Source organism: Myxocyprinus asiaticus, chromosome 27 (genome assembly GCF_019703515.2).
Source record: "Myxocyprinus asiaticus isolate MX2 ecotype Aquarium Trade chromosome 27, UBuf_Myxa_2, whole genome shotgun sequence".
In the NCBI taxonomy this organism is placed as follows: Eukaryota; Metazoa; Chordata; class Actinopteri; order Cypriniformes; family Catostomidae; genus Myxocyprinus; species Myxocyprinus asiaticus.
The window spans coordinates 33,087,163-33,231,341 of record NC_059370.1 but is presented as its reverse complement, the minus strand read 5'-3'; the positions used below and the strand labels follow the sequence as shown (position 1 = coordinate 33,231,341).

General features: G+C 37.5%; 4 protein-coding genes across 11 annotated transcripts in view; 2 read left to right on the top strand and 2 right to left on the bottom strand.

Moving 5' to 3' along the window:
• LOC127417990 (transforming growth factor-beta-induced protein ig-h3-like) overlaps positions 1-16,471 on the bottom strand; it is a 16,832-nt gene extending 361 nt beyond the window's left edge. Inside the window, exons 1-17 of the mRNA XM_051658292.1 lie at positions 16,304-16,471; positions 15,947-16,045; positions 7,142-7,206; positions 6,867-7,024; positions 6,544-6,708; positions 6,190-6,336; positions 5,946-6,087; positions 4,811-5,023; positions 4,596-4,733; positions 4,359-4,504; positions 3,756-3,892; positions 2,674-2,804; positions 2,381-2,505; positions 1,101-1,203; positions 953-1,017; positions 733-757; positions 1-569 (exon numbers count right to left, since the gene is read on the bottom strand). The exon at positions 1-569 is cut by the window's left edge and continues 361 nt beyond it. Of these exons, the coding sequence (XP_051514252.1) occupies positions 508-569; positions 733-757; positions 953-1,017; positions 1,101-1,203; positions 2,381-2,505; positions 2,674-2,804; positions 3,756-3,892; positions 4,359-4,504; positions 4,596-4,733; positions 4,811-5,023; positions 5,946-6,087; positions 6,190-6,336; positions 6,544-6,708; positions 6,867-7,024; positions 7,142-7,206; positions 15,947-16,045; positions 16,304-16,419 (2,037 nt within the window). The 5' untranslated portion in view covers positions 16,420-16,471 and the 3' untranslated portion in view covers positions 1-507. The remainder of the gene's footprint in view (positions 570-732; positions 758-952; positions 1,018-1,100; positions 1,204-2,380; positions 2,506-2,673; positions 2,805-3,755; positions 3,893-4,358; positions 4,505-4,595; positions 4,734-4,810; positions 5,024-5,945; positions 6,088-6,189; positions 6,337-6,543; positions 6,709-6,866; positions 7,025-7,141; positions 7,207-15,946; positions 16,046-16,303) is intronic.
• A 13,332-nt stretch (positions 16,472-29,803) lies between these two features.
• Positions 29,804-43,514, top strand: LOC127418008 (START domain-containing protein 10-like). 2 transcript variants are annotated; one of them, XM_051658319.1, is made up of 6 exons: positions 29,804-29,967; positions 37,153-37,300; positions 38,088-38,191; positions 38,599-38,716; positions 41,991-42,043; positions 42,423-43,514. In XM_051658319.1, exons 1-6 carry the CDS (start codon positions 29,938-29,940, stop codon positions 42,639-42,641), a joined length of 672 nt encoding a protein of 223 aa, XP_051514279.1. In that variant the 5' UTR covers positions 29,804-29,937; the 3' UTR covers positions 42,642-43,514. The 2 variants fall into 2 exon arrangements, with proteins under 2 accessions (XP_051514279.1, XP_051514278.1); XM_051658318.1 differs by lacking the exon at positions 29,804-29,967 and adding an exon at positions 29,977-30,403.
• A 348-nt stretch (positions 43,515-43,862) lies between these two features.
• LOC127417986 (arf-GAP with Rho-GAP domain, ANK repeat and PH domain-containing protein 3-like) lies at positions 43,863-96,428 on the top strand. Of its 7 annotated transcripts, none has more exons than XM_051658283.1 (34): positions 43,863-43,981; positions 65,675-66,714; positions 66,860-66,906; positions 67,030-67,112; positions 67,546-67,613; positions 68,144-68,362; positions 68,666-68,735; positions 69,734-69,854; positions 70,211-70,395; positions 70,675-70,781; positions 72,053-72,252; positions 74,840-74,925; positions 75,076-75,258; positions 79,886-80,027; positions 81,375-81,479; positions 81,970-82,126; positions 82,235-82,337; positions 82,434-82,632; positions 82,763-82,826; positions 84,903-85,066; positions 85,183-85,395; positions 86,244-86,349; positions 86,467-86,614; positions 87,027-87,095; positions 87,183-87,257; positions 87,468-87,585; positions 87,732-87,857; positions 89,914-90,050; positions 90,181-90,263; positions 90,372-90,407; positions 92,564-92,627; positions 92,714-92,857; positions 93,231-93,269; positions 95,249-96,428. In XM_051658283.1, the coding sequence occupies exons 2-34, from the start codon at positions 65,747-65,749 to the stop codon at positions 95,678-95,680; spliced, it is 5,061 nt and encodes a 1,686-aa protein (XP_051514243.1). In that variant the 5' UTR covers positions 43,863-43,981; positions 65,675-65,746; the 3' UTR covers positions 95,681-96,428. The 7 variants fall into 7 exon arrangements, with proteins under 7 accessions (XP_051514243.1, XP_051514246.1, XP_051514241.1 ...); XM_051658286.1 differs by lacking the exon at positions 43,863-43,981 and adding an exon at positions 45,375-45,520 and having other exon boundaries at positions 81,973-82,126; XM_051658281.1 differs by lacking the exon at positions 43,863-43,981 and adding an exon at positions 45,375-45,520.
• A 44,631-nt stretch (positions 96,429-141,059) lies between these two features.
• LOC127418055 (neurogenin-1-like) overlaps positions 141,060-144,179 on the bottom strand; it is an 8,010-nt gene continuing 4,890 nt past the window's right edge. Inside the window, exon 2 of the mRNA XM_051658397.1 lies at positions 141,060-141,726. Within this exon, the coding sequence (XP_051514357.1) occupies positions 141,060-141,716 (657 nt within the window). The 5' untranslated portion in view covers positions 141,717-141,726. The remainder of the gene's footprint in view (positions 141,727-144,179) is intronic.

Here is a 144,179-nt window from a genome sequence, read left to right as displayed (position 1 = left end):
CTGAAGACATAAACTTGATCTGCATTTTTTATGTGCCCAAATAGCATTTGTTCCAGCTTAAACCATGCAAAACATGCTACAGGTATATCAAATACAACAATCAAAAAAAAAAAAAAAAAAAAAAAAACACTATAAAAATGAAAACAAATTGTAAAAACAAAAGAAGCCTTAATGGACTATTCATTGCAAAACAGAAGTCGAATGAGTATTAAAAAAAAAAAAATGAAGTGCCATACAAAACTACTGTCATCAGACTGATAAAATATTTGTAAAACATTGCAGTTTATCCAAATTTAGGCCTTTGGGATTTAAAAAAGCCGCAAAGTTGTAATGCTGAACTGTTTATCGCTTCCATCTTCTGCATTCTGTATTTTGTTGGCTGGATTTTTTTAGTCTTATAATTTTTTCTCCACTGTTCAAAATACGATAAGGAACAACTGTATTTTTCCGTCCTCTTAAAGTGGCGAAGGTCAAATTGAACTATTCTTTTACTCCACAGAACTGTGTTTACTGGATACGAGACATTGTTCTGCTGCTCTGACTTTTCAGAACCTTCCAGAAGAGATCATCTGTAATGTGGCAAAAAAATATTGAAATTTAGAGCTAATTTTTTCACAGTAAAATGTATATTTTTTTTTATTGAAAGCAAATGATAAAACTAAATATCAGACTCTGCACATTTATGTGGAAAATATTTTTTTTTTCTTTTTCGTTTAAATGAAAAATACGTACCATTTTTCATTACCACAGAGCCAGCCTAGGATGGAAAATTGAGAAGTTATATTTTGTTGACTTACAGATTATTACACTGTGTTTAACAATTTAAACGCATTAAAAACAAAACAAATAAATAATATGAATGATGAAACAAATAAAATAGCATTATAGAAGCGAACAAAATTAAATCTTAGCACTGATCTATAAGGAAATAGTTGTCTTTCACATTACTAACCCTGACAGCAGAGGTGCGTCTGATTGTCATAGACCCTTCAGCCTGGTCACTCACAGTTTTAGGAGCTAAAAAGAGAAAATTGAGCTGTTAAGAAGCTCTGAAATAATCCATTCTTATAAGCAAAATGTTGAAGAAAAATTGGGCTTACGCAGTGGCTTTATGATAACATCCACAGCGTGTACAACACCATTCGTGGCCATCATATCACCCTCGACAACAGGCACCCTGTTCACGTATATGGTGGAATTATGCTGAAAGTGAAAAAATAAATAAACAATAGAACGAAAATTCAAAATTCAGTTGAAGCCAGTTCCAGGGCATATAACATATCAGAATATCAACCTGATCTCAAAATTACGTTAGTGTGGCAACATTTTTGTTAAATGTTTTCTCGTGGTTCATTACATGTATCACGGCAGTTCTGAGGTGAAATACTCACTATGTGGCACTAAAAGCGAGTGAAATACTCTCCCAAAGAGATGAGGTTTTAAAGGTTAATGCTTTATTTAGTTTTAAATCAACAAAACCTACCTCCCAAACCTAAAACGTAGACCTAACCGACAGTATCATAAAAAGCAAGTGTGAAATACAAAACACGATTGCAAAAGCAACCATGTCATTTTGTGGTGATTCTATGACACTTTCAACTCATGTGCTCTTCAGGATTCTGTCCTATGCATAGCAAGTGCAACGCTCTACGAGTTGGGCTACCACGTAATTTGATTTCATTTAAATAAGCTTGTAAATGTAGTTGGTATGTAATGCAAACGTTAAAATGTATCGCTTTGCAAGTCATGCGATATAGTAAAAGTCTTTCGATGTCCTATAGCATTAGGAACAGGGTGAAGTATTTATAAACTGATTAATCTGCCATTTTACTTGTGATTAGTGTGAAAGTGAATTTAAGTCATTGTTGTAGTGCCTAGTGTTTATTTCAGCAGGAAACAAAACCATGTAAAAATCATTTTGCAAAAATGTAGGTATAGAATCATGATTCTTTGAGGCCAGATTGCAAAATATATATTTAACTCATATTGGGGTATACCATCTTAGATCCTGAAGCTATACAATCACATGCTGCACATCTTCTTTTTCGCTTATTTTTATTATCAATTACATTTTCCCTAATAAGCAAGCTCAGGTGAAATCGGCAGACTTTTTCACAATTTCTGCATTAATTTTAAGGGAAATATGCATAGTTTTGTAGAATTGATTTAAACATGCTAAAATATGTTAAACACCACTAATAGAATTAGCCTACATTCTTATTGATACTGAAAGTATTATCAAATTAGCCAAAATATTTAATTAATGAAAACACAATTGGGTGATGTAGAAATTTGCAAATGGGAGGCGTTCAAAATTTTACACGTGAACATTCCGTGTAGGCCTGTAAAGACAAGATTGATGGCAATTTTGAGTTCTTACCGTGCCTAATTCCACTCTATCTCCTGCAAGGGTCTTCATTCTGGTATGTGAGGTCACTGCACCGCTGACCAGAAACTCGTCACCAATGTGGTATTTCAGAACATTGGCCAGCTCCTTAGGATCTCCTATGTACAACATTGCAGGGATACAACAGAAGTAAGCATATGTTGCACATTCTGAAACACTTGTTTACAGCATCCTGTTTACAAGATTCCTATAGAAACAAATCCAACCAGTTTGTGCCTAATCATGCGCTCATGGTGATAGAGTAGAAAAGTCTTGAAAAACAGTACTCATGAGTGTGGTGCGTTCGGCGGTGGGCATAGCATTGAAAGCATCATTGGTGGGAGCAAAGAAGGTGTAGGTTCCCTTTTTGTTCAAGAGCTCTGTCAGACCTGCTCTCTGAATGGCGCCAACCAAGGTGCTGTATAGATGAAAGTTCATTAGATTAATGTATGATATTAGAGGCATATCCTCAGGCTGTTAAAGACAGTTGGACTGACAGCTTAAATTCCTTCCAATTCATTATGCATCTGATGAACTCGCCGTAGCCTTAAGAATACGTAAGTGCATGATTATTACGAAACAAAATGTTTTGAGAGACTGACACTGAGATCTTTGCATGTGGGTGAGAAACAGAGCAGCTGCATCCCTTTCAATACATCTGTGAAAACACCCTTTTTGGTGGGAATTTTTTCTTCTGGATATTTATGGAGCATTTTGGGTAAAGCACAATCAATGGGAATTACAGAATAATCTTTTATACTCTGTACTGTCCCATTCCCTCTAGATTGTCTAAAAGATTGTATTGTTTCAAACCCATATGACTTTCTCTCTTCCATTGAACAAATTTTGGAAGAATGTCCTGCCCGCACTTTTCCATGTAATGAAAGTGAATAGGGACTAGGTCTGTCAAGCTCCAAAATGACTAAAATGCTCCATAAAGCATAAAAGGTAGTCCATACTTTATTCAATTATATTCTATATTTAATATTTGCCTGTCTATATATTCTGTCACTATATTCAAAGTCTTCTGAATCCATATGAAAGCGGTGTGTGAGTAAAAGACCGAAATTTAAGTTATTATTTACTGATAATCTTTGCGCACTGGTCGAATTTACTTTTATGATGCTTTTACGGTGCTTTTTTTGTCATTTTGGAGCTTAGCAGGCCCACTTCCCTTTTACTTTCATTATATGGAAAAAAGCAGCCATGACGTACTTAAAGCAATTCACCTTTTGTTTTCCATGGAATAAAGAAAGTAGGGTATGGAGCGACATAAGGGTGAAAACATGATGACACAATTGACATTTGAACTGTTCCTTTAAGACTTCACAGTGAGAACTTTTTTTGAGTAAGCTTATTGCTTTCTTACCTGAACCGATTATCTGACTTCAGGACGTCCATAACAGTTCCCATGGGGGGTGTCAGTAGCTTATCAACGATGAACATTGTTGCAAAGCGTCCATTTTTGTCATGAGCAGCAATACAGGCATTTTCAATGCACAGGTTCTGCAAAGTCCAGAGAAGTGAAACAGTTAGGGTAATTGGTTGTACAGATCAACATGATTGTTTTAAGGCTCTTTTCTCAGAAGACTGGTGGTGCATAAAGTGGGCTGTGGAAAATGTTAAGATGATCCAAAGAAGACTTTTCCGGCGGTCTGTGAATTCCATTACAAAGCAAAAATGTGAGAGCAGAGACAGAACTATACCACCCTCACTGACAGCTATAACATGGTTGGAAATAAAAATGTGACTTATGTGTGTTTGATGGATTGGGATGTGGAATGGGGAGTTTCATAATGCAAGATCTAGACAACAGTGATTTATACCCCTTACCACTGTCATGAAAATGAAACATATATTCTATTATTATAGGATTGTGTTCAGTATAGATAGCAATGTTTCATTTAGAAATGGTTTGCTGGGTTTTGCAGCTTCTGTTACAAATTTCCCATATGTACACTTGAAGACTTACATTTCTGTACACAAACACTCTAAGTTTCAATCCACCAAGGGTCTCCAACTCCTGTCCATGGTAAAGGCTTTTGGAGGATAGCTTCTCTTTTAGAATGTGGTTCCTGAGTAGTTTCTTCATATCAGGTGTCATGGTCAAGCTCTTGCCTGCACTCAAACAATCCAAATGCAGTAAAATAAGGATCTTAATTTAACTCAAACCTCAATTGCTAGATTAATGGAAATTAAGAGATCCAACCTTTAAAAGCTTCATTCACGGGGCCTAACAAAGTCACAGCCTCAGAGCCAGTGAGATGATCCCTAAGACCAGCATCGCTAAAAAGTTTTGTGGCTGTAGTAACATCTGATCCCTCTGCAAGCTCCAGGAGGGTCTTGGCTAAAAGACACAAAAGCATTGAGCACGATACGATAAAATTATGTTCAATTGGACAATATGTCTTCTAAAATTTGCACCTGAGTCAGGGATGAGGAGTTCATTGATGTAGTGAACAACTCCATTGGTTCCAAGCTTATCTTTTTGCTTGATGATGGCTTTGCCATTTATGGTCATCTCTTCACCATCACAGCCAACTTCCAGCACGGTGCCCTGTAAGGTTTCCAGAGGTGTTCCAGCCACAATGGACTCAGAGCAGTGCAGGTTCTTAAGAATGTGGTAATTTAGAAGATCTAAGGTGGATTTGAGAAGTATAAATATAATCAGAACTCATTTCACAACATCAGCACAACTTTACTTTTGGGGAAAACTAAGCATAACAACTATTTTAGAAGTTTTCTGGAAGAATGCGAGTATACAAATAAGCATATACTGTACATATTTTAATGCTTAAAATATACATATTTTTAATGCTTAATTTAAACGCTGCATCTAGCTTTTATTAGCTAATATTCGGTCTGAACAGCCTCTGGAAAAGTTCACCCAATAATGTGAATTCTCTCATCGTTTAGCCACCAACATGCCATCTTAAACTCGTATGACTTTCTTTCTTCAGTAAAACACAAACAAAGATATTTTGAAGGATGTATGAGGTGTTTTTGTCCATACAATGTAAGTCAATGGGGTCCAAAACTTTCAGGCAGCAAAAAGGACATAAAGGTAGCATAAAAATGAATCCATGTCTTCTGCCTTTATGTCCTAGACAGACCTTGAAAGTATTGGACCCCATTGACATTGTATGGATAAAAACACCTCATACAACCTTCAAAAATCTTTGTGTTAAACAGAAGAAAGTTATATGAGTTTAAAAGGCATGAGGGTGAGTAAATGAATTCATGAATAAGTGAATTCATTTTTAGGTGAACTGTTCCTTTAATGCTCATTCCTGGTCTTTTTATGCATGACTGATCAGTGTATGTTATTCCAAATAAAAAAAGGTTTGTGTTTTTTCAGCCCCTCCTTACATAGCTCCATTTTAGTATGTAACCACATTTTTAATGGTGCAATCAATTTCTGATGGATAAAATCCAAGTGCCCAACCAGCATTTTTTTCTGTTTCTATTCTGTTTTACTCAGAAATACATCAGTTACAGAAAAAAATAATATAAAATGGGTTTCAAAAAGCATTTCATTATTATTTAAAAGCAAAGGAACCTTTAAGAGCAACAGGGTCTCCCAAAATTCTGTTCAGTGTTTCTGGAGGAATCTTCTCAAAGGCTTCATTGGTTGGAGCAAAGATTGTGTAAGAGCCCTCATTCTCCAACAAAGTGGTAAGACCAGCAGCAGCAACTGCAGTCTGAATCAAAAGAGAAGGAGTATTTTGTACCATACATTGAGAATATATATATGAAAAGCCTATTAAACCAATGATTCCCCCCAGTGTAGTAAAGAGATCTACCCGCAGAGTCTCTAGGTCATCATCAGTGTCAATAAAAGAGTTGATGTTGTTTGTTATGGCAGTGATTACTCTGTCAACGACATGCACAATTCCATTGGTGGCATGCTGGTCTGTCTTCACCAGCCTTGCACAATTCACTGTCACAATCTGAAACAAAACATTCGGTTTGAGGATGTACATCCGATTGGGAAACATTGCTTCACAAATCATTTGGAATAAACACTAGTCAACACAATACTCACTAACACTAACTAAACACAAATAAATTAAACAATGTATTTTTAGTGGGAAAATCTAAACAAAGCTAACTGTCCTTGGTTAACACAGCAAACTGATTGACTAAACTTGACTTACTCCATTAGGATAATGGTTGATATGAACATCAAAATCTTGATACATGGAGGGGAAGGCAGCACCATGCTTAAGGTCGTCTGATGTCAAGCGTTTGTTGACCATGTGGTAGTGCAGAGCATTGAGGAGTTCAATGTTGACGTTGCTCACCAGGGCATCCAGAATTTCCTACATTACATTTTAAACATTAGGCTTTATCACATTTAGCTCATTTGGCAGATAATATATCATTATTGTGCTTTTTTGAGAATTTGTCTGAGAATGATGAAAAGCTCTTTTTATTTGTTCCACATGATCTATTATGAGATGCACTGGCGGGAACTCACAGTGGGCAGTGCAGACCAAGCCTCATTGCTGGGGGCAAAGAATGTGAAGCTGCCAGGTCCTTCAATCTCCTCCTGTAGTTTAGCTCTCTCTGAGTACATCTTAGTAGTAGTGGCTCCAACAACACCCATGGTTTTGTAGATGTTCACCAGAGGTAGAGCTTTGAAATAAAATCCAGTTCTGAAATATCTATTACTAGAATTTGACAAACCTCAAATCACACATTTAAATATCAGCTTCATTCTCCCATATATATAAAAGGCTCCATTGTTCCTACCTGCTGGACAACCCTTCTCTCCAATAACTTTCTCATAGCCAGGGCAGCACTCATAGCTGATCACCCTGCAAAGAAACAACTGAATTCAATGGGATAGCTCATTATTTACACACCCTACACATGTTGCTCCAAACCCATACAAATGTTTTATCTTTCGTGGAACACAAAAGGAGATGTTAGGCAGAATGTTAGCCTAAGTCAGCCTCCACTTCTATTAAGGAAACATCATGCGAGGAAAGTGAATAGTGACTGAGGCTAATATTCTGCCTAGCATCTCCTTTTGTGATCCATGGAAGAAAGAAAGTCATATGGGTTTGGAACAACATGCGAATGAGTAAAAGACAATGTTTTCATTTTTGGTCAACTATTCCTTTAAGACTGAACAATATGGCTTTCACTCTGTGCTTCTTTTTCATTTACAGAAGCATCGGTCAAGATCACTTCGGAAATGGGAGTTCTTCAGGAACATTTGCTTTAATACTGTTATGTGGGCTATATGGGGAACAACACATAGCTCACTTTCTTTTAATCTGCATAGCCCAAGCTATACTGTACTTCTTCATTTTATTTCTTGCCAGGTATTTCCATAATAAATAAGTTCTGTGCATGAGTTGCTCTTTGAGGGTCATAAAATCAAATTTTCTTTTGGTAACAGAGGAATCCAAAGGCACAGTATTGGCCACAGGAAACTCCTGAGAGGGAACTTTTAGACCAGTGATCCTGCCAATTTAAAGAATGGGAAATTCCAAGGAACCACCAAGCAAAGGTGAAATAATTGGGATACTAGAGATTGACACATAGCTTTTACTTGAACATTTCCTTTTCAGAAAAAAGTAATGATCGCTGGCTAATGCAGTTCATTTTTATATACAGGTGCTATAAAACGTAATGCAATAGTCTTTATCCAAAATATGAACACTTAAAGGAATATTCCGTGTTCAATACAAGTTAAGCTCAATCGACAGCATTTGTGGCATAATGCTGATTTCCACAAAAAAGAATTTCAACTCGTAACTCCTTTTTCTTTAAAAGAAGCAAAAATCGAGGTGACAGTGAGGCACTAACAATGGAAGTGAATGGTGGCCAATTTTTGGAGGGTTTAAACACAGAAATGTGAAGTTTATAATTTTAAAAAAGCACTTGCATTAATTCTTCTGTTAAAACTTGTGTATTATTTGAGCTGTAAATATTTTTTGCCATTTTTTGTCATACATCGTCATGGTAACGAAATTGTAAAATTGGCTATAACTTTACACAGAATAGGTTAGTAAGCAATTTTTAAAATCATGTTTACACACATTTCCTTTATGTTTTGTGGCTATACTTTTGAAACATTCAAAAATTGACCCCCATTCACTTCCATTGTAAGTGTCTCATTAGAACCAAGGTTTTTGCTTTTTTTTAAACAAAAGGAGGGATGAGTCTAAATAAATTTGTGTGGTTATCAATATTATGCCACAAACACTGTCGATTGAGCTTAACTTGTATTGAGCCTGGAATATTCCTTTAACAAAAGTGCTTACAAAAGAGAAAAGGACTAAATATAGATCACTAAATACTTTTTTAGTGACATTACTTGTCGGCTCAGAGCTATATATATATATATATATATATATATATATATATATATATATATATATATATATATACACACACACACACGCACATATATATATATTTCTAACTATGTTTTTATGCAGCATTATACGCTATTGCATTTTTTCCTTCTCAAATTAGATTCATTATTCATTAGATATTCTGGCAGAGAATACTTTGTTGATACTTCAATATATTCCATGATATATGCTTTTAGAGATTCAGGAATTTAGATAATTCCTTTTTTAGGTTGTTCACACACAAATTCCAATAAATTTGCATTAAACAGCATGAAAGAAAAAACTAGGAGGTAAATCAAAACAAAGGCAACAATCCTGACATTCAGGAATAGGTTGGAGTAGACTTATAAAACACATGGAACTGGAAGCAGACTGAGCTGATTATCAAAACAGATGGTAACTCAACTCCTGTTTATTCCCTGCCAACATAAACAAAGATGGTAGCCATGGATTTCTGACAAAATAAACAGCTAAGCAGCATAATTTATGTTTTGTGTGCACTGGACTTTCAAGTGGTGTGGTAAGATGTCCTCAAGAGGTATTGTGAAAGTTTTATTATGTGGTCATATGTTGAAAGCTTATTCATCATTTTGCGTCTTCTAAAAACTCTCACTTCCTAAAATATACAGGATATAAAAAAAAGGCAGCATAATTCCTGTGAGAAGATTTACTCAAATTGAATCATTTCTTAAACAGGAAATAAATTCACTAATAGAAGACAACGTTCATCTCTACTGACAATTCAATCATTAATTGTAGTATCTTTAGACGTTTATTTTGAGTTTATATTAAACCCAGGCACCTGCAATAACCCATGCTATTTCTGCATCTAATCATAGTTATGTTATATATGTATAAATGTACATATGAATGAATGAACGTTACATCTATATAGCGCTTTTCTGACACTACACTCAAAGCACTTTACACAGTGAACAGGGGACTCTCCTCATCCACCACCAGTGTGCAGCATCTGCATGCAGTAACATATAAAAGACAAAGAAAGGGTATCTTATGGAATAAAGTCCCTGGACCAGGTGGCAAGCAAAAAGAGGGCACTAGGGAGTAATTGGTGTAGAAAGATATTGGTCTCTCCTCAAGTGACCTGGAAACACCCTGTTTCACTGCACTGGCCTTAATGAACCAACCATACAAAGAGTGCAATTGTTTCCACAAAAATCAGACTTCGAAACCCCAAAAGAATCTTTTTGTAAATCAAGTCAACTTCAATCTGATAGAACCCAACATGTGCTTTCATGAGTAAGTTACATCCTTTTACTGATTTTTTTTTTTTTTTCTTCATGTAGACATCGGATGAATGGAAAACTCCTTGGTAACTGGTGAATGATTTGTGTGTGTTTGGGGATATTAGACCTTCAACTGGACTCCCGATTTAAGTCATTTCCCAAAAACATCCAAACACTCAGAGCAACTCTCACTTCCTGCTGGCTTTCTTGAGAATTGCTATGAAAGAAACACTGTTTAAAAATGGGAAGATGAAGAAAACAAGTTCTTCTCTGTTTCAAGAATAGTGCTTTACACTTTCAATATAAATCTCATTCTTGATTAGTTTCCAAAATGACACCTTTGTTAAATTTGAAAACTGAACAAAGAAAAAAATGACAAATGACAAAAAACAACTTACAATCTATGTAACTCCTAAAAGTAGAAATGCTTGCTTTATATCTGCTAAGTCTTTCTTTATCTATGCTAACACCCTTACACATACAAAATCAGAAAAATACTTCTATCAACACTGATTTCTCAACATTGATGCCTGACACCTTGTGTAGTAAATGCAATGTATAATAATAACATAGAACTAATTCAGCACATCATTATCCACAAATTGTCAACACAGGATGTATCAAATTGAGTTATTAAAACATTTCTGCACATTAAATACTCCCTAAAGTTTTGATGTTGTTAGGCTTGGTCTACCTATTTGTACCTACCTGCATGTACACCTTATGTAAGCAACCTAAACCTGTTACATAATTTGTCTTTTCCTCAGAAACATTCACATTTAGACACAAATAAACATTTCAGACTCCATTCCATATTCCAGACTGCAGACACCATTATTGTACTCTATAACCATCTTTGACCTCCGAGATATCAGATTCCTTGAAAAGGGACTAAAAAAAGTATATTCTACTCTATGCTATTCTATTCTATTTCGCCAAAAGTGAGTGAAATGAGTTTCAAAGGTGAACATTAGATGGAGGTTTTAATGAGTAAAACATACCTCCTAATCTTTAACCTTATCCTAACTATTCTATTCTATTAGTAATAAGCCTCAAGCCTCAACTGAACCAGATATTCTGTCGCAGCACAATAGTAATGACTTCATTAATTTATTTACTTATAAAATTGAAATAATCAGAAATAAAATTGGAATTATGCAATCATCTGTCACAGTACCTCAGAAAACAGTGTCTCTCACGTGCAACTTCAATCCTTCGCTGTCATAGGTCATGAAGTGCTAACAAAACTTATTGATACATCAAAAGCCACAACATGTATGTTAGATCCAATACCAAATAAGCTCTTAAAAGAGGTATTCCCTGTAATCTCAGAACCTCTTCTTAATATTATTAACTCCTCGCTATCCTTAGGACATGTCCCAAGAAACTTTAAAATGGCAGTTATCAAACCGCTTATTAAGAAGCCACAGCTTGCTCCTGGAGAATTGGCTAATTATAGACCAATTTCAAATCTCCCGTTTATGTTGAAAATACTAGAAAAGGTTGTGTTCCCAATTATGTTCATTTCTACAGAGAAATAGTATATATTAACAATTTCAGTCAAGATTTAGGCCACAGTACAGAGACTTCACTTATCAGAGTTACTAATGACTTGCTCTTATCATCTGATCGCGGCTACATTTCTCTTCTAATGCTTTTAGATCTTAGTGCTGCCTTCGACATGATAGATCACGATATTCTCTTGAATAGGTTAGAGAAATATGTTGGCATTAGTGGACTTGCATTAGCATGGTTTAGGTCCTATTTATCAGACCACTACCACTTTGTCTGTGTAAACAAGGAATTGTCAAATCAAACAAAAGTTAAGTATGGAGTGCCACAGGGATCAGTTTTAGGGCCTCTGCTTTTCTCCTTGTATATGCTTCCCCTGGGAGCTATTATCAGGAATCATGGAATAAGTTTCCACTGTTATGCCGATGATACCCAACTTTATATTTCTTCGAAACTAATTCTCCAAATTAGTGTATCAATGAAATCAAAGGCCAGAAATGTCCTTTTACTCAATTCCGATAAAACAGAGGTACTAGTTATTGGACCAAAAACCTCTAAAAATAAGCCGCTAAAATATAATTTGACTCTTGATGGATGTACTGTTACATCGTCTTCAACAGCGAAGAACTTTGGTGTTATATTTGATACCAATATGTCATTTGAAAATCAAATTTCCAATGTTTGTAGAACAGCATTCTTCCACCTAAGAAATATTACTAAGTTACAATACATGCTCTCTGTTGCTGATGCTGAAAAACTAATTCATGCGTTCATGACCACAAGACTAGATTATTGTAATGCATTACTAGAAGGAAGTCCAGCAAGTTCAATAAATAAACTTCAATTGGTTCAAAATGCAGCAGCCAGAGTGCTGACTAGAACCAAGAAATCATAATAGCCCCATTTTATCATCATTACATTGGCTACCTGTTGAATTTCGTATTAATTTTAAAATTCTGTTAACTACATACAAAGCTTTGAATGGTCTAGCTCCACAGTACTTAAGTGACCTTCTACCATGCTATATTCCATCATGTTCATTATGATCGCAAAACTCTGGCCTGTTAATAGTTCCTAGAATATCAAAATCCACAAAAGGAGGTAGATCCTTTTCCTATTTGGCTCCTAAACTATGGAATAGTCTCCCTAACACTGTTCGGGATGCAGACACTCTCACGGAGTTTGTCTAGACTAGACTCATCTATTTAGCCAGGCATACACCTAATTTATTCATCACCACACAATTAGGCTGCTTTAGTTATGTCTGCCGGAACCTGAAACATTGATCATGATCTATAACTCTGCAAAAAATTTAATGGCATATACGCTAATTTTATTCTATTTGTTTCCATGTCTCAACCTCGGGACTCCTATCCCAAGGTCACCAGAACTGGCCGGATCCAGTTCCATTCCTGCTTGGTATCTGACTCCACTACTACATGTCTCTGAGTGATGATGACAAAATGCAGCCGGTGCCAGCCAGTCATCACTTCAGTCTATTACGATAGACCTCAGAGGATGAACTGATGCCAACTCCAACCATAAGACATGGGATACTTCATATGCCATTGCCTGAACCTTGAACTTAGGATAGACCTCACCGAAATTACCGGCCAGTTGAACTGCGAAGCACCTCACTGATCTCTGCCTGCATCTCCTTGGTCTAATGATGGACTACACTCTTAAAATGGAATATACAGACTATCAGTAAATTGCCAACAAAAGCCTTCATCAGCCAACTAACAAAGGACAATGCATCTATATGAACTTCTGTAGTTAATCCAGGATGAACTTCAAAGACATTAGATATTAATCTTATTGTTCATACAAAATCTTTGTTTAAACACTGGCCCTTAACACTTAATTAGTTTAATCATTTTAAACCATGACTTGCACTGCACATAAATAAGTAATATTGGCATTATATTTATGCTGCTAGCCAGAGGGGAACTGGCCCCCAAAGTGAGCCTGGTTTCTCCCAAGGTTATTTTTCTCCATTAACCAAAATCTTATGGAGTTTTGTGTTCCTTGCCACAGTCGCCTTCGGCTTGCTCACTGGGTTTCTAAATACAATTATAATTTAATTACTTATTTTTATACACTTCATAATTGTATTTAATCAAACTACACAATGATGACTCTCTACTTTATAGATATTACATTATAGGTATCATTTTCTGTTAATGCATGATTTTCTGTAAATCTGCTTTGAAACGATGTGTGTTGTGAAAGGCACTAATCAAATAAAAATGACTTGACTTGACTTGACTTGTTCTAAAAGCAAATGAGTAGTGAACAAAACAGACAACCTTACCCTAAACCAACACCTAAACCTGTAAAAACAAATGTGTCATGAATTTTCTGAAGCAACAATGCTTATATTGCACTTTTGTCTCACATGTCAGCTTGCATGCTTGGCTGGGTTCAAGCTGCGGTCTTGTGAGCTAATCACATTGAAATATGTGTGTAAATGCAGGTGGGTCTGCAATACAAGTGTTAAAATCTATCATTTTTCAAATGAGTTAGATTAAAAGTGTTTGGATATCATAACATAGCCTGTATGAGTAATAGAGCGAAAAATAAGTGTTTATAAAGTCATAATCAGCCTTTGTACTTGTGGTTTGTGTGAAAGTGAACAAAATGCACAGTTGTTATAGCACCTCTAGTGTTGATTTAATCTGGAAACTGTGGCGAAGTGTAGAATGCGGCACGTAAAAGTCAGTTTGCAAAAATATAGTGACTAGCCAGCTATTCTATTTTATTTTTTTCTATACAATTTATTTTAATATGCAGAGACAAATATACACCATCTGTAGGTTGATTTACTCAGATCATCTCGTGAATATAATGTGGCTCTGTGCAACTATCAAAACATTGTTCTGTTTGTTTCAGCATCCTGACCGGCCCTACAAAACAATATTGGCTCAACTATTGGTACAGGACCATTCAGAAGACATTATTTTTGCAATTACCTTTTGGTGATGCTTGTGGTGCATAAATAACACACTTCACCATTTTATTTGGTTTATTATTATTTTACCCTCTCTTTGGCATTTATTGTCCCAAAAAGCAACTTCACAAATCTACAGTATATCATCATTGTTTTTAAATCTGTGATTTTATGTATATTTATTAATTATAACCTTTAAAGTTTTAATTTGAATCCAATATTCTAAACCCTGAACATGCAGTTCCTCCTTAACATTTTTTTTTTTTTTAATGGAATGTACAAGTAACCAATAACATCTTTTTCCCATGTGGGAGCATTAAGTGCATGTCAGTCAAACAGCGCCTCTATACAAGTTGTCATTGTGTTTTTCAGGTGCACTGGAGAACTTTCATTCAGAAAGGTAATTAGGTTTGTCAGCCTACCATTAATGCATTGCTCAGGATGTTAGGCAATTTAACCCCACGAAGACTGAAGGCAATTACAAAGAGACATATGGTAGCTATTACTACACAACGTACTTCTATATCTACTGTCAAGTTGAACTCAAATTCCCTTAGCTGTTGTATTATATAGCTGTTAAAGAAAAGTAATATTTATAAAAAAAAATATCCAACAGTTTCTAATTTGTAATCCAACCTAAAATATCACTTACCCAGGAGCAGAAATTGCAGATAAACTACTTGCAAGGAAAAAGTTAGTCTTTATATGTTTTAGTATGTATAAAAGTATTTTTGCCACAAAATACTTCATGTTTCAATACTGTTAATTAAGAATACAATTCTGTAAAACTATAATTTTACAAGTACACACTAAAAATGGCAAGGTTTTCTACAGTGGACAACATGTCAAAGTTTTTAGAAACACTCTAGCTTAAGCTCATTAACACTTTAACTAGACAATTCTGCTTCAGAACTCCAAAAGGCTATTATTTGGAAAATACTTAACCAAAGCCGTCTACGGTGACCCTGTGAGGCCTAAGAATACACCTTAAGGAATCATAACAGGGTTATAATCATTATTTTCACAACCTTTCCAGATCTTTAAACCACAATATTAATACGCTTAAAAAGACTCCCGGCTGATTATGACAAATTACTGCAGATTGAGTTAGAGATGAATGCAATCATTTAAAATCTGTAATTTCACATATTCATGAATAGATGAATAGTTAGTGACTGTCGTTATTGTTACTTAAACTTCAATGCTTCATATGACCCTACAAATGGTGGAAAAACTTTGGGATGGCAAGTGGTGAAGTATTTATGTTAACAGGCTATCCTGAAAGTTTGTTGTCCTCAGCAACTTATAATGGTAATTGCATTTTTCCTAAGAAGATCTTGCACAATAACCAACTGTAACTTGGTGCTTTGGAAAATGATGCGACAGACAGACAGATAGTCAGATAGATAGACAGACAGACACATAGTCAGATAGACAGACAGACAGACAGACAGATAGATAGAATGTCTGAATAACTCACGTTGGTTTGCCGCATATTTTGCGGTGATACCATTGCTTGCAGTTGGTGAAGTACTTTTTATCCGTGCCTGGAATCTTCTGCATAGCACAAACATTTGGGCTGCAACACACAAATCAATGTAAACACACATGTATTGTACCTTAAATTCACGTCTTTGGACATAATGCACTCTGCATGACTAAAGAAAAAGTGAAACTTTTCAGTTAGGGTCCATGTTTGGAAAACACAATCAAATAAGATCCAATGATCAGGAAGAACGGCATGCAATATTGCCCATATTTGTGTTTATGCTTTCGAATTCCATAAAATCTCAAATGAAAGACCCAAATATGGGTATCGCTGCAGCATAGTCCTTACCCATGAGGTCTTCCTCTTATTCTGCTGTGCTGAAGAACGGCTTGGTACGGGGATTTCGCGGCAAAAACTGTCGCGATTAAAGTGATAGCCAAAGCAAACAAAGTTAGGCGCTCCATCTCGAGTCCCTCCAAGCGCACGCCACACACCGGGTTTGCATGCAGCTAAGTCTGTGTTAAATACTGAACAGACCCCTTTTGGTCTGGGAGGGGCTTGGGGAGGACCAGCAACTTGACACTTTCGCTTATATGTAGATCATAAATGTAAATAACCTGATAAACCACCACTGATGCATGTTATTGGCTTATAAAACTCAATAGAATGACTCAATGTAAAACATTTTGGTAACACTTTAGGCCTACTTTAGAGTGTCCATGTTTTACATATCACATTGAATGCCTACTAAAGTTAATACACATATATAACAACGTGTAATTAAGGACGCTATGTTAAGTATAGCGATAAAAATGGCGATACAAATTGTAAAAGTGTTGAATGACCTGATCTTAAAGGGATAATTCAAACAAAAATGAATTTTCCCTCATTTATTGCAAGACCTTTTAACATTTAATTACGTGCAGGATATGAATTATAGATATCTACAATAAAGGTAGACCGATATTTCGGTTTTACTGATTAATCGTTGCTGATAGTTGTTTTGCTATCGGCTGCAAATCTCTCTCTCTCTCTCTCTCTCTCTCTCTCTCTCTCTCTCTCTCTCTCTCTCTCTCTCTCTCTCGATATACAGTTGTGCTCAAAAGTTTGCATACCCTTGGAGAATTGGTAATATATGTACCATTTTTAAAGAAAACATGAGTAAGCAGGCAAAACATATTTCTTGTATTTCTTATGGGATTCATGTTCAACTGTAGGATATAACAGAATGGCACAATCATAAAACAAAACATGGCAACAAAGAAAAAAATGAAATTTCCCCTGTTCAAAAGTCTGCATACCCTTAGTTCTTAATACGGTGAATTGCCCCCTTTAGCATCAATAACAGAGTGCAGTCTTTTGTAATAGTTGTCTATGAGGCCCCAGATTCTTGCAGGTGGTATAGCTGCCTATTCGTCTTGGCAAAATGCCTCCAGGTCATGCAAAGTCTTTGGTCGTCTTGCATGAACCGCACATTTGAGATCTCCCCAGAGTGGCTCGATGATATTAAGGTCAGGAGACTGTGATGGTCACTCCAGAACCTTCACCTTTTTCTACTGTAACCACTGGAGGGTCAACTTGGCTTTGTGTTTAGGGTCACTGTCGTGCTGGAAAGTCCAAGAGCGTCCCATGCGCAGCTTTCGTGCAGAAGAATGCAAATTGTCTGCCAGTATTTTCTGATAACATGCTGCATTCATCTTGCCATCAATTTTCACAAGATTCCCCGTGCCTTTAGAGCTCACCCCCCCCCCCCCAAAACATCAGTGAGCCACCACCATGCTTCACTATAGGCCTTGTTGACCCCTCTCCAAACATAGCGCTTATGGTTCTGACCATAAAGCTCTATTTTGGTCTCGTCACTCCAAATTACAGTGTGCCAGAAGCTGTGAGGCGTGTCAAGGTGTTGTCGGGCATATTGTAACCGGAATTTTTTGTGGCATTGGCGCAGTAAAGGCTTCTTTCTGGCAACTCGACCATGCAGCTCATTTTTGTTCAAGTATCGTTGTATTGTGCTCCTTGAAACAACCACACCGTCTTTTTCCAGAGCAGCCTGTATTTCTCCTGAGGTTACCTGTGGGTTTTTCTTTGTATCCCGAACAATTCTTCTGGCAGTTGTGGCTGAAATCTTTCTTGGTCTACCTGACCTTGGCTTGGTATCCAGAGATTCACTTCTTAATAAGTGATTGAACAGTACTGACTGGGATTTTCAAGGCTTTGGATATCTTTTTATATCCTTTTCCATCTTTATAAAGTTCCATTACCTTGTTACGCTGGTCTTTTGACAGTTCTTTTCTGCTCCCCATGGCTCCATATCTAGCCTGCTCAGTGCATCCACGTGAGAGCTAACAAACTCATAGACTATTTATACACAGACACTAATTGCAATTTAAAAAGCCACAGGTGTGGGAAATTAACCTTTAATTGCCATTTAAACCTGTGTGTGTCACCTTGTGTGTCTGTAACAAGGCCAAACATTCAAGGGTATGTAAACTTTTGATCAGGGCCATTTGGGTGATTTCTGTTATCATTATGATTTAAAAAGAAGCCAAACAACTATGTGATAATAAATGGCTTCATATGATCACTATTATTAAATAAAAGACAGGTTTTTTTGCATGATCAGTCATATTTTCAAAATCAATGCCAAAATGTCACAATTTCTGCCCGGGTATGCAAACTTCGAGCACAACTGTATATATACATATATATATATATATATATATATATATATATATATATATATATATATATATATATATATATATATATATGTCACCAGATGAGTTTTTGTATAATTACAAAACCTTTACCACCTTAGTAATCGGTATCAGAAAAATCCACTATCGTTTGACCTTTAATCTACAATTTAATTTTCACCTGTTCACATGCAAATTCTTGATATAAATTCACTCCTGTTTAAAACGCAATTACAGATACCTATACTTTATTTATTACTATCTGAAATTTCAATTCCAATTTCACATATCAGAAATGTACTACTTTGTAAAAATAATAATTTTTGATATAATCGATTACAATGATAGTAATGCAAATGTCCAACAAATGTTTGACATCTGTTATATGGTTTTCACTAGTGGAAAGGTCCGTGTACTTTTGCGTCCATTCTTTTTTACTTTTTAAACCCAAAAATGAAAAACTAAAAATGTGGTTCCTTCTTTACTGGTTTTAACACTGATGCGACAGACAGACAGAATAAAAAGGAATAAAGTGAAAGGGGGAAATGGCTCAATTTTCGTTTTCTTTCATTGTTTAAAAAAATGTATTTACAGCTTGAATATTTGATATGCACATGTGAGCGGCACTGAAACGCACCTTTCATCTGATTGGTCAATTTGCCCCGTCTGTAGCCTACTGCCTTAATCCTATAAACTAGAATTAGAGTTGGGCTCGCTCTGCAAATATGTCTCAGTTTTCATTCAATATTGTCCCGGACCACCACTAACTTTAAACTATGCATGCCATATGTATTATCTTGCTGCTTGGCACATCATGGTGTTGTTGCGAGGTGTTGCCTCTAATGGACGACACGTGAGAGATCGCAAGCCACATCACATGGCCATATGCTGACTGGGAGTTGGTTTATTATATATTATTTATTTATTTTTTATAACATGCTTTTGTAGTACCTGTGTATTCGTATCCCATTGATAAATGTAATAAAATAGTTATGTTGCTCTGGATAAAAGCGAATGCTAAATTAATTTTTAGGCATCATGAAGATGGATTGGAGTGGACATAAAATTCTAATAGCTAAGATTCGGACACAAGGCGTCCCTACAGTAAGTCCGAACGGGACGTGGGACACGGCGTGCAAAATCAGGACTGTCCCTGTTATTGGAACATTTATTCACCCTATCTCCATAAGTGCAATGTTAATTTCTGTAAGCCGTAGATTGCTGATAGAGTGTGCTGCTGACGTAAATATATTATTAGATGTCAAAAATATTTTTTTTAACTCATATTAACTCGTGGGGCTTTTATACAAATTTTTAAATTACATTTATCAGTGGAACGCGGCACTACAGTTACTACAAAATCATTCAAAGTTATTAAAAATAAAAATAATATTTAATAGACCAACTCCCAGTCAGCATATGGCCAAGTGATGTGGCTTGCGATCTCTCACGTGTCGTCCATTAGAGGCAACACCTCGAAACAACACCATGATGTGCCAAGCAGCAAGATAATACATATGGCATGCATAGTTTAAAGTTAGTGGTGGTTCGGGACAATATTGAATGAAAACTGAGACATATTTGCAGAGCGAGCCCAACTCTAATTCTAGTTTATAGGATTAAGGCAGTAGGCTACAGACGGGGCAAATTGACCAATCAGATGAAAGGTGCGTTTCAGAGCGTAAACAATTTTTTTTAAACACTGAAGGAAAACAAAAATTGGACCTTTCCCCCCAGTCTCTTTATTCCTTATTAAATAGAAAATAAAATTGTCAACAGGAAATTAGTTTGTATCTGGTTATTTTGTTAATAAGTGTTAAAACCAATAAAGAAAAAAACATATTTTTATTTTTTCATTTTTGGGTTAAAAAAAGAAAAAGGAACGGACGCAGAAGTACACGGACTTGGAAAAGTTGTTTTCAGAAATCTGAAAAGTGATTGTTTCTTGTAAGAAAGACTTTTACGAAATATTTTATTATTTGTAAATGTATTGATGTCTAATCTGAAATTAATTTCCAGATTGATTACTACTTTCATTGTATGGGAAAAAGATGCAATGAAAGTGAATGGTGACTGAAGCTCTCAGTCCCTAACATTGTGCTTAAAATCTTCTTTTGTGTTCCACAGAAGAAAGAAAGTCATGGGTACCAAATGGGTTTGGAACAGCACAAGGGCACAATTTTTGTTGTTGGGTGAGGTAACCTATTGAAGCCACTATATACATTGACCGTTCACCAAAATGCAGTTATTATTTTCAAACAGGTTTGCCGAACACTCCCTCATCTGCCATTTAATTGCTACTAATTTAATCTTAAAATTAAATTCACATTGTAGTCGAGAGGAAGTCAAAATGTAACTTTGTAAAAGGTTCAAATTATGATTTTAGGACCTTCATCCTAAGACCTTAGTGAAATAGAAACAGAAAAGCACATGTATGCCAAAATATTGTACACATGCAAACCTACTCATAAGCACAGACACATAAAGACACACTGTATACACATACACGTGTTTTCCGTATCTTTTATTTTTTATTTCCTCTGATTGATTTTTAGAGCTCTTTTATTAAATATCCCATACGTAAAATGCAAACAGTCCATGCAAACTGAATTTATGTTGTTAAATGTTTCATTTTCAATGGAGTGAATTACAAGCTCAAGGACCACAGCTATTCTAGTAGAGCTCAGTGATGAATTACAGTCATGAGTGGTGGCATAGTGGGCTAAAGCATAGAGCTGTATGCAGAAGGTTGACGGTTCAGTCCCCACAGCCACTGCTGTTGTGTCCTTGAGCAAGGCACTTAACTCCAGGTTGCTCTGGGGGGATTGTCCCTGTAATAAGTGCACTGTAATTTGCTTTGGATAAAAGCATCTGCCAAATACATAAGTGTTATACTCCAAATTAGTGTCTGCAGCTCAAATTTTATTTGCGAATCAAATTCAGTCTTCTTTTATAATATGAATTGCAATCCAAAAGCAAAACAAGGATTTTTTTTTTGTCCCTGCCCATTATTGCATAATCATACAGTATTTAATTGACAAACATCTTTGCATTGCTGTATGCATTTATTCATTTAGAATGTGTTTCCAATAAGCATTTAATTGCACAATAAAGAGGTCAAGTTTCCAATGCAGTTGGATCACATTAGAGGAAATGGGACAATAAACTCTTGATATTTCTCCTAGACATGACATAATACCACCTGCTGTACTTAAAGGCTTCAGCATCCAGTCTGGACGCTGTGTTGTTTTTTACAACCCCCAATTTGCAATCCAGAATTAACTATTGTAAACTAATAAAGTCTAACAGAGAAACTGGGGCAAGAAAATGATGACAGAATTTTCATTTTTGGGTGACCTTTCCCTTTAAAGGGATAATTCACCCCTAAATGAGAGAAAATTCTCTCAGCATTTACTAGAGGATATGAAGAGGATTCATTAACCACTGCCACTAGATCTATAGGGTAACCCCAAACTAGACTTAAAGGGATAGTTCACCCAGAAATGAAAATTCTCTCATCATTTACTTACCCTCATGCCATCCCAGATGTGTATGACTTTCTTCTGCAGAACATAAACAAAGATTTTTAGAAGAATATTTCAGCTCTGTAGGTCCTCAAAATGCACGTGAATGGTGATCAGAACTCTGAAGGTCCAAAAAGGACATAAAGGCTGCATAAAAGTAATCCATATGTCTCCAGTGGTTTAATCCATGTCTTTAGAAGCGATATGATAAATCTCCACCTTTGACTAGCCCCAACCAGTAGGTGGCTGTAAGTGAAAGTGTAGATTTAAAGGGAAAAAGGACTTAAATATTGACCTGTTTCTCTCCCACACCTGTCATATTGCTTCAGAAGATATAGATTTGACCACTGGATTCATATGGATTACTTTTATGCTGCCTTTATGTGCTTTTTGGATCTTCTGAGTTCTGGTCACCATTCACTTGCATTGTATGTATGGACCTAAAAAGCTGAAATAGTCTTCTTAAAATCTTCATTTGTGTTCTGCTGAAGAAAGAAAATCAAATGCATCTGGGATGGCATGAGGGTGAGTAAATAATGAGAGAATTTTCTTTTTGGGTGAACTATCCCTTGAAATCTAGATTGGGGTTACCCTATATATCTAGTGGCAAGGGTTAATGACTTCTCTTCATATCCTCTAGACAGCCCCAATGGTCCATTAGCTGTGTGGTATTTACTTGAGGTGATTCCTCCTGAGTAGCATGGTGAGGACGTTTTCCTTGTTGTACTGCATGTGCTTTAAAGCCTTACTTTTATATTTCAGCTTTGTTTTTTGAAGTTTGTTGAATAACAGCAACATCAACTGAGTCCACCTAAACCTTAATGGGATTATTTTCCAGTCTTGATTTTCTTTCCTTGTATAAAGCAGCAGGGATCCAGGATACTATAGGTTGCGGTAGACCACTATAATGTAGATGTCTGCCATGTCAAATATCCCATCATACATACAGCCTTGCAAACATAGAACTGTTTGTGCAAGCAAAAACCATCAGTTTCCAAGCTATACATTAAAATATATAGCTTTAGGATGCTGGTCCTAAAAGCTTTGGCTGTCTTCGTATTTTTTTTTCTTCCAGATAGTAATTATACAGAAGCTTTGTTACCTAAACTCGATCTTGATTTTCTATCCTTGTATAAAGCAGCAGGGATCCAGGATGCTGTATGTTGCGGTAGACCACTATAATGTGGACGTCTACCACATCAAATATCATATCATATATACAGCCTTGCAAACATAAAACTGTTTAGGCAAGCAAAAGCCATCGGTTTCCAAGCTATAGGCCTACATTAAAATCTATAGCTTTAGTACGCTGGTCTTTGTATTTTTTACTATAATACCATGCATTTCCAATAAAATATTTAAAATGTGAATAGCTTACCTGCTACTGTATGTCAAATAGTTTGTTGAAGAGTCTCAATTGTTGCTGAATTCCAAGTTCAAAGGTAAAAAATAATTTCCACCACAGACATTGTCTGGAGAACCAGAGAATTTTGTTTTTACCCCTATTTTCATACATAATAACTGTAAATATTTTATATGTTTCCACAAATGTTTTTATGTCTGGAATATAATCCAGTCTCCCTTTGATGTTAATAAAATTTCATTTCAGTGAATGACGTGTATACACGCGCACAAACGATAAGAAAAAGAAAAAACTCCAAATGTCAAATGCTAGCTACTAAAGGATATCTTCTGTAAGTCTTAACACTGATTGACAATCTAATCTACTCATACACACAGTATTTCTTATTTGTTATTTCATGTCAGAGATAAAATAGGGCATATTACTGCGTTGAGGTCTGTTTCTTCTATTACTTTTTATGGCAATGTCCAGGAGATGCCATGGGGCCTAGTGTTTAATGTTTATCTCAGCTACAGTCAGGGAAGCGCACATTCCTTTGCACAAAAACCTCCAAAGGGAGAAGGACTACCCATTTGTCCTTTGAATTTTGATACCTTTTAATACAGCCCATCAGTGGGTCCGATTCCCAGTAAACAACGAGTTAAAGTGGAATTTTTGCATTCCACATTAAGACATTTGATATGAATTCCTTTTTGTTTTTCAACCTGCTCTTCAAATTTGCTAATTTAGTGTGAACCATAAGACCTCCCCTTTGAAGCACCAGAAAGACACACATTTCTCTGTTTTCCAAAGTTTTTCACACTTTGTCTTTCCTTTTTGAATGATTAGTTCTTTCCATTGTTGATCCAATAGTCCCTGTGTCAATAGAATTCCTTTTAATGGGATTGAAAAATGCCCATGTAGCATCCTGTATCATTGCAGCTTTTCCATATCAAGCCATGGGGACTGGGGAATTGGTTACCTTAAGGGGAAACAATTAGGCATGTTTTTCCACTCTCCTTGGGGTACCAGTGGTCTCCTTACCATCTGGCATTACTTCCTGCCTCCGTGTTTAGGTTAACTAAATCCAGAAAACAATTTAGGAAAGGATACAGTATTGACCCTGCACTGATACTTAAGACATGGGACAAAACTGGCAACAGAATTGAAAAATGTCTTCTCACCCTTACTCACAAATGTTTGAGTGCAGGCTCTTACCTCTTCCATTTTCCATGTATTTTTCCTTGCCAGTCACTCAATATGGCTCAACACCATCAAATACAAAATATTTATGTCAAAGTACCACATATTTACAATTTATGATAAATATTAAAAAGGTCTAGCATTCACTTCAATGAATGAATTGAGAATGGTTTCAAACTGATTTCAGCTCCATCTATTCAACTGTCACCACCGTCATACTGGAAATATGATGGGGTTGACAGCTTACATTATTGACAAAATGAAAATATATTGCATATCACACATTTATTTATTTTACTTATGTTGCTAATAGGACCTACTGTGCTTTATTATTATCTGAAAATCCCAAATAATTGCTTTACAATTTGTGTGATAGAGTTAACATAGATGGCTGTGGCTCAGAAGAGCACAATTACTTAAAACTATCCAAAACTATAAACTTCACCAGGGCCTATGTGACCTTGTTGAACTCATAGCATGGTAAATATGGAAGGAAGACCATCAGGATGAAGGCAGACCATGAAATAAAGAGAAATATTTAGAAATTTTTACAAATAATTGTAATATTCAAGTTGAAATGATACTATTTTAAAAACTAATAGCAGGTAAAGCTGTGGTACATATTTATCCCATGTCTCAAGAATCAGTGCCTGGACAAAAAAATTAAATAAAAATAATTTAAGATGAACATGTTTTGTCCCATGTCTCAAGAATTAGTGCCTGTAAAAATAAAAAGACAAAGGCATGAGATGTTAATGTTCAACAAATGAATATGAACTCAGTGGGTGAACAGTTTATCTTTGTGTATAACAATAAATGCACATGGTTACCCCATAAGACTAGTGGCATCCTTCCGGTCCAGTTGATGAATCGTCTAAAGAAGTCAGCTGGTCAGAAAAATCTGCTGAAATTATTCAGACTATAATTTGGTAAGTCCCCCGATATTTGTGCACATTTTTCTTGGATTGCATCATCCTGCATTGTCTGTGTTTATGTTAGTGTTGGACGAATATGGTTTAAATCACATCCGTAATGATTCAAGTGGCATTTTTGGTGAGTAACACTTCCAGAGAAATGCACATTCCACTTTTGTTTAGATAGGGACTGTCCTAGTTCATCTCTACATAAAAAGTGTTGATGGGCACAGTAAAACAGAGTGATCATTCCTGTAACGCAGTATTTTATGCCTTTGTTGTAACTTAAGGAAGTTATTTCTATATATGGATATACCAGACATTCAGAAAAATGCTTCGGTCAAGCTTAGGCACATATAAATTATAACTTGATTATTTTAATTTACTTTAATTTATTTTTTTGGGATTTTTTCTCCTCTTTTCTCCCCAATTTGGAATGTCCAGTTCCCAGTGTGCTCTAAGTCCTCATGGTGGCATAGTGGCACGCCTCAATCCGGGAGGCAGAGGACAAATCTCAGTTGCCTCCGCGTCTGAGACCGTCAATCTGCTCATCTCATCACGTGGCTTGTTGAGCGCGTTACTGTGGAGACCTAGCACGTGTGGAGGCTTCACGCTAATCTCTGCAGCATCCACGCACAACTCACCACACGCCCCACCTTAGAGCGAGGACCACATTATAGTGACCACAAGGAGGTTAACCCAATGTGACCCTACCCACCCTAGAAAATGGGCCAATTGGTTGCTTAGGAAGCCTGACTGGATTCACTCAGCATGCCCTGGATTCAAACTTGCAACTCCAGGTGTGGTAGTCAGTGTCTTTACTTGCTGAGCTACCCAGGCTCCAACTTGATTATTTTTTTTAAAAGTGTTGATCATATCAAACCAATTTCTGTATTGTATATACAGTATAATATAATTGAAGATTTTAGAGTGAGACAATAATAATATAATACCACAAAACATCACAGAACATTAGAGACATCAGCTATAGCAGTGCTCTTTGGGGGGAAAAATCACGGCCACAAGAATATGGCATGTCTTACTGAGATAAATTAGAGTTACTGTGTTGGTTATAGCTGACACAGGATCAGATTACTGGTGCAAATGCCTCAAGGGAACAGGTCAACACAATGTGCTCTTGTGGGCCTTCAATCTTGGGATTCCCATAACATGTGTTGGTACCAGTGGTATGAAAAAGATCAAAAGAGTCATAATGCCCTAACTAAAAGAAAAAAGTTCAGTGGAGCCTCTCGCTGCTTAATGCGCTTTATAATCACTAACTTAAACGCAATGTATTTGCAGTGGCAGCGATGTTCAGACATGGGTGAGATGTGTCATATGAATACATCATGGAACACCCTGACTTAACCCTCTTGGTATGAATCAGTTTACAGAGAATGTTTGTGTTGCTAGGCCACATCACAGGACAGGCAATGATGAGAGACTGTGTGATCTTATGACCCTGCAGTCATTCCAGCAACAAACACAGCAAAACATTTAAGTCCTAGACAGCTAGACACTGTACTATTCCTGTGCTATGTGCAAATATTAAAATAATAATAATAATTAATTAAAAAAATACTTTCAAACTTTCATGCCCTGATGTAATTTTGTTTGGGAGGAGGGCAGATTACTTATTTGGCCTGAACAACCAGATGCATTTACAGTGGGCCGAGTTGCATCTTGTATGCATCTCACACCACCTCCTGAGGAAGTCAGAGTAATTGGATTGCTATACATCTCAAATGTATCTTGGCGGGCATTTATACTTGGTCTTTAATGATCGTACAACTATCCAATCAGCAAAAATGCATGAAGTGACCAAGTGTAAATACCCCCTTAATGTGGCATCACCTCAGTGCAAATACAGTAGTGCAGTGCACAGCTACACTAGAAAATTTGCATTAGTGCAGAAAGTATATTACATAGTTTGTTTTTTGTTTTTTTATCCTAAGGGGTTCATGAGTGCCCTCTCATGGCTATATGAACACTTCTTGTGTTTCTGACTTCTAGCCTTTCTGATATTAACAAACTTTGTATTTCAGCAAAATAACCATGAACCATACAGTATATAGGCCCATATTGAGCAATACTAAGCAATAATTGAGATGCAGACAATTTCCTAAAAAAAAAAAAAAAAAAAAGGGGATTATGGGTTAGGATCAACATCTAACTTGTTTAGGTTTGTTCTGATGAGGTCGCAGACAGCAGGGAAAAAAAACAACTAATGTAAATTATAAAATGCAACTAACCCACCGTTCTAAACCATATAAAACACAAAATATGACAAAGTCACTTTAATGGTGATAGAAATGCATGTAGTTTGATGTGAGTGTTTTTCAAATTAAGAAGTGTGAAGGGTTTTCATTGTAGTTGAAGCCAGCGGAAAGCAGAATTCTGACAGCCCATATTATCTGGCACCTGGAAGGGATTTTTTAAGACTGAGGTTGCTCTTTCCCTTGTGATTGACACTTGAATGTGGTTAAAGGAATATTCCGGGTTCAATACAAGTAAAGCTCAATCGATAGCATCGATGAATGTTGATTAATGTTGTTGATGAAGGCCCCTTTCGCATCCATTGTAAGTGCCTCACTATAACATCAAATTTTGCTTTTTTAAAGAAAAAGTTTGACGTGTCAATATAATTTTTTTTGTGATAATCAAAATTATGCCACAAATGCTGACATCTGAGCTTAACTTGAATTGAATCCGGAATATAATTGAGGTCCAGCAGTGCTTCATAAATATCATTCAATTCTCAAAATAAAGCTAAACCATGTGATATTTAATTTCTGTGTGCAGCTATGGCAGGTGGCCCGAAATAGCAACTTTCTACAAAAAAAAAAAAAAAAACATATCATGCAGAGCTCCAGAGTTTGCGAAGGTAATTCCCAAATATCAAATCCAAATCTATCCCATTTTCATTAACATTCAGAGAACATCCAAACAACACATTATCTATTTTGTTTTATGTCAAAGGGAAGTTTCAGGCTGACTTTTACAGTTTAACTGACATTTAAAAGTCTTCATATCTGGAGAATCATATTTTTTGTTAGACTAGCTGCTTTATGAATAAGTTTCTGGGCTCCCAGATAGTTGGCAAAACATTTTTACAGGATTGGAAAGGAATCAGCTTTCCAAATAACACAAAAATAGCTGCTCCAAACCTTAGTTGAGTCATGTTTATTCAAACCCCAAACTACTAATCTCACACAGCAGACTTTTACCCAACAGCACCAGCACCATTCCTTGTGCCTCCCAGAAACTTCTGACAGCCCCTCCCAGTCCAATGAAGAGACAAGCACTTGCCCACCCTAAAGATCAAAATACCCCCCTAAAGATTGCATCTTATATAGGCCCTGGACGCAGCACAATGAATAGAACAGAACGCATGTGTATCAAGAAGCGTTTTTCAAAGTTAAAGGGATAGTTCACCCATAAGAGAAAATTCTCTCATACTCACCCTCATGTCATTACAGATGTGTATGATTTTCTTTCTTCTGCTGAACACGAACAAAACGATTTTTTACAAAAAATCTGAGCTCTGTTGGTCCATTCAATGCAAGTGAATGGTGGCTTGAACTCTGTAGCTCAAGAAGCACATTCATTTAACACAAATAGTAATCCATATGACAAAAGTGACTAAATCCATGTCTTCAGAAGCGTTATGATAGGTGTGGGTGTGAAACAGATTAATATTTAAGTATTTAAATATTAAGTATTTTTAATCCACTTTCACTTCCACATTCTTCTTGTTTTGTTTTTGGTGATTCGCATTATTCGTGTATATCGCCACCTACTGAGCAGGGAAGAGAATTTATTGTAAAAAAGGACTTAAATATGGATCTGTTTCTCACCAACACCTATCTTAACACTTCTGAAGACATGGATTAAACCACTGGAGTCGTATGGATTACTTTTATGCTACCTTTATGTGCTTTTTGGAGCTTCCATGTTTTGGTCACCATTCACTTGCATTGAATAAACCAACAGAGCTGAGATATTTTTATAAAAAAATCTTTGTTTATGTTCTGCAGAACAAAGAAAGTTATACACATCTGGGATGGCATGAGGGTGAATAGATGATTAAAAAAAACAGCGATAAAAACCAAGTTAAGAGAAAAAAACGCGTTTGGTGTGAACTGCCCCTAAGACTGGAGACTTACCCACGAAACAGTAAATGCTGGATCCGGGCTACACACCTGCACTGGTTAAACAAAACAGTGACGGAAAAGAAACCCTTTGAATGGTCAAACATGAAACCCGATCCGCGTATCATCAGTCAGTCTGACTAAATAAGCCCATGCAGACTGTTCCACCTGAAAAACGACAGGTACGTAACGTGATGCCTTACATAATGCCCTCTCTCTAGAGTGATACAGGACTGAATAGAGGGGGATGCTGCTACAATACACCTGCTCTATGATACAGTAGGTACCTATTTGAACAGAATACACATTTTCGTTCAAGTTACCGTAAGTAAAGCAGTAAGACTAAACTAGAAAAACAAAGGAGAAATCAACAACAACAGCAACAAAAACGAGCGGATCGTGGCTTATGAGAGGGAGCGTCCAGCTTTACTCTCCTGCCGACCAGTTTGATCCACAGCACCGGGAGGCAAGATGCCAGTCCAGATACCGGACGACACCGATTTCTTATCTTTTCGAGATCAGTGTGAAAGTCAGGATGGCTGGGTCACCCGTTATAACAAAGGAGGAGTGACTGTGTGGTGTCGAGACGAGGAGAGCAAAACTGTACAGAAACTCAAGGCAAGTGCGCCTAGCGCGAGCATCGCACGCGCTGCAATGCGGAATCAATAGACGTACAAAATTACGAGAAAAGGAGAACTAGTTTAAACACAACGGTTTTAGCGTCACAAACATAGCTTACGACCAACTGACGTATATTTTCAATAGCTCAGATCATCAGTGACTTTGTATGGTCATTGTCAGTAAAAAAAAAAAAAATAAAATAAAATAAAAAAATGTGTAGGCTATTGATCCTTTTTTTTTTTTTTTACTACTAACTGCTGGAGAGAAAGAGAGAGAGGAAAAAAAAAACAGCTACTGGTTGATTGGTCTTGGCCTGGTCAGTTGGCTGGTTTTAGAGCGGTTTTTGGCACCTTTTTAACTGGTCAGTCTTGGTGACCAGCTAAAACCACTTAAGACCAACTGAAACCAGTTATAAGACCTGCCAACCATTTAAGGCTGATTTTAGTTGTTGTTGTTTTTTTCAGCAGGGAAGTAAACAAATCCGTCATGTAGTCATTTCCACATTTGTAAACTTGTTATAGTGCTCAACAAGCTAGAATGTATTGTTAGACATTATTTGCCTCTTCATTTTGTGAAGCAACTCTGCATGAAAGCCAGTAACATGTCTATTATCATATGTATTTGCCAGCAATCATTCCATACAGTTTAAGTACTTTATCTAGAAGGGCTCATGCACCTATTTTATTTAAACCTATACAATCATGCAAACACAATAATTAAAGTGTGTCAAGCCAGCAATGCACTTTGATGAAACCATCACGTCTGGCATAGAGACTTTAGACTATTTTTTAAAGTCTATTTTAAAGTATTGTTGTAAATGGACATGGTTTTATCAATTATACCAATACCAATATACTAATACAGCCTTTACCTTACATGGTTCAAGCTATAATTCTTTTGGCCTTCTAACTGGAAATGTTAATCATGTCTGTTTTCTGTTAAATGTATGTGAAAGAGAGATTGTGTATCAAAATTTTGCACATCGATCAAAGGTAGGAGATACAAATCACTTGTGGAACAGGTCATGTGTTGTCCATCAGTACCAGTGTAGCGGCGTTCCACCAGGCCAAATTCTTTAGAATAAAAAAACATAACCAGCAGCCTTTAACATGCATAAAAGTCACACACTGGCATGCTTTAACGGCAAGGTCCCTCTCTGGACCTGGTGCAAACTGAGAATGCAAGGTGCATAAAAAGCATAGATTGTTGATATACTTTAGTTGAACTGGGTGTAAACTGTGCAACCAGTCTCATAGAATGAACGTTGCTATAACCAAATTTTTGCAAACTGAGTTTTACATGCCGTGTTCAATGCTTTAGCACAGTTTCCACTACAGCTGTGCGTTTTATTCACTTTCACACAAATCACGAGTACAATAATTATGATTTTATAAACACTTATTTTTTCACTCTGTTGCTCACACACTGCTATGTTATGATATGGAAACACTTTAACTCTAATGCATCATTTGAAAAACGATATATTTTAACGCTTGTACAGATCCTTGTACATTTATGCACTTATTCCACTGTGAATAGCCTCCTTGGTACCTCACCTTATAGAGTGTTGACCTTTGGCCTCAGAAGTACACTTTTCAGTCAAGCACGCAAGCTGTCACGTGAGATGAAAGTGTCATAGAAGTGACGCTAAATGATGTGGTTGCGTCAAAAAATGTGCTTTTTATGTCTCATTTGCTTTTATGACATTATCGGTTAGGTTTAGGTGTTGGTTTAGGGTAAGAAAGTCTGTTTTGGTTACCTCTCATTTGCTTTTAGGACACTATCGGTTAAGTCAAGTCAATCCATTTTTATTTGTATAGCGCGTTTCACAACACACATCATTTCAAAGCAGCTTTACAGAAAATCATGCTTTAACAGAAAATGAAGCTGTAATGTCTATAAAGTCTTAGAGTCATGATTGTGCATTTTGATAAAAATATTATTGAAACTGTGTCTAAAAAATAAATAATTAAATAAACAAGTAAATAATAATTGTATTTAGCTACACACCAAAAGTAGCTTGCTACATTTAAGCTACTTCATTTTGTTTATCAAAGCCATGGTACAGCATAGTTCAGTATAGTGCAATACAGTATACAAGTATGCAGTATGGTGAAATATAATATGCATGTAAAAAACATGTAAATTCATATTTATGCATGCTACCTATACAAACCCATGTTCAAAATGATAAATCACTATTTTTACATTTTATTTTTCACATTTATACTACTACCTCTACAAATACCCATTTGAAAATAATTTCCTTTGCACATTCCTATATAACAACTCTGTGTACATATACATATACTATTCATCTTATCCTGTATTCAGTGTCTTGCTGTTGTATTTCTGTATGTACTGCAAGCTTCTGATCAGAGGCCAAATTTCTTATGTTTGTGTGAGCATATATGGGCAATTACAATGTGATATCTGGTGGTAATCGATGGTAATACCAGTGGTGATTTCTCAGGGCCAGCAAAGGCTTCTCTGCTGGCGTAACATGCCTAATAAATACATATTTTTTCATTCTTTTTGCCTATGTATTGTCAATCGCTTTCCAGTGAGCAAGCCGAAGGCGACTGAGTGAAGGAAAACAATACTCCATAAGATGGTGGTTAATGGAGAAAAATAACCCTAGGAGAAACCAGGCTGACTGTGGGGGCTAGTTCCCCTCTGGCTAAACAGCATGAATATAATGGCAATATTAGTTTTTATATGTAGTGCAATTCGTGTTTTAAGACTAGTAACTAAGTTAGTGTTAAGGGCCAGTGTTTAAACAACAAGATTTTGTACGAACTGTAAGATTAATGACTAATGTCTTTGAAGTCCATCCTGGATAAGTTCACATAGATGCATTGTCCTTTGTTAGTTGACTGATGAAGGCTTTTGTTGGCAAATAATTGATAGTCTATGTATTCCATTTTAAGAGTGTAGTTCATCATTAGACCAAGTTGATGCAGGCAGAGATCAGTGAGGTGCATTGCAGTTCAACTAGCAGGTCATTTCGGTGAGGTCTATCCTAAGTCCAAGGTTTTGGCAATGGCATATAAAATATCCCATGTCTTACAGTTGGAGTTGGCATCAGTTCATCCTCTGTGAAGTCCATTGTAGAAGACTGAAGTAATATCTGACTGTCACAGGCTGCAGTTAGTTGTCATCACTCAGGCACACATAGCAGTGGGAGTCGGACACCAAGCAGGAACAGAGCTGGATCTGGCAGGCTCTGGTAACCTCAGGATATGGTTCCCGTGGTTGAGACAGGGAAACAAATAGAATAATTTTAGCGTAGATGCCATTCACTTTATTGCAGAGTTAAAGAATATGAGAAGTGTTTCTGGTTCTGGCAGACCTAACTAAAACCGCATATCTATGAGTGTATGGATAAATTAGGTGTATGCCTGGCTGAATAGATGAGTCTTTAGTCTAGACTTAAACTGAGAGAGTGTATCTGAGTCCCGAACAGTGTTAGGAAGACTATTCCAAAGTTTAGGAGCCAAATAAGAAAATGATCTACCTCCTTTTGTGGATTTTGATATTCTAGGTACTATGAACAGGCCAGAATTTTGCAATCATAATGAACGTGATGGAATATAGCATGGTAGAAGGTCACTTAAGTGCTGTGGAGCTAGACCATTCAAAGCTTTGTACATGGTTAACAGAATTTTAAAATTAATATGAAATTGAACAGGTAGCCAATGTAACAATGATAAAATGGGGCTAATATGATCATATTTCTTGGTTCTAGTCAGCACTCTAGCTGCTGCATTTTGAACCAATTGAAGTTTATTTATTGAACTTGTAGGACATCCTCCCAGTAATGCATTACAATAATCAATAGCCTTGAGATCATTAACTAGTCATGATCATGACGCATTAATTAGTTTTTCGGCATCAGCAACAGAGAGCATGTGTCGTAACTTCAAACATTGGAAATTTTATTTTCAAAGGACAGATTGGTATCAAATATATTACCTAAGTTCTTCGCTGTAGAAGATGATGTAACAGTACATCCATCGAGAATCAAATTATATTAGGTGAGGTTTAGGTCTTGGTTAAGGGTAAGGATGTCTGTTAGGACACTACTGGTAAGGTTTAGGTTAAGGTTTTAGGTTAGGGAGGTACACTGGTGGCCAAAAGTTTGGAATAATGTACAGATTTTGCTTGTATGGAAAGAAATTGGTATTTTTATTCACCAAAGGGGCATTCAACTGATCACAATGTATAGTCATGACATTAATAATGTGAAAAATTACTATTACAATTTGAAAAAAAATATGTAAACTACTTCAAAGAGTTCTCATCAAAAAATACTCCACATGCAGCAATGACAGCTTTGCAGATCCTTGGCATTCTAGCTGTCAGTTTGTCCAGATACTCAGGTGACATTTCACCCCACACTTCGTGTAGCACTTGCCATAGATGTGGTTGTCTTTTCGGGCACTTCTCACGCACCTTACGTTCTAGCTGATCCCACAAAAGCTCAAGATCCATAACACTCTTTTTCCAATTATCTGCCCACTCTAACCTTTTCTTTTTGTTTTTCTGTTTCAAAAGTGGCTTTTTCTTTGCAATTCTTCCCATAAGGCCTGCACCCCTGAGTCTTCTCTTTACTGTTGTACATGAAACTGGTGTTGAGCAGGTAGAATTCAATGAAGCTGTCAGCTGAGGACATGTGAGGCATCTATTTCTCAAACTAAAGACTCTGATGTACCTATCCTCTTGTTTAGTTGTACATCTAGCCTTCCACATCTCGTTTTGTCCTTGTTAGAGCCAGTTGTCCTTTGTCTTTGAAGACTGTAGTGTACACCTTTGTATGAAATCTTCAGTTTCTTGGCAATCTCAAGGATTGTATAGCCTTCATTCCTCAAAGCAATGATTGACTGACGAGTTTCTAGAGAAAGCTGTTTCTTTTTTGCCATTTTTGACCTAATATTGACCTTAAGACATGACAGTCTATTGCATACTGTGGCAACTAAAAAAAAAAACAAAAAAAAAAAACAACAACTTCATTTAACAAACCAAATAGCTTTCAACTGTGTTTGATATAATGACAAGTGATTTTCTAGTACCAAATTATCAATTTAGCATGATTACTCAACGATAAGGTGTTGGAGTGATGGCTGCTAGAAATGGGGCATGTCTAGATTTGATCAAAAATGACTTTTTTCAAATAGTGATGGGGCTGTTTTTTAAATCAGTAATGTCCTGACTATACTTTGCGATCAGTTGAATGCCACTTTGGTGAATTAAAGTACCAATTTCCTTCCGAAACAGCAAAATCTGTACGTTAATCCAAACTTTTGGCTGCCAGTGTATGTTTTACTCACTAAAACCTCCATCTATCATTCACCTTATAAACCTCGACTGATTACAATTTCACTCAGTTTCGGTGCCCCTCGCTGGACATTTCACAGGGAAACTGCAGCCAAATGTGTAATAAAGCATGTAATTTAATTTTGCAAAAATGTTGCCATGATCACGTACTTTCATGAGATCAGGCTGAAAGTATCTTATAAGCTCCTGATCAGTAGCTTTTCCTCAAAGACTCCAGACCCTTTCAGAGAAAATCCTAGAGAAACAAACAGGGATATGGTTGTAGGCCATTTGCCCTGGGAAAACGTAGCTTACAGTGACGAGTGCCAGGCCTGACTGCCTCATGATCCACAGTCTTTGAGATGAAAGACTGATCTCTCAGGGACAGACTGCACCCATGAGATGTGCTGAAAAATTAAGAGCGGAAAACCGTGGTAACAGCAGGCTCAGATGAGGAAACCTGAGCCCCTCCTGTTGGCTTGCCAGAGTGTGGCCTTTTTTTTTTCTTATTTTCTTCTTATTTTTTTGCAAGAGCACTTCTCTGACAGTGGCTAAACGTTGTCTCAAAGCGAGGTCCCAAGGCTGTTTCAGCAACATTTCTGGCAAGTATGGGGAAATTATTTAGACCCCTGTTACTACTACAAAAATGAAAGAAGATGACAGACCTTGCTTAATAATTCATGCAGCTCTTTGAGGCACTGATGCATTTCTTTTCATGAATAATTGAGTTTTGTAGGCTTTGACAACATTCCATTCATAGAGACTAAATAAAAATTGTTACAAGGAACCCAATGGAAATGAGGAGGGACTGATCAGTCTGGGGTTGAAGGGAGTTGTTCATAAATTATTAAATGATGCTTGGGTAGAGTTGATTGGGTTACATGGTTGCTTGCGTCGTGGAGCCATGCAATATCTGATCACATTGCATTTGATGTATTCATGCTTACCTGACTCTCTAACCTACCCAGGCAGAGTTTAAGGATATGGTAGCTACAGTATAAGTTGAAAAAAACACAGGTTTCACTCAACATTTGAGCTTGGAATGCATATGAAGATGGACATGTTGTTTAAAATTAAATATCCACTGTTTTTCCTCACTCGACCGAGACTCCTTTTACATTCAATGTTTGCTGTGTCAACTTTTAACTCATTGTAGCATTGAGTCATACAGAAAGCAGGGCTTTTAAAGATAAGCAAAAGAATAGATCTGTGTATACAGTAAATGGGAGCTGGTTTTTTGTCAGCACAGTAAATGGTTTCATTTTTTATCTGTCCGGTGAGAGACTGCATTCAAATTCTGTCAGCACTTTGTCAGGGCACCAGGGGGAAAAGTAAAGGAGATCCATCAATATGGAAAAAAAGTATTCTTCTGTGAGGAAAAAGCTCTTAAGACTAGAATAACATTTTGTCTGTTTTGTTTTCTTTCTTAGATGAGAATTGTTTGTAAAGATGTGACAGCAGAGACACTCTACGATGTCTTGCACGACACAAGCTACCGGAAAAAATGGGACACAAACATGATTGACACTTTTGATATTGGAAGACTGACAGTTAATGCAGATGTAGGATATTACTCCTGTGAGTCACTCCTATGTCTCTCTTTCTTTACTGAGCTGTTATTTCCACCATGTCCCTGGAACAGCACAACAATACACTCTTTTTCTAAAGCCCACTTTTGGCTTTACTGTGCAAAGGAAGTTTGCCATTGGCGGTTGCAGTACATTTGATGATAGAGGACAATATCTGCAGTTTAACTGCAAGAATGAAAATCAAATGGGCTGATTTATAGTCTAATAACTCTCATATGTGTTCTCTGACCTACTGTATATGGATATCAGCAATAAAGAGAGCCATTCAAAGAGACAATGTAGACAGAAAAAGAGTGAATCACTTGCAAAAAATCATGAGTGATTAGAGAACATATTAAAGGGATAGTCATCATCATTTACTTGCCTTCATGTTGTTCCAAACCTGCATGACTTTCTTTCTTCCATGGAACACAGAAGGAGTTGTTATAGGTAGAATTAGAGCCTGGAAGATGCAATGAATGTAAATGGTGACTGAGTATATCATCTCCTTTTGGGTTCTGTGGAAAAAAGAAAGTCATGGAGCAACATGAGGGTAAGTAAATAATGACAGATTTGTATTTATTTATGGGTGAAATATCCCTTTTAAAAAAATTATGTGACTGCAAAGATCGTATAATACAGGTCTTGCAGCATTTTTAGGAATATTTGCGATTGTACATAGTGTATATTAGAATGGGTAATAAGATCATATAAAATGAGTAATCACAGGGTTGAAAACATGACATAAGTTGTTGGTGTCTTTCATGGTTTAATAGCACTAAATCTTTTATTTACAGGGAAATGTCCCAGTCCATTGAAGAACAGGGACTTTGTCACTATGCGGTCATGGCTTCCTCTTGGCAATGACTATCTGATAATCAACTACTCTGTCAAACACCCGGTATGTCTGTGTTTGGTCTGGACTGTTAGGTCTGTAGGTGGTCTGCTTTTATTAGACATTTTGGCAGAACCAGCAATATACTGTAGTCCAGTGCAGTGTGTCAGTTGGTATGTAGAAGAGGCCAGAGCAATGGCAAAAGTCTGACAGAGGTATCAAGTAAGCAGTTGGGTGATTGAATCCCCATGCTGTAATGAATGATTACATGTCTAGCGTCAAGGGCTTTTTGTCTTCATTTTCTCCATGGAAAAATTTGTCACACTTACATGTTCACCTTTGCCATAAGTCAGTTCCTTGGAAAAAATAATTTTCAGACTGTTAATGTCATTTTACAGTATATGTTTTATCCTCTCTGGGGAACTGAAGCTTAATTTCTTGGAAACTTAATTCTCAGTGTTGGTATTTTTCAGGAATACCCACCAAAGAAGGATTATGTCAGAGCTGTGTCTTTACTCACCGGATACTTGATCCAATCCAATGGAGCAAATTGCTGTACCCTTTATTACTTAACGCAAGTGGACCCACGAGGTGAACATTTCTAATTTCCTTCGCTAATGTAATTTAGATCAGTGGTTCTCAGCTTCGTGACCCGAAAATAGGTCACAGGTCTGTACAGATAGGGTTATGGACAAATGCAAACTTACAAAATCGTTAGCACAGCAAAATAAAGAGGCTTATCAACTTTTAAAGGGGAAAAGAAAACTATATATATATATATTTTTACATCAAAGGCTGTGTGTCCAATCAAACTCGACAGTATATTGTCGCAAATTCATCTGTCACTTGGTTGATGCTAGCCAAATTAGGCCAATGCCAACATGGACAGGTTGCATGACATTCTTACCCTCATCCTCGTAAACCATGAATAAAACTACACAAGGCAAAATGTATTATGACTGAGACTACATTAAATACAGATTCACTTGCAATGAGGACATGGTTTGTAGTAAGAGCATAAAAACATCAACATTCAATTTTGTACAGTAAACAATTTTGACACTGTGTTGGGTCGCCACTTGTTTTCTAATGTAAAATCTGGCTCCTGAAGCAAAACCAGTTGAGAACCACTGATTCAGCATTAGAAAAAGGCAGAGGCTATTTGCACTAAGTGTAAATATAAACAAAGAACATCTTCTTTGCACTAAGTGCAAATAGTGTTAGATGCTGTTTGCACCCCTAATTACTAGCATACAGTATAGGGGCATCACTGCAGCATGTTTATTTTGTTTATTTAGAGTCCTACAGACACTCTACACCAACCTCTACCCCTAACCCTACCATACAAAAATTAACCATGGTTTTATTACAGTAACCATAGTATCACCATGGTATTTTGTTGTAAAATCATACCAACCATAAAATTAAACATGGTTACTAAATTAACAGCATAGTTCTGTAGTAACACTGTGGTTAACTGCATTAAAACTATGGCTTCTGCCAAAAAAGATGGTTGCTACAATATTACTATAGTAAAACCATGGTTATTTTTACCTGGTCAAACCTGTCTCTCAACTCCCAGAACCTTCATCGTGACCAAATCACTGTGAGGAAATCATCTTTATATTCATTTTTATTTATTATTATAAGTAGTATTAAAGGAAATATTAAGAGTGGAGACAGGAATGGGAGAAAGTGGGGCAAAAGGCGGAATCGAACCTGGGTCGTCCGCACGAAAAAAGCAAATCCATAATGCCGTTACATCCCATGCCACTTCAGTGACACTAGTAGAGGTCTGCAACCCGACCCAGGTCAGTTTTTCAAGTAAGACTTCGGGTTCGGTTGGGTTGGGGTTTCAAATTAATGAAAAAATAAACAGGCTTACCGAACTTGTTTCGCGCACGCGCTCTCGCTCACAGACACGCGCGAACGGACGAGTTAGGGGCCGTTCACACCGAATGTGTTTTTGCACACGTCTGTTCTGTTTTCCCATTATTTAAACACATGCTGGACGAATGTCTTTGACATTTGCACCATGTCTCGCTTTTTCTTCAGCGTCTCGCACAGCACTGGCATATTTTAAACACAATGTCAAGTTAAAAAAACCCATGTCGAGACACCTGCACTCTGTTTCATTCTTTGTCCTTCGTCTAGATTGTTTTTAGCGCAGTTGTCACAAAGATTCAACATTCTGAAATAGTTCAGGCTGCATAGAGGGGAATGTTGCATTATTTCATATTATTTCAGATTGTTCTGCACCAAGTGAAGTTTCAGCAAATAAACGGTAAGGCAATTCTTTTTTCCCTTCTGCTCTAGTGTACTAAGGGGCTGCTGTGCCTTGTTAAAACTGTGTATGTTTACTGTTTCAGTACTGTTATGAATGCTGCCTATATGCTTACATAAAATACAGCCTATTGCAACAGTACTTGCTAGGAGAAGAAATTAGATAGTAAGCGATTTCTGGTCCGGGCTTAAAATCTGACGGTATTGTCCATCTTTTGGTTTAAAAGTACACCAAAGTGTTTGTATTTAAGGAAATACCATACTGTACATGTTTACACAACACTTACACTGTTTAAAAGTTTCAGGCCTGAAGAGTTATTGCTACGTATATATACAAGAACACCACATCATTTCCAAGTGTGAAACAGTGGGGTGCAACCTTATCGTGATGTTTTCTTTAAAAACTTCTCAAAAATGCATGTGTTTAGATTGAAAGCACATTTTATGATATAGTCGTATGTTATGCCTTGAGGTCCTGTCCTGTTCCATTCTTTTTCTGCATACATTCCTACTCCTGTGCTGTAAGGCGTGGGCAGCCTAGAAGCCTTTATTGGAACTCCTGCTTCAGCTATATTTTATGAATTTGCTGATGTCATCTTTTCCGTGATGCTTAAAGCAATGGCTTTGAATATTAATGTCTTCCGTTGCTGCGATGCACCAGCTGTTAGTGGCCTGCGGGACATACACTCGGTTTTAGTTTATTGCACTTGTACAGTAGACTGTTGTCTTTTCCAGGGAAAAATTACAGCTTATGCTACACCTAGAGATTTGTTTAATTAAAGAAGGGATAAATAATCCACCCCCCTAATTTTTTCAGCACTTCACAAGTCTAAGATACAGTAATTGCTGACCTACTTTGGATATGGTGTGCATCTTCAGTCACTTAAAGGGATAGTTCACCCAAAATGATTTATTAACCCTCATGTTGTTTCAAGATGAGGGTGAGTAAATGATGACAGCATTTGTAGTTTTGGGTGAACTATCCTTTTAAAAAGCAGAGTAAATGAGCACTACAAAAAATACTTTTTTCTTAGTTTCTGGTAAAAACATCTAAACAACTGATGCAGAACTCATGCAGAAATAGATATTAAGTCTAGTGTTCAGAGAAATCTAACAAAATAAACAAGAATAAACTATTTGCCAATTGGGTAAAAAAAGAAATAAACTTGTTTTCCCATAAATACTTTTTTCTTACCCCATTAGCAAATATTATTATAAGTGTTATAAGCATTATAAACGTTACTAAATTGTGTTAGATTTCTTTTAAAACAAGACAAAATATCTTATGTCATTTAGCTTCTTAAGTAAATGTATCTTGTTTTAATGTTTATATATTTTTGCTGGAAAAAAGGACAAACTGAAGGGACACATTAAAGCATGGGTATTTATTATCTCCTAAAAAGTCTATATATTATGGGAAGGGAGGCGAGGATTTTCTAAATGGATTTTCTAAATGTGGGGGGACATGTCCATCCCAATTAAAATGTTATGACAGTAATGGTGATATTAGTAGTGTAAGCTGATGCAGTCATTTTTGTCACAGAAGATAACATTTTAAAGCTTTATCTTAATTTATCTTCAGGGTCTTTACCAAAGTGGGTTGTGAATAGGGTCTCGCAGTTTGTGGCGCCAAAGGTAAGAATGCACTGGAGATCAGATCAAAGATCAGATTTCCTTTTTACATGATATTTGTCATTTATATACATTATGTGTAATTAAAATTACTTATCAGCTTTCTAAAAGTTTCTTAGAATAAAAAAGCATGCGCATAGAATGATATATAGTTAGCCTAGCTGTCTTTGCAAGCTACTGATATGAGAACTCTAAAGTCTTTTAAAACTTTTCAAGCCAGTCGAATTCCAAATTTCAGAGTTTTCCTCTGCTGCCATCAGGTGGTTGCAAACGTGCACATCGTGAATACCATAATGCGCATGATGCCAAGCTATGGTGAACAGATGACTACATAAATAAAAGGATACAGATTTTTACTTTTGTTCTTTTTTTTTATCCACAGGCCATGAAAAAGATTTACAAAGCATGCATAAAATACCCAGAGTGGAAACGGAAACATAACCCAAATCTGAAGCCTTGGAGGTACCCAGAGCAGAACACTCTGCCCTGCATCAATGTGGCTGACCTGACGGTGCAGAGAGCAGATTCATTGGAGAACATCGATGAGAGCAGTGTGAGTGAGGAGAAGGCTCAGCACCACAGTGATGATGATGAGACCTAAGATCACTCACAGTAACTCTCTCTGTCCTGTTCTACATCTGTTAGAGCATGGCAGAGTGTGTGTGGATGTGAAAGTGAGTGTGTACCATCCTCAGTTGAGGATGAATCCCTTACTTTCATTCTGTAAATGGTACACTCCTTTCTTGGATTGAACAAAAAAACATGATATTGTTTTACAGAGATTTTGGCATTTAAAGACTACTCTGTCCATACATTAAGACAGAGTCTGACTGTATTGGACATATGACATATTATGTGCTGAACAATTGAGACTTCACGTTTTATGGTGTATGATATAATCATTCGACATAAAAACAGTATAAATAAATGGGTTGGCTCTTGAACATGGCATTATTCTGTAATACATTTGTGGAAAATCTCTGTCTGAAATTGTTTGAAAAAAAGGTTTCATGCAAATATATTGCATTAGTGCAACTTAAGCCTTTATTTAATTACATGGCATCAACACATTTGAAGCACAACTCTGTCTGTCAAACAGTTATATTACCAAGGATGTAACCAAAAATTCAAAACTGGAGGATCAAATGGAAAAATGTACGAATCGGTCATTGAAAACCACATATTGATCAACCAGTAATCGAAATATTGGCCCCCCTTGATGTCTGTAGTGGTAATAGCTCTGTTTATAACTAATAACGCCTTAATATTTCAGCCCAGCTTCTGAGGTGAAGTTTTCCAGTGTTGAGTTTTGCGGATAGCAAGGATTTCCAACTTTTTATCTTTACTAAGAGAAAGATCTGTGTGTGTGTTTAAAGTTCAAAAAAGTTCTGTTTAATGCACTTGGATCTTTGTGTGTGTGTGATTTTGGCTCAGTGAGCAATCCCATGATGTTTTCCTTGTCTCAAAATAAAAAGTTTGGTCTTGCATTTTTAAAATGAAAAAATGTTTGGCATCGTTTTTTTGTTTGTATGCCTCCAAAACATTCCACAGATATCAGAAGTCTCATTGAAAATGTGTGGGTCTTGAAGTTAAACACTCTTGAGGAAAGTTCTATTCTATTAACTTTTATACATGCTTTGTGTTTGAGTAGAAATGCTTTCCTCTTGCTTTTGGCAATGAGGAAAGTTTATTCACAACTGTATCCTTTCTCTTCATCCATAAACATACAGCTGGGGACCACTCCTTAAAACCTCTATTGTCTCAGACACTTCCTGCTTCCCATCTGAAGCAGTTCCTGCCTACATCAATCAGATTGGGCTGTAGGGGAGAAAAGGAAACTGCACTAGTGAAACCTCCGGCTTTTTCAAGTCCTGTTGGAATTGCTGCACAGATCAAGCTTTTCTTCACATCAACTTCATTTTTCAACTTCAAGTGAAAAATGTAAGATCTTTTGTATGTTATTTTATATATTATACTTCTATTTCATAATTCTAATTAGGGAGTTTTTACAGATATAGATACTGTAGCTGCAGTCAGTATCTGTTCTGGCAACTATGACTTCACACGAAAACCCATTATTTATAATACTTCATTATAGGTTAAATAAAATGGTTTTTTAAATTGTTAAATTATTATTATAGCATTCTTTTTTTGTTTTTTTTTTAAATATTGTTTTTATTGTTATGTTAGGTTCATGTTAATTATGTTTTTAACTTTACCAGTGCCATAGCTTAGTAATGTTCCAGCTTCAATTCAAGCTCAGTCGACAGCATTTGTTGCATACTGGTGATTTCCACAAAAACAATTTTCGCCCAGTCCCTCTTTTGTTTAAAACAAGGAAAAATTGTGTTTACAGTGAGGCCCTAACTATGGATCCACCCACATCGTGAATGGGGCCAGTCCATAAACATTAAAATACACACAGGATCAAAATATTTTCACAAGACATAAACATTACACATGTTAACCTGATGTAAGTTTGTTAAAATTGGTTACTAATCTTGTCTGTTGCAATTTTGTTTTCATGACGGCGTAACGCAGAATAACCCGATAATCTGTAAATGCTGTAATGCCGTTATTTCAGTAACTTTTTTAAATAAATCAGAAAATCATTTTAATACACATAATGTTAATGTCTTGTGGCTATACTTTTGAAACAATGTGTTTTGTAACATTTATGGACTGGCCCCATTCACTTCTATTGCAAGTGCATTACTGTTACTGCAATTTTTATTTATTTTCTATTTTTGTCGAAATCAGCATTATGCCATATGCTGTCGATTGAGCTTAAATGGATAGTTAACATAAAAATTAAAATTCTATCATCATTTACTCACCCTCATGCCATCCCAGATGTGTATGACTTTCTTCTGCTGAACACAAACAGAGATTTTTGGAAGAATATCTCACCTCTGTAGGTCCATACAATGCAAATGATTGGAGGCCAGAATCTGTTTTTCACCCACACCTATAACAACGCATCTGAAGACATGGATTTAATCACTGGAGTTGTATGGATTACTTTTATGCTGCCTTTATGTGCTTTTTGGAGTTTCAAAGTTCTGGCCACCATTCACTTGCATTGTATGGACCCACAAAGCTGAAATGTTCTTCTAAAAATCTCTTTTTGTGTTTAGCATAAGAAAGAAAGTCATACAGTACACATGAAGGCGAGTAAATGATGAGAGGATTTTCATTTTTGGGTGAACTATTCCTTTAACTTGTACTGAACCCGAATCATTCCTTGAACACTGGCAAAACTGTCGGTAGAGACTCATAAACAACTGTCCCTTTAAGAGGTCAGTTGCTACTTCTCAGCGACAACACTGTAACCTCCGGCGTAACAAATATAACTATCACCAGCTCGGCGCTGCAGAACACACTCAAACTTTCACCAGCTGCCCATACAATACTGGATTTTAAGAATCTGCGCATAAACGAAGCGCAAAACCGCGGGATATGTAACGCGAAGCAATAAAGGTAAGGTGTTATTAAAAATCCTTTTACGTTCGAAGTTACACTTGTCAATATCGGACAAGTCTGTCTGTCTGATCATTTAACGGGTAGTTTGATATTCCTATATGGTGTCCCATGTGAGAACACAGATGTTTTAATGGAGCTTTTAATGATCGCAGGATAAGCTTTTTTTCCCAAGATTTATTTCCATGCTTGAATACTGTATGTCAGTTCTTCTTGGTCAGAAAATATCTCAAATACAGTGATAAGCAAGAAAGGTTGTTACTTAATAGTAACGAGTTTAACTATTACCCAGCACAGACAGTAGTGTGTTGACTTGAGATGGAATTCCATTGATTCTCATGTCAGTATGACCATTCCCAGGCAAACAGCAGTGCATTTAGTCTTCTGCTTGTACTGCCCTGTGTAAGATAGCCTCTGTACTAGGGTGTTACTCCCCTTAGGAATCTGATATCCACAGGATTTACAGTGGCTGAATGTCACAGTTTAGTTTAAGCTGAATTATAGAGATACACCCAGAGCTCATTTGCAAGTTCCTTGCAGACACAACAACTGTAGGAGTCACAGGGGAATTTGCAAGAATAACACACTTTTCCATTTTGAAGGCCTCTGCAGAATACACTTTCATTCAGTGGATCCCAAGTTTATATGCTCCGGGGTGTAGCAGTCATTATAACTTGTGGAGAGAAAAACTTCATTTATCCCTCCACATTTTGGGAGAAAATCATTACTTTTCCAAAAACCATGCCCATGCATATTGTTCTACACCCTTGTATTTGCCATGTGTCTCACTGAACAGATTCCCAAATGCAGATTAAGTACTCACAACATGGACAAGTGCATTAATTGTGATAAGTCTCTTGTTGCATAACATGACCTGTATTCACCTTGGTGCGCTTCATTAGATACATCAAGGATGATGAATGTTTTCAGATTTGAAAAGTTTTAACCTTTATAGTTTATATGGTTTATAGTTGAGTTTTCATTTTAGGTGCACCATCTAATCCATTGTTTTTATTGTGGGCGATTATTCTCGCAATATTGCTGGATTATACAGTATGTTTGGAATAGAATTTACTGCTGGGTACTGTTGGTGTGCACCTCTCCTCACATTCGATACATGTTTTTTTCTCGCTCACTTGCCATGATATGAATTATTTCCATTAACACAGAGAGAGTTATATATACGTTTTTATAAAATGCTTCTTTTTTGCACTTTCTAATTTTATGCATTTTTTCCCAATTACAAATAACATTTTCAGAATATAAATTTCAGTAAATATATATATATATATATATATATATATATATATATATATATATATATATATATATATATATTGAATTAAAGGAATATTCCGGGTTCAATACAAATTATGCTCAACTGACTCCTTTAAAAAAAAAAAAAAAAAAAATCTGTGTTACATTGAGGCACTTACAATGGAAGTGAATGGGGCCAGTCAATAAACTAAAATACTTACTGTTTCAAAACTATAGCCAAAAGTGGTAAACATTATACATGTTAACATGATTTTAGTATGATAAAATTGTTTACCAACCTTATCTGTGTACATACAAATTTATATATATATATATATATATATATATATATATATATATATATATATATATATATATATATATACAATATAAATGGTTTTATACAATTTTACAAATTTGTTGCCATGACAACGTAATGTTGTAAACCCTAAAACCCTAAAACGATAAAATAAATTATGATTAAACAACTTTACATCTCAAATAATACACAAGTTTTAACAGAAGTATTAGAACTGCTTCTAGAAAATTATAAGCTTCACATTTCTCCCTTTAACCCCTCTCATTATTGACCCCATTCATTTCCATTGTAAGTCCTCACTGTAACCTTGATTTTTTCCTTTTTTTAAAGAAAAGGAGGGACGAGTAGAAATACATTTTTGTGGTTATCAACATTTTGCCAAAAATGCTGTTGATTGAGCTTAACTTGTATTGAACCCGGAATTCCTTTAAATAATTAGAATGGATTGCAGAATATCTTGGTATTTGGGATGCCTCCTTTTTGCTTTAATGACACGATGCACTTGAACTGGCATCAACCTGATAATCCATCTTATACCAGCATGAATCAGAATGTTCAAAAGAGCATCTTGTGTGCTTCAATGAAGCAAGGAAATAAGTCCTTTTCTACAAAAGAGTTAACATGGTAAACGTCACAGATTTGCTTATTTGATAAGTGCATAATATTTAATACAATTGATGTTTTAATGATTTTTTTATTTATTAATTTTTCAAAATCCATAAACTTTTTGTTCATGTCCAGGTTTAAATTAGATTTTGAATCCCAGATTTGTAATGTGGTCTTTTTATTTTGGACCCCACTGAATATGAATGCAGTATGCTGGTACAATTCATATTTTTAACATTTGCGTTTTCATTTGAAATGTCAACCTGATAGTTAAGCATTTTGTTAGACATTAAGTTATTTAATATGTCTTAAATATGAAAGTGTAGGTTGTGTAAGTGTATCTTTCAACAGTGTGGTTTTAATCCATCTAGAGATCTGAGATCTGAGATCTTAATGTGTGTTTGAGCAAGGGTCCAGCATATTAATACACGAGTGTGTTCTGTCATCTCAGCTACGCAGCCTCCACCAGTTGTGAACAATGACGTATTGTGTCACACAATAGTGCTTCACTGTTGTTTATACACACCCCCCAGCACACTGCATCCCAAAAGCCTCCTTAATTCCTGTGTTTCACACATTGCTTTTGACTCTACAGCTTCTACTAATGTTCGTTCTGGAAGCTGCAGGGATGTTTGAGTAGGATATAAGAGGGAAAGATGTTTAAAGATATGTTTTTCTCCTTTGGTTCCATCTTAACCCACCAGAGCTGTGCAATCAACAGGTCATAAAGTGTTGCTGTACACAGTACAGAATACTGGAGATGTTTTTTACATTAATGAGAAAAACAACAACTTATTAACATTAGGGATGTAATCGACTAATCGAGTACTCATTTAGTACCAACTAATCGACTATTTAAATACTACTCGAATATCGCAAATTGATTTTCCTGTACACATTTATATACTGCCGAATGCAACGCTGAATTTTACTGTACTTTCTCTCTGAATCTCTCACCAAATGTCAAAGTTATAAATGAGTTATTAATGCTCTGAGAATTGTAATGAAATGTAATATGAACGAAATTAATGAATATTGTTAATTTCATTTTTCCCCAAAAAAAAAAAAAAAAGAATGCAAATTTTTTTGAAGTTAGCTTATTTTGAAACTGTTCTTGGTAATGTTTGTGTAAGTTTCATGTAGGTGTCATACCTGATATTTTAAACTAAATTTTAATTTATGAGTAATCGATTAATTGGCTTTTGTGGGTTAGAGTACTTGACTACAAAATTACTCGATAATGCCCATTTGTTAACATTAAAAAGAATGAAAAAACAAATAATAAAAACCAGTTTACTCTTGTTTAAACTGTGCATTCTTTCTGTCCTCCTGTGAGACAGAATTACATTAGCTGTAGCTTTATTTTATTTATGTGTTAGTGCCATTTATGTCCAATGTACTTAGTGGATGGTGTGCTAATGTTTCCACTTCCTGTTGAATACCTAGATTTACAGAATCTTCAAACTGGTATCTTTTGGAACTCTTCAGGTTATGAAACATTATTTGAAATGCAAATAGTATTTTTTCTAGCTAATAAAGTTTACTGTTCAGATGCAAGATCACAAGAACTCAGAGATCTTACTGTCTAGAAATCTTTTCCTGCCCATTAAATTGTGGGGAACTAGTCCATTCCATTCCATTGTGGTTTGACATTTCTTTGTTTTGCAAATTAATTTCCTATGAATCGACTGGGTGGAATTGAAACATTGCATTTAGGTTGTTTCTAAAAAGGGTGTACAGCATGGGTTGCCATCATAGTTGGCATTAGTGCTCAGGCAAAGTCTTGACATGGACAAATCAAGTAATCCAGACATGTTTTGTGTTTGGAAGAGTGGATGTGTTTTCAGAGACCTGCCAAAACTGCTACAGACATAAAAATCTAGATTACTGAAATAAGAGCTTTGTGGAGATTTTGTTGGTATGCAAATGGAAGTATAGTCTCAGTCACCAGTTACTTATCTTTTTTCCATACAATGAAAGTGGAAACTGAGGCTGTCATTCTGCCTTAAATCTCTTTTTGTATTGCATGGAATAAAGTCTTTCGAGTTTGAAACAACATGAGGATGAGTAAATGCTGCCAGAATTTTCATTTTTTGGGGAACTATCCTTTTAATAGCATCACAAAACAGGAGGAACAGCTTCAATGCTGACTTGTCTTACTAATCCAACTAATGTAAGCATTATACCATTTGTTTTTACATATGACTGTATGTATGACCAAACACTTTTCATTTACAGTTCAGTTTACTCACAGCATTACAAGAAAACATGCATCATCAATAGTTTCATTTGTTAATCCCCATTCAAAAGGGGTAGGAACAGGAAATGTGTTTTACGCACATAGCCAGTGCTTTCATTGGAATTGAGGGGCTCCTTTATTGTGTAAACTCAATGTAATTATTGATGTCCCTGTGACCATGAAAGACCATCTTATTCTGTTAGATGTTTCAGTATCCTGCTTTAGATGCCAATTGTGGTGGATCTGAAAACAGTTCAGTGTTTGTTTGTTTTTAGTTTTTGATTGTGCTTGAACAAGTTGTTATGTAATGCAGACATTAAAATGTGTTACCTTAGAAGTCAAGTGCTATGGTAAAAGTGTTTGATGTCATATGATAGCATTGTGTGAGGAACAGTGAAAAAAGTGTTTATTAACTGATATTCAGTCCTTATACTTGTGATTTGTGTGAAATGAAGTGAAATCTATTGTTGTCACCAGGAAACTGATGCAATACGTACAATGAGCCAAGTAAAAATGATTTTGCAAAAATGTAGGTATAGTAATGTGTTTTTGTCAGTCCAGGTTGTCTCTTTTTGTGTTCCACTGAAAAGAATACCAGCCTGTGGGTTTGGATTGACACAAGGGTGAATAAATAAATGTCAATTTGGGGTGAAGTGTTCATTTAAATCACTTTCTTTTCATTGTTTGGCAACATTCCTACCTTTCTTATGGTTTTAGATGGAATTAGTGGCATCAGTGATATCTGTTTTCTGTTTTCCTCTAGCCTGTAAGAGAGGAGGCGGCGCTCTTTTTTTAAAAGACAGCTGTATCCTGTGTATTCAGTAATTCAGAGAAATCCCAGATCGCCTATGCTGATAATCATAGGTGGGGTGTGGAGGACAGATCAGGGCACAGTTTTCCCAGCAAATGCATGTTGAATGATGTTTGTGATTGTGGCCTTCATGTGCAATTGACTTTGCGATCACATTCACAGTAAAGGTGTAGCAGACGAGTGTGAAGATACAGATATTGTACTGTTGGAATGAGATTTGTCTGGTGTCCTGCCAGTTCCAGCCACCATTTTTACCTTCTCCAGAACTTCAGCTGTGAGAACTGGCCTGCCTGAGATCGTCTCCTCACTTCTCAAGGTCCTTATCTTCAGACATCCCTTCCCCCAGCATCCCCAGGGCACATTGTGGAGACAATGCAGTCACCAAACATTGTCCCGTTTAAAGTTACAGTGTGTCATTTCTTCCCTGTTAGCTGCACCAATTAAAATCGCAAGTGGGTTTCCCAAATACTCCCCCCATTTTTTAGACAAATAGATTGTTCCATGACAATGTATTTCATATAAGGTCTTAGCACTAAAGTTGAAAATTGCTGCTGTTATCATAACATTAAAGTTGTTCCAATATAGGCATCTGGTTGATTTCTGTTCATTCTTTTGTTGAGTAAAATTAACAGCTCAATTAAACATCTCATTCTTTGTGTGTTGTAAAAGCAGAAGTTGTGGTTTTGACCTTTCTTCACTTCGACAAATGCTTTCCTTAAAACCACACATATTGCTAAAGTAGTAAAGGCGATTGCAAACATAAAAACGAAAAATGCATGCATGCATGTCAACCCAAGCAGTTGTGGTGTAACACTTTTATAATATGGGTTTGCAATAGGGCTACACCTAACGATTATTTTCTTATCGATTAATCTAACGATTATTTTTCCGATTAGTCGATTAATCTAATGACTAATTTGCCGATTATTCTAAAGATTTTTTATAATTATTACTTGATTAATATAACAATTATTTAACCCAAAATAAATATACAAAACTTATATTTCAGTATATATTAAATATTTTAATATTTCAATATTTTATTAAATCATCTTCCCTTAAACACAAACAAATGTACAAGAAACAAACTGTGCACTGCAGGGCATTATTCCGCAACAAAAAACAGTGTTACTATGAATGCTAACTTTAATACAGTGAAAAAGACACTCTATTAGTGTAACATAAATATATATATAAATAAATACAAATTTCCAACATTCTTTTGAATGTCCATGTACATTTATGCATTTGGCAGATGCTTTTATCCAAAGTGACTTACAGTGCCCTTATTACAGGGACAGTCCCCCTGGAGCAACCTGGAGTTAAGTGCCTTGCTCAAGGACACAATGGTGGTGGCTGTGGAGATCAAACCAACAACCTTCTGCTTACCAGTTCAGTGCTTTAGTCCACTACGCCACCACACTACTAAAATAAAATATTTGATGCCATGAGTGTACCTTCATTTACTATTAGTATTATTTTGAATGGCCATGGAAAATGAAGCAATGTGATAACAATTTTACCTGGTCGCAAAAATTTTCAGCTTTTGCTGACCCTTTATGCTTCGCAGAGCTAATGTGTGCTTCTAAATCACTTGCACCTTTATTAGTAACTGACACATAAGTGCCAGTTTTACATGTCATACATTCTGCTTCCCACTGATCTCGACCTGGACGAAAGCATGGGAGTTTTTTTGCAAATCTTCTGTAAATTTGCACTTTCATTTGGGCATTGTTTCCACTCAGCTGTCATTTGCTGCAGCTGTGAAGCAACTGTTTGATGCCGAACACAACAGCGCGTTCACGGAGAGGTTGACAGGCAGGAATTTGGCCAATAGTTGCTGCAAGCCTCTTATAATTGACCAATTGGTGTGCGAGAAGGCGGGACTTACAAAGAGGGGTTAAAGCAATGCAAATATGCGCGCACACACAATGAAGTATTAGACCAGATGCACATCATAATGCAACTAAAGCCGAATCCCGGACATTTACGCAAATTTAGAAATCCCGGCCGGACACTTTTTTAAGGTCCGAAAAAGAGGACATGTCCGGGAAAAAGAGGACGTATGGTTACCCTACGTTAGCAGCGGTGCAGAAATTACTTTTAACGTGGGAGCGATGAGGAAACATTTAGAAAATCAATTTAAAGTGACTACTACTAACAGAATCGTGTTGTAATACTAATATGTCATGCTTGGGTGGAGACAAAAAGTAAACAGGACTTACGGTGCTGCCTTGCTGCCGTCTTGACAAAGCGCTCCGGGATGCTTTCGCTTCAAGTGTTCGTTCATGGTGGTTGTACTGCTGTGATAAGCCATTTCCAATTTGCATGGCTTACACAGCACCACATTGTTGGGTCTCTGGCTAAAATACTCCCACACTTTAGATGACCGTAGGCAAGTTTTTTTTTAGCTGCAGCTTGTTCTTCGGGGGAATCCATACTTAAACCGGGCGCTGCCATTTTAATTACTCCATTGCGACGCGCCGAGGCATGTTATGCAAATCGACGTATTCCTGTAATCGATGACGTCGATTATGTCGATGAATCGTCCCAGCCCTACTTTGCAAATATAGGTCTTTTGCCTAGAAGCTGAGAAATGCAGTGGAATATTGCTGCATCAGAGCCGCTTTGCCGTTGTCATGACACATGTCTTGTTTTCAGTCGGCTGCAAAAAAGAATCAGCACAGTCATTATGCACTGGAAAGGCGACTATAAATGGGTTACTGGATGAAAGAAAGAAAAGAGCGATCACATACAGATTCAGTGTGCCAATAGATGTTGGAAAAAGACCAAATGCAAGTTAGTTTGCAAATATTACGTTGATTTCACCAATGCTGGAACTGTTGCAGACTCTAAAAGTACTACAGTAAAAAAAACTTTAAGTGGTTTACGGGTAGTTACCTTAAAATATATGGAAAAAATGATCATAAATTTAACAAGACAATATAACAATTTTACGGTAAAATGCTGTTGAAATTATGTTTTTTAGATGTAAAAGGTATCATTTTACTATATAATTAAGGGTAAAAATGTATATTATGTTTAAAAAGAGAATACATTATTGTTAAAATAACAGTAAAAAACAATAATAAGGCATTCCCAGAATTCCCTGCATGACCCATCACATTTCATTATATTTTATGGGAAAAGTTATGTTTCTTACTTTTTTAAACACCAGTTATATACTTTTGGGTGTTCCGTGTTATATTTTATGCAGTTTAGTTAATGTTTATTGCATTATTTTAATTTCACATGTGTTACCCTGATGGTGTTTAGTGTTTGTGTGAGTGACACTGAGCACTGTCTCTACATGTTTATTGGCCATTGCTCTTGGAAGGGCCAGTACTTTACTTTAACTTTGTCATCATGTGCCTTTCTGCAGTTACTACAGTAATTAACAATACATTATGAAGTGAAAAGCAGATTTTTAATGTTCCAGAATGTTAGTGTATCAAGTTTATATCATTTAATATAAACAGTAATGAACCGTAAAATATACAGGCATCAAAATTACATCCCGTAAAGCCTGAAACGTGGTCACCGTCACCGTATTTAGTTTTACAGTAAATGTTTAGCAACCACAGCTGCCGGTAATTTACCGTAAATTCTACGGAATTTCTCTTTACAGTGCAGAAGTTTAATACTTGAGGTAAGGGGTTTAGAGTGAAAATTAGGTGACTGTCATGACATTTTTGCTAAATAATATTACATGCTTCCTTCCTTACCTGTTTCACAAATATTTTAGCCTATTTTTTAGATTCAAACTTAACAAATTTCATTTCATAACAAAATTCCATCACATTGAATTGCGTAATCTTTAGCAAAATTAAATTAATAAAACTCAAATAAATGTAATAAAACTTTTAAACTCAATTTTGATGGAATTTTGTTATGAAATTGAACTGCGTGAATCTTAAAAATAGACTAATATGTGGCCTAGGTAGCTCAGTGAGTATTGACGCAGACTACCACCCCAGGAGTCACGAGTTCGAATCCAGGGTGTGCTGAGTGAATCCAGCCAGGTCTCCTAAGCAACCAAATTTGCCTGGTTGCTAGGGAGGGTAGAGTCACATGGGGTAAACTCCTCGTGGTCACGATTAGTGGTTCTCGCTCTCAATGGGACGTGTGCTAAGTTGTGCGTGGATTGCGGAGAGTAGCATGAGCCTCCACATGCGGAGTCTCCGCGGTGTCATGCACAACGAGCCACGTGATAAGATGCGCGGATTGACTATCTCAGAAGCGGAGGCAACTGAGACTTGTCCTCTGCCATCCGGATTGAGGTGAGTAACCACACCACCATGAGGACCTACTAAGTAGTGGGAATTGGGCATTATAAATTGGGAGAAAACGGGAAAAAAAAAAAAAAAATATGCTAATATATTCTTTTGAGTGTATCGTGGCAGTTCAGATGTGAATTGTCCACTGTGTCACTAAAAGTGGGATATTTAAGGTTAATGCTTTCGATTTTTAAATCAACAAAACCTACCGCCCTACCCGAAACCTTAAACCTAAGGCTACGTCCACATTAATCCGGATTCATTTCAAAACTGCTTTTTCTTTTTCAAAACGCTCTTCGTCCACACTGCCGTTTTCAAAAGTTATCGAAAAGTTGCTCATCCACACTAAAATTAATGAATATGGAAAAGTCCCTTTACTGTGCATACTGAAAATTTGCATGACGTTTGCTTTCTTTATTACAGACGAAGTGGAACTCAAATAGACAGAGGTCTATCTATCTAGAGGAATCTGACATAAAATAATCAGAAACTTTGTTCATTTGAAAAGATTATGTGCTGCTTAATACAGTGCCTGTTGTGTGTACAAGAAGAAAGTCCAATAAAAGCCTTTGTTATTTTAATACCAATAAAGGAGTCAGTATTTTTAATCATTTTGAATTCAAAACACATTTCATGAATAAACATGATATTACTATGACAAACATAATATAGCATGATATAAACATGATGTACTGTTATAAAGACACGGAGTTGTAAGAGTTTTCGCCGAACTGGAGGTGTCAGAATAAACGCAATGGTAATGATATACTACCACACTACTCTTATTTCTGCCATAGACTAAGGGTGTGTTCACACTTGGCAGGTTTGGTTAGATTAAAACGAACTCTGGTGCGATTGCTCTGTTAGTGTGGTTCATTTGAACAAGTGTGAACGCTGCCATCCGAACCTTGGTGCGCACCAAACAAGCGGACCGAGACCGCCTGAATAGTGTGTTTCGGTCCACTTCCAAATGAACTCTGGTGCGGTTCGATTGATATATGATAGCAACATAGACCAAAGACATTTAAACGGACGAATAACAGGAAGTAATTTGCCTAATACTGACCTCAAGCATACCTGGTTCTTCTCATCATAGGAGCTATGTTGCCCATTACAGTTCGGTACAGGTGTCGGAACCTCCGGCAGCTGTCCTTGCAGCATATCTTCGTTTGTGTGTGCAGCGGAGGAAATTCTGGCGCTGTTCTGACTCCTTTACACATTTTATTACCTCTTCGTTTGTTCTCAGCTGGTAAAAATACCACTATATATATATATATATATATATATATATATATATACACACACATAAATCCAACGAGCGCATTTAACCCAGCAGCCAGCATTGTTTTGGATGTTCGGAAAGTTCCGTCGCAAAAATACGTCATAAAAGCTGTCCAGTCACTTTTTCCTGATGCCTTTTGTTTTATATCTTTATGTTCGGTGTTAAAAATGCCAGTGTGAACACTAAGCGAACCAGGACTAAATGTATCATTTTCTTTTTTGGTCCCAACCAAGAGGACCAAGAGAACCGAACTACAAGTGTGAACACACCCTAACACAGCAGTAGTAGTAAAAGTAGTATGTGAAGTATGCAACTGCGAAAGCAGCCCATGAAACACGTGTAACCATTGTCACGTTGTGAGTCTGGCCAATCGTGAATTAGCTGTATTGTCTTATATTATCAAATAATAGGGAACAGCATCTTACAGGACGCTAAGCAAAAATCACGAAGCAATAATGACAGCGGAATGGAGCATTTAATCATTCAAGAAAAAAAAAGGCAGGCAATTTAAAACAGCAAGAGAAGGGATGCTTGCAGTGTTAAATAACTGTCAGAAGAATAATTTTACTCTTGTATGATATAAATAGCTTACAGTATGTCTAAAACCTAGATATTATAATTAATAGGCTATCAATATTTTTGAGTTTTTTTTATTCAAAGCCTATAACCGTGTTTAATTTAACATAAGTTTTGAGGAGGATGTTTAGACTACTGTGTTCACATTGCATCATCTCTTGTAAAACATATTCTAACATTTACTTTCCTAATCTGTCACGTTCGATCGACTGTCACTATGGCAAAGAAGAAATGCTTTAGAAATTATGGTTTTGATGTCAGGAAGTGAGTGAAGTCCCATACACGCAGTGTAACACAGATGCTTTATCCGCACCTGCTGCTTAAAGTCCCTATTAAGAATGACACAACTTTCTTTTTTGCTTTATGTGATGTCATGAAAGAACATGTGTGCCCTGCAGAATATTCAGTGCGAGCCTGCATACCCTTAATAATGCGTTTTGTCATTGCTTTGTATAAATTAGGTTCCCACAAAGAGTATCATGTATAAGTCGGATTCAAATGGCTAATATTTTTCTTTTAAACTGATTATTTTAAGTCTACACCACCCCCTTCAATCGGATGGAAATTTAATTTGGATCCAGCTCAATCCGATCATTTTTGTGTTTACATGAAGGCTATCAATCCGATTGAGCTATCAGTCAGATTATGAACAGATTATTTGGTTGCATGTAACATGGCCACTGTGGATGGAAGGCCAAAACATAGAGAAAAAGATGTGTTTTCTAATGAAAACTCATTAGTGTGGATGTAACCTAAGCCTAATCAATAGTGTCCTAAAAAGCTAATGTGAGATGAAAACATTTGAGGTTCTTTAAGGTTAATCTTTCTATTTTTTAAATCAACAAAACCTTCTTCCCTCCCCTAAACCTTAAACCTAACTGAGAGTGTCATAAAAAGCAAATGTAAGATAAAAATTGCAATTGCTGAAGCAAACACATCATTTTGGGGTGCTTCTACGATACTTTCATCTCATGTGTGGACTCGCGTCCACTTCAGAACTCATAATCCTTTCCTTTACTAGTTTATCTGCTGCTGATGGCTCTTGAACAAGCTTCTGTACAGCTCTTGAAAAAATTAAGAGACCACAGCAAAATTATCAGTTGCCCTGGATTTACTATTTATAGGTATGTGTTTGAGTAAAATGAACATTTTTGTTTTATTCTATAAAGTACTGACAACATTTCTCCCAAATTTCCCCCCCAAAAATATTGTCATTTAAAGCTTTTATTTGCAGAAAATGACAACTGGTCAAAATAACAAAAAATATGTTTTCAGACCTCGAATAATTCAAAGAAAACAAGTTCATATTCATTTTTAAACAACACAATTCTAACGTTTTAACTTAGTAAGAGTTCAGAAATAAATATTTGATTTGTGTCCCTCACAAAGACAAATCTGCCCAATCCCAGCCTTGCTGAGGCACCCCTAGATCATCACCGATCCTCCACCTGGTCATCTGATGTTTAGACGGAGACCTGGAGAGGCCTTCAAGCCAAAGTGTCTCGCACCCACTGTGAAATTTGGTGAAAGATCGGTGATGATCTAGGGGTGCTTCAGCAAGGCTGGAATCACTTTGTCTTTGTGAAGGACGCATGAATCAAGCCACATACAAGGTTATCCTGGCCACACAGCCAGGTCAAAGGTGTGGATGGAGGACCACCGGATCAAGACCCTGTCATGGCCAGCCCAATCTCCAGACCTGAACTCCACTGAAAACCTCTGGAATGTGATCAAGAGGAAGGTTGATGGCCACAAGCCATCAAACAAAGCTGCGCTGCTTGAATTTTTGCACTAGGAGTGCCATAAAGTCACCCGACAGCAATGTGAAAGACTGGTAGAGAGCATGCCAAGATGCATGAAAGCAGTGATTAAAAATCAGGGTTATTCCACCAAATATTGATTTCTGAACTCTTCCTAAGTTTAAACATTTGTATTGTGTTTTTTAAAAATGAATTTGAACTTGTTTTCTTTGCATTATTCGAGGTCTGAAAACACTGAATCTTTTTTGTTATTTTGACCAGTTGTCATTTTCTGCAAATAAATGCTCTAAATGACAATATTTTTATATGGAATTTGGGAGAAATGTTGTCAGAACTTTATAGAATAAAACTAAAATGTTCATTTTACTCAAACACATACCTATAAATAGTAAATCCAAAAAGTGTTTAGAAACTGATAATCCGCCATTTTACTTTTGATTTGTGTGAAAGGATAGAAAAGTGATTGTTGTTGTAGCGCCTCTGTTGTTCATTTCACCAGAAAAACTGTTGCAACACTTACAAGGAGCCACGCAAAAGAACCCTAACTACAGTATTTGAGGAACATCAATACAGTACTGCCTTGCAAGTGGCTCAGTGCTTGATTTTTTTTTTTGCCACTGCTTGGCTTGTTCAGCTTTATGATGACAGGTTTGCTGAAGGGAGTTTTTCCGCATAGCTGCTTGGGAGAAAACGACAACACCCGGACCCGTTTCTCTCCTTTCCTCAGGTCACACTTTATCAGTCCGCCTCATAAGCTTCCTGCCTCCCCTCACAGCGTGGGATCCGGTGAATCAGAGTGCCCGAGCCAAAGGTTAGCATCCAGAGTCCAGACAAAGGAAGAAGAGGATATGACTCATCAACCTTTTTTAACAGCCTTTAATGTCTGCTTTTCTATTCAGTGCCATAGTGTTAAACAGACCCTCTTGACAATGTCAAGGCTTTCTAACATAATTATTATTGTTTTTGTGCTATTCGTTAGCATTCACATTCATTTCAGTATCAGTTGCTTTGCTGTCACAAACTCCATCCCCCTAATCTTTTATCATGCCCTTGCTCATATATATTTCATCAGAATATATGGGTACTTTTGAATAGCTGTCTTTTGAGTAAGTTGCTAACTGGATCATGCTAACCAGCCAAACCTTGACCCCTTGGTACCACCAATTTGCTATGGCCTTGAGAGAGAGTATTGTGCATCCTTTGTGAATATGAAACGTAGAACCTATGATGAGAGAGCTTATCCAATCATCACACCCACTCATCTGGCTCCGCCCCTCCTGGCCATGGAATGTAGTGGCTCTCAGTTCCCACCCCTGGTCAGGGTTGGCCATACGCCACTCATAGCCTTGAGATTCTTCCTAGGCCAGTGTTCTCAAGTGCTGTCAGCCTTTGGGACACACAATCAGGGAACTGTCTTTCTCAATAGGGGAATACATTCCAAATCAGGGCTCAACCAGTGTGATAGGGTTTCGGGACAGTTGATGGATCTGTGACTTTCCCGATGCATTGTCACAAGTACTTACATTTTGGTGATCATTTACATTTGTTTTTATGCCTTTTCAAACTTAAACTTTAAATTTCCTGTGATGCATTGAACATTGTTGTTGTGAGTTCTGCTGATTTAAACCTATCACCAAGGTAATGTATCTGGCTAACGTAAGCCACATTCACACATGAAACCTGTTAAATTGCAGTAAAATTGCCATATTGCCTTTTCTGTTAAATGCTATTTACAGATGCAACAGCTTTCTGTCTCTTCATCTGTTTTGCTACTATTCACACATCAGCACCAAAATTCTGTTAAACTTTGTGATCATGTCCTTTGCTGGAAAGGCTTTTGGTCCTGTGTATACCTTTTTGTCCAAAAAGGCTAGTTATTTTATCATAAGTAATGGAATCACTTACTGTTCCTGTAAGCTGACAACAAATTTCTTCATCTGCTTGGATTCTTCAATCTGTCTAATTTAAGGGTTCTTTTTTGACGTAGCTGTCTTCTTCATCAGAACTTTGTTGCTGGCCCAAAGCAGACTTCTTATTTCAGGGCTTTGTTCACAAATAGCAACTGAACTCTGGTAATGTTTCAAATTCGCATTTCAGGAAATTGCTATAACTGAGTTACCAGTATTTCCCAATGGGTCCTGTTAACACATGACTTTTAGAAAAAAGAATGCTGTTATTTTTCCAGAAAAGGGTATATGCGCCTATATATGCGGGTTTTGTCGCAATTGTGAGAATGACTTGTTGGTAGTCTTGGAAGCACCAGTTAGAATGGGTTGACAATTAAAACCAGTGGCAGCCCGTACATTTTAAGTCTTGGCCTTTAGTGCGGTTCATGCCATTAAGAAAACACTGTTTCACAATTAATAAGACACCTTATGCCTATGGACATCATACATTACATCGCAGCCAAATAATAATACCAATGGACATTTTTAAAACATGTCCACGCACGAAAGCCAAAACCAAGAAGGTCTAATACCAGGAAAAAGCAATCTAATAATATTTTCGATCTAAATGTTGCTTGCAATAATTTTTTTTTTCGTAAGGGTACGTGGTTACTTTTCAAAACTTAATCTGACACTGAATGCTCCAGCCAGCTAATTTACACTTAGAAAACTCCTGATGTTGCTATAACAATGCAAAAAGCACTTACCAATTTACTTGAAGTGAAAATCTGCCCTCCTTTCCTGTTTACATCTCAGGTTTTTAAATCCATAAGGATCTCTTTCTCAATGTCGATAGCGGCAGTGATGACCGCCGACTAGTCAGCTAGATCTCGCACTCTTCGCTTTCAAATTATGCACATCACTTAAGGTGTGATTGCATCACTCAAGGCCAGCTGGAAGGCCTCGACTGGGACATATCCTAAAGACCACACCCACCAAGAACAAATAAATCAATCTGATTGGCTGATGAATCTGACAATCTGACATTAGATGCCTATTCACTTGCACTGTTGAGGGATTCTGTAGAAATTCTGAAGGCATAACGGGGTCGAGCCAGACTCAAGTGCCGCTTCGGCTAAAGCGCTCGGCTTTGGGCATGCGATTTGTGAACCAGTCGTCACGCTTCGCTTGTAAGCATCATGAAATAAATTATGATTGGATAAATTATTTGTTGTTTGCTATTCGTTTTTAGATGAATTAGGAGTAGAAAGCGATTGGAAATAAATAGGCAAAAAGGTGAATTCACCACTGATTAAAACCCAATTAGTAGTATTTTGCATTGAATGCCATTGTTTTTCAGCAAAAGTGTGTATGTAAATGTTTTGCTGTCATGGAGTTATAGTATATATTACAGCAAATTAAAAATCTAGTAATTTTGTAATGAAAATGTGCTTTACTCAAAATATTTAATGAAAAATATGATTACTTTTTTTCCTGGCACATACAAAAATACATTGCTAAAAATAAAATGTATGATTTTTGTAGTGGGGCCAGTAAAAAATGAGCCCTGCTCTGGGAGTGAAGGAAGTGTTGACTACCTCAGCAGGGTAAATGTTTCTCTCGAATTAATTCTAAGAGCCTTCATTCTGCCACATTTTCAACAGCTTTGCCACTATGAATGGAGACATCTAAAAATAGACTTTAGAAATCTTACTGTATTGTCATGACATGCGAATTGTGCTTTGTGCCACTGAAAAATGCTCTTTATCACGAAAGGCCTTTAATCTCTGTTGCCTTGTCTTTTGTTCATCAAACTCATTCACAATTGTATTTTTTTATGTAATTTTTTTGGGATTTTCCCCCTTTTTCTCCCAATTTGGTATGCCCAGTTCCCAATGTGCTTTTAAGTCCTTGTGGTTGCATAGTGATTTGCCTCAGTCCAGGTGGTGGAGGACAAATCCCAGTTGCCTCTGCGTCTGAGACCATCAACCCACGCATCTTATCACGTGGCTTGTGTTGCCACGGAGATGCGGCAACCACGCTCAACTCACCACACACCCCACCGAGAACAAACCACATTATAGCGACCACGAGGAGTTTACCCCATGTGATTCTACCCTCCCTAGCAACCAGGCCAATTTGGTTGCTTAGGAGACCTGGCTGGAGTCACTCAGCACACCCTGGGATTTGAACTAGCGAGCTAGTGAACTCCAGGGGTGGTAGCCAGTGTATTTTACCACTGAGCTACCCAGGCCCCCTCACAATTTATTTTTAATTTTTTTATTGAACTTCAGCCCATAACTCATTCTGTGTCCCTTGTGCTACAGACATGAAGGATACCTCAAATCCTGTGACTTGTGGAGCGGTGTGCTATGACTTTTCTAAGCAATGAGTCATGAAATTTTCGTCTGCCGGACAATAAAAGAGGCAAAACAAATCCCATACACTCATCAGGAGGGACCTGAGTCAGATCTAGGGACCAGAAAATCATAGACACTACCACCCAGAACACCCTAGCAACTGTGTTAATAATTAATAATTTTCTTTATTTATCACATTATACATTTGCACATATACAGTGAAATTCTTCATTTTCACATATCCCAGCTAGACTGGGGTCAGAGTGCAGGGTCAGCCATGATACAGTGCCCCTGGAGCAGATAGGGTCAAGGGCCTTGCTCAAGGGCCCAACAGTGGCATCTTGGCGGTGCTGGGGCTTGAACCCCTGATCAGTAGCCCAGAGCCTTAACCGCTGAGCTACCACTGCCCCTAAAGTCAGAGCACCTTAACAACCATATTACGAGAACCTTAACAACTACATGCAATAGCCTGGCATTGTGGCAGTGAGTTTTGCATAGACAAGCAACACCTACAAAAAACAGAGTATTTATTTATTTGTTTTGTGTTTTTGTTTTGTTTTTGTATTTGCTTTGCTTATAATGCCAATCTGGTCTCATAGAATGAACGTTACTCTATATACATTTTTGCAAACTGACTTGTACGTGCCGCTTTCCACATTTCGCTGCAGTTTCCTGGTGAAATGAACACTAGAGGCACTACAACAACTGTGTGGTTTAATCATTGTCACACAAATCACGAGTACAATTGCTAATTTTGATTTTATAAAAACGTATTTTTCACTCTGTTCCTCACCCCCGCTATGTTATGATACCAAAACACTTTCACTTTAACGCATGATTTGAAAAACTAAACATTTAAACACTTGTATTACAGGCCCACCTACATATACACACTTATTCCTATGTACTTAACTTACTTTGTAGCTCACCTGATAGTGTGTTGGACTTTGAGCTTGACAGCCACGGTTTGAGTCCCACCAAAGACGCACGGAAATGAAAGTGGCATAGAAGCAACACAAAGTGGCGTGGATGCTTCAGTTCATTTCTTTTTTTATTTATTTTGAATTTGCATTTTAAAACACTATCAGTTAGGGTTAGGTGTTGGTTAAGTTTTGTTAAACTCTCATTTATCTCATTTATGGACACCGTTGGTTAGGTTTAGGCTACAGTTTTAGGTGTGGAAGGTAACCTCCATCTAAAAATCACCTTTAAAAACCTTGTCTGATTACAACCTTATTTAGCTCGATTTTGGCGACCCCCGCTGGACATTTCACTTTAAAACTGCAGCCAAAAGTGTAATGAAGCACGTAATTTCAGTTTTGCAAAAAAGGTGTAATGCTCGCGTACATTTTATGAGACCAGGAAGTATAATGCAGTGGTATATCATATAAAGAGGCGATAAATAGACCTTTTTTCTCCCCAATTTGGAATGCCCAATTCCCAATGCACTCTTAAGTCCTCGTGGTGGCATAGTGACTCGCCTCAATCCGGGTGGCAGAGGATGAATCCCAGCTGCCTCCGCATCTGAGACGTCAACCTGTGCATCTTATCACGTGGCTTGTTGAGCGCGTTGCCACGGAGACGATAACGAACCACATTATTGCGACCACGAGGAGGTTACCCCATGTGACTCTACCCTCCCTATCAACCGGGCCAATTTGGTTGCTTAGGAGACCTCATCCTCCACCGTATTGTACCCCATCAATGTTCTCGGGAAGGCGCGCAAGAAATCACGTTCAGCGGGACACGCTGATGCAAACACAGTGAAGGTGTGCAATAGTTAATCCCCCCCCCCCACCCCCCCACCCCGCTGGCTGACAGAGACCCAGCAAAACGTTAAGCCCCAGGGCCCTGAAGCAACTTAATATGGCCCTGCTCGTGGCAGGTAATTTTGGTGAACTCCATCCTGAGCTCATGCTTCAGACAGAGGCTCATGAAGAATCCCATGTCTTTGAGTTTGCATCAATTCATCCTCTGTGAAGTCTGTCTCAGTAGACTGAAGTGAAGTCTGGCTGGCACATGCTGCAGTTGGTCGTCATCACTCAGCGACACAGTGGGAGTCAGACATCAGGCAGGTTTTGAGATGGATCTGGCAGGCTCTGGTAACCTTTTTGACAGGGAAAGAAATAGAACAAAATTAGCATAGATGTCATTCACTTTAAAGCAGGGTTAAAGAATAAGAGAAGTGTTTTTGTTTCCGGCAGTCCTAACTAAAGAAGGATAGCTATGAATTGAGGGATAAATTAGGTGTATGCCTGGCTGAATAGATAAGTCTTTAGTCTAGACTTAAACTGAGAGAGTGTGTCTGAGTTATGAACACTGCTAGGAAGACTATTCCATAGTTTAGGAGCCAAATATTAAAATGATCTCCCTCATTTTGTGGATTTTGATATTCTCTCTATTGTTAACAGGCCGGAGTTTTGCGATCGTATTGAGTGTGATGGATTATAGCGTGATAGAAGGTCACTTAAGAACTTTGGAAATAAACCATTTAAAGCTTTGTAAGTAATTAACAGAATTTTAAAATGGGGCTGATATGATCACTAGTTAGCACTCTTGCTGCTGCATTTTAAACCAACTGAACCGGTATCTCTGGCCGCCCCTTTATCTTGCTCTCCCACTGATCAGCTGATTCAGTGCTGGCTGTGCTCCATCACAGCCCAGCCACGCCCTCCTCCTCGTCACACATATAAAGAGGCTGTGATAAAGAGATAATATAATGATAAAGAGACCTTAATTGTAAAGAATCTATTAACATCTTTTCATTACTTATTTTCTCAGATGAAGGACTGGAACCGTCTTCTATTCTTGGCTGGAATTGCTGCTGTTTTGCATGCAGCCCAATGAGCACTCATGCACACTATGGCAACAATTGGTCCATGCTCAGATGCAGAGGACCTGTTGGCATCCATCCACCTCGAGAGGTATCTGGATCACTTCCGTCAGGCAGGCTTTCTCCTTGCCCGGGACTTCTGTCATGTGGACAATGCCGCTTTGAACAGGGTGGGAGTGACTGCCACAGGCCACAGGAAGCGTATCCTCAAACTGGTCGAGCACATTCAGTTGATCTGTCAATATCAAAGGAAAGAGCCCTTGCTAGATCGCTGTAACTCAGAGTCTGCTATTCATGAGGTGACCCCTGTCAATGCAGAGCCTCTTTCTCCCTCAGGACATGCTGGCACCTCCTTTGAAGCCTTACGCAACAGCTCTGCCACGAATCTTTGTGCACAAGTGAAACGTTCATACTCTGAGCGTAGTGCTACTGTCGTAAAGCCAGTACCAAAACCAAGAACTGTCTTCCACAAACTTAGGGCAGAGAGGCGATCTTTACCAGCACAACATGAAGCACAGCCTTGCCAGAAGTCTTCTCAGGATCCACTTTCTTTAAAAGTTGTAGAAGATTTGTTGTCTAGTGCATCTAGCATAGACACTGTTGAAAAGTCTACTGAATCAAAACTGGACATTTGTGAACCAAGTTTAAGTAATACCTCTTTGGCCCCAGAGACTGGTGGGCCATTACCCCCAGTACCTCCCAGGTTAAATCGAGGGATTCCTCCTTCCACATTTAGGAGAATGTCGGACCAGGACCGGCACAGCACTCCACCCCTCTCTAACCATCCGGACTCACCCTCTAGTTATCAGTGTTCTCCTTTCACTAACACACCTGGTTCACCCCCGAGTCCACCCTGCTCAGGGCTGGAGATGGTCTCTAATGAAATCTATTGTGGCACTTTACCAGACACTCCATGCATGTTGTGGAGTCGCTCTGTACCCATTCCCCCTCCACGCCAGGAAGTCAGCCCATCTACTGAAAACCATAGGTGAATATGTAATGGTTCTTAGTTAAATCTTGAATGTAGTTTGATTGTTTTGGTGGTGATCCCAGTGCTGTCATTATGATTCAGTGATTTGGCTTTTTTTTTGTTCAGGGTTCATAATAAGCTTTTTATATTTCTCTTTCCATAGCACTTTAGAAAATAACAGCACATTTCAATCACCTCAAAGAACATCTGGTAGGTTTATTTTTGCCACTTTGTGCAACTTTGTACTGGATCTTTAAATGGATTTATTGTTTAAAAAATGTTTTTATGACTGTATGAAATACTTGGGACATGTCTTTTGTCCAACCAACTTAGCATCTGCTGAGGGTGATGATGAAATGATCAACCCGTACTGTGAAACAGTTTTCCAAAGCAAGCGACAATATCAACACTCAGAGGTAAGAGATACGTTTAACTTTATTTACCAGAATAACTTAAAACTTAAAAAAATACTTAGAGTTAATTGTTTATTAAATACTTTCATTATTTAAAGAGATAATTTAATAATAATAATAACAATAATAATAACCATAAATATAATTATTATTGTTTATAATATTATTATTTGTTAGTAATTATATATATATATATATATATATATATATATATATATATATATATATATATATATATATATATATATATATTAATAAATAGTTATTGTTGTTGTTATTATTATTATCCATTAATAATTATATAAGTAATAATTATATTATTATTAGTAGTAGTAGTTTTAGTATTAATACATAATAATAATTATTATTATTATAGCAATAATAACAGCAATAATAATAATAATATTTATTATTATTATATTTTAATTATGCTCAGGTTGAAAGGACCAAAAGTGAGGGAAAGACTGGAACTACAAATAAAGAAGACAAACTAAAAGATCAAGGGTAAGTGAAATTATTTCCATGAGAGTTAAAATGAGCAAAAACAGACACTATAAAATACATACAAAGTTCAGTATTCCCAAAGTATTATGTCCTACTGTTAATCTCATAGTGACAACTAAAGCAAAAAGTAATCTGGGATAAAGTGGAATCAGTGTGTGCACTTGGTCAAGAAACCATTTCCTGCCTCATGTGTTAGCCTACTGTCTTTTGTTTTAGAATATTTTGATCTAGTTAGGAAAGCTTCTAGCTTTGAAGACCTTCTAGAATAATGTGAAGTTAAAAAGGGTTGTAAATGGCAAATCATATTTTTATTTTTTTGTTATTCATAGTTGTCTTAGTAAGCATAATTCAGCAAAGTAACTTCTTCAGTTTACTGAAAAAACAAAACAGCATTTGTAATAATCTCACTTTTGTTTTATGGGGATGGGATCATTTGATGTCAGGAGGTATCATTATGGGTTACAGAGGAACACATTATAATGACTGTACATTTTACATTTCCCATATTACACCTTCTCCTCTTCCTACAGGCAGCGGAATTACTCGTGGCTCAAGCGTCTTGATTCTCCAGGCTACTGCACAGTGGGTGAGCCCTCCCCAGCCTCCCACTCGTTCTCCCTCCCTCATAACCTCTGCTCCATTGAAGCGGATGAGGACCACATCATCTCCCCCTATGCCAGCTACACCTCGCTCTCCGAGCGGGTGGCACCCATCCTCAGCGGCTGGCTGGACAAGCTCTCTCCTCAAGGGTACGCCCCATCGGGGCCGCTACTCATCTCCTCTTGCCTCTGCATCTCCTGCACTCTCCTCAATGGCTGTTTCTGCCCTCTGTCTGTCCTCTCTAGCCGGTTTGTCCTTATTCATGTCTTTGTCTGTGTCTCCAGATGTTTGTTCCTGTCCTCTGTTTGACATCTCGTTAGATTCACTTGCTTCTTAAGAAATTATATTCATGAAACTGCAGTGCTCTCTATTATGGAGTATATGTTTGAGTGAACTTTACAGTATAGTGGTCTACTCTGATGTAAAATAATATTTTTGTTTCTGTGTTGCAGAAACTATGTGTTCCAGAAACGCTATGTGAAATTTGATGGGAAAAACTTAATGTACTATGGTAGCGAAAAGGTATGATTGTTCAAGAACAAACTCAATGCCATCATGATAGTTGATAATCAAAGGGGTCATATCATATCTTTAACATTTTATTTTTTCCCCTGGAGACCACTTACAATTTTGGTCCAAGGTTTTTGGACCAAAACAATCATTATTTAGATTTACGTGGACATTTTCCACCTTCTCTTTGACCCTTAGAATAGAGCCCTTTTTGAATATGAAGTGAGTAAGGGGCTGTTCACACCCAAAACGTTTTCTGTTAATGCATAATTTCATGTACAGCTGCTTTGAAACAATGCCTGTTATGAAAAGCACTATACAAATAAATTTGACTTGACTGTGCTCTTTTTTTAGTAGGTTTTTTTATTACAACATTTCAACACATGCTAGAAGGACTTCTTTGACTGTTGCACAGCGTCTCGCGTAGGAGTGGTGCATTTTTTTTTATGCCGTGCCAAGTTAAAAAGACACCTGCGCTCTGTTCTATTCATTTCGTCTGGCTTTTTTAGTGTAAGATTGTGTGTGGTCTGAACAGCCCTTATAAGGGTTATTTTTGCAGTCACACCGGGTTAATTACAGTTTTACTCTTATCATTAGTCCTTCTGGTGTGTAGGAATAATAGAATCTATCCTACTTCTGTATTACATCACCATGACTGGACGCTTCTAAACACCGATTAGGCGCCCTTGACGTACAAATGTGGGCGGTCATGTGTTTGGTCATGTGCAATTTGGGTTTCTGACAGTTTCTGACATTCTTAAATCTTGAGTTGAGAACAAGACTTGTTTGCGGCTTAGTTGCAATAAATTGTCTATTTGGATTACAAGTTTGTTTATATGGCACAATTAAAAGATCAAGGCAAATTTAAATTCTCATGAATTGACCACTTTAAGCAATTTTATTTGTCTTAAAACCTTCAAAATGATAATCAAATTCTACATTCCTCTGTTTTTGTCTCCAAAGGTCACATATGCAGCTTATTTCTAACACAAATGGTCTTTCTCTTCCAGGATGCTTACCCCAAAGGTGTGATTCCCTTAGCTGCCATACAGATGGCCCGCGTAGCCAAAGACAATAAATTTGAAGTTGTGACAAGCCACAGGACATTTGTCTTCCGTGCTGACAATGATGGTAAACATTGCATTTTAGCAGCTAACTGTCTTTTTCTGACACAAAATGTATCGTAATATTTAAATGGTATCCAAGGTTCTACAAAAATAACATGATGCTACTATGGCCTATGTCTAAAAAACATGGTTTATCAATGCACCATGTACTTTTTTGTTAGTGCATTACGGCTGATTATATGCAGTAGAATTATACATTGACTTTAGAAGTGCCTGCCATAATAGTTATTAAATATTCACTTCTCTTCCCTCTGAGTAATCTAAAAACAAAATATCGTGGCTCAAAAATGTGAAAATCAACAGAAAGTGCTGGTTTAGATCTGCATCTGATAATAATTCTGCTTAAATGTCTGCTTGCAGTCCAGAGGACCAAATGGTGCAGCACATTGCAAGAGCGAGTCAAGGAACAGCTGGTTTTTGGCCGCCCACGTTTTGGCCCTGGCAGCCACTGCCAAAAGAGCGGCTTTCTGGAGCTCAAAGGAACCAAATCAAAGATCTACACTGCCATTATAATGGAGCAGATCTGGCTGTACAAGAGTGAGCAGGTGAATAGTTAATCATGCTATAGTATATTATAGTACCATGCTATTTTTGATTTAGCACTACTGATACAGCAAAACAGTTCTGGTCTATTTGTCTCTTTCTTGTGTAGTGTGACTTCTTTCCTGAGTAATTTTGTTTAAGGGGTGTTGCAAAACATATTCTGGACTTCCTGTAGCATGTTACAATACACTTATACAGTAAATAGCCCTATAATAATTTAATGGGATTTTAATGATTCATTTTAACATCAAAGATAAGCCTTTGTGTCTTGTGTTTTGCAGTGCTTTAAGAATGGGATTGGAATTACTCTAATTGAGGCCAGAGGCGCTACAATACGTGATGGAAAGGGCAGGAGCTTTGATCTCATTACACCTTATAAAACCTTCAGGTAAATCGTTAAAGTCATGCTACGCTTCTTTGTTAAAGGGATAGTTCACCCAAAAATTTCAATTCTCTCATAATTTACTCACCCTCATGCCATCCCAGATGTGTATGACTTTTTTCTTCAGCAGAACACGGACAAAGATTTTTAGAAGAATATCTCAGCTCTGTAGGTCCATACAATGCAAGTGAATGGTGATCTGACCTTTGTAGCTCCAAAAATCACAGGAAGGAAACACCAAATAATCCATAAGACTCCAGTGGTTAAATTCATGTCTTCAGAAGAGATATAATTGGTGTGGGTGAGAAATGGATCAAAATTTAACTCCTTGTTTTCTCTAAATCTCCACTTTCACTTTTACATCTGAAAGTCACAGGTGGTGCCTGTTTAGTTTTACTTTCACTTCTGATCGTGAAAGTTAAAGTGGAGATTTAGAGTAAAAAAAGCACTTCAATATTGTTCTGTTTCTCACCCACACATATTAAATCGCTTCTGACGACATGGATTTAAACACTGGAGTCATATGAAGCTATGAAGGTCTTATCACCATTCACTTGCATTGTATGGACCTATAGAGCTGAAATATATTTCTAAAAATCTTTGTTTGTGTTCAGATGAAGAAAGAATTTTCATTTTCATTTTTGGGTGAACTATCCCTTTAAGTAACTTGCTTATGTCCATCCTCTTTTAAGTCATTTCCTAATATCTTTCCTGATTCTAAAATATTGCATTATTCTCTTGTAAAGGCTTCAATAAACTAGTGCCATATGTGGTCTTGAAATCAATCAAGTGTCATCAGTTGAATTTAATGGTAAAATTCACCCCAAATATAAAGATTTTGTCATCTTTACTCACCCTCATGTCATACCCTAAAACCATAATACATTCTCTCTTCTGTGAAACACAAAAGGAGTTATCTAGCAGAATGTCTGAGCTGCTGTTTTCCATACAGTGAAAATGAATGGTGACCACAGCTGTTCCTTGTCCCCTTCCATTTCAATTGTATGAAAAGAGCAGCTTGGACATTGTGCTAAATATTTCCTTTTGTGTTCCCCAGAAGCTAGAAAGTCATATGGGTTTGGAACAACATCAGGGTGAGTAAATAATGACAGAATCTTCATTTTTGGGTGAACTAACACTTTATCAAACTTCAACGGCAAGAAAAGTAGGGAAATCATCAAGTGGGCTGTTCCCACAAAGTAACCATGCCAACCTTCGGGACAATTAATAGGATTTACAGAGTCCGAGCATTAAGAACATTGTGTGCATGCTTGCAGCTTTACTGCAGAGTCGGAGCGAGAGAAGAGGGACTGGATGGAGGCCCTGCAGGAATCTATAGCGGAAACACTATCTGATTACGAGGTGGCAGAGAAGATCTGGTCCAACAGGTCCAACAAGGTCTGCGCGGACTGCAAAGCCATCAATCCAGACTGGGCATCCATCAATCTCTGTGTGGTCATCTGCAAGAATTGTGCAGGTGTGTGTGTGACTGATGTGGTAGTGTAAAGACTGGACATCTTATCAGCTTGATGGCTTATTTGTCAATGTCATCTTGACTTATAAAGTACCGACTTTGGCTTGTGAGCTTTGTTGAGCTCTTTCAGAGTAGGAATTCACTTAGAATTATTTTTTGCCTCTGATAAAATGGTTTATTTACAGTACATGCTCTGTCTGCATTGTTTTAGTGCCTGATTCACTAATGGGTTAGTGCATGTCAAATCAACCAAATTTTAGAAACTTCCCCGACATTTTTTTAAAATTACTTTTTCTGAAGAAAAATAAACATAAATGATGATGAAGGCAAAGTATTAAATGCCATGGATTAGTATTTACAGAGTAATCCATTATTTTGTATTAAAATCTATTATATTATGTGAAAGAATAAATTAAGGTATGTTTCTAGTTTCAGTATTATTTGTACTTCAGACCTTTGTTTTGCTGGACAAGAAAAACTAGCTTTATATTATGTGACCCTCATTTGGTTTTCAACCACTGAAAATGGGTAAATTTAAAAAATGTTTCAAATAGAGACATACAGAGAGCCCCATATTTCTAGGATTTAAATGAATATTCTGGGCTCAATACAAGTTAAGCTCAATCAACAGCATTTGTGGCATAATGTTGATTACCATCAAATTAATTTAGACTTGTCCCTCATTTTATTTTAAAAAAATTAAAGAGGCCTCAAAAAGTCCTAAAAAGTCTTACATTTCATTCCTTCGAACCTGCAGAAACCCTGCTTGAGAAAGTGAGTATTTTAACATTCAAAAATTGGCCCCATTCACATCCATTGTAAGTGTCTCACTGTAACCCAGATTTTTGCTTTTTTTAAAGAAAAGGAGGGGCAATTCAAAATTATTTTACTTGTATTGAACCCCCGAAATATTCCTTTAACCGCATAGGGCCTTAAAAAATAGAGATATCAAAAGTAAAATTTGTTCTGAAACAGAATAGAAAAGGATAGATGTCTTTAATAGAGAGTCTTTTTTTAATGGAAAAGGCACAACTTTGGAAAAACACAATTACAAAAACCATCTCAAGACAGAGCTTCACATTACGAAAATAACAAGAAAATTGTGTAAATAATATGGTCCCTGCATGGACATCCTTACATGTTAACATACACTATAAAAAGTCACATATAAAAAAAAACAAACCAAAAAAATCTTAAGTTACAGTAAAATTATAATATAATGTGTGAAGAAAAAAGAAAGAAAGGAGAAATAGATACACAAAAATAAAACAAGTAAAGAACAGATTTTAACAAGTACCTGTCTCCTTAAAATATTGTAAAAAAGGGCTCCATGATTTAGTAAAAAGATCTGATTTCTTTCTAATTCCAAATGTAATCTTTTCAAGTATGAAGGCAAACCGTAGATCCAAAACCCATTGATGATAGGATGGTGGAGATGGTAGCTTCCAATTAATATGTATAAGTCATCTGGCCTCACAGTGTGGACAGTGCTATATTGTCAATTTCTAAAGATGTTAATTTAATATTTTCTGGAAGAACACCAATTAAGGCTGTCAGGGGGTTGGGGTCTATTACCGTAGCAAAAATGTTTTCCCCAAAACTTTAATAATTTAGGACAAGATAAAAATGAATGAAACAGAGAGGCTGGCTCTACAGCACATCGTGGGCAGGTGGGGGTCAAGATGAGGATATTATTTTGCCGATTTGGGCTCTAGACCAATGGATACGATGTTACTATCTTAAACTGAATAAGGCAGTGCCTAGAATTAACTGAGGAATGGTGTATTCTTTCTGAGATAGAGTCCCAAGTGTCACCGTCCAGTGTCATCTTTAAGTCATCCTCCCAAAGAGACATTAATGGCCGATTAGAAGGGGCTTGCTTTTTATTTATTAAACTGTAAATTCTAGAAATGGCACCCCTTATACATTTACGCTGATCTATGATGTATTCAAGAATGCTGTTGGGTGGAGTAGAGGGAAAATCAGTGAAATATTTACGAATGAATCTCCGGACTTGAAAATATCGGAATAAGCTTGAGTTAGGTAACTTAAATTTGGTCAAATGAAGCAAAGTTATTAACAATAAATAACTGACCAATTATAACTAAGCCTTGTGCTCTCCAGATACTAAAAGCCCCATCAGAAAAAGAGGGTGAAAAAGATACATTGCCAAAGATGGGGATTCACAATGTTTTCATTTAAATACTCACCACACTGCACTATTTCAATGCATTTAGCACCTGGCTAAAGTGGATTGCGTGTGGTAAGAGAATACCGTTTCTTGCACTGAAATATCACACACAAAAGTGGCGAACCCATTAAGGGAATCTTAGTCTGATATGCTTTGGTCATGGTTTATCTAAATTGTGATTAGCCAACATGTGTAATGGCAGTGCAGTGTGTTGGATTGATACAGATGGTGTTAAGAGCCCATAAGCTCATTTGAGAGTTCATGAGAGGTCCTCCGTGCTGTACAAACTATAGATAACAGTGGCTCAGAGGCACGAAATCTGGAAGTCATTGTGGGACAAACAGAGTGAATGGTGCATGGAGAGTGATGTGGTGCCTCTTTTGTTCTGTTTGCCTGCAGGCCAGCATCGAGGTCTTGGCACAATGGTGTCGAAAGTGCAGAGTCTGAAACTAGACACCAGCGTGTGGAGTAACGAGATCGTTCAGGTAGGGGTTGTCATGAGTTGTAAAAGGTTTTTGACACAGGTCTTTGTTCGAAAAGGTCCTGATATTTTGCCCCACTTATTTTTTACCACGTTTTTCACAAGGTCTGTTACAAATGAGGCTAACTTGAACCCCTATCCTCATGTGGTATAGCTCTTTATAATGCTTGGCAATGATGGTGCCAATGAATTCTGGGCAGCCAGGCTTCCTGTGACCGAGGAACTGGACTGTGATGCCTCCCCGGAACAGCGGAAAGAATTTATCACCCACAAATATCGTGAAGGCAGATACCGTCACCCTCATCCTAGTTTTAGCAGCCAGGAAGAACTACTAAAGGTAAAAGCAAAGTATAGGATGCAAGACAAACATTATATAATCTATGGAATTGTTTCTTCACAAAAAAACATAATTATACATTGTAAATATGTAGCACTTTAAGTGGAAAAACATTGTGGATAAACAATAAAAAAAAAAAAAAATGTTTTAAACAAAATAGTTTAACTGCAGACGGGTCATTGATAAATTAGGTTGTCTGTGGTGATAAAAATTTGAAATATTTTAAAAAATCTAATTTAAAAGGAAAGGAAAATACTTTCCTTGCACCTGGAATACATGAGCGTGTACACAACTTTTTTCAAACATGACATTTTTTTTTCTCACAAATATCAGGTATTTTGAGTCAAGGTTATCAAGATGTTTTTTTAGGTTACACCAAATGACCTGAAAAAAATGTGCCTTTCATAAAATGTCACAATATTGATATTTAGTGATATGATAAAATAATGATGTTGTTTTTTTGTCTCACTGTTTTAATCTTCACAAACAGTGTTGAGGGTCTAAAGAGGTCCTCCTGTTATGTTTTTTTTAAGGCTACTTACACGTTGGGCCCATTGTACAAAAGGGGCCACGATTTGTTCCTGGCAGGCAGCAGATGCCCTAACCCCACCCCCACCCTAATCCTAACTATATGAAGCCTGTAAAGGCCTCAATATACTTCCTACTAAATCGAAGAACGAATGGGTGTGATGTCATTTAGAACAAAATCTGGCCAAAAAGAAGGTGTTCTTGCATTCATTTCGGTGGTCGTAACAGCTCGCTGGGGTGAAATTTTAGGACAAATTCTTATCGGCTGCTAAACACCTTCTTAAGGCCTCGATATGCAGTTCTTCCGTAGAAGTTCATCTTCGTTCTTCGTTCGGGGGTAAAAAGAAGTTCTAAACAGCCGAGCAACGGTATAATGTTTCCAAACATTCAGACACCCACCACACCGATGTAGGAGGCATTTAGAAGTACATTGAAATATGAGAACGCTACATGTTAAACTTTTTTTTTTTTAAATGTGTTATCAATGACTTTATGCCTCATTCTGAGTAGAATTCACACAAGGTCAGTAATAGAAGCTGTTTTAACCACTCTGTGATTATTTAAAGTAATATACTGTATATGCAGTAGAAAATGTTCAGTTTATCTTGTTTTACGAATTCATGACGCTAATGCGTTAACATGCTACACGTGGCCATAATATGCGCCGGTTACACTCTGTTATTGTAATTTATTATGACACTGATACCACTGCAAAGATGAGTGTATAAAAGTGTTAATGTGCACAACAAAGATAAAACAATGATGATAGAGGCATATCTTACTTTAGACAGATGTGTGAATGACTTTTGCAGCAGATGGCACATGAGTAAATGGGCACTTGAGAGTATTTGAGAATATTTGAGCACTGTCGCCCACAGCATGAAGGTCCCGGGTTTGACTCCCGGCTTAACTGGGCCTTTCTGTGTGGAGTTTACATTTTCTCCCTGTGTTTGTGTGGGTTTCCTCTGGGTGCTCAGGTTTCCCCCACAGTTTAAAAAGACATGCAGTTTAAGTTAATTGGAGACCAGTGGTGTAGTAGTGACTGAAGAGGTGGGCATGTGAATTTATTGAGGACCCCCCCAACCAAAAACCAAAAACACACCCGGTCTCAAAAAGTTATTTATTTACACATATTAATGGTGTAAGGAAATTATATTTTTCATTACATAAATAAATAACAGTAACAGTTTATGGTCTGTTGTAACCATAGTCTCATTTGAACGTAAAATGTTTTCTTACTGGCATGGTGTACGGTACACTACTAATAAAACTTGAAATTAAATATCTATTTAAATTAATAAGTTTGATTAACTGTTCTTTTAATTAACAGTAAAATGGGTAACACTTTATACTTACTCTAATTAATAAACTAATACACACATTACCTTATACATAATAAACTGTTAACCATTGTATAAAGGTAATGACTTATGAGTGTAGTAATGTCATGTTAACAAGTTATCTTATATTATGATGTACAATACATAAGAATGAAAGATTCCACTGACAGCAGTAAAAGACAGAAAAAAATAACATTTGATAGCATTACAGGACAACTTGTCATCTGCGAAGAAAAACAAGATGCAAGAAAAACAAGCATGTGTGAAATGACACTCAGTATTTTCCCAAAGTTTAATAGTATACGTTTTTTATTTAAATGCATTAATATTTTAACTTTTAGCAACGAAGTAAATATACAGCGCAAATTATGGTGACTCCAGCACTGTAGGCGCATCAGCATTTCACTGTAGACGTTAGAAATTCCCGCCCCTTATTATTAAAACGGAAAATATGATTGGTTAGAAAATATCCAACCTCGTCTAAAACGAACGTTCTGATTGGTAGCTCAGCTGAGTCGAAATATCTGTGTTGCCCATGCCTTCAGTTGCGGTCCTGCCTCCCGCTGCTCCATGCGGGTTTAGAGAGAGTCTCTGTACACTTATTAAAAATAATAATAATCACAATTCCCTTAACGGTGCTGTGGCATCACCTCAGTATAATAAAAAGTTATGGGTCAAAAGCCTCCTCGCTGTTCTGGCAGCCATACGTATCATCACTCATTTTAGGTGGGTATACGTAAAATCCTTTGAAAGTTACACTACTGTTGGAGAGCCTAAATTGCCTGTAGGTGTGAGTGAGTGTGTGAATGTGTATATCTGAGTATGTTGCCCTGTGATGGACTCTGTCCAGGGTGTTTCCCTTCTTTCGGCCCGAGACAGCTGGGATAGGCTCCAGTACTACCCGTGACCCTGCATAGGACAAGCAGCTATAGAAGATGGATGGGTGGATGGATTCCTTTAGTAGACAAAAAAAAAAAAAAAAAAATCACATGACTTGATCTTTGAAAATATCTCTAAGCGAACGATCGTACAGATGTAGGTACATTTGCACCAGCTCACTAACACATTTTTAAGGTTTTACATGTAGCGTCCTCATATTTAAATGTACTTTTACATTTAAATCAGTGTGGCAGGTGTCTGAATGTTCGGAAACAGTATACCATTGCTCTGCTGTTTAGAACTTCTTTTTACCCCTGAATGAAGAACGAAGAAGAACTTCTACAGAAGTATATCGAGGCCTTAAGGCAGAGTGGGTTGCCTGGAACAACTTTTGGCACCTTTCTCCCATCGTGACATGTTGGTTACACCACATGACTTTGATTTGGTGGACAAAAGTTTTTCCAATATTATATACATTTTACAACAAAATTGTTTCACTGCTTATTTATTTATTTTTATAAATAATAATAAAATATTATCTGCACTATATGCCAACAAAGAATTCCAGCTTTTAATGAGACTTTTATTTATTTATTATGTCTCCGAACGGTTACACCACATGACATTTTTGACTTTAAGACCTAGAACAAATTTCAAAATGACTTTAAACTTTGAAAACATGTTTATCATTGAAGAGGTGTATTCAAGTAATTGTTTTGTGTAAATTGCATTTTTAATGTATGTATGACTAATAATCAATCTAGACAAAAAAATTAGTGTCACGTTGACCCAAAAACAGGTCTTTCAATAATCATCATAGCCAAGCACAAATAACCGCCCATGTCTGCAAATCAACACCTATTCATTTTTCAGCAACCTTGAAAGGGGTGTTAGAAAAGAGGTTAGCTAATCATAACAGAGATCAAATAAGTCTTAAAGGTAAAGTTGCAAAAACAGCCTGATCATTCTAAGAGTCAGAGAGAAGGTGGAAAAATGGACATGTAAAATAAAATTACACGTTGTTTGTGTATCAAACCTTAACTAACATTATAAGTGGATTTCAAAGTTAAAAAAAAAGAAAAGAAAAGAAAGTAGAATGTAGACCCTTTAAACTTTTTTTGTGGAGACAATTCTTACGGCAGCTCTAAAACATTTCATTGGCCAGTAATTGCACTTTGTGAGCATAATCTTTAAAATCATTAAAAAAATCTTTATCCAATATTCATGAATGACTGGAAAGGTTAAGGAAATTCATTGGTCAAAAGTGTGGGAACCCTGTTAACATGCTAACAGTTGTTAGTTACCATTGTACAAACCTATGTGCATAACTTTTTGCATAGATGGCAGTGAGGTAATATTTTGGTCAGATGATTTCAATACCAAATAACCATAACACTTTTGCACAATAAATGTATTTCTTCTTAAACCACTGCAACAAACACGATATTTTGAAATGCATAGAATAGTTCCTTCAAAGAGAACCACTGTAAACTATTGCATTGGGCATTTCTGCCTGTGATACCTTTGCTTCAAAAGATAACTTTTAGATCAGTCTCTACTGGGGCAACAAGGACATCCTTTCTTAATATAGCCAGAGCCATCTAAGTATTATGCCAGCGGTCAAGCCAAGATTAGTGTGCATTATTCTTTCTTAGGACTTTACCAAGGCTATCATTTGTGTATCTAGGCTACCTGTGCACCCCCGGAACAGGCCGATGGATGTGCTGTGAACTGTAAATAATTAAAGAAGGCTAATAAAAGCACTGCACTGAATAGATGTATTTTGGAGGACTGAAAATGTAATGTCCTTTGGCTGAATGTGCTATTAGTGGTGCATTGGTATAAGTGTGTGTTTTTGTGTGTATGTGGTTGTCCTGCAGGCGTTGTGCACTGCCATGACTGAGCAGAACTTGCTGAAAACAGTCACTCAGATTTTTGCGGAAGCAGAGACCGCTCGACTCTCTGATGCTAATGGAAACAATAAGCGTCAGTCCCCACATTACTCATACACACAGTCAGCAGGTATGAACACAATGCCGCTGACATCACAAACACACTTACCTCCTACAGAATTCTTTCTGCATCACCACTAGCAATAGTAATAATAATATTCTTAAAGTTGAAGTATGTAAATTCTGCACCAGTAGTGGCACCAAGCTATATATAAAAAAAGAAAGAATACAAATGTTTCTAAACAGGCTTCCCAAATACTCTGTTCACCACTTCTCTGAGCTAGCTAGCCAGTAACATTTAGCTAATACCTAAAAAGCTAATGTTAGCACAGTTGGTGACTAGCCAGGCTTAATTGCTGAGAAGGAACTGTGCAAATTTCTGTAAAAATCCCAGTAGAACTCCTAAAATCTTGTATTTTGTGAAAATTATACTGATATCTGTTTGTGTTTTACTATATCCTCTCATTCTCTATACTTTGGTAGGGCTTTTGATTTTGCCCCTAGTATTTGATGATAGCTATTAAAAGGCTTATTACAGGTAGTCCCGCCCCAAATTTTGCATTAATTGAGGCAGAAGCTGACATGTTGGACCGCTCCAAAAAACACAGTAATGATTTAAAGGTTAGTTCACCCAAAAATTATAACACTCTTATCATTTACTCACCCTCAGGCCATCCCAGATGTGTATGACTTTATTTCTTCTGCTGAACACAAACAAAGATTTTTTTTTAAGAATATCTCAGCTCTGTAGACCATGCAATGCAAGTAAATGGTGACCAGAACTTTGTAGCTCCACAAAGCATGTAAAGGCAGCATAAAAGTTATCCATATGACTCCAGTGGTTAAATAAATGCCTTCAGAAGCAATATAATAGGTGTGGGTGAGAAACCAATCAGTATTTAAGTCCCATTTTACAACAAATCTCCACTTTTACTTTCACTTACACATTCTTCTTCTTTTGTTTTTGCCAATTCAAATTCTTCATACATATCACCACCTACTGGTTGGGGCTGGTTAAAGATAGAGATTTATGGGGGAAAAAAAGGACTTAAATATTAATCTGTTTCGCACTCACACCTATCATATCGCTTCTGAAGACATGGATTTAACCACTGGAGTCATATGGATTACTTTTATGCTGCCTTTATTTGTTTTAGCTTCAAAGTTCTGGCCACCATTCACTTGCATTGTATGGACCTACAGTGCTGAGATATACTTGGACTTTGCCTTCTGCAGAAGAAAGAAAGTCATACACATCTGGGGTGACATGAGGGTGACATGAGTTTACACTTTTTGGGGAAATCCATCTACACAAGCCTACCTGAAATTACTATAGGGAAGTATTTTAACATACTTCACCTTTAAGAATAAAAACATAAAATGCATCATGTATCATGCTGTAATTATTTTGATTCAGATTCCTGTGTTTATGATGAGATTATGCAGCCCATCCTGTACTCCGGCTACCTCTACAAGTCAGGCACCTTGAACAAAGGGACATTATCTCGCAGAACCAGAGATGGTAGGCGACTATGTGGCGAGCACAAGCCTTGGCAGTGGTTTTGGAGCAGAATGTACTTCTTTAGTAAAAACAAACACTTGCCAGTATCCACACAGCTGGACCATACTATTTCATGCATTTTAGAATATGGTGGTAGTAAAATATTATGCAGATATTACTTTAAAGGTGCACAAAGTCTATTCATTTATCTCCATAACAACATTATTATCAGACATTGTGGAATCATTTTCTGATTGGAAAATAATATTGGCAAATATTGTACAATGGCATTGATATCGGAAACTTTTGCCTATATCTGATGCTGCATATACTATACAATGACAAGTGTCAGTAGAAAGTCCAAGACCGAGTCGTATCAGCCAGTGAAACATTAGTAGTTACAATAAATACTGCTCGGATATACAGTATATTCAGAATGTTACATACACTTTGCTTTAGCATTTTGTTTTTTTATTTTTAATACCTTTTTATTTTCGTTTTGTTTTTTCAGCAGATTTTCAAAAATACTGGTGTTCAGTGGAGAAGTCTATTCTCTTTTATGAGTCTGACAGATGTCAAGAGCCCAGTACGAAGATCGATGTGAAAGACATCATCTGTTTAGGAGTTAGCAGGCCAGACTCCTGCAACAACAGCGGCTTTATCGACAAGTGTGTGACAAGTTACTGTGTTTCACATTTATAGTACTAGAAATGATCAAAATATCCTACATAATAAAGGTCTAACATTCCTTGATACATTTTTGTTGTGCATTTCAGATTTCGATACACTTTTGAACTGTACCTAACATCTGATAAACTGGTTCTCTTCGGCTTGGAAACTCCGGAAGCATTGCATAGTTGGGCGAGAGCAATAGGGAAGGTAAATATTAATCAGTCAAGCTGTGCTTTCTGTACACAGGAAATAGCTTGTCACACCAGTGCATTAGACCTTGCCTTGTTTTTTGATCTCTGGCAGGCCACCACCCCTCTCAGCTGTCACTGCCTTCTGGCGCGAGAGTTCGAGCGAGTGGGCGTGCTACGCTACAAGGCCATGCTCGATCCCCAGCAATGGAAAGAAGGCTTCTTTGTTCTGCAAAAGTCCAACCTGTTCATCTGCCCTGGAAACGATGGAGCCGCTGAGGACATTATAAACCTCAAACGCCTACAGGAGCTCAGTGAGTCTGTTACCTCAATCACTGTGTCGCTAATATGGTATTTCAGAGCAAATAATGCTCCTAAATTTACCATTTGGGTTAATAAAGTACCGGTGTACTTATCTATCTTTGTCTTGGTTTATAAATCAAGGCATTGCATCAGAAACAGAGAACCATGAGAAGAAGGACATTCTAGTTCTGGTTGAGAAAGGAAGGTGGGTCTTTGGTTTCTCTAAATACACATTTATCCACATTAAAGTCAACATGAAATTAAAAATGACCCTATTTACATTCTTAAAGGGGTCATGAAATGAGGAATTCCATTTTCATTGATCTTTTTACTTGTGGGAGTTCATTGTACTGTAAAAACATACTGTAAGTTTCAGAACTCAAAACTTCCTCCTCACTGTAAAAAGAGCATTTGTTTAAAACAAGCTGCCAAAATGACTCGTTCTCTGCTTCCTCCGACTTGTAATGTCGCACTGTGGTAGACATTTGCATCTGACTGCCTCCACAACAACACATCAATGCCTACTTTACCTTATCACTTCCGTAGCCCCGCCAAGTAGCGTTGAAAAGTGAGATGGCAAAGAGTGAGATGGCTGTTTCTCAATGTGCATTCTTACGTTCTTGTGGACTCATTCAACATCATCATCCACTGCCAAAGTTCGATTCCAATCCTCAAGAGCACAAGTACCGAGGACGCAGGAAATTATGAATGAATGAACGTTACATTTTCTGACACTACACTCAAAGCACTTTACATGGTGAAGAGGGGGTCTCCTCAACCACCAGTGTGCAGCATCCACCTGAATGATGCAATGGCAGCCATAGTGTGCCAGAACAATAAACCACACACCAGCTATTGGTGGAGAGGAGTGATAGAGCCAATTAATGTATGGGGATTATTAGGAGGCCATGATCGTTAAGGGCCATGGAGGAATCTTAATGACCAAGAGAGTCAGGACCTCGGTTTAATGTCTCATCCAAAAGATGGTGCCTTTTACAGTATAGTGTCCCCGTCACTATACTGGGGCATTAGTACCCACTCAGACCGCATGGTGAGCACCCCCTGCTGGCCTCACTAACACCTCTTCCTGCTGCAACCTTAGTTTTCCCTAGGAGGTCTCCCATCCAGGTACTGACCAGACTCAACTCTGCTTAGCTTCAGTGGGCAACCGGTCTAGTGATACAGGGAGATATGGCTGCTGAAAATTACCTGGATGTGTTCTTGATATGAAGGATGCATCGGATGGTGACTACTGGGCAAGAACTCGGTACTACGGTGGCAGACGAAGGACATTTATCATTTTGATTTTTTCCTCTAGAGTTTTCCGCTGTAAGCTCACGAAAGTCTGACAGTCCTCATACTCGTTCAACATTTGTTGTTTTTTTTGGCATAATTTTTAATATAGTAATAAACACATCGAGAAAACGAGTGTTTACAGACTTTATTCTTTTAATGTGTCACTAGTACTGCAAAACCTCACTGGTGTGATGATATTAATGCTGTCACTGGTGTGATAATGCCAGTAGTTCTCTCACTGGATTCAAATGTGCTGTGACTGTTAATTGCACAACAGAAAGATTGCAGCACATCACAAAGCTTGCAATAGATGCGTTCTACATCCTCCTGTCCTTCCGAGTTTGTTCTTCTAAGGTAGCTTGGCAAGAATGGTCTTCATAAGGACGCAAGTCCTTTCTCTGCGTTCTTAGAATTGAGAAACTCCCAGAGAGCAGGTCAGTCAAGGGCAGAGAGCCAGTCAGAACAGTGGGTGTTTACTGACAAGTTTTAATGGAGAAACAGCAGCAAAACCGAGCGTTACTGATAGTGATTGTGTTGTTGTACAATGTGACTTTTTTTGTGCAAAAACTTTACTAATATAAGTGAACTTCAAGTAACACATCACAATAATAAAAAAAAGGCATGCCATGACCCCTTTAATACACATAATTTTTTTTTTGTGGATGATTCATCGATGAACATTATTCCAAAGAAAAAGACAAATTATCTTCGTAATCTATCAACAAACAAGCTCTGCTTTGGAAAATACTTTACTTTTTGGCTGACATCACCAAGCCCTTCTATTTATCAGTCCCCCCCCCCCCAACCACCTGTCATTTAAAGGCCTCTTCTCTCAATTCAATCAATTTCAGATGAATAAAACCATGCCTGTCCCAACATTTTTAAATGCCAAATGAATTCAAATAGAGGTCTTTGATGATGTCAAGCATTAGTAGTCTCCATTTCTTAAAATTGAATGTCATTTTATGGCTGACTGTGTCTGTAGGACTCTGCACCTGCAAGGTATGGGCAGGACAGATTTCTCTCTGTGGTACACAGACATTCAGAAGGCTGCCGGCGGGAAAGGAAACACCCTTAAAGATCAGCAACTCAGCAGAAATGACATTCCCATCATTGTAGACAGCTGCATTGCCTTCATAACCCAGTATGGTGAGAAGACAGACTGATATCATATTCTTTGTTTTTAAGAAATGCCACCCAGCCTACATCTATAATATGGACAATACCAACAGTATCAATGAGTGATAAGTGTCTCACATACACAGGTTTGGGCCATGAGGGTATTTACAGGAAAAATGGTGCGAAGTCTAGAATCAAGCTTTTGATGGAAGAGTTCCGCAAGGATGCCCGCAATGTGAAACTCCGTATAGGAGATAACTTCATAGAGGATGTGACTGATGTACTAAAGAGGTTCTTCAGAGAGATCGATGATCCCATATTTATGGCTGACCTCCACCCCTTCTGGAGGGAAGCTGCCAGTTAGTACAATACATTTCATGTTTTCAAAAGTTTCAGTGTTAAAGGAATAGTTCAATCCAAAATACAATTCTCTCATCATTTACTCACCCTCATGCCATCCCAAATGTGTATGATTTTTAGAAGAATATCTCTGCTCTGTAGGTCCATACAATGCAAGTGAATGGTGGCCAGAACTTTGAAGCTGCAAAAAGCACATAAAGGCAGCATAAAATTAATTTTATGTTATGTTTATTATGTTAATTTTATTAATAAGACTCTGGTAGTTTAATCCATGAGTTTTGGGTGAGAACAGAGCAAAATGCTACTCCTTTTTCACTGTACAGCTTACCATTGCAGTCTGATGGCACAATTACGATTTCAAGCTCGATTATACTTCCTAGTGTCGGATGCATGCACATAGCTAGATGGCGCTAGGAAGTGTAATCGAGCTTGAAATCATGATCCCCAAGGAGACTGCTGTTGTCTAGATTTATAGTGAAAAGGGCATTTTATTTTGGTCTGTTCTCATCCAAAATTGATTGGATTACTTCTTAAGACATGGATTAAACCACTGTAGTCATATGAATTACATTTTTGCTGCATTTATGTGCTTTTTGAAGCTTCAAAGTTTTGGTCACCATTCACTTGCATTGTATGGACCTACAGAGCTGAGATATTTTGCTAAAAACCTTTGTTTGTGTTCAGCAGAAGAAAAAAATGTCATGCACATCTGGGATGGCATGAGGGTGAGTAAATGTTGAGAGAATTTTCATTTTTGGTTGAACTATCCCTTTAATGTATTTGTTTCAAATGAATGAGCATCTCATTTTGAATAGTTGTCTCAGTGATTTCTCATGCCTATATGCAGAAATACCTCAAAAGACACAACGTCTGGACAGATATAAAGAGCTGATTCGAGGTTTACCGCGGGTTAACAGAATGACTTTAGCAGCACTCATTAGTCACCTCTACAGGTTAGTACATGTCTTTGTTCTGATTCAGCCTGACCTTTACAAGTCTGTTTTTGGTCATTATAGCAGCACCCTCACTCTCACTCTTTCACTTTGCATCTGCCTTCCTCTCTCTCTCAGGGTACAAAAGTGTGCTGACCTGAATCAGATGTGCACTAAGAACCTGTCACTGCTGTTCGCTCCTAGCCTGTTTCAGACTGACGGGAAAGGAGAACATGAGGTCAAGATCATAGAAGACCTCATTGATAACTACTTGTATATCTTTGATGTAAGTGTATAACTTCAGAGCATGACGCTAACAAATGTCCCTGAAGCTCAACTGGTAGAGCAAGGCGCAAACCGGTAACATGTATACCTTGGAAGCACTTTAAGTCACTTTTGATTAAAGTAAAAGGTTATTTTACTGTATAAAATACTTTGGTTGTACCATGATACAGTGACTATATACCACTGTATTTTGATATATGCCATGGTAATGAATGATTTCAATATACATATACTGTACCATGGTATAAAAACAATATTCCAAAAATGCCCAGAATTACATTGTAGTACCACTATAGCACTTTTGGGGGCTTTTTTGATAGTAGAATGCAGTTAAATATAAATATCAATTGATACATTTCGTTATAAATTGTTATTTGTCATTTTAAATTGACCTTATTTTTGTATTTGATCAGGTCGATGAAGAGCACCAAACACAGATTGAACTGGAAATCAGTCTGATCACTACCTGGAGAGACACACAAGTAAAATCACCTGCTTATCTGATGTTAATATGGTCACAAAGATAAAGATTGCATTGTGAGCTGATATTTTTGTTATGCCATTTATAGCTCTCGCAGGCTGGGGACTTGATTATTGAAGTCTATCTAGAAGAAAAGATACCAGATCGTTGCATCACTCTGAAAGTAAGGACATTTTTGTTTACTAAAAATCCAGGATGCCTCTGCTGAAGCTTATAAAAAAAAGAACAAAATTACTTAGGTCAATTGCTGCATCTCTGTATAAACTAGGAAGATGCTGTTGTACAACCTAACCACAAGGTGGCAGACAGAAACCATTTTTTCATTCAATATGAAGTCTTGCCTTCTTGTTTTACTGTTGATTGCACTCTGCAGGTCTCTCCCACTATGTGTGCCGAGGAGTTGACTAATCAGGTGCTGTATATGAGAAATATTCCTGCAGGGGAGAAAGACGTATGGATGACTTTTGAGGCCGTTGAGGAAGGAGAGCTTGGTAAAAAGAAAATGCTTACTTATGATAGTCAAATCACACTTACAAGTTTCTTAAAATAGGAAGTAAATCACAAACTGTGGGGTAAATAATGTTTATTAAGGGTGGAAAAAAAATAAGAAGTAAAATGCAGGATGTCATTTTTGCAGAGCGACCTCTTCACCCCAAAGAGAAAGTTCTGGAACAAGCCCTGCAGTGGTGTAAAATGGTTGATCCCAGCTCAGCATATCTAGTGGTGAAGAAGGCACCCAGAGAAGCTATAGACATTTTCACTGGTGAAAAGCATATTTATTTCATATAATGAAAATTACATCTTTCAGAGAATGTAGTAATCAATTTAACATGTCTATAAACTTTTTTGTCAACTTCAAGTTTATCAATATATATAAAGAAAAATTATGTGAACCCTTTGGAATTACCTGCATTTGTGTATAAATTTGTTTTAAAATCTGGTTTGAACTTCATCTAAGATACAATATTGAACAAATACAATCTGTTTTAAAAAATAACACAATTTATTGTATTGTTCTTGTACATATTAAATACATCATTCAAACATTCACAGTGTAGGTTGGAAAAAGTGTGTGAACCCCTAGGCTAATGACGTCAACAAAAGCTAATTAGAGTCAGGAGTTGGCAAACCTGGCATCCAGTTAATGAAACAAATTTGGAGGTGTGGGTTAGAACTACTTTGTCTTATAAAAAGCACTCAAAACATTTTGAGTTGCTATTCACCAGAAGCATCTGCTGACGTGGACCATGCCTCATAAAAAAGAGATCTCAGAAGACCTACGATCAAGAATTGTTGTTTTGCATAAAGCTGGAAAGGGTTACAATGTTATCTCAAAGAGCTTAGATATTCATCTGTCCACAGTTAGACAAATTGTCTATAAATGGATACGATTTAGTACTGTGGCTACTCTCCCTAGAAGTGGCTGTCCAGCCAAGATGACTCAAAGGGCACACTGCAGAATGCTCAGTGAGGTAAAAAGAACCCTAGAGTGACAGCTAAAGACTTCATCATTGGAACTGGTTAACATCCCTGTTCATGAGTCTACTGTATGGAAAACATTAATCAGGCATGGTGAACATTGCAGGACACCACAAAGGAAGCTGATGCTTTACAACAAAAACATTGCTGCGCTCCTGAAGTTTTCCAATGACCACCTTAACAATCCACAACGCTACTGGGAAAATGTTTTGTGGACTGATGAATCTAAGGTTGGATTGTTTGAGAAGAACACGCACTATATATGGTGTAAAAAGGGCACTGCATACCACAAAACATCATCCCAACAGTGAAGTACTGTGGAAGGAGCATCATGATTTGGGGCTGCTTTGATTCTTCGGAGCCTGGACCACTTACTATCATTGAGGGAAAAATTAAATCCCAAGTTTATCAAGATATCCCACAGGATAATGTCAGGGGGGCTGTGTGCCAGCTGTAGGTCAGTAGAAATTGGGTGATGCGGCAGCACAATGACCCTAAACATTGAAGTAAATTCACTACCGAATGGCTTAAAAAAAAAAAAAGAAAACCACCTTTTGGAGTGGCCCATTCAGAGCCCGGACTTTAACCCAATAGAGATGCTGTGGAATGACCACAAGAGAGCTGTTTACACCTGACATCTTAAGAATATAGCTGAGTTGAAGCAGTTCTGTAAGGAATAATGGTCCAAAATTCCTTCTGAACATTGTGCATGTCTAATCCGCAGCTACCGGAAACACTTGGTTTAATTATTAAATCCAAGGGTTCACTTACTTTTTCCACAGCACTGAATGTTTAATGCGATGTGTTCAATAAAAACATGCAAGATTAAAATTGTTTGTGTGTGTTGTTAGCTTAAGCATCATCATGTTTGTCTATACTAGTGACTTTGATGAAGATGAGATCAAATTTTATGACCAATTAATGCAGAAAACCAAAAGGTTCATATACTTTTTCCTTGCCACTGTGTGTGTGTGTGTTTAAAGGAAATGTATTCATAAGATCTGAAACTTGTCAGAATTTCTTTTAACTTTTTTCAGCATTTTTAATCACTCTTTTACAGTTAACTTTAATAATCATGCAGTGTGACAAATTATTTTTAAAAATACAGTTTCAAATATTTAATGTAGCCCCTCAATTATTATGAGGTCATAAAATCTGCATGCATTATAATTAATACATGAATTAGAATTTTTGGGTTTAAAAGAGATTTAGTAACACATAGCATCCAAAAATAAAATCTAAAACCATAAGTTGTCACAGGAAACACACCAACTGCATATTCTCTCTGTATTGTTGTTAGTTTTTGACCTTGTATCTGTTGTCTGTGTTGTGGGTGGCAGCCTACAAGAGTGAGATAGTGAAGTCTGGTGTTCTGAAGTGTCGAGAGGAGCTGCCCAAACTCCTGCAGGGCAACAAATTCCAGGAGCGCTCGTTCCAAATTAGTGACCACAGACTACTCCTGATGAAGGACAAGAAAGTATGTTTATAGTTCATCATTGATCAGCAACCTCGAAATACCAACAAATTACAGCTTTCTGGACAAATGAGAGCACAGAGACCTGAATGCAAATTTTAACAATTATTTTCATATCCATCCATCATCACAGACCAACAAACCTGAAAAAGAGTGGCAACTAAAAACCTTGAAGATTTACATGGGGATAAGAAAGAAACTAAAACCACCCACAAAGTAAAATACATATCTCAGAATTTTGTCTTTAGAATAAATTACATTTTTTTATCCTGAGCAAACTTTATGCAATGGTAACGGTAACGGTATTAACGTGTGTACTTGCAGATGGGGATTTACCGTAATGTTGGAAAAGCAGCAAATGTAAGTACTTATTTTCAGATGTTACACATGAAATAAAGCAGGAATTCATAGCAACCTATGGTTACACATTTTATAAGTCTTGTCACTATCCATCCTAAATCATCAATTAAAACAAAAATAAAACAACATTTTAGATTTGTATAGAAATTCAAATGTAGACACAATTTATATTTGTCTACAAAACTAATTACAAGCAATCAAGCCTAAGCATTTAGATCAAAAGGTTTTAAAGATTCAAGACCCTGTAGTGGCTGCTATTAGTGATGAGATCTTTGATCAGTTTGATCTAGTTTCTCTCTCAGATGTGAAGAACATTACTGGTCACCTGAAGCCTTCAGCTTGTCCCTGGGATGTTGTTCCCTCGTGCTTGCTTGGTGAGATGGTAGAAATTATTAGTCCAAGTATTATGTCTATCATGAACAGCATTCTTTCAGCTGGGACAATCCCTCTGTACTTTTAGCAAGCGATTGTTAAGCCTCTTCTTAAGAAACGTAGCTTAGACTCTTTAGATTTGACAAACTATCAGCCGATTTCTAGGCTACCTTCTTTATCCAAAATTCTGGAGAAGGTGGTTTTTGCTCAGCAGGTTGTGAGATTCCAAGGCACAGTATTATAGTGGTTTTCGTCCTACATTGAGGGCAAACCATTCTCTGTGAGGTTTGGGGATTTTTCTTCTTCCTTAGCACCCATTACTTGTGGAATCCCCCAGGGATCTGTTTTGGGACCTATTCTATTTTCACTGTATATGCTCCCCCTTGGTTTGATTTAAAAAAAAATATGGTATGTTTTACGCTGATGACACACAGATTTACCTTCCTCTGAAATCAAGAGACAAGAGTACTTTTACATCACTTTTGTTATGTTGGAGGAGGTTAAAAGCTGGATGGCACAAAACCGTCTCCAAATAAATGACAAGAAGGTCATTATTTTTGACCCTAGTGGATGTCAAGGGGATATAATAAATGGTTTAGGTCCATGGGCTGCTAATTTACAGACACAGGTAAAGTATCTTGGTGTAGTTTTTGATTTGGCCTTAAATTTGTCAAGTAGATAAAGGCTGTTGTGAAAAGATGCTTCTTCCAACTGAGAAGTATTGCAAAAAATTAAATAAATTATTTCAGCCAATGACCTGGAGAAGGTGATACATGCTTTTATTTCCTCCTGCTGGGACTACTGTAATGCCCTCTATTTGGGGACAAGTCGGGCATCTGTGTCACGGTTGCAGTTGGTCCAGAATGCGGCAGCCAGGCTTCTCACAAATACCAAGAAGAGGGATCATATTTCACCTGTTATGGCTTCTTTGCATTGGTTACTTGTTCAGTACAGGATTCAATGTAAGGTCCTGCTATATGTTTATAAAGCAGTTCATGGAATGGCCTCTGGTTATGTTATGGAGCTTATTAATCTTCAATACTCATGTAGATTGTTAAGATCAACTAATCAACTTTTTCTTAAGATCCCTCGGTCACGCTTAAAGCTTAAGGGTGATCGTGCATTTTCTGTTGCTAATCCGAGGTTTTGGAATGGTCTGCCGCTCAATATTAGATCCTCCTCTTCCATCTCCATCTTTAAATCTCGTTTAAAACGTATCTGTATTCTCTGGCTTTCAACACTTGATGGATACTGTGTGCTGTGATTTTATTTTATTTGTTAATGTTTATTGTTTTTATTTGATTCTTATACTGTGCGATGTGATCTTAATGATTGCATTTTGCATATTGTTTTACCTCTAATGTTCAGCACTTTGGTCTAAAGTGTAGTTTTAAAGGGCTTTATAAATGAGGAGACTTGAGACTTGATCATGAAAAACTAATTCTGTCAATTGTATCAAAACTTTTGACTGGTAGTGTACATTTTAAGTTTACAATGCATTAAAATGCACAATTAACATTTGTTTTGATATATCATGTGTTATAGACTCTTTAAAGATACCTTGAATAATAATTTGTATGTATTGTAACTGTGCTTGCAATTATTTATGCATGTAATATAAGGTAGGTATTATTTTATGTATTATAACTGGTTCTATTAATACATTTGCAGTGCACTAAGAACACCTTGATAATGTATTTTACATATACAGGCTTCATAGAAAGTGTTACCAAATTGATTTATGGCAATATAGCAGATGTGAATCACTTTTATTGACCTGACAGGTACCTCAGCTGTTCATGTGAAACTGAATTATGGGACTGGATGACTAATTTACTTAAAGCACAGGTAAAAAACCTTTCATATAGAGCAAATGATTCTGAACGTTCATTGACCTTTCAAAGCTATAAATTAACAGTAAATTCCCCCCTCAGAATGATGACCCACACCCACCTGTGATGAGACGCCACTCTTCCTCTGACATTTCCAAACAGAGATTCGGCACCATGCCACTAGTGCCTATTAGAGGAGAGGAGAGCAATACCAACTCTACCATGCTCTCTGCCAATCAGACTCTGGTAGAGTACATGCTTGCTTTTGCCATAAATGTTTGCCATACTGACACATTGGCACATGTGGTGCTAACCTGCCCTGAGCTTAAAAGTATAGTTCACCCAAAAAATTAAAATCTGTCATTATTTACTCGCCCTAGTGTTGATCCAAACTTGTATAACTTTCTTTCTTCACCATTCACTTTTATTGTATGGAAAAAAATATGCAATGAAAGTGAATAGTGACTGAGGCTGTCAGTTCCCAACGTTCTCCTTTTGTGTTCCACAGAAGAGAAATAGTAAAATGCATTAGGAAAAACACAAGGGTGAGTAAATGATGACAAAATTTTGGTTGAACTGACGCTTTAAGATTTTTGTCTTTGTTTGTGTATTTTTGCAGAGAAAGCTTCACACAAGAAGGGCACTTTCAATGTTCTTTGTAAGTATTTCTTTTTGTCTGCAGATTAACCATTTCTTCAACACAGTTAGTCACAATTACAATGGCTGTCCAAAATGTTAAAAAAAAAAGAAAAAAAGGATCAAATGGCAGTTGTGTGATACAAGCTCTAAAGGGTTCGGGAGTACGTTTCACAAAACAAGCTACACTTAATTTAGGAATTCCCTTTGACTTCCTTAGTCTTTCCCTCTATTTCTGTTGGGAACCAAAGTTTCCTGATCTGGCAGGATGCATTTAGAAGAAGAATGCTTCTTCTGCATTGTTCTGCAACTGTAGCCTTGAGGGAGGGCAGGGAGCTCTGTGTTTTGGGAAAATGCCGCAGCCTCTGGTGCGTCCCAGCCCAAAAGCTTTCGCAAGCAAATTGTCTGCAGGCTTTGTGCTTTTGTCCTGAGTGTATTTGGCAATTATCTTGATGTTGTCACTCTGATACTGATACAAACGTTTAAGCTCAGAAAAGGAAGTAATTTGTTTTTAACATTGATGAGGGGTGAATCCCTTTCTGTGTATGGCCCGCTTACTGAAAATACTCCTTTTGTTCGCATAATGGTAGATCATCTAACCAGATATCTAGCAGATTAGGTATTTTCATGTGGAAAAAGTCACTAGTGTGTTTGTAACCTAAAACCAAATAGTTAAGCATTTAGTTTCTATCAGGGCTGTAGCTAACATAGACACTGAGGGGGATGTATCCACCACAGTATTCAGATTATTGGTCAACTGATATGGGATTTTCAATGTTTGATATATATTCTTGGTTTCTACTATTTTACTTATTCAGGTAAAATTCTACATTCTATTAATTTCATTTACTTTTTTTGTTTTGTATTGTTTTTTGCATTTAGCTTACGTATTTGCAAACACAAGGATATACGTTCATAAACGTACTTATGTTTTATAGAACTGAAAGTTCTAGCTCTAAAATCTGATGTGCCATTTTCAAAGCTGTTGTAAAAGAACTGATATATGCAAACGTGTGAAAATGCAAACCAAAAAACTTTTATACATATTAATGTTCCAGCTTTCTTATTACTATTATTATAGTTAATTTTTATAGTCTATAATGATAACATTTTATAATTATTATTTATAATATATAATTATTATAAAATTATGATTATTGTGTAGTTTTATGTAATTTTATATTATGTAATAATTTTGTAATTATAATATGTCTATCAATCAAATTATATATAATATGTATTTGTATATAGTATTATTTATTATTATATAATTATGTAATTATATTTTTAGATATATATTTAAATACAAAATGTTTTACTGTATGTAGTATTGTAATTTAAATAAAAAAATATTTAGGTTTTAATCTATATTACTCATAGTATTATAGAAAAGTTGATTATGATTATTTTAATTAATAAATATAATATACTAATCATATTTTAATTGATAAATATTATATACTAATATAAGTCTTAAATATAATACATATTTATGTGTTATATATTTAATTATTATATAATTTTATTACATTTTTATATATATTTAAATATAACTTGCTATATGTAGTATATATATATATATATATATATATATATATATATATATATATATATATATATGTATGTATGTATGTATTTTTATAATTAATACATGTAATTATTTATTGATCATAAGTTAGTATAATATAATAACCATATTTATTTTTTATGATTAAAATTTTTTTTTATGATTATTAACATAAATAAAAATGATTTATTGGATATTGATGTCTTTTTTCATGTTGTTGTTTTATAAAAGCATTAAGCCACAAGAGGCCTTCCATTAAAGTGATTTTAATACATGCCTCTTAACTGTGGTACATCACTGTAATGCACGGCCTCTCATGGCTTATTGGTTTACAAAGCACAATTTGGTTTTGCCTTTTGAAATCTACCACAGTTATCTTTTGTCGTCCTTGTATGCTATGCAGTGCTTTTGATTTTTTTTCCTCTTCTGTCCAGCCCATGAAGATGCAGCAGGACTCATTCGAGGAGCGCATTGAAAGTCCAGAGCCTTTGTATGAGGAGGTGGGTGACTTTGGCCTGCAGGTGCTCAAGTCTTTGGAAACCAGTTTTCTGTCCAGTGCCCATGCTGAGACACAGGAGGTGCCAGCACGGCCTGTCAGCCTCGGACAGAGGAAGGCTGCCTCCCTGGATCGCATGGTTGGGACTATCTCAATGCACACTATGAGGGGAGAGGGAACCTTATCCTCTGGTGAATCTCTAGACATTCTGGGGCAAGAGGACCCCAGTGAATCTCTGCATGTCCCAAGTAGGCACAGGTCACACAGATCATGTAGCCCCCAACAGGAACTGCTGTTGCAAGAACTATCCACTATGTTCGGCAAGAAACCAGAGTCTGAAGAGCAGTGTAATACTGAGAACCTCACCTGAGAATGGGACAACACCACCACAGAGCTTTAGAAAAGTTGGACTAGATTTGTCCCAAAGGCAATTTGCTCTGGAACTTCAATTAAATTGTCCTTTATCTGTTTGAAATTGGCTAGCAAGAAACCAGTATTATAATGATCTGATTATTAATGAAAAGTATAACTATAAAGCATTGTGCCAAAGCAGTCACCGAAATGAAGTCTTGGAATCTGTGCTATAAATATTTTGTATAAATTGGGTAAATCGGTTTTGGCATGTGTTGATTTGTTACACAAAAATTTACAGACCTCTCAGCATTTTCCAGAATTTCACATTTTTGCCATTTGGATGTAAGGTTTAATGTATTTTATTGTTGTATTATTTGTACCAAAAAATGAATGATATTGCCTGTAAAGCACAGTATCTGCAGTGGGTAATACATAAATGACTACTGTATGAGTGTCTTTCAATTCTCTTTGGACTTTGACCAGATTGTTTTATTTGTATGCAGTTTTCATATATTTATTAATTTATTTGTAGACTATTTGAATAATTCTCAAATATTTCTCAGTGTTTGGAGACAAAGCAAAGGAATGTTCACAGAAGGAAGGAAATTACTGATTTGGTGGTAAGACTTTGAACAGTAGAGGGCAGTGTAGATGCAGCACATAATGTCTTGACAATCTTCACTCCACTTCATAGGCATTTATTAAAAGTATGTACAGTACTATAAACTCTAATGACAAAATAAATATGTGTTATTACCCTGAAATTTTGTTTATTGTATTTGACCAATGAAACAGTCCTGGTTGGTGTGTTTTTGTGAATCTTCATACAGTGAATTAAGTTTTTTGGTCTTCTTTATAGAGTAGATATGGACTCACTTCTGTTGCACTGACAAATTCATGTGTCAGTACCACCACTATACTTAACTGATAATTGCTATCTTCTCGAGGCCTAAAAGCAGCAAACAGTATATATTAAAGTTGCTAGTGTTAGTGTAAAATCTCTATTCATAAGATAGAAATATATGTATTTTCACACACACACACACACACACACACACACACACACACACACACACACACACACACACACATATATATATATATATATAAGACATAGCAACTTGCCAAATTTGATGTATGTAGCTTGAATGCTCTAGGAGTTACAATTGATAATTTTGTTCTTAGATTAGGGATTATGGACAAAGCCAATTTAATGATTGCTGGGCAAATTAGTTATCTTAATGCATCAGAAAATTAGGCATTTTTTAGAAACTATAAATATGTTTTAGGTATTGATTTTAGATGTGACAGTATCTATAATTGCAATCTTGTTTTTTAACCTAATCATTGTGAAAAAAGGATTATTGTTTTGGTATGAGGGCAAGCATGTAGAGCTGGTGGAGGATCAGTCAATCAAAAGTGTCTTCTGGGGGATTTGACTTTTAAGAGTAATCTTATTATCCTGGCTTTTAACTGGACACCTCTGAAGTAACCTTGCCATGAAGGTGATGCCTCTCATTTCCTTTAAGATAATCTCTCCTTATGTCCAAATTGGTAAAATATCTTTGTAATTTGTAGAAATAGATTGTCAATTCCCATGAATTAAGCAAAAACTTATCTAGAATATATAAGTATAAATATATAAGATTATAAAGATGATCTCTGGTGATGTATTTGATGTATTTGGCTGAGACTTACGCAGCATAACTTAATAGTTGTTGCTGGGGTTTTATGATTTTGTAAGACACTGAACACTTTTATGAGCATTTTAAAAAGTGAAATGTCACAGAATTCATGGTAAAAAAACAACCTTTGTGATATTAAGACTGAGGCTTCACAGGTCAAATGATTGCCAACAATTTGGCAATATGACTTTTTTTTTTTTTTTTATGTTATCAATTCAAATTTGGACTGAAATATTGCAGCTGCAAACTCATTTCACACAGCTGGCAGAACATGCATATAAACAGCTTTTTTCTTTTTCTTTCTGTGAGCATTCAGCAAGCTCAGAGTGGGAGCTCTTGTTTGAGTTGCTTTGTACGTTTGGGGTCTTTTCTAGGGAAGAAGGGACAGCAAAGACAAGCCCCAACAAGAGCTTAGGGGATTAAGTTCATTCTCACTGCCAATTCGTCACCTTCCTTGTGCCCTCTGCTAGTGGTCTCAATGTGCTGCAGTGTTTTGTGGTGGCTGATTCACTTCAGTGAACAATTATAAGAAATATCAGCTCCTCCAAAAGCAGGAGGAAAAATATCCTCAGGGTTTTAGTCCTTCATCGGGAACAAGGAGACAAAAACGCTCTAAATCATGAAGTTGTATGAGAGCTGCTTGGGCCGCAAGCCAAACAATGTTGGAGTCTAGAAGATCCTTAGTAAGCCTTTTTTCCCATTTTAGTGTAAATGTTAATGTATCAATTCTGTAATTCATTCTGTACAATTTCACAGCTTCTGAAAAAAGGGAATTTGTATGAAGATGTGTTTGGCAAGATTGTCAATATAATGTTGATGTGCTCAAAGTAATGTGAATATGTCTATACGTGCAGGGTGAAAGTACAAATTCTTTTTACATTTACATTTCAGTACTGAAAACAAAACTTTGATTACAAGTTAGTCAAAATGTGAACTTGGCCCTAAAGGGATGCTCGCTAACATTAACTGCATTCACCTTAAGAGGTAACCATAGCAACATTATGTGCTCGATCACTTTTCGATAGTAGTAGCAGTATAAAACAGTAGGTACATTGAAAAACATGACAAGCACCTCCCTTTTCAGTTTATTATACACCCCAATTCTGAAAAATGTTGGGACAGTATAAAAAATGCTAATAAGAACAAAAAGAAGTGATTTGTATATTCTAATTATATAAAACAAAACATCAGTGTTTTGTCAAAAAAGACTTTTTTGTGAAAATGCACCAATAGTCTAAGATTATCAAGTGTTGCTTACTTTCTCTTTTGGCCTGAGGAATGACTTTAAAAGCAAATGTTGAGTTGATGGACAGTTGTCAAGTGAAGAGATACACAGCAAAGTCTTCTTGCATTGGGCACCCTCTTGTGAGCAAACACTTATTGTTGGGTCTGTCTGTGTATGAGTACCACACTCTGAAAGGCTTCATTGAGTCCATGGATGAGTAACCTTGGGCCACTGTGAACTGCCTGCTCACTGTTCAAAAGGAATCCTCTAGTGTGTCTTTGAAAGCAGACTCCTTCAGTGTGAATATGAAGGGGGACTGCAAACCCATTTAAACAGTGTTTTTGGAGTGAGCCTCACACTTGGGTTGTCTGACCCGATGGGGAGATGGAAGCTGCAAAAAGGTGAAGAAACCACAGGATTACCACAGACCAGGATCTTGTTTCAGTTTTGAGGAGGCTCTGCCTCTCTCCAAGCCCCATGAAAATTGGGAGTAATTGGGACTTTTGTCTGAGTAGCATATCTTCAAAGACAACGGAGCCTCTCAGATATCCACCATTATAGTTGTCCTTTGGCCTGGCAATTAGGATTTGAATTTGATGTTCACAAACCAAACCCTTAACCCTTGTTAAATATGACCCTGGAGTACAGTCGGGCTGGATTTTCGGCAACTTTTGGGACAACAATGATCATAGCAAATCACCAGTGTAATTACATACAGTCTCCCTGCATAAGGGCCACTGTATGTATTGACTAGAGATATTTTGTAATATAACGTCTTTGCATAATACAAGAAACTACCAAACCAAGTGGCATAATATTATTTAAGGAATATTTAAGTTTCAGTACAACTAATGCTCAATCCACAGCATTTGTGGTTAAATGCTGATTACCACAAAAATTCATTTCAACTTCTATATAAAAAAGGAAAAATCAAGGTTACAGTGAAATATTAATCTTAAATTTGTTTAAAAGCACTTAAATTAAGTCTTCTATTAAACTCATGTATTTTTTGAGCTGCACAATTGTTTAAATCTTAATTTATTTCAGAATTACAGGGTTTAATGTGTTATGTCTTCATGGCAATTAAGTTGTAAAATCGGATATATCTTTACACAGAAAAGGATAGTAACCAAAATGATCACACTAAAATCATGATAACACACAAACAGTACTGTTGAAGTCTTGTGGCAATACTTTTAAAACATTAAGTATTTTCAACGTTTACAAATTGGCCCCATTCACTTCCATTGTAAGTGCCTCACTGGTATTCAGATTTTTGCTTTTTTTTTTTTTTTTTTAAAGAAAAGGAGGCACAAGTTGAAATTGTTTTTTGTGGTAATCAACAAAATGCCACAAATGCTGTCAATTTAGCTGAACTTGTATTGAACCCTGAATATTCCTTTAAAGAAAGGTAACACAAGCACACTTTAAAAGCAAAATTTCACAATAAGAAGTTTAAGTTAAAAATCATAAAACAATGGATATATTATTCAAAATTAACCTCCTGAGACCCGAGCATGTAGCATGTAACTAGTAGCACCTAATAAACAAGCAAAAATAAATAAATAAATAAATACATAAATAGGGGTCCTGGGTAGCTCAGTGGTAAAATACACTGGCTACCACCCCTGGAGTTCGCTAGCTCGCTAGTTTGAATCCCAGGGTGTGCTGAGTGACTCCAGCCAGGTCTCCTAAGCAACCAAATTGGGTAGAGTCACATGGGGTAAACTCCTCGTGGTCCCCATAATGTGGTTCGTTCTCGGTGGGGTGCGTGGTGAGTTGAGTGTGGTTGCCGCGGTGTATGGCGTGAAGCCTCCACATGCGTTATGTCTCCGTGGCAACGCGCTCAACAAGCCACATGATAAGATGCATGGGTTGACGGTCTCAGAGGCGGAGGCAACTGGGATTCATCCTCTGCCACCCGGACTGAGGCAAATCACCACGCAACCACAAGGACTTAAAAGCACATTGGGAATTGGGCATTCCAAATTGGGAGAAAAAGGGGAAAAATCCTAAATAAATAAATAAATTCTAGAGCAAATCATTTTCCCAAAAATCGATGTCCACATATGTGGACAGCAGGACTAAGTAGTAACATTTTAACCTGTTCATGTGCGTGCACCCCCGCCCCCCCCCCCCCTCCCAGAACTGATGTCACTTGGCTTAAGTGAGTTCACATTTACTATATAGTCTAGTCAAAAAAAAGTTAATAATGTTAATATATTTATATTTTTATATTTATATTTGTTAATATAATAACATTATGAACAATTTTGAACAGCACACTTTATAGTAAATGTGAACTCATTTAAGCAAAGTAAAGTCAAACCCATGGGTGGGGTCAATGAGCATCTATATATGATATAAATGATATTACATTTATTAAATTTAGCAATATAAATTCGGAATCTATGTACTGATTGCTATTATCCCATGTCTGCCAAACATGTTGAGTGGTCCAAACATCATCTGCAGCCTGAAACTGAACTTTTGGTCAGATTTTAGGAGTGAATGCACTATAGCCTCATAGAATCTATAGGAAATCCCATTGCTCCCTTGCTCCCTATTTAGTGAATGACTTAACCTCCAGTGTGCTGTCTGTGTGCACTGGTCTCAGAACAGTTTGAAATGCACCTTATTTTCATCCCAACTCCATATCAAGACTCTGAAAGAAAACAATTTCAGCTTTTGGATGAACCCATTGATTCTTAATGTGAAAATGCACAGTAAGTATAGCAATGCATTTACTAATGTTAATGAATAGAACCGTATTGTACCGTGATAAAATAAAACATTAAAAAAATTATATTAATATGAAGCTAAATGGCTCACAGATGTGTTAATGTTGCAAGTTATTCAAAATAACTAACATGTTTTTTTCAACTTTTGAGGGAATAATGTCCCTAAATCGTGTTTATCAACATGCTGACGTGCAAAAAGTTTATGAATTTTTTGAAACGGCATGTCAAACGAAACAACGCTATTCTTTACACCCAAACAGGAGTCAATGAAAAAACTTAGAGGTTTCTTATCAGAGGCACTTTTTTTGGTTCTGCGCCCGTAGAAGCGTTTCACGGAAATCGACGCCATGCTGTTTAAGGTTAACCCTTAAATGACAGTCTAAAGTTTTGTGAACAGTATTGAGTTGGTTTAAATTAATTTAAATTATGCGTTGCATACAGCGAAGCCAAAATACAACGTCCACGCATATGGACACGGGTTCACACGTGGTTAAGACAAAGTATTTGGACACTTTTTAATGATCAAACTTTAGTGGAACATATCCAGAGTTAATGTGACAAACTATACCCATGCTTACTCTGTTATTACATCTGTGTGAATGTGAGAGGAATTGGCATGACACTGTATATCCACTAAAAATCACATAGACACAAGTTGGTTAAAAGTCATTGCAAAAATGCCTAAGAAAAAGTGAAGTTTGTTCTGAGAAGAGATCTAGCACATAATCCACTTGGTTTGATTTTTTGTTATCTAATGCAATAACATTTAAACACCTTTTAGCGTGACTTAAGTGTCCCAGAGTGCCCAAATACTTTTTGGGGCCACTGTACAGGTATAAAATCAATCAAGTTATGAGGAATTGGCAGAATCTTATAAAATCAACAAAATCTCATTTGATTGTAGCCACTTCGTTAACCTTAACATCTTTAACATTTAAAAGGCTGTTTGCTATACATAAGTAAATTCTGTCTCAATACAATTGTAGATTCACATAAATAAACTACTGATCTGAGTATGTCCTATTTTTATGTGAACTTGAAAAAGTTGCAGTGCACCTGCATATTTTTCATGATCACGGCATGTGTGCATGCTAATTAGAGTATGATTTGCTTTTAGTTACCCACAGAAAGAACCTCCCTTACAAAACAGTTGCATCCTGTTAGCTGCCCCAATTATTTAAAACAACTTGAGCCTGTTTAGATGAGACTGAGTTATGCAAATCTGAAATAGGACTGCATTGTTGCGCACACATATCCCTGGAGGGATGAGCCTGTAAACACCATTGCGGCATTCTTCCCTCTGCCCAAATTTCACCCTCAGCACCCAGACGATAAATAAATGCAACGTTAAAGGGTTCTAATCCTTGGGATGACCCCGCTTTGTCACGTCACCTCTCCAAAACTGAGGGGGGACGGGTGGGGGAAAGAAAATGGGGAAAAACGCTGCACATTAAATCCACAACAGTGCACGTCTAAGCTGTCACCTCAGTAAATGACCCCAGGGCTCAAATGGGGAAGACAGCAGAAAAGGACACACTTTATAACTCAGGCTCAATTCAGCCCCAAAGGCCCCACCTCTTTTTTTGGCTGCACAAAGTGTTGTTGCTGGCTTCTCTGTACATTAATCTTCAACCCCCCCAGTTGTCCCCCCATCTCCACTTGGACGACTCCCTCTATTGTAGCCCGCCTCATTGTAATGTGAGCCTGACTTCATCTCTATGCACCGGCAGGCAGAACTGTCTTTTCCTCTGTCCTGCACCCACCCCCCCCCTCCTCGTACCCCTGCCTTAATTGCCTAAGACCACCAGTATGTTGTGGCTGCAGATGTCTCTCTCCTTAATTTGCGTAGGGAGCACAATCAGTCCCATCTGCTCCAGTTTTTCCTTTCCACCATTGGCCCCCCTCCCTGAAAAAATCACCTCTGCTCTCCCTTAAGTCTCTGCGGTAAGCCCCCCCAGCCCACACCACCACCACCAAAAAAAAAAAAAAAAGAAAAAAAAAAAGCCACAACTCCTACTCCTCCTAAAGAAAACCTTGTCAGTGGGGCTGGGATTGAAAGCCTATCAAAAAGCTATAGAAGAGTGCTTTGGTTTGGAAGGGCACAATCGAGGGTTGGTGTGAAATGAGGGCCCCCTACTATTTTACTTTTTTCTGCCGATACTCCCTGTCAGGCCAATGAAAGAGGCTCAGGCCACAGAATCAGGGACAGATGGGAGGACTTTAGGGAGGAATAATCAGAACGTGGTGCAGCCGATAAAGGTAGTGCATAGTGCCGTTGTTTATACAAAACAAATAAAGTACACAAGCATAAATCCTCTCAATGGGCCGTGTGACACTTGGCCAAAGGCTGCCTTCCTCCAGACTTGTGCAGTGTCTGGCTACTTTGTAGAGGAACAAATGCAGATGGCGTGTAATATATCAGCCATCAAATAAGATTGCATCTTGCTGTCATTTTTTTTTTTTTTTTTATATTCTTTCAAAAGTTATATTTAAAATGTTTCTAAGTTCAGTAGAGAGTAAACAGACTGAATTTATTTTATATAAATGCAGTGCAGGCTGCAGCAAAGTAACCTATTGTATAAAAAGTGACAGATGAACAGAACGGACATTTCAAGTGACATCTCAACTTTCGAATGCCCATAGATTGCATTGGAATGGAGAGTGAGAGTTTGGAATGATTGATGGTGCATTGGGAGAGAAGGGAACTCCCTTATTTGAGCATTTTCATAATTTTGAGAGGTGACTTTTGTGCTGTCCAACAAAGCTCTTTCAATTTTTTTTTTTTACTCTTTGTCTTCAAACTAAAATGAGGGTGTGAGATGAGTGAAGCCACTGTCACCCATGCAAACCCTTATTATGGAGGGTTCAGTGAACATTTGTGTCAGTTCATGTGTGCAAATCATTCTCTTTACTTTATATTATTTAAACTCTCATTTGAAATATATTGTTGAGTTAGAAGAATTATTACAGACAAACGGTGCAAATGACCAGTCTGGGAAATGTTTGAGTGGTTCTACTTGTGGATGTTGTGGATTTTTTATATTACTTGTCAGTTTGAATGACATCACAAACTTTATGTTCACAAAATTCTGTAATCAAAAAGTCTATTGAGAAAGATCAGATAATCAATTAAAACACAATCATATATTCAAACAAGCAAGTTTTGCCAAATGTACCCACATTACAGGAATGTTAAACATCATCCCACTTTTCAAATCATAACAATAACCCTAGATTTCTTTTCTGAAGAAAATGTGAGTGGTGATTGCCTATGCAAAACTAGCAGCCACGATGCTAGGGTTTTGGAGGTTGCCAGAGTTGCTATGTGGTTGCTAAGGTGTTCTGAGTGGTTTTAGCACTTTGCAATGCTGTTTCTTGTGTGTTCTGGGTAGTTGCTAGGTCGATGCAAAGTGGTTACTAGTGTATTCTGGGTGGTTGCTAGGTGGTTGAGTACCAGCCCTAGTCAAGTTGGCCCACACCCAAGGCTCACTGGTTTCTAGGGTCCGCAAGGGGGCACTGGGGGGTCCACAGAAAATGTTGGTAACATTTTACAATAAGGTTCCATTTGTTAACATTAGTTAATGCATTAGGTATCATGAACAAACAATGAACATCACATTGTTTACAGCATTTATTAATCTTAGTAAATGTTAGTTAAGTAAATTACAATTGTTCAATGTTAATGTTAGTTCATAGTGCATTACCTAATGTTAGCTAACTCAACTTTTGATTTACAAAAAATGTAAGTATATGTTTTAATTAACATTAACTAAGATTAATCAATGTTGTAAAAGTATTGTGCATTGTTAGTTCATGTTAACTAATGTTATTAACTAATGTTTACAAATGGAACCTTATTGTAAATTGTTACCAAAATTTGAAAGAAAAATTTAAATTGTACAATTTCTTTTTTTTTTTTAAGTCAAAGCGTTATTAATCAGACATGTTAAATAGTTTTACAGAATTTGACATTATTACCATTTCATTCTTCTATCTAAAGATTAGACTCTAAAGATTGTTTTTCTTTCGCCTGGTCAAAACTCTTGAGATTAATCATGATTATCTTGTTCTATAAAAGATACACTGTCAGTGTAGTATAAAGTAAAAATTCAGATTATTTTAATTTCATTTCATATGCTTTTGCTTTAATACAATGACAGTATAAAAGCCAATTATTTAATTTAGCAAACAACATGTTTTATTTATTTCACAGTTACTATTTTCCTCACACAGTAACAATGGATTTAAGAAGGGAATCTCCACAAGGGGATCATCGTATCTGGGGGTCCATGGCATAATTTTTATTTTATTTTTATTTATTTTTTGCCCGTTTTATTTCATATGGCAGGTGAAAATCTTAGGTGACAAAGTAATAGCACATTTCTCCTCAATAAGCCACTTGATATGAGGTATCATTCATGTCTGTTGCTCAAATGATGGCAAACTGATTAATATTGATGATTAACAATATAAGTGATATTTGCCGTTGCAAACGGCATTAACATCAGACTAAAAAGATCAGAAATTGTATTTTTGTTTACACAGATCTCGCTGTGGGTTATGCATTGACCATGCACCGTGTATGTGCCTTGATGCAAGTTTGTTTTCTGAGAAATGTTATTGTAGAGCTCTATTTTATGCGTTATCTGTGGCAGCCCCTCATGTCCCAGCTTTCCAGCCACATTCACAGGAACTGGACTTCAGCCCACGTCAGCCCTTCGTCATGGTCCCCTCTAAATCAGTGGCAGTTGTTCTCAATTAGACAGCTTTGTAAAAAGGTGAATGTCTTTTTTGCAACTTTCCTGCCATCTGGGGCAGGTTTTCATGAGCATAAAAGATGTGGCATCCATGCCATTACATCAATGATGCGCTTCTTTTCCACTTTCAAAAAGCTTTGTTCACCACACTTTTGCTTTTGGCAAGTAGTCTTTGCAATTCTTACTTGGTTTTTAAAAGTTTACAATTCTACCCTAAATCAGGCAGAATAAGATATATTTAAATGTGATGTGTTTATTTTCTTGGTTAAATCAATGTCTTGATGGTCAAACACTTTTTAGAAAAATCAACCTACCAACAGATTACTTGCAGATACATTATCTCTACACTTTAAGATGAAACAGGAGATATATATATATATATATATTATTATTATTATTATTATTTATTTATTTATTTTTTTAATTACACACTTCACCTTTAATATCTCAGTATACTGTATTTGAAGCGTATTGTCTGTTTTAGCAGCACTGTTCATACATTCAAGTATATAAGAGCATCTCTGATCACATGACTTCTATTCTAGCACCAGATGGCACAGCTTAATCCCTGGAAATTAGATAGATAACTTAATTGACAAATAAAGGCTTCATAACCAAATAATAGCCCTATTACTGAACTCCCACAGATAATATCACTAACACTTTTAAGACTTTTAAATAGTGATATGATAGAGGCTCCCTAAGGCAAAAATAATGATATTTGTACATATTCCTCAGCAAAAAGAAGTGAGTTGAGTACAGTTTGGGATGATATATATGCCTTGAAATGTATGCAGCCCATATGAACCTTTGTCTTAATAAAAATACCTTCAAAATTATTAGCTTCTATGTAATTGCATATCAGCGTCATAGTAATATTTTTGCATTAAATCGAAACTTTACTCATTGGGACCTGAAAGGATGTTTAAAATCATAATAAGATCTTTTTAAACTGTATTCCTATGGGTGTTGCTATCAAGGGAGTATAGTGCTAATTGTGCCTTTTTCCTTACTGCAGTCCCTATGACAGACCTTTGTCTGGCAAGGGACAGTGGGGACATACAGTCTTCATAGGTGCGAGTGGCACTGGCACTCATAATGGAAGCTGGAGGCCTTGGCCCATTCTCAGGATGTGAACCCCCCATGGAGCCCGCTTTGCTGTGAAGCACCGCCTTTTGTTTGCCATTTATTTACCTTGCTTGCCCAAGCCATAGAAGTGAGAACAATGAGGTCTAGATCAACAGCTCCTTGAATGGCCGCGGCTTCTTTATCCTTAGCCTCTGAACACTGGTTACCTCCGAAAGCCAGTGATTAAGATCCCGACGGGCTATCTCTAGTTCAAAAGTACAAAGGAACAGCACTTATCCAATAAAGAGTCCCACATTCTGCGTTCGTCGCTTGTTGCCCTTAGATATGGCAGTGTGAGTGCCACACGAGTCTTGGACAATGTTTGGGAATATCAGTTCAAACCAAGAAGCGTTTGCAAATAAATGATGTTAGACATTTTTAGAAACAACTTCACATGTTACTTTTAATCAACTGGTCCCAAGGTATGTTTAAGTGGATGTATGAAGTCAGTTACCCTCAGATTCACACAAGTGTCCTAACAGAATAACTTCAGGTATAATCCATCACATTAACTGTGGACATGGTCCACTAAGTTTCACAACCAGAAAGTTTCCAAATACTTTTGTCTTATTTTTTTAACAGTGTATGTATTATTTTATAATTTAATACTTCATTTTGTTTCTTCTTGGTTTTATATTTTGGTTTCCATTGCAGTGATTCGTACATTTACAAGTGTTCAAATACTTTGGGACCTCTGTATATCAAATTACCATGGTATTACCATCTGATAAGTGTCAAGAGACTTTTTTGGTGTCCAGTAGTGTCCTTCAGCTTTCTAGGGAGAAAAGTTATGTTTGTTTACTTGGATGTGCCTGTACTGAAAGAAAGATGTTACGATGAATGCTAAATTATATTGCTGGACTTTGTATTTCTGTCTAAGAAATAGCATTCAAGTTTTTGATATGATGTCAAGTTTTTGTGATGTTTGATGGCTGAATACTGGGGGTTAGTTTGGCTGCATGGGGTATTTGGGAGGTTTGGGAACCGGCGGTCTAAACCAGCTGCATGGCAAAACACCGCCCATTCCCTGCTCACCAACAAAAGATGAAAGCGTGTCCTGCTGGGTGGCAAAGACACCAGGTGACTAGAACAACCTGAAGGGTGAAGCCCAGTGTTCCCTAATGCAGAGAAAAGCAGGATCCCATTCTATGGCCACCATTTAAGCATTTTTCAAAGGGGAGTTGTTTCCCCTAGCTTTTAAAACATGACGACATAATCCTTTCCCTCTCTAAACACACAATAGAATGGTAAGAAGGTGGCACCACTGATGCCTTTCCAACAATAAAGCCAAGCATTCTGGACCAGTGCACACAGGTCAGGTTTCACAGGGGGAAATCAGGATCGCCAACGTTTGGCCTACCTGCTAAGAAATGTTGTCCTTTCCAGTGTTGTTTTTTCAGAGCAGCATATGATCAATTAAGATTCATTGAAATGTACAGATAGAAAAGTATGAGCCTCATGGTTGGCCAAACAGATTGGGAAATCTACAACACAAACATGGTAAAACAGAGTAAACAATCTTATTTAAACCATTTTCCTAAGAACTCAATGTGTCAAAATCACATTCTATGGACACTCTTTGGCTCTATCAAGTTACCATGGCTCCTTGACCTGCTTGCTGCTATCTTATCTAATGCTGGCTCCTTAAACATTGAAAAAGTGTACAGTTATTATGAGTCGCATAATATGAGGTTTACAATGAGGCATTACATTAATTGGCATGCAATTTGGCTTCAGATGCTCAGCAGCAAAGTTTTGATTCAGTACACATTTTACATCGAGTTACAAAGATAGTCTGCGCTGTGTCTTTACATAATGTTTATGTTGGTTGAAAAAATACTGTAAGAAGTGAAAAAAAGGTTTTTAAAATGGAAACTTAGTTAAAAGCGGTAATAAACAGTGCTATTTTATTAAATCAAGGTGTGACCGGATTGGTTAGCAATGAGTTGTTGTTGTTTTTTTTTATTTATTAGATTATCAATGTACATTTTGGTTTGCTCTTATTCTTTATTATGTTTGGGAAGTCATTCAGTTTGGAGCAAAAGATTAAACACTAATAAAGAAAAATATAAGATATCAAATATTTGGTCCAATATTCCAGTATTGCACTTCTAATGGTCACCAGCACTAAGCCTTTGAATCTAACAACACCAAAGAAGGCAACTAAGAATTTTTGTTCAGACGTTATGGACACAGATGTTCATGCAATAAACCCGACATACAAAATGAGTCCACAGTTGTTACTGGGAGAAAAGGGGAATCATAAATGTGACAATATTCATTCTTTATCTCTTTCATGCTCAGAAATTAATTGCTCTGTTTCATTGTCTTTAAAATATAAAGTATTTTTCTTAGTTGGTTTATTATGTAAAATGTCATTTGAAAAATTAAAACAAATAGTTGAATCTATGAAATAAAACAGTCAATAATGATGAGATGAAATGAGAACTAAATGCGTGCTAAAATGAGACAAATGATAAATGATCAAAATGATGAATCACCAAAAAGAAAAAAGAAAACTGGCTTTATAATTATAAATTAATTATGAAAGAAAGAATTAAATTAAAATAAATTTATACAACTATGTGTGATATATAATTAAATAAAAAAACTGTGGAATTCAGCCCTGAGAGAAAATGAGAAAATAATAGACTGTAATTTAATGAGCATAGAGACAGTTTTTACCCTCTTACAGATATCATTATGTGCAATTAGATTAGTGGTAACATTATAATCACCATCAATATTGCTGTTGTTTTTAATATTTATATACTTGTCTAACAATGTTCCAAAATAATTTGCTTTAATAGGCTTTACTGTTATTTTTCATTCTTTTAGAAAAAAGTTTTACATATTGTTAAACGTGTTTTTCTTAATTGTTGGGATGAAAAGCAAATGGCTTCAAATCAGAATCCTACAAAAACTGCACTTTAAAAAAAATTTGTCACAGAAATTTACTTAATGTGCTAACATCACAAATATAAAATTAAATATGTTATTAAATTAAATAATTAAATAAATATAACATATTAAACATATTATTTGTCAAATATATTTTGAATGACTTAATAAACCTTAGTGACTTACATCAATGAAAGCAAGGTCAGACCAGGTAGAAATAGCTCAAGGTAACAACAGCACATGTTTACTTTTAACTGTGTTTGCAGATGAACCACATAGCTGCACTTACCAATAGAAAAGATATTTTAATACTGCACTATCATCCATTGACTTAATTTGTTTGTTGTCATGATGCATTGATGTATAATATGCGAGAAGCCATTAAGTTGTTGCCACACATAAAGATCATTGTGCTCCAAAGCAAACCTTCCTCTTGTCAATCTGTTATAGAAAGGCAGTAGGCATGAGTCTGTAGAACTGATGAGTCTTGATTATTACCCAGTGAAAGAGAGGTGACAGGCCTAGTTAGGTTGGAAATGGTATTCGGTAGTATGTTAATCATTCTCGTGACAGAGTACAGGCAAGAACCCATCTAAAGATTCACACTGTCAGGTCCTCAAGAAGAATGATGGATGCTCACCCCACTCTGAGCTTCCAGAGGAGTGATCAACTATCTCCTCTGGCTTTGCAATAATGAGGACAGGAAGCCCAGTCTGCAAAAGAAGTGCTACGTCAAGTGTGGAGTGGGTTTCTTAGCCGTGAATAAGAAAAAGAGAAGGCACGATTGATCAGGAACTTTATTGATCATTTCACCCACTGCTCTCCCGATCTGGAGGAGTCAGTGGAGCAGCTGAGGCGTCACATGAACGTCACACCGCAGGTACTGTGCTATCTTTGCATTATTCCTCTGACAGAGGGATTAATGTCTCTCTTTAGTATGCGCTGGATAGTTGCACAAATGCTGCAGGAGCAGAACAGTCACAAACACACATATAAATATATATTTATGAAATTAAATGTTAAATACAAGCTGGACAAAGTAGCTTAAACACCTTAACAAAAATATAAATTCAGGAAACATTTGGGCATTTGACATCATAAAAAAGCCTATTAAAATATTTCAGTAGTATAAAAAGTGGCACATCTGTATCACTGGTGTTGAATAGCAAATAAGAATCTTTAATAAGAATTGAATTAATAATAATTTTTGTTAAAATAATATCACACGGGTCTATTTTCTTAAAAGATGACATTTGTCTTAATTTGATTCATAGAAAAAATATGATAATGTTAAATTAAAAATAGTCTTTAAAGTCTCTAAGTAAAATTCTACAAAACCTGATTTTTTTCGAGCACACCTACTAAATTGCCCATTGTACAAAAGTGACACAATTTGTTCCTGGGAGGCAGCAGATGTCCTAACCCCGCCCCCGCCCCCGCCCTAATCCTAACCATATGGAGCCTGTAAGGCTGAGTAGCCTGCCAGGAACAACGCATGGCACCTTTCACCCATCGTGTACTAAATATGACTTGGGACCTATGCCAAGACGTCCAGGGCAATCTTGTGAAGAACAATCTGAAGATGGTACGTTTATATATTTAAAAAAAATATATATATATTTTTTATTTTTTTATCAGTTTTAACTTTAAATTCCTGGTATACAAGCAAATAGGAAGAGAAAAGTGTCTGAATCATAAAACGACGAATCAGAGCTCACAATGTCACTTTAAAGATCCAGAATATTCAAAGAGAGTGTGATCAGTACACTTGGTCACATTTGCCTTTTGTTTGCTTAGTTGTAACATTGCTTGCTTGTGCTTCTGTGTGCAATATAATGTGACATTAAAAACAACAACTGCACTGTTAGAAAAACAGCAGGTTACTGTGAAAGCTACACTATTTTAAAAACAGAAGAAAAATTGTCATGCTACTGAAAAGTGCAGTTTTAAAAGTAGTGTCACTGCTTGTTTTTAGCTGCTATCTTCAAGATTGAACATATATACAGTATAACCAAAAATAGATCTTACTGTAGTTGTATGAACATTATCACTGCCTAGCATAAGCTGGTTCCCCACTTCATTTGTTCTATTTTGCAGTTTTTTCCTTATTCTGATGCTAAAGACCCAAACACATGCCAATGATTGTCACTGACAGAGACAAATTGTCTGTAGATTTGTTTGGGATCAATAAGACCCAGTGTGTCCAAATGAAGATGGCAAACTGCTTAACATGCATGCGGACATTGTGGAGGTGTGCAACGTGTCCAGGGGCGGACTGGCCATCAGGAGAATCAGGACTTTTCCCGATGGGCCGGCCGCGAAACGGGGCCGAATGGGCCACGATAAGCAGAAATGGGCCGCCGCGTTATGCAGAACGCGCCAAAAACTTTCTTCTTGCATTGCATTCATTTGCTAAATCCAGCCATTTGGACTACCATTCTACTACCATTCTTTTCTCATCTGTAGTACAGTAAACATTATTAAAGCTACGACAAGGTATTTATCGTACATAAACATGTAGTAAACTATATCAAAGAAGTAGGTGTACCGCTACTTTGGTTACTACAGAGGTTTTCAGGTTTTGAGCTTCTTGCTCCAGGTTCTTTGGGAAGCTTTCTGTGTTGCCCTGGATACAAGTGATTTCCTAATTCTAGTTCTCTGTTCACGGCTATATGGAGCTGCTGATTCAGTTCTGCTACAATTTTGAGGTTGTACTTTTGTGGTACAAGTGTGAAGTGTCCTTATGACATGACTTGATGAGCTGTGTTGACATCTCCTTTAAGAAAATTTTGTCAGTTTTTAGGAGAACGGTAGCATATGGATGGCCTCAAAGCTAACAGACATGGATTAAAAAAATAAATAAATACATTTTGATTTCATTGGGCCTTCAAAGGGATAGTTCACCTAAAAATGAAAATACTCCCATGATTTCCTCAACCTCATGCCATCCCAGATGCGTATAACTTTCTTTCTTCTGCAGAACACAAATTAAGATTTTTAGGAGAATATTTCAGCTCTGTAGGTCCTCACAATGCAAGTGAATGGGTGCCAAAATTTTTAAGCTCATAAATCAACATAAAGGGAGCATAAAAGTAATCCATATGATTCCAGTGTTAAATCCATGTCTTCAGACATGATATGATAGGTGTGAGTGAGAAACAGATTAATATTCAAGTCATTTTTTATCAGAAATTCTTCTCCCTGCCCAGAAGGGGGCGATGTGAATGTGAATCATCAAAAACACAAGAAGAAGAATGTGAAAGTTAAAGTGGAGATTGACTGAGCAGGGAGGAGAATTTATAGTAAAAAAAATACTTAAATATTGATCTGTTTCTCACCCACACCTATCATATCGCTTCAGAAGATATTGATTTAACCACCAGAGTCGTCTGGAGTACTTTTATGTTGCCCTTATGTGGATTTTGGTGCTTCAACATTTTGGCACCTATTCACTTGCCTTGTATGGACCTACAGAGTTGAAGTATACTTCTAAAAATCTTTGTTTGTGTTCATCAGATGAAAGAAAGTCATACACATCTGGGATGGCGGGTTAGTAAATGATGAGAGAATTTTCAATTTTGGGTGAGCTAACTCTGTAAGTTCTGTGAGATACCTTCTGCTTGCAGACAGTTACAGTTCTTCTTTTCCGAGTTTGTTCATATTAAGCAATTATTATTATTTTACTTTTCTTTGAACCATTCAGTAGTTTTTATTACTGCACTAAGGGCCCTAGCTGACACCACTGCAATCAAAATAATTTGACTTATCTGGGCAGCAGCATTTTTTACGCTTGAAACTCCTTTTTCATTTGATATTTTCATTATTTTGTCCACATCCTTTATATGGAATCCTTTCATAAAGGAAAAGTTCACCACAAAATGACAGTTCTCTCATAATTTACTCACCCTTATGACTTCTCAACTGATATGACATTCTTTCCTAAGCAAAACACAAATTAAATCTTTTTTTTTTTTTTTTTTTTTTGAAGGAGATATGATGTGTGTGTTTGTCCATACAATGCAAGTCAATGGGGTCCAAAACGTTCAAGCTGTGAAAAGCGAGTGCACAGTGCTCTACGCATGCGTCAATTGCTTGGAACTGTAATTGAGCTTCTCTCGTGATTGTGCCAAGGAGACTGGATATGTCAAGATTTAAACTGAAAAAGGAGTTATATTCAGGGTGTGCTGAGTGACTCCAGCCAGGTCTCCTAAGCAAACAAATTGGCCCGGTTGCTAGAGTGGGTAGAGTCAGATGGGGTAACCTCCTCGTGGTTGCTATAATGTGGTTCGTTCTCGGTGGTGAGTTGAGCGCGGATGCCGTGGTGGATGGCGTGAAGCCTCCACATGCGCTATGTCTCCGTGGCAACGTGCTCAACAAGCCACGTGATAAGATGCGCGGGTTGATGGTCTCAGACGCGGAGGCAACTGGGATTCATCCTCCACCACCTGGGAATTGGGCATTCCAAATTGGGAGAAAAAGGGGAAAAATCCAAAAAACAAAACAAAACAAAAAAAAGAATAAAAAAAATTAAATAAAAAGAAAAGAAAAAGGAGTTATATTTTGGTCTGTTTCTCACCCCAAACCAATCATACTGTATCTCTTCAGAGGACATAGATTAAACCACTGGAGTCATATGAATAATCTTTAGGATGCCTTTTTGAAGTTTTAAAGTTTTGGACCCCAATGACTTGCATTATATGGACAAACACAAACTTCATATATTTTTTCAAGAATCTTTGTTTGTGCTCTGCAGAACATGGCTAGAAATAGCATTTTAGCTTAGTGTAAAGCTGACAATTTACACAAGGTTTATTTCTATTTCTTATGCTTCAAACACTTCAAACTTACTTCTTTGTCTGCTCGTATGAATGTAACACTTCATAAGAAAGTGTTTCACCGCTGTTCAAATGCACTTTTATATGTATAAATGTTTTCCATCTGAAAGGACTAAATATTAAATGAAAAAAATGTCAATAAAATGCAAAGTAATCTCTTCAGTAACCAAAATACTTTTTGAATGTAACTGTATTCTAATTACCAATTATTTAAATGGTAATTGTAGTGGAACACAGTAACTTATATTTTGTATTTTAAATACGTAATCCCGTTACATGTATTTTGTATTTCCAACCCTGTATATATATATATATATATACACTACCGGTCAAAAGTTTTGAAACACTTGACTGAAATGTTTCTCATGATCTTAAAAATCTTTTGATCTGAAGGCATATGCTTAAATGTTTGAAATTAGTTTTGTAGACAAAAATATAATTATGCTACCATATTAATTTATTTCATTATAAAACTAAAATGTAATAAAAAAAAAAAAAAAAAACATTTTTGAAATTGATGACTTGGACCAAATAATAAAGAAAAGCAGCCAGTATGTGCCCAACATAGATGGGAACTCCTTCAATACTGTTTAAAAAGCATCCCAGGGTGATACCTCATGAATTTGGTTGAGAAAATGTCAAGAGTACATGTCTGCAAATTCTAGGCAAAGGGTGACTACTTTGAAGATGCTAAAATATAACACAGTTTTGATTTATTTTGGATTTTGTTTAGTCACAACATAATTCCCATAGTTCCATTTATGTTATTCCATAGTTTTGATGACTTTACTATTAATCTAAAATGTGAAAAAAGTTATAATAAAGAATGAGTAAGTGTTTCAAAACTTTTGACCGGTAGTGTATATATACAACACACAAAACTAACAAACTATTTAGAGACAATTTAACAAGCAGCTTTCAAAAACCTTCATATGTACATTTGAAGAACTGTGGCTTCATTTGTATTCTGTCAAATGCATGAACTCAAGGTTCAGTGTGACAAATCCCCTGAATTGCATCAAAGAAAACTCTGAGCTTCGCCATGATATGCGGTCTCAATTCATTTTCCACTTTTTTAAACTGTGGAAAACAGAGATGCCTTTCCAATTTGACCATACACCATTTGCCCCCTTCTTCATATGGCCTTTTGCCCTAATCTCTCCCTCCCCCCTTTAGTCCTGCCAGCATCATAGAACTTGTAATAATTGCCGTTTTCTAACTTCCTGTGGAACTAATGTGATAAAATCTAAGAAAAAGACAAGGTAGACAAAGAGAAAAATGTAGCCCTGGGCAGAATGGGTAGCAAAGGTCTAAGCCAAGGCAACAAGTGCCTTCGGGACCTAATGGGATTTTCAGGGGCTTGCATTGATCTCCTGCATGCCCATTCACTGAGTCTTTTGGCAGCCGGACGGCACACTTCAGCCCCCCAGCTCTCTGGTGCACACCAAGAGGCCCCCCCACGCAAGAGCCTATCAGCCACTCTCTGAGGTCACTCACTGCTACAGGTGATACTAATGGACAGAGGATCTGTCAGTAGTATTAGTGTGCAGAGCCAATGCATATTGCAGCACTCACTGCTGGCTGTAAGTGGAGGGATTGTTTATGTGTAAGGCCATATAGCATAGTGTTAGTTTATTTTGTGTGTTGGTTGAGCTGTTCTCAGTGAGCACATATTTTTCCTTTCAAGTATTGTGGAGATACCATGTTACATTAATTGTTTCAGATGGTTATACACCATGGTAATTTGTTATACAGTTGCCCCAAAGTAGTCACCCCAAAGTAAGCAGTTGCACTATGTATGAATGTCATTGCATTGGATAACAAAATATCAAACCACGTGACATTTTATAGAAAGAATATAGAATAAAGCACAAGCAAAACATCTCAGATCTCAGAAAAAGAAGATTGCAAACAATACTGTAGATAAATGGCTGCTATTCAAAATTAAGTGTTTTTGGACACTGGCATGTGGTTACTCTGCCAGAACACCTGTGTGAACATTAGGAGAACTGATTTTATATATCCACTAAAAATGCCATATGGTATTACCATGGTATATGTCAAAAACATAGTATTACCATGGTACTTTATGGTGCTTATTTTTGTTAGTGTCATGCAATGTGTTCTTGCTCTATTTTGGACCACCATCTTTTTTTAAACCTGAATATTTAAAATGATTATTACACTAGAAAGTTAGAAAGCAGTATGTACCCTCACAGCAGGCTAATAATTTAGCATTCTTGCAGTGAAAATTCAATGACCATTATAATTCAGTTTAAAACTATGTGGTAACGTGGTGTTATCCACAATTGGAGAGAACATTCACCTCAAGCCAGTCTTCGTAGTTGCTCTGAATGTTACCATAACAAGAGCACACACACTTGTTCATTCATCAGTGTTGCCATGTCTGTTGTTACAGCATGTACTGTATATAGACAAGTGGGTTCATTCTCTGCAGCGAGAGCCTCCTTTGTATCACTGACGGCCACAGAGAGAGCTCCAGGGCTTGATGCAAGGGTGGGCAAATCTGACAGCCCACACTTTGAGTTGCATGGGATGGGAGGGGGAAGGGATTCAGTAGCTCTGTCAGGCAATCTTCAAGTGGCAAAGCTTTTCAAAGCTTTGTTATCCACTTTGGGATGCCCCCTCTGACCTCACTGTGGACATGCTTAGCCCTTCAAGGAAATGGAGAGGGATCTAGGGCATTCTGTATTGTCGTCCGAGGGAAGCAGAGTTCAGACCCGCATGACCGCCATTCCCCAAGGAGCGATCGGGGTGAAGACCCAGAACAAAGGTGAACCAGGGGAGTTGTCATCGGACACATGAGAGAAGCAGAGCAGCAGAAAGATTTAATGTCCACAAGGCAACCTCCTTGTTTTGCGAGGCTGTAATACACAGCACCTCTCTTTGTTTTACTTTTCCTTGTAGAACTAGTATCTTCATGCTTACTGGATATTGTGTATAAAGTTCAAGGAAGATACATAGCAATGATGAATACATCTCTTTTTTATAAAGGCAAATCTGAGAATTTAGCATATGCTAAATCAGATTCTTTATTTAGGGGAGACTGAAGCTAGTTGTCTCACTTTTTACTTCAGTGAATACAAGTTTTATTTATGGAAGTAAATTTCTATATAGATACGTACTGTAAAGTTTTTGCAATAAAAAATCTATTGAATATTTTAACCGTTATTGGCCAGGAAAAAACATACAGTTTATTGAACATGCGTTGACCTTTTGTGACAAAATTCCACAATAGCGCGAGGTGTTGTTACCAGTGTTGCGTAAATTACTCAAAAAGAGTAATCCACTACAAATTCCAAATTACGTCCCTAAAATTGTAATCAGATTCCTTAATGGAAATATAATAACAATTACAATTACAAATTCATTTACTCTTAAGTTACTTTAATAGACAAATTCAACAAATTAAAATGTATTATTTATTATTGTTTATTGTTGTCTCTTCAGATGTCACAGAAACACAAACAGACGTACACATGAACAGAATTAATGTTTATTCTAGACAAATAATATTATTTTTCAAATATTTATAACCCAGGTAATATACAGTACTTAAAAGTAATTAACTTGAAAGTCAGTAGTGTAATCTGATTACAAGAATTTATATTGTAATGCTTTACACCACTTTTTTAACAAAACAATTGTTATATTACAGTAACTAATTACTTTGTAATCAGATTACACCCAACACTGTTTATGGGGTAAGTTGACACAGTGCAACCTGTCATTAAACAGCCTATTATAAACTTTTCAGAACAATTTAAACTGTAAAACACTTATAAAACTCACAAGAAAAATTATGAAAAAGCAACAAAAATGTAAACTCATTCTTGTGGCAACAAATATTTTAAGAAAAAAATAGCATACATTTATAACATTTAATTATATGTCACAGCTTACCCTGAACTGACATTTATGAAAAAATAAAAATCCCTTGTCATAAATCTGGCAGTTAAAATCTACCTTCATTATATAGTTGACCCTTGGATGTATCTTAGTGTGGTTTTATTGTGTCCCCCTGTTTACTGAAGAGCCATTAGAAAAACATAATAATATTGGAAATTTTAATTTGAAGCATGGAATTCACAAAAATTATTCTTAACTTTAAACTGGCCGTTTGAAACCAACACAATGTAAGAGAAGCCACACATTGTAATTGGACTTTTGACTCCTTGATTTTACTTATTAAACCATATTGTTTCTGAGCTATAGCTATTGTAATAACAAGCCCCTGTCTCCCCTGTCTTTGCATCTGTTGTTCAAGGAATATGTTCTGGTTTCCTTGGACTGAAAAGGGGTATCTTCTGTAAAAACAAGTTTCCATTGATTTAAATTCCAGCAAAGTCTAAAGTTTACCCCAGAAAATGTACTAAACTAATCAAATGAAGTACTATCAGGATGCTGAGTGGCTATGCTGAGAATTCGCTTTTCTCTTGTCCAAGGGGTTTCAAGAAGGATCATGGTAGAAGCAGGTGTTACACACTTCTCCATTATGTGCCAAATCAAACAGCCACCCAATCCCTGACATTGCCCGAAACACGCAGTTACAAATGTGCAACAGTTTGCTATTTTCAGATCTAAAAGCCGACACCAAATCCATCACTGTGGTTCATTCATCAACAAGGTGAAGAGTAAAAGTTGTGCTCCATCTCCTTTGATTTAACCCTTGCTTTCAGATACTGCCCAGTCTGGGGTTCATCCTGGGCATGGCAATAGCTCCACACAAAAAGCAATTAAAAGAGGCTGCCATCTCTTTCTCTCTCCCAGACACTTTCACTCAGGGCTTAATCCATCCCCCAGCTTTAAGACCCTTATGTGATCTGGGGCACACGGTTTCCATTCACACCGCTTCATCCTGCTCTTTTGTGTTCTTAATCGTTCCTCAGTATTAAGCAGCCTTGGCACGCCAATCCCCTTACTAACACACAGCCTTGGCGCTTTGTTAGGTCTAGGCCTGCCGTTGCACATCACCCCCATCCCTGAGCTGCACACTGCCTCTCTCCTGCCTGAGAGGCCCTTATTCACACAGTACGACTTATCCCATGTCACTTCACGTGCCTGTTGTGTACCCGCAGACATGGAGAAAGGGGCCCTAACAGACAAATAGTGAAATCTTATGAACTTCTCAATAATTTTGGATCCCTCAATATCATTATATGCACTCACAGGCAGGCAGTCAGTGCAAAATGGTTATAAAATGGCACATATATCTGCAAACCTTAAATAAAGGAGCCTTTACATAGCATGTAAATAAATTAAACTAAATCTAAATCATGGCACACAGTTTATCCCATGTTGCTTCATAGGCCTGTTGTGTTGAGAAAGGAGCCCTAACAGACAAAACGTGAAATCTTATGAACTTCTCAGTCATTTGAGATCCCTCGGTAACACTTTACAATAAGGTTCCATTTTTTCATATTAGTTAACAACAATAGTTATCATAAACTAACAATTAACAGTATTTTTACAGCATTTATTAATTTTTGTTAAAGTTAGTGAATAAAAATACAATTGCTCATTGTTAGTTCATGTTAGCTCATAGTGCATTAACTAATGTTAACATATATATTAGTATATGTTTTAATTAACATTAACTAAGATTAATAAATTCTGTAAAAGTATTGTTCATTGTTAGTTCTTGTCAACTAATGTTGTTAACTAATGTTAACAAATGAAGCCTTAAAGTGTTACAGATCCCTCAGTATCATTGTATGGACTCACAGGCAGATAGTCAATGCAAAATTGTTAAAAATTTATTCATGTATCTGCAAACCTTTAATAAAGGAGCCTTTATGCATTTTAATAACTTCTACTAAATCTAAATCTAATCTAAATCTTACAAACTAAACACTGTGATCACTTCAGATATTTGCACAAATATGCTTAAAAAGCACCAAATTTGTTGCCTAATTCAAAAACGAATTCTGTTCACAAAGAATGAAGAATTCCACAAATTTAAAAATAAAGAAGCATCAAATTGGCATTTACATGTGCAATTGTAACGGGTCCAGCTCAACCTGCTTTGAGCAGGATTCGAACCAGAGGTGGGCATGCTAATGAGGCTAAAATCTACAGCCTCTAGTGTCAGCTACTAGTGTGCCACTTGAGGCAGGGCAGTGAAGTTTACACATACTGCACAGCTATCACATACCAGCTGGTTCCTGTTACACTCACCCCCCTAAACCTCACTCCCATCTGGGTCACAGCACCACTGTAACTGGTCCTGCTCGACCCGCTCCAAACAGGATTCAAAGTGGGGTCTCTGGCATGGGAGGCGGGTGTGCTAGCGAGGAGGCTAAAGGCTACAGCCTCTAGTGTCAGTCACTAGTGTGCCTCTTGAGGCAGGGGAGTGAGGTTTACACATACCACACAGCTATCACATACCAGCTGGCTCCTGTTACACTCAACCCCCTAAACCTCACTCCCATCTGGGTCACGGCACCACTGTAACCAGTCCTGATCGACCTGCTCTGAGTGGGATTTGAACCAGGGTCTCCAGCATGGGAGGCGGGTGTGCTAACAAGGAGTCAGGAGGCAGAAATCAGCTGCTTTCTCTTCATCACGGTAATGCTCCCGCCCTCAACTTCCGTACTCTCATTGCTCAAACCATGTGGGTGGAGGACACTTTGATGCTGCTTTTTCAGAGAGGACTGAACTTAGAGCTTCAATCTGAGCTGGCTTGTCGTGACGAGGGTAAGACTTTAGATCAGATCACTGAGTTGACCATCCTCATTGATAACCTCCTCCGAGCACGAAGACCTTCCAACACTCTTGTATCGCATCCTGCCACTTCATATAAACCGAGTGAATCTGAACCTATGCACATTGGACAAACTCACCTTACCTCTGAGGAGAGAGATCGTCATGTTAAGCATCACCTGTGTCTGTATTGTGGTCAAGCTGGACACCTATGGATTTCCTCCCCAGCCCGGTCATCTCAGCATCACCCCACTATGGTGAGTTTAGTTCCTGTATTCCATTAACCCGCTCTACTTCATTTGTTGAATTACCTGTGATATTAACATTTTCAGGGAGGTCTGTCATTACTACAGCCATGCTGGACTCTGGGGCAGCGGGCAACTTCATTGACGAGGAATTTGCCAAAGCCCATAATATTCCGCTTAACCTCTGTGACTCTCTTTTGGCAGTGGCGGCGTTAGACGGACGCCCTCTTGGAGACGGTCATGTACATCACACTACCAAAGATATTATTCTACAAGTTGGAGCACTGCATACTGAAACTATTCGCCTATATATCATCCCATTGCCTCATTACTTCTCTTGGAGCGACCAACAAGTTACCCAGTGGTCCAGCACCTGCATCTCCACTTGCCTAAAGCCCATCTCTCCCAGGACTATAAGAGCCGCTGCTGTTTGAGTTGAACCTACTACAGTTCCCAATCTACCTCCTGAGTATTTTGACTTAGTTGAAGCCTTCAGCAAAACCAAGGCCTCCCAACTTCCTCCTCACCGCTCCAGTGACTGTGCCATAGAATTACTACCTGGTTCCTCACCTCCACGAGGCAGAATTTTCCCATTTTCCCAACCTGAGTCCAAGGCCATGAAGTCATACATTGAGGAGGAACTTTCCAAGGGATTTATCCGACCCTCAACCTCACCAGCATCAGCCGGATTCTTCTTTGTGAGTAAGAAGGAGGGAGGGCTTCGCCCATGTATTGATTATCGTGGTCTTAATGAAATCACTGTAAAATTTTGCTACCCCCTGCCTCTGGTTCCAGCTGCCCTTGAACAACTCCGTACTGCCAAGTATTTCACCAAACTTGATCTTCGCAGTGCCTACAATCTCATCTGCATTCATGAAGGGGGACGAGTGGAAGACAGCCTTTTCAACCAGCACAGGGCACTATGAAAACCGGGTCATGCCTTTCGGATTGGTCAATAGTCCATCAGTATTCCAAGCCTTCATCAATGATGTCTTCCGAGACTTGCTGAATCAGGGGGTAATCGTTTATATCGACGACATCCTCATCTACTCGAGCACTTACGAAGAGCATGTCAAGTACGTCCGAGCTGTTCTACAACGTCTCATCACCCATCAACTGTACGCCAAGGCTGAGAAATGTGAGTTCCATCAAACATCAGTATTGTTTCTTGGCTATGTCATCAGCCCATAGGGCGTGGCGATGGATGATAACAAGGTAAGAACAGTTCTGAAATGGCCACAACCTACTACGATAACAACGTTTCCTGGGTTTTGCCAATTTCTACAGGTGCTTCATAAAAGGTTTCAGTACTGTGGCCGCGCCTCTGATGTTAATGCTTAAGAAGAGGAGCTCTAGGCTCTCATGGTCTCCAGCTGCTCTCCAATCCTTCCAGGATCTCAAAGTACGTTTCACCACTGCACCCATCCTTCACCATCCAGACCCTGATCGCCGATTCATTGTCGAAGTAGATGCCTCTATCAATGGTATTAGAATGATTCTCTCCCAGCAGTACGGTACACCTCCTAAACACTTCCCATGTACCTTTTACTCACACAAACTCTGATCCGCTGAACAGAACTATGATGTTGGGAATCGAGAATTACTAGCCATTAAAGCAGCATTCGATGAATGCGTCATTTGTTGGAGGGAGCCAAACATCTTTTCCTCGTCTTGACGGATCATCGGAAACCTAGAGTACTTACGTACAGCCAAGAGACTCAACTCTAGACAGGCAAGATTGGCACACTTCAACTTCACAGTCACATATCGTCCCGGCTCTAAAAATGTCAAGGCTGACGCTCTCTCTCGCCAATATGAATACTCGCTTCAAGCTCCAACCGAAGAACCCATCTTACCACAACACTGATCATCGCTCCAGTACAATGGGAAATTATGACAGAGATAACTGACGCTCATTCCAATGATCCACCAACTCCCGACTGCCCTCCTGACAGATGTCTCACTCCCATTACGTAAGAGGGTTATCCAGGGGGTCCACTCCTTACTCAGCTCTGGTCACCCAGGTATCACCGCCACTGGTGGCCCACCTTGCAGGCAGACACCATTTGAGAGGTCCAGAACTGTTCCATTTGCAACATCAACAAATCATCCAAACAACTTCCAGCTGGGTTATTGCAGTCTCTACCCATACCTCAATGTCCATGGTCCCATATCGCCATAGATTTCGTCACAGATCTTCCTCGCTTTCAAGGTCACACCACCATTCTCACGGTAGTAGACCACTTCTCTAAGGTTTACCGTTTAATCCCTTTATCCAAGTTACCCACTGCCTTTGAAACTGCTGAACATCTATGTAACTACGTATTCAGATTCTATGGTCTACCTGAGGACATAGTTTCTGACCAAGGGCCTCAGTTCACCTCCCGCTTATGGACATCTTTCTTCCAGCAACTGAACATAAATGTCAGACTAACTTCTGGTTACCATCCACAATCCAACAGCCAAACTGAACGCATGAATCAGGATTTGACCTGCTTCCTCAGAACCTACTGCAATCAGAATCAGTCTGACTGGAGCCGCTATCTACTCTCGGCTGAATATGCACAGAATTCCTTCCACAAACCATCAACTGGTCTAACTCCCTTCCAGTGCGTTCTTGGTTTTCAGCCTCCCTTATTTCCCTGGTCAGGGGAGCCCACGGACCTTCCTGCTGTCAATGACTGGCTCCTCAGAAGCGAGGCCACCTGATATCAAGCACACATCCATCTTCAACAGGCTGTCAGGAGACAAGAGGAACAAGCCAATCGTCATTGTCACCCCAATCCTGAATACAACCCTGGTCAATGGGTCTGGCTCTCTACCCGTGATCTAAGACTTCATCTACCCTGCAAAAAGTTCAGTCCCAGGTATGTTGGCCCTTTCAAGGTACTCAGACAGATAACTCCTGTATCATCCCACCTTGCCTTGCCTACCACTTATTGCATTTCTCCCACTTTCCATGTCTCATTTCTCAAGCCTGCTGTTCGTTCAAGAGGGGAGGAGGAAGAGGTCGGGAACCAGGGCCCTCCACCCATCATTGTGGATGGCGAGGAGGCCTATCAGGTACGAGATCTCTTGGATTCCAGGTGCCAGCGCAGGACACTGCAATACCTTGTCAACTGGGAGGGGTACGGTGCGGAGGAACAGTCCTGGGTTAATTCTGAGGATATTCTCGACCCCACATTCATTGCAGAGTTTCATAGGACTCACCCGCTTAGACCTGCCCCATGACCTCGAGGAAGACCCGGGCGTCGCCTGCCTCCTCATATCAGGAGCCACTCGCGGGGGGGGGGGGCTCTGTCACGAATCCCGCCTCTGTAGTTCCTCCCGCTCACCACCAGAGGGCTCCATCACCTAAGTATTGACTCTAACTCTCCGGACTCCATTTCCCATAATCCCTGTACCTGGCACTGATTACCTCCTCATCTACTCAGCTATTTAAGTCTCACTCTCACTCTCTGTCATTGCGAAGTCTTTTTTTGCCCTGGCTGACATTTCTGAGCATTATCTGTATTTACTGCCTACCTGTGTATGATACTGGACTGTTTACCCTGTTTTGACACCCTCCTTAAACCACTGACACTTAAAATTACATTAAACGATTAAAAGAGAAAACAAACCCACATGATGGGGTTCAGAAATTGGAGTCTATTCAAAATATAAATTAAACCTGGAAATAAAGGATTTTGGACATGCGATTAACTGAAAAGGTATAAATAGTTGATCGGCTTGTGATGCGTGAATGGCTTGCACAGCGCAAGTCTCGTCACACTTTAATACTGTTTAGCCTCCCATTCATCTGATGAAAACATGCTGCGTGATCATGAGGAAAGATTAGGCTACATCAAGATGAAGCTTGGAATGCAGGTATGAAAAATGTCATATAAATAAAATAGTCTGCTCCTCTCTCACTGTTGCTTGCATACTAGTGATTAAATGATTACAGTGACATAATAAAATAAATATTTAAGATTCCACACAATTTCGTAATCAGTCATCAAATAAGCAAATTTGTGACATTAACTTTAACTCATAACACAAAAGGACAGGTTTTGCTCTGAAAATTCACATGCAGGATCATGATTATCTCATAATCATCAGGTTTTGCACAAAATCTTCACTCAAACTGTTTAATGTCATTTGTAATGAAAAATAAACGATTAAATTAGAAAAACTGAACAGGAAAATTAAAAATGGCACTCCAGGTCAAAAAGGTTGCCGACCCCTGTGCTAAAACATGCAATTTTCCCAGCTTGTATAGCTAATGTGCATGCGCGTAAACGAGTCGATTGATAGGTGATGTCTGTAACTAAACGCAGCTGCGGCCTGAGCATTTTACGTCTAGGCCTTCAGTGTGATTCATGCCATTAAGAAAACACAGTTTCACAATGAATAAGACACCATATGCCATACATTATGTGACAGTCAACTAATAATACCAACTGACATTTTAAAAACATGTCCACACATGAAAGCCAGAACCAAGGAGGTCTAAAACCAAGAAAAAGCTCTCTAATAATATTTGCGATTTAAATTTTGCTTGCAATAAATTTGTTTTGTCAGGGTAAACGGTTACTTTTCAAAACATGATCCTACACTAAATGCTCAAGCAGCCTAATTAACACTTAGAAACTCCTGATGCTGCAATAACAATGCAAAAAGCACTTAACAATTTGCTTGAACTGAAAATCAGCCCTCCTTTCCTGTTTAATTAATCAATCGCATGATCTTGCAGAACATCTCAGGTTTTTAAATCCATAAGGATCTCTTTCTCAATGGTGATGAGGCAGTGATGACAGCCGTCTCATCAGCAAGATCTCGCGCTCTTCACTTTCAAACTACATACATCACTTAAAGCATGATTGCGTCACTCAAGGCCAGCTAGAAGGCCTGGACTGGGATATATCCTAAAGACCACACCCACCAAGAACAAATAAATCAATCTGGTTGGCTGATGAATCTGACAGTCTGACTTTAGATGCCTATTCACTGCAGTGTTGAGGGATTCTGCAGAAATTCTGAAAGCCTGGGTGGAGCTCAGACTCACGTACTGCTTCGGCTAAAGAGCATGGCTTTGGGCATGTGATTTGTGAAACAGTTGTCACACTTCACTTGTAAGCATCGAGGAATAAATTCTGATTGGATAAACTTTTTGTTTTTTGCTATTGGTTTGTAGATTAATTAGAAGTGGAAAGCGATTGAAAATACATTGGCAAAAAGGTAAATGAGAATGAAAGGATGAAAAAATATTTATTAGGCATGTTATGCCAGCAGCAAAGGCTTTGCTGGCCCTGAGAAATCGGCACTGTCTAAACGGTGATTGGCTCTTTTAACTGTAAGGCGGGAATTCCTTTCTACATCCGATGACCGGTGGGCATTCTAATTTCTCCCATTCATTTAAATAGAAGTGGCCCGTCTCTGCTAAATAGTCTCTGACCAAACATACATCATTTATTCAAGACAAGGGCTTATGGGTATTCCACACAGCCACAATTTTGTACTTGATAATTTTGAGTTAGTAGTACTCCAAGCCAAAGTTTAAAGAACATATATATTTGAGTTATGATTCCAAAATCTGACATTTAAAGTACTGTTTAATTAGGACCACTTAAATATTTTTATTAATAACAACTTTAGGATTTGGAGATTAACAGTAACTTAATTAAAACTACAACGTAGTAAGAATATTAAAACTGTAATCTTAAATTGAGTAAACTTTTTTTTTTTTTTTTCAATTTGAGATAACTACAGGTATTAGTAGTTACAGTGTAGTAGATGCACAGTTTGGTAAAACAAACATTCATGTATCTGTGAAATCTAACAATAGTCTTTGTGACTAAATAGATATAAAATGCAAACATGTTCACTAACTTGCTTTATGAAAAAAGCCTAAAGCTGAATGAATTTACTTCTGCAGTACAATAGGAATAATTTTCAGGTTTGATTTCCATCCATTTCATTGTTTTAAAAACACTTTTATTATGGAGCGCTATTAACTTCAATGAGCAAGAAAAACAGTTTAGAACATTATAAAGCCATTAAAAGAATATTTCCCCTCTCTTTGTTTTTATTTCTCTCTGTCTCTCTCCAAGTGCCCCTCCAGACAACTCTCAGCCACACAAACAAATGCAAATCACTCTGAAAACTTTACATAATGTAACTTGGACCCCTAATTTAGAACTGGGTTGAATGGCTCTTAAAGGGGGCCTAATTAATCTAAGTATAGAGGCAATGGGCCCTCTGGAATTTTTCCCCTTCTTTCTCTGTGCAGAAAGAAAGGGATCAGGCCTCCCCTTTCTGTCCGGATAGGAGTCCGCCTCATTCAGCCATTTATGTTAACATTACTGAATGTTATACCCTGTGGGTGAGCAAAATCAATCACTCTTTTTTAACTGTTGTAAACTGTGCAATGGTGCAAAGGCGCAAAAAGATATATAGCAATATTCACAGTTGTTTTGGCCTGCACATTTTAAGCAGCTAAGAAAGCCTGGTGCTAGAGTTGTCAGGTGCTGGGGTGACCGGGGAGAACAATGGGAGAAGAGAAGCAGAAGGCTCAAGATGAATGCTTTTGGTAAATCAGTAACAGAGCTAAAGGGCATAGCCTGTGGGGAATTTGCTGGCTTATAAAAGAGCTTTAAGAGGCCTTCATTCATATGGACCCAAAGAGATTTGAATTGCCCCCTTCACAATCACTTGAAAGGCAGAGCTCAGGGTGTTCTGAAACAAAGTGGAAATCACGCTGCCTTTCAATGGCTCTAATAAGCTTTTAACTATTTTACATTATGGCATTACCCTCTTCATCTCCTCTCCACAAGGCATTGTTTTGCCATGTAGCAGGCCAACTTAAATGTCTGATTTATATTTTTCTTCACGGTATATAAAAAAAAATCAAAACCCAGAAGCACAGTCCAAATGAATAGGGGTGATTCAGTTTAATTTTATAAGGCAGAAAATGGGGTTCATTATTTAACTGACTGTAGGGCCATGCTGGAAAAAAGAAGCTACATTGATCGCTAGACACCATTGTATGCTTTTGTGACATTTTATTTCGCGAACTATTAATTTTTGCAGATTTGCCACAAAATGTGCAGTTCTTTCCCATAAAACAAACCTTGCACAATCATACAACAATCGTTTGAAATTCTTCTAAACCTTTTTTTAATGTAAATTGCAAGTTCAATCAGTTTCAAAAAGGCTCTCTTTGGATAGCGACCAGTCTTAGCCATCTAAAGGCCGTGAGTCACAGACAGCATCTCTGTTGCCATGGTTATTTTTATTGCCCTGGAAATTGCTCCTCTCCACAGTCTGCAGGGGTCATTGGTTCAACTGTAGCCTGGCTGCACCTTCAACTTCTGCACACCATGGCAGGGGATAATGGGTGGAGATGCGAGGGAGCCAGAAAGATGCACAGCCAGAGTCCCTCGCCCTCTGGATGACACTCTGAAATTTGGGCATCCCTCGACTGTGTGGACATTAAGAATTTCATGGTAATTGTTGAAGACAAGGAGGAGGGCTTGACCTCCACTGGCCTGATTGAGTTCTCATAAAAAGCCCATAGCCTGGCCCCATTGATGGCCTCATACAGTAAAAAAACAAAAACAAGAGATTGGTCTTCTGAGAGGAGTCTGGGAGTGGACCTATAGCAATATGGAGATTAAAGTTCACTGAAAACCCTTTATAGTTTTATAAAAACTAGTATGTATTTTATTCCTGAATTTAAATATTAAAATTTTTCCCTTTTATATATATATATATATATATATATATATATATATACGTTATCAAGTAGAAATGTAGTTTTTAATCAGTTCTCATTAGACTAATAAAAGTCAAATATAACAACCAAATAGCCTACTTCAATGTTCAATCTTCAATTTTTTTCGACCTATTAAAATGATCAAACAGAACATGAGTAAATTTCACATTTAGCATTGAAGGCAATATACAGTACTTGAATTTTATGCACTTTTCCAATTGGTAATAATTACCGATGTTTGATATGTGCTTGGCAACTGGCATCAGTCACTCACAACTGACAAGTGATATAATCAAAACGGCCTGTTGCCATATAATTGATTCATTGGATAGTTTTCTATAATTCCAGGTCAGCAGAGAGCAGAGTGAGACATCAGTCTTACTGCAATATAGCGTTGGTGCAGGTGCAGGGTCATGGAGAGATGGAAGGAAGGGGGAAGATGCTATCTTGTATAGCACTGAGAGGGGAAAAATCACATCTGTTTATCCAAAGCTGTGGCTTGGATTGAATTTCCCTGATTTTTATCTTGAGTCTCGGAGGAGCTGCCTCACCAGTGGGAGTGGGGTGAAAAAGCCATCTATTTACCCGAGAATCAAAGTTTGCGTTCGGGCAGCTGCATGGCTTCCCTTTTGATTGACACTTTCCTGTCGTTGTGGGCCCAAGGGCATCGGTGGCTGGTCCTCCTGGCCCTGGAAGAAGATAGAGGGGGCAGGTGAAGCGTAGGTGACAGTGCGTGGCGATACAGGCATGAGCTGCTCCTCCTCTACCAGCAGTTCTGCTCTCAAAGCCACTCCAGTCTAAGCAGTCAGCACTTAACACAGTCTACAGCACTTGTAACCTGCTGCCCACCACTTTAAAGCCACTTTGAGATGCATCAGTTTCAAGCACAGTGCTTTGTGTATTGGTAAGAGGACATAAGATCATGTGAGTGATAGCTAAATAAGAGGGCTACAGTTAGGATGTTGGCCATTTCAAATGTTTTGAACTACATTGTTCAGCAATAATATCATACATTATGCTGTGGCACATGTGTTACTATCAGTGTCAGAAATGAACTTTTCCATATAGAGACAATATTTTCAACCTAGATTTGATTTTCCACATCATTTTTCACCTTTATGCAGTCATTTGTTTTCTAATCATATAAAAATAAATGTAAAATAAATTTAGCATAACATACATTCTCTGAATAATATATCTTATGTTTTATGCAACAATTTGAATACCAATGCCTGGAATAGAATATAAAGAAATGTATAAGATGTTACAAATAAAACACAAAAGAACTCATTATGTGAAGAATTATTTTATTTTTATTTATTTTTTTGCCCCACACATATTGGATTTCAGGTGCATTTCTGTCACTTTTGGTGGCAATTATGCCCCTTTTTTTATCTAAACTTGAATATTTACTTGAAGATATATATATTTATATTTGTAGTATATATGTTAGGATTTTGATGAAATTTAAAGAAAGGTTATGAATATTTGAGATTCTGCACTATTTCTTTGTCAGTTTTGTGACATTAGCCATGTTAACTCCTTTTACAAAAGGTCAGATTTCTTTGCTTCCACTGAAGCACACCAGATGCTATGTCCTCATGGCATGTTCTCAAATCATACTGGATAACGTGGATCATGAGGTATTGCACAATGCATATTGCATACCATTTATAATTGTTTTTTTTTTGTTTGTTTTTTTTTATTCACCCTATCTTACAAATTGTTATGCAGATGATATAATTTACAATGAATTTTTTTTTTTTGTTGAATTGAAAAAAATGATAAAAATGGAAAATAGAAGAATTTTCACTAGTGGTTCACTTTCAGGATGTCTATCAACACATGAAATTGAGGTTTGCCATACAGTCACACACAGAAAAAGCCTTTCAATGGTACAAACAAGGGTGTACGCATACATGTGTTTAGAGGTGGAGGTAGAGTGTAGGTGTGTGTTGGTGGCTTTCTATTACAAATGAAGACAAGGTATCTTTACATACTGCAGTCAGCCACTTGGAACTACCAGCCCTCAGGCAAGAGGGCCCTCTGTGTCTTTGTCTGCCTCTCGTTCTAAAGTGGACTCCTTAAGCCTTAAACCAGAGGGATGGCCTCTTCCTCAGGTTATGGGTGACATATGCCTAATCTACCATAGAGGAACATCTGCACTCACAGCCTCAGTACAGGTGTAGGTGCTTCTCAAATGACTGAACCAATGAGGCGGCTACTGCTGGCAATGCATTATGGTGTCGCGAAAGTGTTTAGACAGACAGACAGAAAGACAGAAAGACAGACAGACAAACAGACAGACAGACAGACAGATAGATAGATAGATAGATAGACAGATAGATAGAACTATCTATCTAGATAGATTAATAGATAGATAGAACTGACTATGGGGTCATTTTTAAAGCCACATATTGTATTAAATATCTTGGAAATTGTTGTTACTTTCAGTGGAATTTTTTTCATTTCTGACCCTGGTATACTCTTTACTGATATATCACATTTCTACCATATTGTCACTTCTCATTTCTCAGTGTTATTAAAGCTCCAGTCTTGAGCATCATTTGCTTTGTTATGCATTTGCAAATCAAAGCAATGACTTGCTGGCATTTGCATCCCAAAAAGTGAGTGTTGATTTGAAGAAAGGTTTGCGTGCTTTAGGCTAAATTCACTATTATGATACATCCATGAGAAAGCACCTTTTGCTCCTAGCAAGAAATAAAACACTAATGGACTCATTTCCACCTTCATAAACTCCAGGGGAAAGCACAAAGAAAGGATGATTGAGTGGTGAAGAAAACAGGATGGGTCAAGCAACCAGTGGCAGAATACAGTTGGTCCGAATTGAATCCCCTGCCATCACACGGAACAGGGGCAAGAGGTCCTTTGACTTTTGACATTCCGGGTACTCTGTGGTTCCACTCCATGGACAAGTGAGGGAAAAACAAAGGTTGAACTGTCGTAAAACTGATTGTAGGAGGATTCAGAGGGAGGGTCTGGAGAAGTGGGGCTTTAGTTCTAACAGACAAAGCATATAAAGTGGGTTTACAAATTGAGAACAATGTTCAGGAATTTACAGTGAGATCAATACCATCCCATTGTGCCCATTGAAAAGACTAGCTGAAAGCCCACTCTAAAGTTTATACTTTGTAGTCAAAATTGTTTTAACTGGAATGTGGAGACATTACAACATTCAGTCTACCTGTTGATATGACATTTACCTCAAATCTACAGCTACAACAGGGCTAAGCGCCCCTCGGGTTAAAAGGTCCTTTTGATTTCTTGCCTGTATATAAGCAACAACAGAGCACCACTTTTCTAAACATCTTTTTGTCACCATGTGCTGCTTTTGCAATTGGAAATGGTCCTGTCCCATGAGGCCATTGTGTGCAATACCTAAAGTTTGATTATGAGTTAATTTGATTTAACATATAATCATTTTTATAACTGTTGTCGGTGAGTTGAAAAAAATCAACACAGGATACAAAAATATATTTTTGGGGATTTATTCTGACGGCTGTTTGAAAAAAGGAAGAAGGAAAAAAACAGTTGTCGATGGGGCCGCATATACTGTATAATAAATATAAAACAAGAATAAAGAAAATATACAAAATGAGATATGGTACAATGAAATACAAATATGAAATAAGAAAATGAAATACAAAAATGACATAGAAAATGAAATACGGTAGAGGGTAATGCCAAATGAAAATACAAACAGGGCATTAGCCTACCCATATGCTTCAACACTTACTTTATACATGCTTAAACATGCTTAAACACTCACAGTATTTCATGCATTTAAGTACTTGCTTAAATCACTCAAAGCATTTTATGCATTAACACATGCTTAAATCACTCAAAGCATTTTATGCATTTTCAACCAGGCTTTTAGGACATATAACTCAGCAAAAAAAGAAATGTCCCTTTTTCAGGACACTGTATTTTAAGGATAATTTTGTAAAAATTCAAATAACTTTACAGATATTTATTGTAAAGGGTTTAAACAATGTTTTCCATGCTTGTTCAATGAACCATAAACAATTAATGGACATGCACCTGTGGAACGGTCATTAAGACACTAACAGCTTACAGATGGTAGGCAATTAAGGTCACAGTTCTAAAAACTTAGGACACTAAAGAGACCTTTCTACTGACTCTGAAAAACACCAAAAGAAAGATGCCCAGGGTCCCTGTTCATCTGCGTTAATGTGCATTAGGCATGCTGCATGGAGGCATGAGGACTGCAGATGTGGCCAGGGCAATAAATTGCAATGTCCATACTGTGAGATGCCTAACACAGCGCTACAGGGAGACAGGAAGGACAGCTGATCTTCCAACACCTGCACAGGATCGGTACATCCGAATATCACACCTGCGGGACAGGTACAGGATGGCAACAACAACAGTCCGAGTTACACCAGGAATGCACAATCCCTCCATCAGTGCTCAGACTGTCCGCAATAGGCTGAGAGAGGCTGGACTGAGGCCTTGTAGGCCTGTTGTAAGGCAGATCCTTACCAGACATCACTGGCAACATCACCTATGGGCACAAACCCACCTTTGCTGGACCAGACAGGACTGGCAAAAAGTGCTTTTCACTGACAAGTCACGGTTTTGTCTCACCAGGGGTGATGGTCAGACATGCGTTTATCATTGAAGGAATGAGCGTTACAGCAAGGCCTGTACTCTGGAGCAGGATCGATTTGGAGGTGGAGGGTCAATCATGGTCTGGGGCAGTGTGTCACAGCATCATCGGACTGAGCTTGTTGTCATTGTTAGGCAATCTCAATGCTGTGCGTTACAGGAAAGACGTCCTCCTCCCTCATGTGGTACCCTTCCTGCAGGCTCATCCTGATATGACCCTCCAGCATGACAATGCCCCTAGCCATACTGCTTGTTCTGTGTGTGATTTCCTGCAAGACAGGAATGTCAGTGTTCTGCCATGGCCAGCGAAGAGCCCAGATCTCAATCCCATTGAACACGTCTGGGACCTGTTGGATTGGAGGGTGGGGCCATTCACCCCAGAAATGTCCGGGAACTTGCAAGTGCCTTGGTGGAAGAGTGGGGTAACATCTCACAGCAAGAACTGGCAAATCTGGTGCAGTCCATGAGGAGGAGATGCACTGCAGTACTTAATGCAGCTGGTGGCCACACCAGAGACTGACTGTTACTTTTGATTAAAAAAGTAATGACTGTCCCCCTTTGTTCAGGGACACTGTAACAAGGTTAAGGTTGGGAAAGGAGGAGGCGGGAACCAGCTGGACCATTAAAATAATGTTTAATGAAAACTTAAAAGACATAAACAAACATACACACGGCTGCTGCATGTGGCTCTCTCTCACCCGAACTGCCACGTTCCGCTGCATTTATCCCTCTCCTCGGCTGATTAGCACAATTAGCCCTCTTCCTCGTCACACACACATTATTCCATTTCTGATAGTTACTTGTCTGTGAAAGTTTATGTCTTAGTTGTTGAATCTTTTTATGTTCATACAAATATTTACACGTTAAGTTTGCTGAAAATAAAAGCAGTTGAAAGTGAGAGGATGTTTTTTTTTGCTGAGTTTATATTAGTATAAAACAATAGAATTCTCATTACACATGTTCACTTAATTGGAAAACACGCTGGGCTATAAATCATTAAATTAGATATGATTATGGAGGTGAGGGCGTGGTTGATCGCCCATCTGGGGAGAGAGAAAGAAGTAAGGACATCAAGCTAAGATGAACTGTGACTAATTGCCGTCTCTGTGTTCACAGTGAGAGTCGGGAGAGATAAAGGACGGCCAGTCCACAGAAAGAGAGATAGGCAGACCAGAGTCTTCATGTCTGTTCCCTGCGAGAGAGAGAGTTTTGTTGTGAAGCTGAAAAGCAGACTTTTTGATTTGAGTGATGCTGAAAAGAAGTCTTGTGTTTTGAGTGAAGCTGAAAAGCGATTTCTATCTATGAATAAATATGGACTCACGTGAACACTGCTCCAGTGATCTGTTGAAGATCTGTGTGAAGATGGGGACCAGCTGGTCAGCACAGGATTTTAGACAAGTGGGTGAAACACTGTATGGGCCCTGTGCTTTCCTTGACTTTTGTTTCTGGAAGACCCTGCACACATCCTCTTCACAGATCTTAAGTGCAAGTTGAGTAGCAGGAGGGGGAGGAGGGTGGTTGCAGGAGGTGTTAATGTTTGTGTGAAGTAAAGGTCAGAGAGTGTGTGGGGTGTGAGACTGGGCTTTTCAAATCTACAGTAAAACACATTCAGATCATAAGCCAGTTGTTGACTCCCTACAGTGTTGGGGAATTGTGTCTTGTAGTACTGTTTTTCAGACCTCTCCACACTGATGCAGGGTCATTAGCTGATTCTCAGAGTAGCTTCTATTAGCCACTCTAATCTCTTTGGTCAGTGTGTTTCTGGCCTGATTGTACAAGATTTTATCCCCACTTCTGTAAGCATCTTCTTTGGCCTGACGGAGCTGCCTGAATTTTGCTGTAAACTTTGGTTTGTCATTGTTGAACATTAAATAAGTCCAAGTAGGAATGCACATATCCTCACAGAAACTGATATATGATGTCACAGTATCTGTGAGCTCATCCAGACTGGTGTCTGCTCCCACACACTTGTGAGGAATATAAACACTCACCAGAATAAACTAGGAAAACTCCCACGGCGAGTAGAAAGGCTTACAGTTGATAAAGAGCGCTTCCAAATTTGGACAACATTTCTTCTTTAATGTTGTTACATCTGTACACCAACTTTCACTGATGTTAAAGCATGTTCCACCGGCTCTCATTTTCTCCGTTAACTCCACAATGCAATCCGCTCTGAACAGCTGGAAGCCCAGCGGAGGAAACGCACTGTCCGGAATGGCTTCACTCAGCCAGGTTTCTGTGAAGCACAAGGCAGCAGATTTTGAAAAGTCCTTATTTGTATGGGTGAGGAGATGTAGTTTGACTGTTTTGTTAGGAAGAGAGTGGAGATTCGCTAGATGAATACTCGGCAGCACTGTTCAAAAGCCGCGCTGTCGGAGTTTGACCAGACAGGACTGGCAAAAAGTGCTCTTCACTGACAAGTCGCAGTTTTGTCTCACCAGGGGTGATGGTCGGACTCGCGTCGGTTTGTTCGAGCCGGCTCGCTTCCCTCGCTAGCAGCTCATAGCGTGTTTGAACAACACAGTTGCGCCTCAGACTAAAATGTCTAGCAAAACATCAGAATAGTCTGGTATGTGCTGCTGAATGTTCAGCAGTTCGTCCCTGGTAAAACTGATTGGAAAAAATGGCTAAACACAGGACAAACAAACAAAAACAACAAAAGAATTGGAGAGCTCCTCACCGAGGCTGCCATCCGCAGCACCGTCTTGAGAATCAAACTTCTTTTCAAACTTCTTTTCACACAAATTGTGTTGCTAGGTCAATAAACACACACACACACACACATACACACACTACATATATATATATATATATATATATATATATATATATATATATATATGATAAATATATACACTACCGGTCAAAAGTTTTGAAACAATTACTCATTCTTTATTTTAATGTTTTTCACATTTTAGAATAATAGTAAAGTCATCAAAACTCTGGAATAACATAAATGGAACTATGGGAATTATGTTGTGACTAAACAAAATCCAAAATAAATCAAAACTGTGTTATATTTTAGCATCTTCAAAATAGTCACCCTTTACCTAGAATTTGCAGACATGTACTCTTGACATTTTCTCAACCAACTTCTTGAGGTATCACCCTGGGATGCTTTTTAAACAGTACTGAAGGAGTTCCCATCTATGTTGGGCACTTATTGGCTGCTTTTCTTTATTATTTGGTCCAAGTCATCAATTTCAAAAACTTTTTTTTAAATTTTTTTTTTTATTACATTTATTTTTATAATGAAATAAATTAATATGAATGAAATAAAATAAAATGTTTGACTGGCAGTGTATTTCATATACTATTTTCTGATTTACAATGTAGATTTATTTGTATATATTTTACATACTTTTTTATACTTCTTAATTGAGTGATTTAAACAATATATATTCATTGGACCATCTTATAAAATATCTAATTTAATATAATCTAATATTTCCATATATAGCCTTATGATATGTTCATGATCTGTTCAATCTTGGTTCCCTAGACTCTCTCTTATCACCTCTTCCCCCCTATTTTCTACCTTCTGTTTGTCATTAACTGGCAGTTATAGTTTAATTGGACCTTGCATTGTGCCTTCATATGACTCTGGGGTTTCTGGTTAAGTTTTCACTGAAGAACCTCGTCCATCTTCTGCCGATTCTCATTCTCCACCTGCCGAGTTGGGGCACTCTTCTCCTCTTAGTGTTGCTTACTTAATCCTGAGCATGACAGGCAGAGATGCTGCATGCTGCTCTCAAAAGTATTGCAGCACTGATAAGTAATGACAATATAGATAAGTAACATGAAAGCATCAAGGGAGTGTAGAAGTAATGAACATATTAATAATACACAGACAATTAAATGTAAAACAAGCAAAAACATCTATGCATATGCAATGTAGCCTATTTCTCCTTAATTTACAAATTGACAACATCAAAGGAAAACACAAAACATATCAATAGAGATGCAGGTCAATCATCATACTAGCTGTGATTTCAGTGCTCAATGTGATGCTCAATGATGTATCATACAATGTTTTCAGACTATGTTTATACTGTATGTGATAGACATACAAATGCACACAACACATGAGTAATTTTACTCTAAAAATATGAAATATATTGAATGCAGTGGATTGCAAAGGAATTTAATGCTATCTGAAATTTTGCTTTTTCCCTTTTAAATGTCATTAAGTGCCCAACTAAAGTACCTACATTTTTGCAATCAACTGTAGTGATACAAGTGACAGTTTTGACAGCAGTGTGAGGTCAAGTATATCTCCCAAGGCATAATGTCTTCCCAAGGCCCTGTCTCAGAAGGGGTGCGATATGTAGCTGTGTGCAATGGCTGTACAAACATGAAGGCTGTTTTGATGTTTTGTGGTCGTTGACATGGGAGGCCATCTCCTTGGGAGGTGAGGGGTCTCCTGCCCTTGAGTGACCTGTGAACTTAGTGGGCCCTTCTGCACTGATACAGGCTTTCAGCCTTGGGGTGGGGGGGAGAGATGGATTGCACTCATTGGTAAGTCTTGGTTGCAGGCTTTTCTTTTATCTCTGATATTTTCCTTTAGTTGAGATTGTGAGTTTATAAATAGAAATATATCAACAATCAAAGAGTTCCTAAAAACTATCATCCATTTAAAACCATCTGATATAGTTCCTACTGCATGTTCCAATTCTAAATTCCAAAACAACAAAGTTGGCACTTGCTAATAGGATAATATACAGTAGCCTACTGCAGACCAGGCGTGAAATTTTGGCCAATATTTAGTCTGTCAAATGGCATGTTAAACAATAGAATAAAGATGAGATTGCAGGTGCATTTTCAGCTGGTAACAATTTGTAGCTTGTTGCTTATGCCTCTTTGATTGTGAGCAAATGTCATGATGTCACCAGACTTTGAAGTCCATTGCAGAATTTTTTACTTGTGTGACCGCTCCACCATAACTCATCATGGATGTTTGAGGTTCAGTGGAATTGGGCTAAATGCACTTTTTGAGATAGTAGGCTAATAAACATTAGGCTTTATGTCTGTGTCTGTGTTTTTTCCTCATTTCAGCTGGTATGCGCCCTTCCTAAAGGCTTTCAGCACGCGCTATTATACTTCTCTATCCCTGACACGTGCAGATACAAGAGTCCTGGCTAGACCTCATGCAGAACTCCCAAATAGAGGAATTAACCTGAAACTCTCCAGTAATCAACTGATCCAGACTAACCAACGTGCACCGAATGAAAACTCTCATATAGCCAAATCAGGCCACTAAAATGTCTGAGTAACAATTTGTGTAACATTTTTTACTTAACTGATGCGAACGTGCGCACGCAGCATGAAACTTCTCATAAAGCCATATCTGGTCAAGTCTGTAAATATTAGATGCACTCTTTTACATTTCTTTTCATTTCTTTTCTTTTTCTTTCTTTTTTTTTTTTACATTTAATTTATTTGTACAATTCTAGATTTTTTTTTCTTTTCTTTTTTTTTTATAAAATGTGTAATGGGTTAATGAATGTTCGTCTGAACACCTTTCTAATACCTTCTGAACATATCTGAGCAAAGCAGAGATTAATTTGTTAATGCAAATTAATTTGCGTTTTATGGATTGTTGCACTTTGGAGCTATAAATTAAGATTTTATCATTTGGAGGCCTTAACGATTAAAATTCGTCCATTATTTGGAGCTATGAATTCTGATTTATATATATATATATATATATATATATATATATATATATATAATTAGATCCTAGTGTAAAATTCATGCAGAGTGTTTGATATAACCAAGTGTATAATTGTTTAAATGTGCATAAGCAAGCAGTATGGTTGACAAATTACATGACGCGTAGGCTATCACAAATCTATATCCATGCACCTGCCGCTGTAACCGTTATTTTATGCTCTGTGACCCAGAGTGACGCTTCAGTGGCTATACTAATTAGAATTAGGCCTATTATGTACGCATACTTGGTTGTGAGTTGTTCAATCCCTGAGCAGACAGCTCTATGTCTTTGAGTCACATCATATAGTAATAAAGTCAACAAGCAAGCTCATAGATGTTTTTGTAGAAAAAGTTATATTTATTCGTACAAACGTGTTTGCACCAGATTTATATTTTGAGGTAAATACATAATAAAATAAATCTCTTTATATACAATAAAAATACAATATCATACGAAAGCAACAGGTTGAATAAATTAAACAAAAAGAAAAAACAAGGAAAGTGGTGGGAAAGCAGTCGTGAGAGCTAGTTAACTGTAGTCTCTGGATGAGCCAGACAGAGGAGTTGTCTTCGGGTCAGAATACATAATGCATAAGGCCAGATCTTTGTCTCGTGATGGCTTTTCAGTCCATTGTCACAGCGTTGAAACTGAATTTTCACGCTCGTTTTTCTGCTTTATCGCTCTACAAATTGTAATATTGACTTTTCACCTTGGACTGCAAAGGCAAATCTGTCTTCGTTTAAATTATAATTTTCTCAAACTGGGGTTAAGGCCATGCACAGAGGAATGCAACGCGCTGGAAAAAGTGCAAAGATATTGAAAAACAAATAACAAACCCGTCAATATCAACGATAAAAAAACGTAAAAAAACAAAACACATTCTCATTTGTGAACTGTAACAGTCGTTAAGGCAAACCGTGAATACCTAATGTTGTCTCTGTGCTCTTGGATCTAATAAAAAGTAGCTAACAGAAACGTCCTCTACACTACACACTTCTGCAGCTATAAAGACACGAGAATGTTTGAGTCTATCAAATTAATAGATGCCAGGCACGAAGTTGCGGTAGCTGTACACTACATCTGTTTGCAAATATCCAAAATCGTCCATAGCTGCTGGGCTGCCGGGATCTGAATTGCTATAAGACGGAGATGAAGATGAGGAGGATGCACTGGATGCCCAAGAGTCGCTGCTCGGGCTTGGTGCCTCTGTCACGCAGCTTAGTCCTGAGAGCAGAAGTGGCGTCACGTCTCGTGACTTGCTCTGCCTCTGGTCTGCGATCCGGATGGTCTCCGAAAGTGCCCAGATGTAGTTGTGAGCGAAGCGCAGAGTCTCGATTTTGGTAAGCTTCGTGTCGTCGGGAAAGGCGGGTAGCACGCTTCTCAGCACGTCCAATGCGTCGTTCAGGTTGTGCATTCTGTTCCTCTCGCGGTCGTTTGCCTTGAGCCGGCGATTCTTCTTCACCACGTGCACTGTGGCTTCGTTCCTCGCGCGCCCCCTGCGCCTCTTCTTTTGCTGGAGCACGGCGGTGCCCTCCTGCAGGCTGTCGGCTGGAGATGCAGGTGGCTTTCCGCACGAGGATGCAGGGGACGAGGCTTGCATGCTACTGCGCGAGTCCTCATCGTCCGTGTGCGAGGAGTAATCGCAGCTTGAGCTGTCCATGTCGGAGTACAGAGTCTCCATTGCAGTGCACATTGTTGATAACCTGGAGAAATACATTAAAGAAGTTAGGAATGTACCAAAGAACAGTCTTAGAATGGCATTCCACGCTGTGAGAATGCAGGATAGATAGAGCGAGTGCTGTGCTGCAAATACACACCTTTTGAGGGCTAGGAGATGAAACTGAGTTTGAGATCTTGCAAGGCGACGAAGTTCTGCAGATACGTTTGTGTTGAAGTTTAAGGCACGCGTCTGTCTCGCTCTTACCCCTCAATAAGCTCGTGTGAGCCAGTGAGCTTGGCACACGACTGGCCTCAGATACCTTATATACCCTAGTGAGACAATGGACATACCCCCCTTGCTTTGGCATTTTTGTGAAGGATGAATGAATGGTTCGCATCAGGTCTGCCCCGTGCCGCACGACCATCTCATTAGCATAATTTATGCCTGTTGTTTGATCGCCCTCTGAAGCGTGCCTGTAATCACCGCTGGCCAATCAGAGAGCGGGAGAGCTGCCCAGCCACGCGAGCAGAGCTGTTGCTATCTGTCCAGCACGGACCATGCCCACTTTAAGTTAAACCTCTAGAGGAAATTGAAAAGATGCGAATTCACGAAGTGTCTAGAAACATAGAGCCTGAAGCTGTAAGACAAGTGTCGCAAGTTTGCACATTTTTGAATAGTGCGCTCGTGACATCAATGCGCCAAACAAATGATTGCCTATACACAACGTTTTCATTTTGTCTGCGGCTTGATGTCAAATTATAAAGGCAGTAGCAATTACTTTTCAGTGTGTACACACATATAACACATGCATGTAATGTAGGCCTACTATTATTATTTGCAGTCTTTTATTTCTATCTAAATGTTCATGATTAACTCTTTTGTCGAATGCAAATGTTATATTTCCTGTGCGGGTGTCACAACGTGACAAAACAGGCTCACATTCCACTTCATACCACATGCTGGCCTTAACACACATTCTGAGTTATTACAACTCAAAGGTGAAAGATGCAGTTCAATCAAGCTGCTCCACACTATGTGGGAGCAGTGTCTTAAGTTTTATTTAAAGACATCTTTATGAGACAGCCGTACAATTGTTCATTAATTATTCAATGTATTCAATTGCAAGCAACTCGCCCCTCTTTAGAAAAAAAATTGAAGGGGGCACTATTTAGAAATAGTTTGGAGAGAGACCCGCGGCGCCTTTCTCCTTGTGGTATTATGGTGATAGGGGCAAAATCATTTATAAATAATTACACAATGTTTAGAGTCTTCAGGCATGTATGATATATCAAAGCGATTATAAAGTGAATTGTTCCATTGTGCGACTCTCCTCTCTCTTCTTTTCAGCTCTATACGGCTTGTCCCCCGTCCAAATTCTGTGCCTCTGAGCTTTTGTCACTCATTTTTCTCGGCCTGTGACACACCAATAGCATTATTCTTATTCAAATAGTCTCAGCGTGAACAAAAACACCCCGCTTCTGAGACACGTTTGTGCTTTCGCTGGCGTGAAGGGAAACCCAAGTGGACTAGATGCGTAATTTTAGAACCATAATCTAATATTGACATATAAATGTTGTGAACTTTTGAAATGTGCAGCTGAGACCTTCGAGCTGTGTCTGAATAAATAATATTAGCTAAACACGTGTTCATGAGGTTATATCCTCTTTCTTTTTACGGTCTGGCAGTTACATTTTTATTGCGAATGCATTGGTTTTTAAAGCCCCTCTCGTGCACTCTTTGGAGGTCCAGACTGGGGTGATGGGGGAGAGATCGATTTTACTATTACAACACCAACCTGTCAGTAATAACTTCAAAGAGGGAAAACAGCTTGAATGCCAATTTTGCTTCCAGTCAGAGCATTAGTGATCTTGCACTTATTGCTCTCATAAAGTCATAAAAAGGTTATTGTTTTACAATGTTACTTAACATTACTTATTTCCACAGAAGTGATGGATGGGTCAGGTTTTTTTTTTTTTTTTCCAGAAAGGGGCGGCGGGGAGGAAGAAGTGTTTTGCCCACAGCTGAGAGGTGTTGTCAAGGAGATTTTGACAGGATTAGGCACAAGTGCACGAGACCTGATTGCATTTCAATAGCAGAAACACGTGAGAAAATGAAACAGCTGAATTGCTTAAAGAGGGTCTGATCTGGACCCAGAAACAATCATGCACACTGCACTTTTTTGTTAAAAGGAAAGCAATGCAACACGCGTGATTGAGGGTATGCTACGAATACATTTAAAATACGATCTGAATAGAACTGATATGCCAATACCCAGTGGTTATTATAACGTTAAAAAGAAAGGAAGAAAGAAAAAGACAGAGCAGCAAGAAAACGCCAAAGATTTGCATGACAGGTGTGGAAAATCGTGTCTAAAACACACGCACACAGTGAAAGGTGCATTCCTCTTGTTCGACTCGTGGCCTAATGCTCCTGCCTTGGCTTGGCAAGTGACGTGTGAGTGACAGAACTCTCTCTATTCTCAGTGAAATAGTCTTT

Bases quoted from the DNA above. Each gene is read 5' to 3' on its own strand.
- LOC127418008 (XM_051658318.1), top strand. From the start codon at position 30,257: ATGCCAGTCCAGATACCGGACGACACCGATTTCTTATCTTTTCGAGAT. The intron at 30,404-37,152 runs GCAAGTGCGCCT...TTTCTTTCTTAG, and splicing joins AAACTGTACAGAAACTCAAG to ATGAGAATTGTTTGTAAAGA. The intron at 42,044-42,422 runs GTAAGAATGCAC...TTTTATCCACAG, and splicing joins CGCAGTTTGTGGCGCCAAAG to GCCATGAAAAAGATTTACAA.
- LOC127417986 (XM_051658283.1), top strand. From the start codon at position 65,747: ATGCACACTATGGCAACAATTGGTCCATGCTCAGATGCAGAGGACCTG. The intron at 85,396-86,243 runs GTTAGTACAATA...GCCTATATGCAG, and splicing joins CTTCTGGAGGGAAGCTGCCA to AAATACCTCAAAAGACACAA. The intron at 87,586-87,731 runs GTAAAAAGAAAA...TCATTTTTGCAG, and splicing joins CGTTGAGGAAGGAGAGCTTG to AGCGACCTCTTCACCCCAAA.